Raw genomic sequence first — 103709 nt, 5'->3', positions numbered from 1 at the left:
CGCGGGAGTGAAGGGCAGGGGGTGGCTTATTTGAGTAGCATGCACCAGGATACAGTGAAAGAACAAAACCTATGGCTGTGTCTCAAATTTAAAAATAGAGGAAATAATATAGTTAATGGCTGGATTCATACGCAGAAATCAGCCACTTCTGTAAAAAGTCACCTGGGAGCCAGTCTGGGATGCAGACTGTAAAGCTTTGTTATTTATTACATGTAAATCAGGAATCCTGGCTTGGTCGTCTTTTTGAAAAAAACTTTTTTTTTCTTGAGAATTTTTCTAGATATGTTGGAAAACATTAAGCAGGTGTGGATAAATAGCTCCTAGCAAAAGGAGCCAAATCAACTGAACAATCAATTGCATCGACATGATGCTTATTCATAGATAATACACATTTTGTTAGTTGTCAGTAAATAATTAGTACTGTATTACTGACTTTAATAATTTTGCAGGGTATATTATAAGATATTCTAGAACTGTCCAGGTAGATTGCTTTCCCTTTGGGAGATAGGATGATGTTAAAGTAGTGCAAGGCAGACTCTATTTGCATATCCCAAAGTATTAACTACTGTATTTTTCGGACTATAGGATGCACTGGTGTATAGGACGCACCAAGATTTCAAAGAGGTAAGTAAGAAAAAAAGTTGTGGTCCTCCCTGCTCCCCAGGAGCACTCTGCAGGCTACAGCAGGGCTGGGGGAAGGCAAAAATGCCTCCTTTTTTGCAAAACATGGCCCGTTTTTTGCAAAAAATGAGATGTCGAGGTGGGGCTTCAAGAGGCCAAAAATGGCTGTATTTGGTGTATAAGAAGCATCAACATTTCCACGCTCTTTTAGGAGGGGGGAAAGGTGTATCTTATACTCTGAAAAATACGGTATATTTATTCTCCAATAAAATTAGCTCCATCTGACATAAACACATGCATTTAACAGAATATTTTTTTATTCCGTTCAATCATGTCCAATTCTCAGAGACTGTCTAGGAAGTTTTTTGACAAAGTTTCTCTGAAGTAGTTTGTCATTGCCTCCTTGCTAGGGCTAAGGGGTGGTGACTGATCGAAGGTCACTCACTTGGCTTCATGCCCAAGGCAGGACTAGAACCCATATCCTCTCTGTTTCTAGCCTAATGGCTTAACCAAACCAAACTGTCTCTTTAACAGAAATTAGAATAATAATTCATTAATAATTGTGGTGGCATGTAAAAAAAATTCTAACAGTTGTTGGATATACTGTAGTGGTGAAATTCAATTTTTTTTTACTACTGGTTCTGTGGGCATGGCTTGGTGGGCGTGGCAGGGGAAGGATACTGCAAAATCTCCATTCCTACCCATTCTGGGGCCAGCCAGAGGTGGCATTTGCCAGTTCTCCGAACTACTCAAAATTTCTGCTACCGGTTCTCCAGAACCTGTCAGAACCTGCTGGATTTCACCCCTCCTGTATATATCCATCAAACTAGGAACATCTAGTTTTTTTAATATGCACTTCAGTGTAGGGTTAATGACATTTGTGTTCTAACCGTTTATGAATAATAGTTCAGTATTATATTGTTAATGAAGAGATAACTGGGCAATCCTGGCTAATGCTTTAGAACTATTTTATTATGCAATATTATTATTTTTTCAATCACCGAAACCAACCTCATCAGAAATCAACCTCATCAGAATTTGGTACTTCAGAAACTCTTAGCCACCTGACGGCTGCAAAAGAGTGAAAACTCAATATTTCATTAGCCCTGCAAGGTAGATCAGACTATGAATCCAATGTCATATAAGTCAATACTACTTTTATCTAAAGCTGTAGTAAAAGAATCACCCAAGTCTGAATGGAAGATTTTATCTTTTATCTTTCCTTTTATCTTTCATGAAAACTCAGGAGGGTTTTGTCTAAGATGTTTACTCAAGCAACATCCCTGGCCTGGACTCTGTTCTCTTTTATCTGACTTGTTTTGATAGTGGCTCTTTGTCCTGTCCCTCAAGGCCATTCCTTATACCCTATACCCCTTTTTACTTCTCATCCAGGCTTATGATATGGTGTTTCCCTGAAAAGAAGACCTATCCCGAAAATAAGCTCTGCCATGTTTTTTGCATGTGCACCCAATATAGGTTCTACCCCACCCCACCCCCAAAAAACAAGCCCTACTTAAGCCCCTGGGCAGCTGGCCATCCACCCATTCCATCTGGTTGCTTGTGGTGCTGTGGCCATAAGACGGGAGGTGAAGCTGCCCCACGTGCCCTGCACCGGTTACCCCAGGGCCCCTGCACCCATGTCCCGACATCTGCTTTGTCTCGTGGTGGTGGCTCCACCAGCTCCGTCCAGCAGGACCTCACATGGCCGCCAGCCCACTTCTGCTTGCTTGTGCGGCCACAACAGAGCAGGAGGCCAAGCAATTTGCTGGTGCCGCCACTGCAAGGTGAGGCAGGTGTCGGGGTGTGGGTGGCCTGGAAGCCAGGGTACGAAGGTAAGCTAGTGAGGGGCGTGTGGGGCAGCTCCACCTCCCCCCTGCCCTGTGATGGCACTGGTCTACCACATGACTTCCTGCCCCGCCGCGAGCGAGCAGAAGAAATGCCACCCCATGTACTCTTAAAAATAAGACCTCCCCTGAAAATAAGCCTTGGTACTTATTCTGACGCACAAAAGAAAATGAGACCTGTCTTATTTTGGGGAAAACACAATAATTAAGGTCCCTCTGAAAATAGCAAGAAAGTCATAGTAAAAACCACTGAGTTACAGAGCAATCACAGAAAGGTCTTCAGACATTTCTTAATGGCCTTGACAAGAGGTGGACACTGCCCCCTATAGTCTGCAACGACTAGTGGCATAAAACATTCAGGGAGTCCTCCTAAACAGCAACCATATTAAACCCAAAATGCTTTCAAATAAATGATTCTTCTTTTGAAAAAGATTTCTGTTTCTTATGTGTTTTTCAATCAAAAGGTATGAAGGCTCATTTGGAACTGAAGGTGATCAATAAGGCAAAATTATTTTTAGCCCCAGACAATGACTTTATGACATATGACATATATTGTCAATCCGTTTTACAGGATAAACTCGCTTCCTTTCTTTAAATATTTTTTTCCCTGAAGCTAAATGATGCCTTGTGTGACATACAAAGCTTTGAGTTATCATATCCCAACTGTTAACACAAGCACAAAGTGCACTCCTTGTTAAGAGGAGCACAGCATTTAAAAAAAAATATGTGTGTAAGGTAGGCTATTAAATAATAGCATTCAGTATTTGCACTTTCTGTTACTGAAGGCTGTATTTGGTACTCTGGGATACACTTTTGCCGTTTCCATGGCAACAGTGAGATTGTGACATATTTGCACAGTAATGATGTCATAAAGAGCATGCTGAAGTACAACTAAAGCATCAGGAGCTGGCTCCTTAATGCAATCTTCTGGCCAGGGCTTGCAAGACCAATTTTTTGTTCCTGACGGGTGCCCTTTTCCAAAGGCTGTACTCGTAAATGAATATGGTTTAATGCTTTCAAATGGCAACGTTGTGTCACGCTTTGGAAACTGTCCGGCGGGATTTAAGGCGGACTGACAGAGAAATAAAAAGGCGTCTAAGGCTTCTAGACATGAGTTGCTGCCCTAAATTCTGCGATGTGCAGACCCACTGCTGCTGTGATATAAATCTCCATCCTCACTGTTGCTGCCTTCTCCATCCGTACCCGCATTGCCTGTGTGATATACTATGTTGCCGTCCGTGTCGGCCGCTCTGCCTCTCGACCTTGGAGCGGAAAGCTATTAGAGCGAAAATAGAAGCTGAGCAAGAACTGGCCAGGTAAGTCTGTTTCCTCTCTCTTCATTTACTAGATCAAGAACCAGTGGGGAATGAAATGAGCATGAATGGCACTTTGTTCCATTGACTCAGAGGCTGGCCATAATTGGTCTTACATGCCTCATATTTTTATTTGGGATGACGTATAGTCTGTTCTCAAGAAAGAGCCTGCCAGTTTAGTGAAAGTGGCAGTGATTGCTGCTGGGAGCAAAGAGGGTCAGAATGGCATAGCAGCAACATGGCATCACAACACAAGCCCTGCCCTCTCTTTATATGTGCCATGACATCACACTGAGCCCCAAAGGGTCAGTTTGCTTCATCATAGCACGGATCTGCAGACACAGTTGGCCATTGGGTTTTCAAAGTTTCTCAAAACTATTTGTCCACGGTAGCAAAGAAATATTGTATGTCATTTTGCAAGTGAATGTAAACTACCCAACTATGTATAATGCATACTTTTCCTAATATCTGAATTCAGGGTGGTGAGTATTTTGTGTATTTTATGGGATTTTGAGCTAGCAGGAAGAAAAATTCTTCAAGAATATCTACTGAAGAAAGTGAAGCCGCGTTAAATACAAGACATGGCTAGTTCATTTTTAAAAAATCAAATCCTGGGGAAAGCGACAATGGAAGAAGTGGGAGGCTTGGGAACAGAAGACGGTGTTTCGAAAATAGTCTAAAAGCTTCTATAAACAAAAAAGCCTTGAGAAAACTATATCTACCAATCCCTTGCTTGTAAAGATAGGAGAAAGAAATGTAAAGTTTAAAACATGGAACATAATATTGAGTAGGAATTTCTTCCCTGGACTTTCTAGAAGATTATCTTTTTCACTATTAAAATTAATGGTATCTGTAGTAGGCTTCTTTATTGTATCCATGCCTTAACCTTGGCTTCAATGAAAACTTTTTTTTGGGGGGGGGGGAAGAGGGCAGGTAGGTATTGTGGTATCCTGGTGAAAGCCTGATAGAAAAAGAAAAGTTAAATATGATCGGGAATATTATGCCTAATGAAAAAATCAAATCTACAGTTTGGTCTCTGTCTTCTTCCTAATTAGCCTTCTGCAGAAAACCCCTCATTTTGTTTCAAGAGTAATATGTTGTTGCTTAAGTAATAACATGCTCAAATGGAAAGCTAGCAATAATGAAGTCTAGAGCAAGGGTGTATGTTATGTTTCTCCCTATCAAGCAGAAACAAGATCGAGCTCTTTCAATTAAACATCAGCAAAAGCAAGTTGGTTTGCAAAATGCGCTTAAATTAGCACACATCAGAAGCTACATTTGTCTCACAGGGAGACTCTTATATAGAAGCTTCACCTGTCTCTACACCCACTTAACCATGCGGAAGTCAAAAGTGATTTTTCAACCATTGTGAAGCGCATCAGGTTGCAGAAAGTTGAATCAGCCTGGGAAGACATTGGCAAATATGGCTCCTGGTTAAACAGTGTAACACAATGCAACCATTTGTATGTAACAAGTATGCCAGCGGTTGCCTTCTGTAGCAGCTAAAATCTGATTTATTTAAAGGCAGCCTCATCCTGAGTACATTTTGGTTGGGCGGTCTGAATCTAGCTAAGTTTTTCATAGGCAAAGTTCTTTTCTTATATTTAGGGCTATATTTTGTTCTATTATAAAGATTTCCTTGCTGTTTGGTTCAAAATAGATTTACATTCTGAGAGTGCGAAAAAGGCAGAATTTACTGGTACATTTTAAATATAGATCATTCTGTTCTGATGCCATCATTCTGTCCAGGTTTACACATTGCATTAAGCCAACAGGTAGAGAGAGTCTTGTAGTGAGTATGGATTAGTGCAGGGATGGTGACCCTTTTCGGCACCGAGTGTCGAAAATGTCATGCGGAAACATCACGCAGGTGTGCGCGCGCATGCTTGTCGGAGCCACACTCCGAAAAAGCCAAACTTCTGGGTTCTAGCACACATGCGTGCATGACAATCATCTGGCCAGCGCCCGTGTGCACAACAGTTTTTGGCACTGCCACGCACGCGAAGGGCAGCTGATCGCACCAGAAACCTGGAAGACGCACAGGCAAGGCCGCCTGTGTTGGTGGGGTAGTGATTTTCTCCTTGGTAGTTCCTTGATTTAGGACCATGATGGTGAACCTATGGCACACGTATCCAAAGTGACACACGAAGCCATGTCGCCCGGCACGCGTGGCCTTGCCTGTTTGATTTCTAGTGCGCATGCGGAGGTCACCTGTCCTGAAAACCAGTGTGCGCATGTGTGGCGGCCAGCTGATTGTTGGGTGTGCATGTGTGCCAGAAGCCGGAAGTTCTGCTTTTCCAGAGCACAATCCATTTGTGTCCACAGCAGTGCCAAAAACCGGCCTGCGCATGCACACTAGTCAGCTGATTGTCGTGTGTGCATGCATGCTAGAAGCCGGAAGTTCAGCTTTTTTGGAGTGTGGCCTTGATGAGCGTGCACGCACACACACACACACAATGTTTCCATGTGACCTTTTCGGCAGTTGGTGCCAAAATGGTTCACTATCACTGATTTAGGGTATTGTTTTCTGCTTATTTGTCTGGAGTTAATATCTGCTTATCTGTGTGTGGGCTGCTAGAGATAATGTGTTCTGATTTTTTTGTTTCCTTCTTAGTTTTTTGTCTCTTTCAAATAGTGTGCAAATGTACCTCCACCAACACTTGTGGTATAAGCTACTGTATATAACCAGGGCCAACCTCAGACTCATTAACATTTATGATGTTACCTAGTTGGGTAAGACAGCATCTGCAAGCAACCAACAAATTTAGGGAATACCAAGAACTCCACTGGCCAAACTGAGCTATATATATTTTATTTTGTTTGCATTTTACCTTATAATGCTGTTTGCTTAGCATTAACAAACTCCAGTAGATAGGTTCACATCACACTCAGCATTGTGCCAATAACAGCCTAGCATAAAATAGAGTATTCTGAAACATGATTTGCATCATACATTATTCCAATTCTTTTTTAGTATCCTTTGACAATATTTCAGCATTTCCTAGCTGGTGCTTCCCAGTAACAAAATTTGTATGGATGTGTCTTGTGTATAATCATGTCAGTAATGCCAACACTGATAGGAATTTCACTAATCTAACATTGCAATGACTTTGTAATTGCTAACATCAGTAGAATATGGATGAGTTCAACCCTGAAACATTTCTTTTAATCTCTACAGCTTAGTTTCCATCAACGTTTGAGATGTATTAACCTCTACTGCTAGATATTGAACTACGTATAACATCAGATTTGTATAGGATATTCTAATATTTAAATTGGTATGTTACACTCTTATTCTCTTCTTTATTATAATTGCAGGATTCGAAGAAGGGTTTGTAAAATGATGGCAGCATGTTGTCGTCCAAAGCTTCTAGCTTTAATGGATGTTAAAGGTTTTGATCCAGAAGACATTACAGTGAAAGTGCAAGATGGGAAGGTTAAAGTTTGTGCTGAACATGAAGAAGAATTTAAGACTTGTAGAGGGAAGGAATACAACTATTCAACTGTCACCAAAGAGATCTGTTTACCACCAGGAGTTTGTGACAATGAAGTAACATACTCCATAGGACCGACCAGTCTTGTGAGGATAGAATCACCTTGTTGTGGGCCTCCATGTTGTGGGCCTCCGTGTTGTGGACCTCCGTGTTGTGGGCCTCCTTGTTGCGGGCCTCCTTGTGGGCCTCCTTGTGGGCCTCCTTGTTGCCTTAATTTTTAAACACTGGGCAACCAGCTCTGGTAGCTGTACAGTGTAAGGATGGGACACCATTTGGATCTCATGAAAACTTCCCTTTGATCGTGTTAGGAAATGTGTAAACTTCTTCCAACAATGACAATGTTGCACATCAATTGGTTTCATTGTACATTTTTTGTCCGTGTGGGAGGGGATGCTATTTGTTCCTTGAAGAATTCCTGCTTAGTTGGCAGTTGAAACAGGGATAGAAAACAGTATATTTTATTTTTCAGTAACCAGAGGTGATATTCAGCAGGTTCTGACCAATTCTGGAGAACCAGTAGCGGAAATTTTGAGTAGTTCAGAGAACCAGTAAATACCACCTCTGACTGGCCCCACTCCCATCTATTCTCTGCCTCCCGAGGCCCAGCTGATCGGGAGAAATGGGGATTTTGCAGTAACCTTCCCCTGCCACGCCCACCAAGCCATGCCCACCACGCCACGCCCACCAAGCCATGCTCACAGAATCGGTAGTAAAAAAATTTGAATCCCACCACTGGAAGTAACTCAATAATCAGGCACTTCCATTTAAAAAGTGATTGAATAGCAGAGGTCAGGTAAGGCTGTATCTCTAAGCCACCGGATAATTGGGTAATTACTGCCTGGAGAATGAGAGTTGAGGCTTACACATCTTGACACTGCCATGGAATTAGGATGCAGAATTCCAGTAAATCATCAAGTATTTTATAACATTTTATGTTTGTTTGTTTTAAAAAACCCTCACTTGAACCATGTTATAATTTGGTGCTAAAATAATAAACAAAAAAACCTCCCTCAATCCACATAAATTAGGGTCGGACTATCTGGACTAGAATCGCTGCTTATACAATTAGCCTTTCTATGTAAATAATTTATGTTATTGTCAGATAATATTTAATTTATAGGCTATCCACATACAGTATATCACAGTTTGCTAAATATCAAGAATAAGGCAGCCTTGTGCTGCAATTTTATACAAGATATATTTAGTTTTAAAAAAAAACCTTCCCAATTTCTACAACTTGTCCACAGTATAGATTTTCTGATATTTCCATCATATCTTTTTAGGGGTTTATTTTCCTCCCCTATACAGTACCCCCCCACACTTCTGATTTGTCCAATCTTATCACCTCTTATCATGGAGATCAGAAATGTACATCCTAAAGACTAAACCAAAGCCTTAAGAGACCCTTTGCCAAATTGTTACTGTTGTTTACAACAGAAATTAATCCAATTGTGTTTGACAAGCTCAACTGAAAATAATAATACATAAATGGTAACAAACACAGATCAAATAGATGAAAATGGGAAATTGATTGGGCAAATTCAAGCATGTGCAAATGCTGGTCAAAAGGTAGTGGTGGGTGGTATATATGGTCTGTTCAAGGGATGAATGTTAAAAAGAAGATGGTGAGAATAGGAGCGTGCCAGAGATAGTATTCAGCAGGTTCTGACCAGTTCTGGAGAACCAGTAGCAGAAACAGTAGTTCGGAGAACTGGTAAATACCATCTCTGACTGGCCCCATCCCCATCTATTCTCTGCCTCTCGAGTACCAGCTGATTGGGAGAGAATGGGGATTTTGCAGTAACCTTCCCCTACCATGCCCACCAAGCCACACCCATAGAATTGGTGGTAAATTTTTTTGAATCCAACCACTGGCGTGTGCAGAGAAAGCTACATATGTCAGAAGAAACAAAAGTTCATCCAATAGAGTGGAAATGGGCTCCATACGAGCAGTGCATAGTAAACCAAGCAAAAGGTTGAATAAGGAATGGTTGCTGAATGAATTGGTAGTGAATAAACGTGTGAATGAGCAGTGTGAAAGAATGTATGTCTAGTATTGAGAAAAGGAATGAGGATCAAATTGCAAAATGAAATTTGTGAAAGAAGAGTGAATGGTCAAGAGAAAGTTGTGATTGGTTTTGTTAGCTACTCAAAAACTTGAGAGATGTTTAAAGAACAAAAGGCTATATGAAGCAGTAGGTGGAAGTTAAAGCATGAATAATTTGCAAAGATAAATAAAAGGGGAATAGTAAATTGTGTTGGTGTAAACGAAATTTAGTTATATTTCTTTGCTCACTATTAGTCCCTCAACACTTTGCCCAATGTTCATTAATCAAAAATGGAGAATGATTTTATATGAAAGTAGGAGAAAGTAATTAAATGCTAGACAATAATCTGGCAGTCATTAACTATATTTAATTGTAATTAAATGTAAAGGAAACAAAACCAAAATTATTTTTTGTCTGGGCTTTCTGCTACAAAGTGTGATCCTTGTGCCAAAGAGCCCAGTCTACTACTGATACGAATGCTTTTATTTTAGAATACCAAAGGTCACTTTCTATTAGTCATCTCTTGTGGATGATTCAATGAATCATTCAGGAAGTTGGGCTTGATAATTTCTTCCAATTCAGCCATACTACGTGATAAAAAATTGCAGCACTGGTCATGGATTTCCTGAAGTTTCCAGTAAAGTTTAGATCTGTTTAAGCTCAATATGTATTGAAGGGATGTGAACTTTTCTCCTTGTTCTCAGATCAGACATTTCCTTTTTGCTGCTCTTTATGTTGATATAATGTGCCCACAATCCGTATTGTACTTACACCATCTTCACATTTTTCCTGTTTATTAATGGATACAGTTTTTGGAATACAGCATTGGATAGAATAGAATAGAATAGAATAGAATAGAATAGAATAGAATAGAATTTTATTATTTGTATGCCGCCCTTCTCCGGGAGGACTCAGGGTGGCGAACAATTCAAAAGGGGAACATAAAAACGAAATACAAATAATAAAAATAGGCAATAGTCGCACAACCATACATGTCGAGAGGGGAGGGAATGGATGCCATTTTGTCATCTCACGTGGCAGGGAGAGACTACATATTGACTAAATAGATGCACCCAGATGAGCAGCAGAATGTCTACAACAGTCCCAAGAGATAAAAAGGGGCAAAGAATTATATTGTGAAAACGTTCCCCTTCTGCTATATTAAACGCGTTCTACTCAGATCTGTATAAATAATGAAATTTAGTAGGGGAAGGACCTGTGAAGACCTGATGGGGATTAAAATGATTTAACTCTTCAATAGTTATTATTGGGGTATAGGTCAAGACACTTAGCACACAGTAGACATCTAAGTATTATAATTGTCCTATCATAATAATAACATCTGGATGGTGCTAATGGACAGTTGCCTGGACTTAATTTGTGGGCATGGTTGTGTTTTTATTATTTGCAAATGTAGACACACATCTTCTGTAAGAATATGTGCACTGATAGATGTGAAGTCCACACATGAAGATCCAATTAAACTGATTTATTGTTGCCCATGCCTATGCATGGGAATCTTCTCAACTAACGGTTAAAACCTGCTTGAAGTAACATAAGAGTCAACAGAATTCAAGAGAGGTTTGACTTAGTTTGCTTGTGTCTATGTAGGGATTCTAGGCTGATCTCTCTTTTAATTCCACCCACAGTTTCTGCCACTCTCTCCTATTTGTGCATATTATATGCCTGTGGTGGTATACAATTACTTTCATAGAAAAACTTATTTGTGCCATATTTATAAGCAAGCACTTTATATGTATTAAATATTGGTTCCTCTAGAAGCAAGAGCATACCATCACTGATTATCTGACCCTGTTTTCAATTTTTTTTTCTCTCTGAGAAATAAACTACACACTAAGTTGTGGGAGATGGATACACTATTTCTATGTACACAGGTGGTAATTCATTCCTAAATCAGCTTTAGTATCTTTCTCAAAGTTCACAGATGCTTTGTTTACAACCAGCAAATGTTTCTGCACAGAAAATTGTGATTTATAGATACCCTAATCCACGGGTGTCCAGCTCGATCGTATCATATGATGTCACATGACATGTCAAGATGGTCTTTTTTTCTTTTGCGGAGCTGGGGTGGGTGTGGCCAACACTTGATGCGTCTGGCAAACAGGCTGCTAGTTTTTAACACCCCTGACCTAATCAAACTTCAGCTGATCTTCCAGTTTTCACGAAAATAAAAGACGTTGAGGGAAATTTGATAAGCATTACCACTAGGTGGCATGTATTTTTATATAGATTAAACATCACTCTATTTATATTTTCAGACAAGTGAAATTTTTCCAGGCCAAGATAAGCATTGTTAGGAATATAATTTAACGGTTGGGTTGGCAATATATAAATCATGTAACAATGCTATACCTATTTCTTTAAATCATACTGTAAAATGTGATTGGTTGCTGTTTTCCTCAATCAGCCATAAGAGGGAGCCAGAAGGACTGTTAGCTCTCTGTTTGTTAGATGCTGGGCTGATTTGGTCTGAATGTTTTTGGAAGCTGGAAGTGCCATGAAATATTCTGAGAAAGAATTTCAGGTGGGAGTTAGTGAGGTGGAGACAGAAATTGGGGTAAGAATAGAGGTGGGTTCCTGCCAGTTCTAACCTCTTCTGTAGAAGAGGTTCCACAAATCTACAGTGCCGTTTAGAACCGGTTCCAGCTCCCTCCCCCCGCCTGTCCGGACCTCATCAAGATGAAGAGTGAGAGGAGGAATTCTGGGAGTTGAAGTCCACAAGTCTTAAAGCTGTCAAATTTGAACACCCCTGGGTTTTTTTTTTCTAAAGGGTTAGGGGTGCAAGGGTCTTGTAACTTGACAGCTTTAAGACTTGTGTGCTTCAAATGCCAAAGTTTCTCAGCCCACATTTTGCTTGCTAAGCAAGAGCATTGTTAAGTGAGTTTCACCACATTTTACAAGTTGGCCACGCCCAGGTAGTCACATGGCCGCCACTCCTACCCGGTCACATGGCCGGCAGCTTTAAGACTTGCGTGCTTCAAATGCCAGAGTTTCTCAGCCCACATTTTGGTTGCTAAGCAAGAGCATTGTTAAGTGAGTTTCACCACATTTTACAAGTTGGCCACTCCCACCCAGTTACATGGCTGGCAAGCGAGTGGGCCACACCTACAGAAGAGGTTCTAAAAAATTTTGAAACCCACCACTGGTGGGTTCCTACTGGTTCGAATCGGTTCGACTGAATAGATAGTAACTCAGTCAGACACATGACCGTACCAGTTCTATCCTGGGTGTCAGCATCTTTATTTTCTGTTCTGCACATGCGCATAACAATCTCCATTGAAAAAATGTATTTCCCCCTTTTTTAATGGTGTGCGTATGCCAGTCTCAGAGAGGTCCCAGAGATGGGCCGTTTTTTCGCAAAAGTGGGGGTGTTTTTCCCTTTCCCTCAGCCCTGCTGAAGCCTGCAGAGTGTTCCTGGGGGCCAGGGAGGAGAAAAATGTTTTTTTCTTGCTGGGTAGTTTGCAGGCGCTCCCTTAGCTGCAGCGAGGCTGGAGCACCCCCCCCCCGTCAAAACCTTTCGCCACCGTTTCGGTGGGCATGGCTTGGTGAGGGGGTCATGTGACAGAGTGCACGTGAGTGACGTCAAGTTGGCCACTCCCACTCAGTCACATGCCCCCCATCTAGCCACGCCTACCAAACCAGTAGTAAAACAAATTTGAAACCCACCCCAGTGTACGAGTCGAGATGCAACTGTAGACAGTGACCCATCCGAAATTCAATTACGAATTGCGTTTTGCTGCCATCTTATTTAAACTTGTTTTTGAGGTGGTAGTTCTGGATTGACTTTTGCGGAAGTAGTTCTGTAGGGCTGGTATAGGTGGTGTACTCAGAGGCTGGCGGATTCTATTTTGTTCCAACCAGATCTAGAGGATATTGAGAAAAGGCTGACCACTCTGTCGATGACCTGGTTGATGCATGGAATAAATAAGAACATGATAAAGTGGCTGGTAGATGACACTGCGTCCTGTGGTTCTAATCAATACTCGGATGCCCTTTGAGGACTTTGGGCAGTTATTCATAGACAAGAATTGTTTGAGTTTGATTTGAACTTTAATGTCAGGTTCAGCAATAGCACACATTGGGTAATCCCTTCATTGGCTATTAACATCTGTCTATATAAGTTCTGATGCTTGTAATCTAGGAAACTAGTAAAGGTTCATGGATTGCTTTGTACTACTGCTTTCATCTTAGCTTCTCCCCCAGCCTGGCTTATGACTCTATAGATTCAATCTTGCCAGTGACCTCTCAGATTAACACTTGTTTTGCAGATAGATTTCCTTTCCACCTTCAGGGAACTAGTAATTAGATCCTTTTTATAAAGAAAAAACACTTGCTTTTGATCCAGGATACTTTAGCAGCTCTCAGCTGCTGCCCAATATTTCATATTTACCCGGCCTGATGAATAGAACGTTGAGCTCCAGACATGGTCTTCTCTCAGCCTTATTAACAGCAATATTGTATTGCAAATCACCAAAAATACAGCCTTTCTCCATCTATGGATTTGCTGGATATTACTCTACATTCTGTTTGCTTGTAACTACAAGTAGCCTTTAACTTACTGCGTGGTGGCGCAATGGTTAGAATGCAGGCTAACTCACTGTTCACTCCAGGAGTTTGATCCTAACCGGCTCGAGATTGACTCAGACTTCCATCCTTCCGAGGTTGGTAAAATGAGGATCCAGATTGTTGGGGGCAATATGCTAACTCTGTAAACTGCTTAGAAAGGGCTGTAAAGCACTAGGAAGTGATATATAAATCTAAGTTCTATTGCTAATCACAAATGGGACCAAAATTTCATTATTAAGCATAGCAATTGCTAAGTGAGTCATGCCTAATTTAATGGCCTTGTGTTTCTTAAATGAATCACTGCAGTTGTTAAGTGAATCAGACATTCTTTAAGTGAACTCCATTGACTTTGCTTAGAAGCCAGATGGGAAAGTCATAGTGACCTGCAACCATCATAGCAATAGCAATAGCAGTTAGGCTTATATACCGCTTCATAGGGCTTTCAGCCCTCTCTAAGCGGTTTACAGAGTCAGCATATCGCCCCCACAGTCTGGGTCGTCATTTCACCCACCTCAGAAGGATGGAAGGCTGAGTCAACCTTGAGCCGGTGAGATTAGAACCGCTGAACTGCAGATAACAGTCAGCTGTAGTGGCCTTCAGTACTGCACCCTAACCACTGCACCACCTCGGCTCATAAATACATCATATGACTTTGGGAATTCTGCAACAGTTGTAAACACCACTGGTTGTCAGTTACTTTTTTCAAGGACTACCTGTACTGAGCAGCAGTTGTGCTGCCTTATTAACAGAAGGAATTCCAACCCAAACTTTTAGCTGTCAAGGTTTTCCAGATGCAACCTTTTCTGCAATCACTCTCATGATTCATTTTGTCAGCTGGATCTCCCGTATGGTGAAAAGAAAGAGAAGAAAGTGGGATAGGAAGGAGAGAGGAAAGAAGGCAGGGAAGCAAGGAGGGCAAGAGGGAGGGAAGGAAGGAGAGAAGGAGAGTAGATAGGAAGGAGGGAAGGAGGGAAGGAGGGAAGAAAGGAGGGAACTTAAGAGAAGAGAAAGGAAGGAGGGAAGGAGGAAAGGAGGGAGGGAAGATATGAAAGAAGGAGGGAGGAAGAAGAGAGGAAAGAGAGAGGGAAGGAAAGGTAGGATAGGAAAAGAAAGGAGGGAAGGAAGGAGGGAAGGAGAGAAGGAGGGAGGGAAGGAAGGGGAGTGGGAAAGAAGAAACAAGAGAAGGAAAGAGGGAGGGAGGGGAGAAGATATCTAACCTCTGATGTCTATAAGGATTTTGATATTATGGGAACGTCTTGAAACGCAGTCAAATGTAAAGCGAAACAGTGAATGTTGTAGTGTTTTTTACCAGTTATTGGTTGTTGTATTTTTCTTTTACTAATAAAAATATTTATTTAAAAAAAAAGGGATTCTACTTTGATGCATGCTTGCTATCGGCTGCCACAGTAACAGGGAGGGGGAGTATAGCATTGGGTTGGGTTGGGGATGTGAGCTGGTGAGGTGAAGTCCCATGTGAACTGGAAGGGAGGTTTGCTCTCAAGAATTATTGTGCTGCTGAGTGGAGTTGTTTACACCCTGACAAGGCCAATCGTCCTAGGACTCCAGATGGGCAAAATACCTGAAGATGAGCTTCACACAACGTCATACTGGACGTTGATTGGACACTCAGCAAGGGACTGAGCGGGCAGGGAGAGGTTTGGGGAAACTTTCAATCTGTAACTTTCACATGTTTTGAATCAGATTTTGCCTTGCTTTCACTGCTATCATTTCAATCTCAGTAAAAGTACTCCATCTCTAGCTCAATGCAGTTGAGAGTTTTTTCCCTTGGGTTTTGAAAGGAGGCTGACCTGACACATTTCTTCTTTGGCTAGTTGTTTTGCATGCTTGTTTCCTAATTGCTGCAAAGTCCTTTCAAGATGCATGACACATGGACAGGTAAATAGCAAGTTAAAAATTCCTTTGTTTTGACTCACAGCCCCATAATGAGAACTCCTAAGCATTTGAAGATGAACAAAATTTCATATTGAAAATGTTTCCAGTTGCAATTTTTACATTGTTTTGAGTATTATTATTGATATGCAATAATTTAATGAAACAATAACATCATAATAGAGCAGAGAAAAACTACAAGTATTCATCTTTCAGCAAATTTAAATATGAGGAAATCTCCATTCTTTCCTACTTTTTATGCACCACAACTTCCTCATTCTCTGGACCATTAAGCAATGTTTTTATTCTTTCTTATTTGTCTAGTATTATAATGAAAACAAACCTCAGAGATAATAGAGAGAAAAATGCATATTTCTCCCGCATCTTTTTAACTTACAGAGTAAATGTATCAAAAACAAATGGTAAGATTGGAAACATTTGTAACTTGAATCAAAACTAGAAGTTGGAACACTAATTGTTTGAGATTCCGAGACGCAGTAAGATTGTTATCTGGAATTAGACAGGATAAATAATTATAAAAATGAAAACGTTAACACTTAAAAATTGAAGCAAAGATAAATCAAACCTATTTGCTTAATGAATTTTCAGTCAATTGTTCTCTTGATTTCTTGTTAAACTCTAAATTTTCCTACACTAGCAAAACTTTCTATTGTTGGTAATGTTTATAAATTGTTTGCAATCATTTAAGGATATTCTTTGGCTAGACTCAAGTCTCATTTTTCCATTTATAATGTACTGTAATGCCATTACTGAGACAATAATACTAGCATGGTGATTGTTGGCATTTTTATTAAAAATAGTTTGTATAGTTTAGACTTGAATAGCTATTAAAATGAATTTAGGTGTGACATGCTATGCTTTTCTACTTAATATCACAGTAATTTTCTCCATTGTATTTTAAGCAAATGGGAATCTAGCCAGAAAGTTATAACGAACTGAGCAATATACTAGTCCTCATTAATCTGCAAAACAACAAAGAAAATCATCCAGATAATAAATATCATTTCCTCTCAGTTTTACTGGATTGTATAAACCACAATTTGGGAGGGGTTGTTTGATATAATACACTATTTCACTAAGCTTTGCTTACAAACTATTACTGGCACAAGATAGAATTGCACTGATTTGATTTATTGAACATACCACAATTATATGAGTTTACATCCCAGTCATAGATCGGAACAAATTGTGAACCCTTGGAATTTGGTGGAATATATGGAAACCTATCATGTCTGCTTTAATTAAACTATAAGTTGTGAAGAACTGAAAACATTTTTAAATCATACATTGCAGGATGAAAAGGACAGATATCGCCCACAAGCTGAATATTTTGACTATGAAAGCCAGGGATTGATTTTGGAAAATATAAAGTTTCAGAAGAATTTGTAATTGGCTGGGTCAACTTCGATGCTTGCCAATTCCACGGCACACCAAATGCAGGACTGCCCTTGTAAGATATTTATATTTGTCATGTGTCAACATGTCTGAACATTTTAAAAATAACCCTACAAACCTGCTAATGATGCATTTGATATCCGACTCTCAGATTTCCAAAGTTCAAGTATTTGGAATATTTAAAATATGAGATTTCTGGTTCAGAAGCAGCACAATGGTCCTGTTCAAGAGCTTATACCCCAAAGACATTTGCTTTTCATTTATGGTACTCCTTTCTGAAGAAATGGTTCCAGGAAGTGATGGTGAGAGAGATCTATCCAGAGACTTCTGCTCAGTGGATTGTTTCTCTCTCTCTCTACTTCTTTTTAACATCTACATGAAACCATTGGGGGAAATAATCTGTCAGCACAGGATCATCAATATGCCGATGATCCCAATTCTATATCTCATTCCCAGGCTGAACAGGCAATAAGGTGGTGGTGACTCAGTTCTTGGAGCGATCAGGGTCTGGATGGGGGAGGGGAAGACTGTGACTGAATCACTCCAAGGCAAAGTGGTGTTGGGTTTCTGGGCCCACCAGTTCCAGGGAATTTCCATCTCTGATTCTACTGACAGGTGGTCCAGAGTCTGGGACTTTTTCTAGACTTACAGCTCTTATTTGAAGAGCAGAGGACAGCTGTGGCTAAGATTAAGTCTTGTGTGGCAATTGTGACCATTCGTGGTCTGGGAAGTCATGCTTACAGCCACTTCTGTCCAAATTACTTCTCATTTGGACTACCTAAACATGCAATGCGTGAAGCTGCCCTTGAACAATATTTGGAAGCTACAACTAGTATAGAACATGGCAACCTGGACATTAATGGGCATGGCTTGATATACCTAGGTGACCCACACTTCTTTGGGAGATCACAACACAACCTTGCTCCTTTTGGACATATGTTATGACATCATACATATGTACAAAACAGTGGTATATGCACCATACCACCATTTGTCAGTCTATCATCTTACACCATGTTATTTGTTGCTAAATATTTTTATTGTTTATAAAATTTATAGGACGCCCATTTTACCTCAAGGTAACCATGTTGTTGTTAGTTGTGAAGTTGTGTCCAACCCATCGTGATCCCATGGACAATGCTCCTCCAGACCTTCCTGTCCTCTACCATCCTCTGGAGTCCATTTAAGCTCATGCTGACTCCATTCAGCCACCTCATTCTCGTCGTTCCCTTCTTCTTTTGCTCTCAATCTTTCCCAGCATGAGGCTCTTCTCCAGTGAGTCCTTCCTTCTCATTAGGTGGTCAAAGTATTTGAGTTTCCTTTTCAGGAAACTGGCCTTCTAAAGAGCAGTCAAGGTTGATCTCTAAGATTGACCGGTTTGATCACCTTGCAGTCCAAGGGACTCAAGAGTCTTCTCCAGCACCATAGTTAAAAGGCTTCAATTCTTTAGCACTCAGCCTTCCTTATAGTCCAACTTTCACAGCCATACATTGCAACTGGGAAAACCACAGCCTTGACTACACACACTTTTGTTGGCAGGGTGATGCCTCTGCTTTTTAGTATGCTGTCTAGAATTGCCATAGCTTTCCTCCCCAGGAGCAATTTTTTTTTTAAAAATTATTGGCTGCAGTCCCCATCTGCGGTGATCTTCGAGCCCAGGAAAATTAAATCTGTCACTACCTCCATTTCTTCCCCCTCTGCCAGGAATTGAGAGGGCCAGATGCCATGATCTTAGTTTTCTTAACATTGAGTTTCAAATCAACTTTTGCACTCTCCTTCTTCACCCTCATCAAGAGATTGATGAGGGTGAAGGAGAGTGCAAAAGTTGATTAGCTCCTCTTCACTGTCTGCCATTAAAGGTAACCATGAGTGGCTTATTATTACATTTAAATCCCATTATTCTAAATGCTCAAGGCTCAAAGGAGAATTTAGAGGTCATTGTTAGAAGCAATCAGGCAAAAATTCATTGTATACAACATCCTAGTAATTTACAAAAGATCACTAAGTTCAGAACACTTCAAATAATGTGTCACATTGAATTTTAATGTCATTTTTTAAAGAAATAAAATATAAAAAATTGAGAGAACACATGGTATATTAAAGAAAATTACATTTATTGTAAACAAGTATAAAGTACATAAGAAATCTTGTGCAAAATCTTAAGTAGTCACAAAATAGATATTATAATACTCTCTATAATTTTATATTTATTCAATATAGTAAGAGAATTGAAAAAATGATGGCAAAATCACTGTATACACACCTAGGATTGATGACTTGACTTTCTTTGCTTCATAAGCAATCCATCATTTTCCAAGTTTATGTCATTTTAAATTATCTATAACATATAAAGGTCTATTTCTATTGTAATCTATTTTAGAGAAATTTCAGGAAGTAACATAGCACACTGCTTTTGTTCTTCCTGGAGAATAAAGCTTTTGTAACTCTTAAATTATCCTTTAAACAAAGTGCACTGTATCAAGGTTTCAATGATATAGAAATTTAAATGTATAAAAGAAACACATAACTTAAACACACAAGTAACAAAAGATGCTGAAGTACAGCTAATAGTACTAACTGTGATGCTTTCAAAGTAGTAAAATTTTGTCTTTAGAATAATCCAGCCGTATGACACCACTTTCTCAATGATATACTTAAGTTATACAGAATTGCTAAATTAGTTATACTTTATATACCAGGAAATGAAGATACATATGCTTAATCTCAGGAAGTTTGATAACCACATTCCCATCATTATTCACAACTGAGAAAACAACAAGTATTTCTACTTAAAATTTTCAGCATTCTAGTATTACTGGAATTTATCCCTGATTCTGTACCATAAACTGGGAGTCTGCATTTTGTTTGCAACAGCGCTGAAAACATTCCCACATCCTAATGTCTGCATCTCCCTCTAGTTTATACTCAGCTACAGAAGACACAGGAATAGCTCTTTCATCAACTGGCATTGACATTTCCATGCCTCCTTTCTCCCAAAATGCCTACTACCCTATATATCACAGCCAAGTTATACAGGTAGCCATTGCCTGTTTCAATGCAATGCCAATCTGATAAGTGTAGAACCACAGACTTATTCTGCAATGTTTTTTCACATTACCATTGGTACCAGTTGTACACTGGGGGAAAAAAAGAACTAATCAGCCTCTTTAGACAAAGTTACTTCATTGATCAGCCACAGACGTATGCGGCGTAACAATATCATTTAGCTTGCTCACTTCCATCTGCCAGTTTGGTAATTTTTTGGCTGACAAATGGCGACGTGCATGTTTTGTTAAATGGTCACTCCTCATGAATCGCCGACTGCACATTGGGCAGGCAAATTTTTTCTCTCCTGTATGTGTTCTGCGATGGCGAGATAGTTCGTCAGAGCGGGCAAATCTCCTCTCGCAGCCTTTCCAACTGCAGCTAAATGGCTTTTCTCCTAAAATACAAAATGAGGAATTAATGGCACATGTTTTTTATTAGCAGGGTACAAACCTTTATTAATACCAGAGAATATTTTTTTCTGTATCCATTTATAAGCAAATATATTTTTTAAAAGTAATAATGGCATCATAACCCAAGGAAAATCTTATATGGTATCTACTATATTCTTCAGTTCCATATAATCAGAATACAAATTATAATTGTCTCCAAGTTACACCTTGCATATATTCTTTATGTTAAATGATACTTTAGTACAATCTGTGAAGATTGACATTAGCTGTTTTATTCTGAGCAGAAGGAATCTAACTTTCAAATTATAAATCTGACATGCTCCTTGTCTTCAAGTGAACTTTTATTTGATACCATGGTTTCTCAAAAAACATATAGACCAAAACCTTTGGAAAGAGTTGCATAGGTGAATAACAGCAATTCTCCCCATCATGTTAATGTCAAGAAATTCATGTAGAATTTTTTCACACTAGACAATTCCACAACTTACCTGTATGTGTTCTAACATGTGCCTTTAAATGGGAGCTTTTGAAATATGTTTTTCCACAACCCACGTAGTTACAAACATGGCTTCTTGTTCTGAGAGAGTCAACAGATGGAGTGATCTTTGTGGCAGGAGGTGCCAAGCCTGGAGCAGGAGCAATAGGAGACAGTCTGGTGCTGTGAGGACTAGTCACCGGAGCCTTGGCATTCTGCACAACAGTTTGTGGCACTACAAACATAACTGCTGCTTTGGGAACTTGAGTTCCCATGAGGACCATTGGATGACAAAGGTTTGATGGCAATTGACCACAAGGAGTGTTCGATACTATTGCTGTCATAACAGAGTTGTTTGCAGACAATGGAACCATCTGGCAAACCAACGGCAGAGAAGAGACTCCTCCTACATGCACAGAAGATGGAGGGGCCACCTGTGAAGCCCAAGGGACAGATGGAGAAGTATCAAGTACAGTCTGTGGGAAAGGCACTGGGCTGATGGTCTGTAGTGGACTTTTGGATTCTTTTATGGTTGACAGTTTATCTTCAGAAAATTCAGTATTCAGCAATATGCTTTTACAAGATAAATTTTGTTTTTCTTCTGTACTGTCTTCTGAATGGGATTTTGTACTGCCATTTTGGTTCGCTTCCCCCATGTTATCATCATACTTCCTAACATAGTCTGTTCTGGCTGGACAGGTTACGCTACTGCAAAGCTGAGCATCTGCTGTATGGCGAATGACGCTGGTTGCCTGAGCTCTCAATATTCTTGGCACTGGAGCATTCTGGGCCTCTTTAGGAGATGCTGTAAAGACTTGATCAGAAAGGTCTGGATATGGCTTGTTCTGTACACAAGGTGGCGCTGATGTTGCTGGATGGGCTGCCTGAGACATTTCAAGGTCAGCAGAAGGGCTGTAAGGTGGAGTTAAACACTGAACAAAGAAAAGAAAAGTGAGCTATTTATGAGGACTTGAATTTCTGCAGATTTTAGTTTTATCTTAGAGATGCTTATCTTAGAATAAGTGAATAATTTATAACAGAATAAAACTTACAAAAGCTGGTATTGTGCGAAAATCAGCAGGAGGTAGCAAGTTGTCTTCAAACTCCTCAGATGTATCTGAAGCTGGTGTCATTGGCCTCCGCTCAGCATACTTTTTGAAATCTGATTTCCAACTGCAGCTCATAGACATGAGAGCTTCCACAGCTTCAAAAGCACTCTTTTCATTGGTATAGTTCCAGTAACACTTCCTGAGGCATTGCTTTTTAGCAATCATCTCCATTCCTTCTTCCTAAAAAAAAAAGGGGGGGGGTGTTGATCACTTTTAAGTAACACAAAGGTGTTGATCAGCTAAACTGATTAAAAATGCAAAATCTGCCAAAAAGTCACAAAAATGAATTATATAAAGAACAACAGTAAGTTCCAGTACAAAATTACTTTTTTCTATTCTTGAGATAAGATTTTAGGATGTATAAACATAGTAAGCACAATATTACAATTATCAATCTATTTTCTTTAAAATCAACACTATCAGGAAGTCAAATAAACCCCTTTGATTGCAAAATATTTAGAAGCTTAGTTAGCTAAGCTGTTAAATTAAAGTAGGCCACTGGACCAAAAATCCTATGCTTAAACCTTTCACAAGGGATTGAAGACTTGGTTGTACCCTTGGGCCTGAATGCTAAGTGAACCACACTGGCTGACTTGTTTGACCATGGATTATAGTTTTGTTACTAAATATGAATGTTTTCAGATCTTGGGTATTTGTAACATTTTCAGTTACTTTAACAAATTGCATTCAGTTGTGATTTGGTCTTATTCCTTGTATGCTACCTAGAGGCAGTACTGTCAGATGAGCAGCCACAACAATTGCTTAAATAAATGCAACATCATAACAACGTTCAATTTTTTTTTGCCACCCTACATTTAGTATTCTAAATGTTTGTAGTCCCACACTGTAATTCTACCACTGTTTATGCTGTAGGTTATCTTTCGATTGTTGGTTATTCAACTCCATGTTTTTCTACATGCAAAAGTAACCGTGTTTTGTATTTGTTTCGTCTTAAAGCAGTGCATCCCAACATTGGCAATTCTGAGAATTGAAGTCCACACATTTCCTAAAGTGATGTTGTTTGTATAAAACCTGTTGGAAATTAGCACTTTCCTAGAATAATGAAATATCCTAGAAAATATTGAAGAGCCAAAATATTATATTCCCTGGATAAGAAATGGAGAAACCTGTTTGTAGGCAGGAAACAGACTCACTCTTAAAAGCCCCCACTTTTCTTAATGGGCCATTAGGGGCCCTGAGCTAGTTTACTCTGGATAACAAAGATAGGATTAGTTTTCTACAGAAACTCACCACATGGCATCTGGGAACTCAACTAGACTCAAAACACAACCTAGAGATGCCCCTGTATGGCCCCATGGGAGTCTGACAACCAATCAGAATACATTTCTTACACAGCAACAGGAAACAGAGGTGGGGCCCGAACAGAGTGTATAAAGCCAGGAACTTTCAGCCTCTCCCTCTCTTTTCTTCTTCACCCAACATCTGGAAGCATGTGATCACCTTTTTCCCCAAGACCTCAAGCCATGTGGTCCTGTCCACCATTAAACCAGCTTCCCTAGCAGCCTCCCTATTTCCAGTGTCTTTTTGGACATGAACCCAGAAGGACATTTCTTCCAACAAACAATTAAGCAGACTAAGCATATGCTCAGGGCACCAGGCCCAAAGGGGGCACCATAAAGTTGAGAAAGGAAAAAAAAAAACAATGAAGATTTGTACTGTATGTATAAAGGGGGGGGGGGGGCACCAGGATTTGTCAGTGTTTAGAGCACCAGTGAGCCTTAATTCGCCACCGTGTTTCCCCGAGACTGAGAAGCTCTGAAGCCTGGCTTCTGCAGAATCACAGCAGCTACGCGGGCGGGGGGGGGGCCGGAAAGACTTGTTTTCAAATTAGAAATTCCGGAGAGGGAACCGGGTTGCCAGCAGAGGCCGCTGAGCCAGTCAGGCTTCGAGGGGGGAAAATCGAGGCCAGGGAGTTCCTCGCTCTGGCAGCCGGATCTTGGAAGCGAGCCACGTTCACCTCAGAGCGCCTCAGACGTGACTCACCCCGCCCGCTGAACAGCTCGCCTCCCCCTCCTTCCAGGGCGGCCCCCACATCCCCCCCATTGGCTCCTCGGGGCAGGAGGCACGAGCTGCGATTGGTGGTCCCCGGCCGAAAAAAAATGGGCGGAGACATGTGAACAAAGCGTGATCGGGGGCTGCTCCTCAGCGTCGGGGAACGTGAACTGGGCTTTGCCGCGCGAGGACCTTTCACCCAGTTTCTCTGCGGCCTCCTCTTCCCTCCTCCTCCCCCCGCCCCGCCCCCCTCGCCGTCCGCAAGTCGCTCCCACGCCCAGAGGCAAAGCCGGGTGGGCGGGTTGGCAGGGCGCGGCGCGACGGGCAGACCTTGGCCTCAGCGGCCCCGCCGCCCACCTTCTTCCCGCAGGGTCGCCTCATGAAGGCGCGAAAAGGCGATGGACGGTTGAAGATGCCCACTCTCACAGCGCGAGAGCAGGACCCCCCAGGGCTGCGGGGGGGCGCTCTGGGGGCGAGCATTCCCGCCAAAGCCGGTCACAAGAAGAGGCGGAAATGCGAGGGAGTTTCCCTCCCCCCATCACTCCCCCGCTGGCCGCCTCAGCGACCCCCACCTTCCCTGAGGCGTCTCTCGGCCGTCCAAGAGTGGCGCTTCCTGACCCGTTTCGACCTCTCCGTCTAAAGCCAGAGCCGCCCCCGGCTTCCCCTCTTGCTTTCCGGTTTCCCGCTTGGATTTCGCGGCCCTTTTTGCCGAGGTTATTTTCAGCGACTGTTTGCCATGCCGTGGCTGCCCGCCTTCGCTTTCCGGAGCAGACCCCTTCCAGCTACCATCACGTCCCGCCGCCCCCTCCCCTGCCCCGCAACTGCTTAAATTTAGCTAACCTCTCAGCCGAGCGACTTCCCCTTCTCCCCGTCCCTCGAGTGTCCCGCCCCGTCGAACCCCAACTGCCCTCCAGCGCAAGACACCGAATTCCCTCACGTCCTCCAAGCGCTCTCCATTGACCCCTTGGAGGCTTCCCTCTGTCCAACTGTCCCTCCACCCTTGGGGGCTCCATTCACCCCCTGGAGGCTCCCAATTCCCAGCGAAGTTTGCTTGGGATCACTTTACCAATTCCAGGTTACCTAGCAACGTTTGTGCGCCTTTCCATCCCCCCCCCCAATTTTCCTCAAAAACAGATGACTTTAATAGTCGCGCATTCAATCCTGGAGCCCCAACCCTGCAGACTCCCCACCGTGGGTCGGGCATGCTCCCCCCACTCCCCCGAAAGCCCCTTTTTCCTTCTACACGCTTTGCACGGAAGCATATCTATATATATACCCTCTTTCTGAACTGCTTTCCCGAACAGATCAGCCTTTCGTATCTCTTTCCGCACCCAAGAGAAGATTTTCCCATCAGGGCTTATTTATCCTGCCTCGATAAGCGATATCCCACCCACCCCCGAGCAGCCCAGATCTGTACTTACTCCAGTGTGCTGGAAAGCAGGCTCTCCAAAATTTAACATGACTGGTGGCAAATCCTTCAGCGTTAGGCGGCGGACTGATGCTAAAAGAGCGGGCTGCAGTTGTTGACAAGCACCGTCCCCCTCCCCGCCTCAGGCGATCTCTGCTTGGCGCTGCCTTTATTTTTCTCTTTTTGTTCGCGGGCAGCTCCCCATTCAGGTAGTGTCTCCCCAGCTTTAGCGTAGACGGAGGCGGGCGCGGGTCCGGCCAATCGCCTTCAAAGGTGTGTGAAGCTCGGGCCAATCGGCGAGCGGGGGGTCACGCGTGATCAGCGGCTGCCCGGCAGCGTGAAGAGGGAGTCATTCCTGCGTGTGCAGAAACCGGCAGCGTGTCCCAGCGCGGCTCTTGGGTAAGTCCCTCTTGTTGGCTGAGTCAGTGTCACGTCCCTTCCCACCCCTTCTCTTCCTTCTCCGGGTTCCTGTGGGAGAAGCGAGGTGGGCAGGGAAGGTCGTTTGCTTCATAACGAAAGAGCCATGCTGGCTCTCTTCCGGAAAGCACCTACGTAAAGACCACCATGCTGTCGGGGGCAGGGGATAATCTTTATGGAGTACAGTTTTAACACGCTTTGAAGGTGGTCAGTGTCTTGTGCCACCTTAAAAGTACCGCACACTGTACCTTAAATACAGTAAGTTTTCACTGGCCAAAATAAATTACTTTTGTGCGAAAGATTTTTCTAGAAGTCCCAGCTACTAGTGGCTTTTTTTTAAAAAAAGGAAGGGTGTGTTGTTTGCTTAAAACATGGATATGAAATTGGTAATTCTGTGCAGTGACGATGGGTTGGGAGAAATGGATAGAAGGTGTGCCAAAGAGCCATCACTAAACAGCACAAACAAAGAATCTTTAAGACTACCCACATACCCACATAGACAGGCAAGTCACCAGAATATAAGCTGGCAGTAAACGGCACTCTTTACTAGCACTGATGATGTTACCTAGTTAGGGTAATGAAACATCTGCAAAACAAGCAAGCTCACAGAACAAGGACCACTCATTTCAATCCTGAGCTACAAATATTCTCCTTTATTGGCATTTTCCTTTTCTGTGTCTAGAATACCCTTTATTGCAGAGAAAGAGACTAAGTGTAGATGGAGGACTGGTTGGGTGAAAATAAATGTTACTGTGAAAGACAATTTGGTAAGGTGCAGAAAAGGCCATTGCAGGGCTTTCCATAATGCAATTGTAAAAATATAATATAGCAACAGAGCATACGGTTAGCTTTATTTATTGATTTGTATTTACATCCCATCTTTTTTCCAGGCACTAAAGGCAGTGAATGTAATACCTAGCTTTACTTTATGTCATTGCCTCATTCCTATCTGCCTGTTTCTCTTGTGTGGAATCCATTAGAAATAACTCCTGACTATGTTGAATACTTTGGATTATATTATTTAACTATATGGCTTATTTTTTAGTATTCATTTTGATAGAGCCCAGTAGGTTTCTCATTTGATCATAACAATTTTGCCTCTTTTCTGACATTGCACAAAATCAAACCGCATGGATCTGCATTACTCTTTGCTTTTATGTATTCTCTGCTCCTGGTTTCTGAACTGCAGGCCCACTCCCTCTGCCTAATAATCTTCCTATACCACTGCTAACACTTTGCAGGACAGTCAAAAGAGCATAATTGGGGTGGAGATACCCTAGAGGAGAGTTGCAGTATCCCTTCACTTGTGAATGCAAGCAGGCTGCCAAGCACACACATTTTTATCATCTGACAGTGGAAACGCTGCAACAACTGTAATTTTAAGTACAGGTTATAAGTCACTTCATTCAACACTGTTGTAATTTTCAATGATCATTGAATAAATACTCATAGGTCAAAGACTATCTGTAAAGTGTTTTATTTATTTGTATAGTTGCGCATCTTACATGAAATTGACTTTGGGCAGCATTTAAAAAAGTGTTCTTTTTTTGGACATTAGTGTGGTATTATGGCTGTTCTGTCCGAAAGACAGTCTTGGATTTCAAAATAGAAACTATTGATTCTACATTTTCATTCGGTGCTTTAAGTAATCACTGTTTTATGCTAGTATATTTTAAAATAAAAGATTTCAAAAGCATTCATTCACAATTTCTTGAATACTTCAAGAAGATGTCAAACAATCAGTTCCTACAATTTCTAAGGGAAATTAAGCCTTTGATTTTAGTTGTATTTTGCATAAAAGAGCATTTGAAAATAATCTGTTCATATTCTGCATGGCAGCTATTTCTTTGTTATATTTGATTAATGTGAGAAAATTAAGATTTAATTGGGGATGGTTCTTGATTTAAAGCAAAGGTAATTCAAATCAGTGGAATTAAAATTTTTTTAATTACATGCTCCATAAAACTATTGACTAGCAAACTACATCTTAACCAGGCTTGGTCTATGAAATTCAGATATCATATGTATCCCTAAAATTGGATTAATTAAAATGGAGTGTAAATGTAATAAAGTGTGTGTGCGTGTGCATGCACACACACACACACACACTTCAATTCGTAAACATCAATCCCTATATATAAAGATGGTGGTTGCATAGAAAGTATACAAAAAAGAAACTCCAATGCAGTCACTTGTACATACTTCTCTACTAAAGCTGTGTACACTCTCACTCTTTTCTATACCAATCACATGGTAATTATTTTGGACTTACAGTGATGGTATCTTAACTGTTGGAGTACAATGAGTTTGAAGTTAAATATCTATAATGCGCAGATTCTTACATTGTGTGATTGCTAAAATAATAATGTATATGGAAGATCTTTCAAAAAGTAAGAATAAATGAGACAACTGTGATTGCTGTATTTTTTAAATTGATCTTTAAACCCAGAGGTTTAGGCAGCTCCCTCAAGTCTCTTAGGCCTTTGCCTCCTGCTTTGCCTATTCAAGTTTAACCAGCTTTAAAAAACATTGTACTTTTCCTAAGTTCCTAAATTCGTCAAGTTCCCTGGGATGGTGTAACCCATAGTTTGAGAACCTTTTTTTCATTATGGGAAAGGCATGTTTTCTTGCCCCCATCCACCAGGAAATTTTAAGCATCGTCAACCCAAAAGTAATCGGCAAAGTTAGAAAAGAATCATTGCTTCCAGAAATTGTTATACAAATCAAAACAATATCCCTTCTTGTTCTGTTGCAGTCTATTCCATACTTTCCATTCTACTAATTTCCACAGCATTGGGTTTGATCTGTTTTTATGTGAATGCAGGAAGCTGAATTAATTCAATTGTTTAAGTCAGTGGTAGTCAACCTGGTCACTACCACCCACTAGTGGGCGTTCCAGCTTTCATGGTGGGCGGTAGGGGTTTTGTCCCATACTGAAGCACTTTCCTTTTTTTAAAAAAAATTAATTGACTTTTTTAAAAAAATTCATAGCATTATTTAAAAACATTTTCATTAAATTTTCATAAAATCACCATTACTATGGAATCGGTGGGCAGTTAGAAAATTTTACTACTAACAGAGATACAAAAGTGGGCGGTAGGTATAAAAAGGTTGACTGCCCCTGATTTAAGTTAACAAACTAGCTGTGGATCTAAGAATGTTATTGATTATTGTCTACTAAGGTTTCGTTTTATTTTAGTGAAGATAAGTATTATAAAATGAAAAACAAACACATTTTTTAAAAAAGACTGGAAAATTCATACCACCAAAGTTTAGTTCAAAGTAATATATTTCAGGGAATAAACAAGCTTATACTGGGAATACTAAATTTAGATATGGATGATACTGTTTTACATCGTATCTTGGCCTAGAACTTGGCAAACCTATGGCACAAGTGGCATGCAGTGCCCTCTCTGGTCACGTGTGCTATTGCTTCAATTCATCTCCACCACATATGTGCGTGCGTCTCCCGCCAGCCACCTGATCATCAGGTCTCAGCTGCGTATGCGTGGGGATGAGGTGCATGTGTGGGGCGTGTGCACATGCACCGGGTAGTGTGGGGCACATATGGAGGGGATGTGCATGCATGCGCCAGAGGTGTGTACGTCTGCGCGGGGGCGGGGCATGTGCAGGGGGCACACATATGGGGGAAGGGGTGTGTGCGAGGAGCCTGCGTGCACATGCATGGGGGGTGCATGTGTTTGGGGCGTGTACGCATTGCATTTTGGGGTTTCGGGTGGGGGGGAGTTTTGGGTACTCAGTCGGAAATCACTGAGCCTAGGATTTATTTTGTGGCCTCCTGTTAGTCCCTCAGTTAGAGCCTGATTTGTGCAAGGCCACTCTGTTCTAATGTAAGAAATTTAACCTGTTTTCCCCACACTTCATTACGCCTTTGTTTGTAGTGACTGTTCTTTCTCTGCAATCTGATTCTGTACTCTGTAGCCACCTCTCAAAAGGTCATTGAATGGGCTTAATTCTTATTGTAGCTCAAAGTTATTTAAAATAATATATGTTTGGAACATTCTTTCATGAAAGCTACAGGTTCACAACATAATTTTCATTTTATATCACCATGGAATTGTTAATATATCCAAAGATCAAAAAGCTGTTAGGTCTACCTGTTGGATATGTCAACCTTTTTTTTAAAAAAGTTAAGCATTTACGGGGAAGGGGTTCCCAAGATTTGCATAAGAATGTAAAAGTAAATCCTAATTGTGGCTTCCCCCAACCCATATACACAAATACATCTATGCACTGGCAATAATTTTGTCCAGTAAAAAATATTTACATTTAAGTCACAGCAGGGATATAGCTAAAACAAGCAATTTTCATGTTAAATAGGAAGAAGTGGGAAGATACTTTCTCATGCCTCGCTAGTATTCTGAGGAATAAATGAAAACAGATGATGGCAATAGGATTTTTTCCCTAGGGATGGTAGGGGTCCATGTTTGGCACTTTATAGATATCTACAACTGTTCTGTTATAGCCAAGCTAAGAATGACATTTTATATTTAACAGACACATTTTAAAAATGCAAAGATAGGGAGTGGACAGAGGAATAGGCTGATGATTTTTTTTAACTTGTTGGATCTGGAAAAGATCATAGTATGAGCTCTGAACTCTCTGTGAAAAGTGGAAATATGAAACACTAATCTTCGGTGCTGAGCATGTGCTCTTGGTTCATTGGCAGGAGAAAAGAGCAATCCAACCACCCAGTTCTCTCCCTTTTGTTAGTTTAACATCTATGGAGTAGGTTATCCAACAGTTTGTCACTGATACCAGTTGTATATTGCCACCTAAGTAGACCTAGCCAGAGATTATCTTTTCCTGGAAGCTGTAAGGAACTGATGGGATCTTAAATTAAATCTTGGCAGGATGGAGTTATACTTCATTTATAGATATATCTGGAACATCTTTCTTTTTGGCTTCAATGTCGGGTCTGGAGGGGATTGAATTTTGCAGCAGGTGGGTTCTCCCAAAATCACAGCTGTTTCATGGCAGCACATTACGGTCCTAGCCAAAAGACTATTCGCTAGGCTTTGGTTCTTATGCCAGTTGTAGTCCTTTCTAGACCAGAAACGTCTGATAGTATGATTCACTCTCAACACACACTTTTTACTACCACGATGTCTTGTCCCAAAGGCAACTGGACTTTCTTGGTTTTTTCTTTGAAAATATTTTGCTTCTCATCCAAGAAGCTTCTTCATTTTTAAAAGAAAAAAATCAAGAAAGTCCAGTTGCCTTTTGGGGAAAAAAAACATTACCCAAATGATTGAGAATCTCCATAGACATACGTGTCCTAATGTATTGGCTGCCTTTGAATATGATACAGAAATTACAGCTGGTCCTAAATGCAGTAATTCAGATGTTAATGGGTGTAACTATTTTAACAGCAATACAGTAGAACGGTAGTTGCTGCATTGGCTGATAATAGGTTTTTTTAATCCAATATGGCTTGACTTCTGTATACTTTCGAAATTGTTTTCTTCAGATTAAATCCCTCCGCCCTCTCCCAATGTGAAGAGAGATAAAAGGGTAATAAACCTGAAGCTGGCCTTTTTCTGCGTTAGCCCTCAGTTTTTGGACATCTTACCATCCTGTGCACAAGACCCCTCCCTCTGTTGACTTTCCAGAGGGCTGTAAAAACAATGTTATTTTGGGGTTCATAAGGATTTCTTCTTCTGAGGAAAGAACTGCTTTTGACTGTGTGCAACAGCACTTTAAAATGTCTGTCTGGCTTTCTGTGAAATCAGCTGTCATTTCTCTTGGCACTTCCCCATATTGCAGGGCTACCCTGTATCAGGCAACTGAATCTACTATAATTGTTTTTTAGACTGACTTATCCATTATTTTTCTAGGCACAATTTCCTGAGCAACCTTTGAAAATGCTAGACTGGAGCATGTCATTTTATTACTGCCTGCAAAGTTTGAGGAATTCAATTTTGTTTCCAGAATAAACAATACCACCAACATTTTAGCCAACTGGCATTCAAATCAATCTATCAGATTTTAATGAAGATGTGATAAAAATGTGAACTCACAGTGCAAGTGCCAAGATCAGCATGTACATAGAAGTAGGGACTGTTACGAAAGAAAGAGAAAAAGAGAAGTGGAAAAAAGCCAGGAGTCCTGTTTATGGCCCTTATTTTTATTTTCAGCATTGTCTGTGGTGTCATCAATCTCCTAATCTTTTAAGAGAAATGAACAATTATAAAGTACCTTTATTAATACTGAAAATTATTATGCTAATAAGAATTTTAAGAATCACATATAATTATGTTTGTACCATGTCTCCAATTTAACTATTGTTAGCTTCTTTGAATACCATTGTAGTATTGAGCCAAGGTGGCGCAGTGGTTAAATGCAGCACTGCAGGCTACTGCTAGATCAGCAGGTCAGCGGTTCAAATCTCACCGGCTCAGGGTTGACTCAGCCTTCCATCCTTCCGAGGTGGGTAAAATGAGGACCCAGATTGTTGGGGGCAATATGCTGACTCTCTGTAAACCGCTTAGAGAGGCCTGAAAGGCCTATGAAGCGGTATATAAGTCTACTGCTATTGCTATTGCTATTGTTGGAAATATACTAGATAACCCATGACCCATTGAATGTCAGAGATACTTCCTTACCAGATTCCTCAATTATGTTGGTACCATGTCTACAACTTATCTATGTCTTCCAATGCCTTCAACAATGGCAAAGCTTCTTCACTGCTGCCTTCACAGGAAAAGTTGGGATACAGTCAAGATGTATCTGCTTTGAAAATAAGCCACGTTCAACTGTGTAGTATAGCCAAACATCAGGAGTTGGCCAAAGGAATTGTTTTATCACATTTTGTATTGGGTTATAACATATTTTACTATAATTTTATGCCATTTTAATATAAAATTGCCAAATTTCAATTCCATGGGAGTCATGAATTTTAGATGCATTCTATAAGTTCGCCCATTTGAGCCACCTTGGTTCAAAGATAATGATGTTCTATGATGCACTGTTTCACCCAGTTAATGGTTACAGAAACAAAAGGTTTATTGTATATAGAAGATAGATAAAGAAAGAAAGGAACAAAAGAAGTCAAGAAGTATTCATGACACCTATGGGCAGCAGACACCAGACAGTCTACTTTCCTGGTAGTAACTCTCAATGGACTCAGATTACTTTTGAGAATACATAGATAAGGTTAGTAGTGTTAAATTGTTTATTTAAAATTATCAGATTCAAGAGACATGACCGTAACATCAGTTTTATAATAACAGGCTAAAAAAAACCCATACATGAATGAAATTGCAAACCCAGAGGGAGATGGTAACTTAACTTTCATCCAAAGAAATGAGTCATCAATTCAGAAATGCACAACCAGTTCAGATTTCTAATGAGCCATTCAGTAATTCAAACAAACATACCTGGGAACCCACTTCCTACTGTTATCCATATTTTCTCAGCACCCCAATAGTGGTGATGACAAGGCAGGGGCTACTTTGGGCTGTTGTTAGGATGCTCCATCTTCTCCAATTGCTCATCACATCCCACTACTATACAGTATGGCCATTTTGGCTTTCACAGTATAAAGGATCAGGCACTAAGTATCTGCCTATGTAATGCCTGACTGATGCTTTGCAAGGTGTTGACAGGCATCCTGTAAAATCCTCTGCATGTGAGACTCACATAGCAAACATGCTCCAGCCAACAGGCAGCTCACATTAACTCCCCCATCAGCTGTTTTTAGTGAGACAGATGAATGTGGTAGAATAATGAAATGAGGGAGGAAGTGGTAGAAAAGGATTACAGCAACAAAGAAGAGGCAGAAAAGAGAATGAGACAGATAAATGAGTGAGACAGGTGAACTGAGTGTTGAGAGAGAGTGAGAAACCGATGGAGCAAGAGAGGAATAATCTGCAGATCGCCCACTAGGTGGGCCAGGATTTTCCAGTAAAGCGGCAGAGGAAACGCCTTTTCTGCATTACTGGGAGACACACACTCCATTACCAGGTTCTGTGAAATGACTAAAGCCAAAGGTCTAGCCATGTGTCAAAACTGGTCCTTCCCATAGGCCCAGGTAGGTAGGTACATTTTTTTCCAAGAGAAGAAAACCCACTAGTTCCTGCACTTTATGCAACAATGTGTTGTGTTTGTGATTTTATGTTGTTTAATGCTGCTTTAATTTTAAATGCTTCTGTTTTGATTTGGTAGCCATTAAACCTAAATGAAAAATTTACTGTGTTGCTCATCTGTCTCTTAGTGTGGCAGCCTAGAGGCTATCAATACAAGAATAGAACAGAAAATAACACTAGGAAGGAACCTTGGAGGATATATTTTAGTGCTGCTCCACGAATAGAAGAAATTGATTAGGTTGTCCAATTGTGTTTTGAATATAAAATAATAAGAATGCAAATACATGTTTACAAAAAACAAGTCATTTGCTTAAATACATATTTTAAAAAGCAAGCTGTTCTTCCTTGACCAAGGAAACTATTAATATAATTGAAAACCAGTTATTATTGCTGATCTACAATTATTTTTGGAATCTTTCAGTAGCTCTTCATCTACTTTAAGTCTACCCATATGTTCCTCAAAATTGTGATTTTGATTCTCTTTCCCAAAATTGTTTTGTCCCGCTGTATCACCTATCAGGTATGTTTTATGAATACTGTACTTTTATTTGTGGAACAACAATTAATGGAGTCATTTTCCCTGAAGAGTGGAATAATAGCTTTTCCTTGTGATATGTTAAAACCATCAGGTTGTCAGTAATAAATTTCTAATGGTAGCTTATACTTAGAAGAATGCTCTGACTTCTGAATACATTAATAAAATATGACCCCTAGTGGACAGTGGTTGACAATTGTGCTAAATCTCATGAGAAGCTCCTTTTATGGAACTCCTAGCAATTTCTCACAGAACATCAGATGAGAAAGACTGGTGGTCTAGGGCAAGGGTCTCCAACCTTAGCAACTTTAAGACTTGTGGCTTTCAACTCCCAGAATTCCTTAGCCAGCTGGCTGAGGAATTCTGGGAGTTGAAGTCCACAAGTCTTAAAGTTGCCAAGATTGGAGACCCCTGGTTTAGGGGGAATGGGTAGGCCACTGGATAAAGAAGTATGCTGAGGTTGGAAAATAATTGAATGGTTTTCATTTTTACTACAGAGAGTTCTATACAAGTAGAAGATAATGTTGTGGCTGAGGGTTGAACTGTGAAGTCCTTAATGCTGTATGAGCTTGATTGTTTTCTAATGTGAACTTATGATATTACCTAGTTTGGTAATGAAATATCTGCAGAGAAATAACCAAGCTTGGAGAGCACCAAGGATTCCACATTCTATATTGGAATTGATGTTTTCAGGAAGTAAACTTTTACCAATTAATATTTCTGAATGTGAGAGCCTATTGTAATACCTTCTGCCAATGTTTTAAGAAAATAAATTGAAAATCTTTCAAATCTTGCTGATAGAAATCCAACATTTCTTTCAAATTATATCTAAAATTTTGCTTCTTTTTTTTTGAAACAGTAACTCATAGTCTCCACTTGAAAGAACAGAGTATTTGTTCTGCTTCCTGCCCTACCTACTGTTTAAAACAAATATTGAGAAACAAAAAATGGAAGCCAACATATTATAAAGCAAAATATCCAACTTCTGAGACAATGCCTCTGGTTCTTACGTATATTCCATAGGTATTTCTAAGCACATACAACATTTTAAAAATGTAATCAAGGATTCACATTTGGGGGAAAATAACCAATACTGTATGGAGCAGCAATGTCCAGTCTTGTTGATACCTGTTGATAGCCATTTGAGTGATGACATGAAGGTCTATCTCAAAGCTTGGAGGCTATAGGGACCTGGATGGGGCACAAAAGGCTTCAGCCCAACCCACGCAAAACTGAGTGGCTTTGAGTACTTCGACTTTATGGTAATAAGGACTTTGCATTGCGAGTCTTGGATGAAGCAACACTGTCTCAGACAGACTCGGGGTACAATCTGGGGGTTCCACCACAAAATCGCGGAGGACAAAATCGCGCTCGACGAAAGCGCGCATTTGACGTCATCACAGCGCGACGAAAACATCGCGCTGTGATCGAAAAATGTAAAAATAAAGCTAAAACCTTCCCCTAACCCCCCCAAACCTAACCCTAAACCTAAACCTAACCCTTAACCTAACCCTAAATCTAACCCTAAACCTAACCGTTAACGTAACGAAAAACCTAACGCTAACCCTTAACCTAACGCTAAACCTAACGCTAACGCTCTAAACCTGACCCTAACCCTTAACCTAACCCTAACCCTTAACCTAACCCTTACCTTTATGTGAATCGGCTTGCTTTAATTTTAATTTTATTTCAATTTTTAATTTTTTTCGTCGCGCTGTGATGACATCACATGCGCGCTTTCGTCGAGCGCGATTTTGTCCTCCGCGCTTTTGACGGGTCACGCAATCTGGGTGTCCTGGCCTAATGGCTCCTGCTTAAAGAACAGAAAGCAGCTCTGCTAAGAAAGCCTTTGCTTCAAGATTTGTGGATATTACACCAGTTCTTGGATTGGGAGGTCCTGCTAATTGATACTCATGCCCTTATGACCTTCGGTCTGGACTACTACAATGCTCTCTACACGGGACTGTCATTGAAGAGCTTTTAGATGCTTTAAATGGTGCAGAATGCAATAGCACAGGTAACAAATATTGTCAGTTGCAGAGTCTTACACTCATTTCACCCACTTAAATCCTTATCTTCAACTGGAGAAGAATGCAGTGGTGCAAGTAGTTAATAGTGCTAGTTACTGATGTGTGTGTACTGTACCATTGTTCCTTGAGCTGCATTGGCTGCCAGTAGGCTTCTAGGTGCAGTTAAAAGGTGTTGGTTGTTACCTGTAAAGGTCTTCACGGCATGGGGTCCGGTTATTTAAAGGATTGTCTTTCCCTGATTTTTTCTACCTATCATATCCCAGTCCAGCAGGTCCCATCTGCTAAGGAATATAGGGTAAGGCTGACTATGTGGATATTGTTCTTGGCTACATAATTATAATTTTTGTATATGTATTTATTGTCTGCTGCCTAGACACATCATGAAATAGATGGCATACACATTTTTAAATAAGTAAACTCGCCTTCAGTCCAGCCTATGTTTGAAAGAATGACCTGTGACAGGGTAAAGGCTGGAGCAGTTTTCAAACTAGCAAAAGCTGCACAGTTCACCATGTAATTTTTGCTGCTGCGTGCACAAAATAAGCTGCACTGGCAGTCAACCTACAACCATAATTGAGTTCAAAGTTGCAGTTGTAAGTTGTGCCACTTAAGCGCAATCTATCATGTGATGGTTCAATGTTATCTTTTTTGCAGCAGTTGTTAAGACAATGCAGTAGTTATAGAGTTATAGCAGTTGTTAAATGAATGCATTGGTTATTGTGTGAACCCATTTTAGTCAATGAACACATTTTGCTGGAAATAGTTATAACGCTGGTTCCCACAAAAAAAACATTGTAAATTAGTCACAATGTTAGCCACAGTACACTGCAAATACAGTAGCTGTAAATGCATGCTGGTTGCCAAGCACCCAAAACGTGATCACATGACCAGGAAGGGACAGACTAAGACCTTGAACCTAGGTCATAAGTACTTTTTTTTGACTGGTTACTAATGAGGACCACCTGCACAATCAGCAGGGTGGTTGTGTTCCTTTGCATTGTTTATGGCTGCAACCTGTCAAGAGTTTTAGTTAATACAAATCATAAGCGCTGCTGTCCTGTTAGGAATCCCTAATCGTACGTTATCCACTTTCTAATGAGACTATTTCATTGTTTAATATAATCGGGTGAATGTGCGGCTTAGTTTAAAGCCTTTTCATCTTTGTGAGATATCTTGGTTACTGTTCAATGCTGTCTTTTGCACCTATACATCATATACTTTTGCCCCATTTAATATGGCTTATTTCTATTTTTTTCTATTTCCTTTGGGTTATTTCATTCAGGATTCTGTAAACTTTTCCTTTATCCCTTCTGGTTAAGTGTTTATTAAATATACTAGGCAATATTCTATATACTAAATGTGTTTTTATATTCTTTTATTTATTATTTTGAATCTTTAGAATATGCCTCTATTCCTACTTCTCTAACATGCTAGGTTACCTAGGTGGAAAGCAAAACCGTTCATAAACTAGAATTTTCCTTTGTACTGTCATAGTATTTTTAAACTGATTATGAACATTACCTGACCATTAATGTTTTAACAGAGAAATTGGGACTGAAATTCAGGTATGTCCTTTCAGAACAAGCAGTGTTATACGCATTTTGGAAAGTTGTTCATTAAGTATAAAGCCAGTCCTTTGAGAATTAAGTTTAATCTACCCTCAGTGGCGATTGTTGTTCCAAGGTGCATCTCTGCACTTTGTCTGCAACTATTTGTTACAAAGTAACCTAAGTATCATACTTGGAACATAGCATTTTAATCCAGTTTTAATAAAGTATTCTGTGAATTAAAGTGATTATCCAAGCACACGCCATCAGGGTCAACTTTTGAAGCAACTGCTTGAGGTTTCTGGCTACATGAATTTATTCCTTTGAAGCATTTTGTCAGAAGACAAATGTATCCTTTTTATACATTCTAAATCCCATATTCTTGTATGTAGATATGGATGTGTATGGATACACCAATCCCTAGTATAGTTTTATTAACGCTCAGTCCCAAATCAATCTGGGTACCAGTGCCAAAAGCAAGGCAGGTTCGCAGCAAGAAAGTGGTTCATTTACATGTCTCCCATACTCAACAAATGCAGCACCCCTTTTAAACTCAGTTGTTGAGGTTTAGATAGTGACTACCTCCTAAATAATCAGCAACAATGTTAAAAGGAATATTCACTATTAATCCTTCCAGCCAGTCAGTCCATCCATTTGAGATTGAGTGTATTTGGCTATTTGGAGTAGTATATGTGAATGACTGAAAGAGATATCTCTTGTTTGTTTTTTGATATGGATAGTATATACGAAGCATATCCCCCCCCCCCCCCCCCCCCGGCTTCTCCCTCCCCATTCCACTTTTAAAATTCCAAATCCAGGAAAGAAAATGCAGCTTAGTTAATGTTTCCATTTACCTTATTGGCATATTCATTCAAACTTACAAGTTTGTTGAAATCAGTTATCAGGATTTGTATGAAATACTGAGCCAAAATTAAACAAATCTTAGTGTTTGTATAAGCCAGAACATAACCATTTACTGGATAAGTTAATAGTTGTAATTTAAGTTTTAACTCATTTGCACTTAACACACATTTTCATCTAAAAGATCCTTCTTTATATCATTAAATTTAAAACAAATTTAGGTTATATGCTTTGCATATAATTATCTTCTTAAGTTTCTGGCTTTCCCAGTCAAAAGCATCAAATAGAAGGCATTGTAGTGCAAAAGCTAGGCAGTGGTTTTGCAGATCTACTGCCATTTCATGAACCTATGCCAGAATTCCTTATTCACTCTTAATAACCATTGTTCATGTGGTCAAAGAAAGCTCACCAATGTTGTGATCCATGCATTACCGGTAGATATATACTCTTATGCAATTATCCTCCCTTTGCAGGACCTCATGCCAAAATTCACTTGTTTTAACTAATGAGGGATGTTTAGATTTGAACTATTAAATGAAAATAAGATCAGCACGTAAAATATATATTTGAGATCAATGGCAATTAAGCAATTACCACAATATTTCAAGAGACACATAGTTGTAAGTTTCCCTCCCTGTCCCATTACGACTACTAACTAGTTAATAAGCAGTGTTGAATGCACTGTTTGCTGCATTTGAACACTGATTATTTTCTATTATGGGTGACCATATGAATGCAGATAAGACGGCTCCAAAAGCAATTGATTGTACTATATACAAGACAAAGTTCCATTGATTAATTTGCTATATAGAAATCATTCAGTTTTATATTTGTGTTATTCCAAAACTGATATTACAATATTGTAAACAGAAGATAAGTTTTAGCATATAAATTCAAATATATACTAAGTTCAAACCAGTTTTTATGGCAAACTGTCAAATACAATACAGACATTTCCAAGGTGACTGTACCATTTACAACAGAGTTGGTTAAACTCACAATAGTTTAAAAACTTATAGCAGAGCCATGGGCATCATTAGAGACACTTGGGGAATTATGAGTTGTTCCCTTTTTCCAGACTGACAGAACTCTGGCATTGGATCAAAATGCTAGAAAGTGATTTGTCTTTTGCCGGAATTGGAAAACTGAATTAGTTTGTATTTTTATTTGTGCTTTAAAGCTCACAGCCATGGTTAGTGCTCAGGGTCACTTAGATTTAGCTGTAGAAACCATTCATGCAAGTGAAAAGCATCTCAAATATAGTACCTGTAATTTTAAATGTTCATGCTGAAGAGAACCATTTTCTATAATGATGTTCCTCTAGCAAACAGTGCATTTTAGCTCCACTAAATTGAGGCATAAACATTCTACCAATTGGCACTAATATAAAATGCATTTACACTTGGCAGCCCATTTTGCATCACCAAATTAGATATACAAATTCCACTTTGAAATTGACTTGGTGCATTTCAAAAATAGCTACCAAGACCACTAGGTTAGTAAAATAAATTAAAAGTAATCAAAATATAGGAAGAGTCTAAGTAATAATGAGTAAAAGCTTCAATAATTTCTACATTTACTGCTGAAGTTTTTCCAAATATCATTATATCCTATTGTCAGAATTAAGGTCTTGCTTTCAATATTCAAGAGCAAAAACTTAAATCTTAAATAAAATTTTCAGAAAGCTCTATAACTATACTTCAATTTTGAACTTAGTGCAATACATTTAGTTTATTTTAGTCATGATTTAATGTTCTGCCAATTGAATCTAAAGGTTTTTTCAATTTATCTTCCATGTTTTTGTACTTAAACTACCATTGTTGCTTAGACTTCTTCCCTGTGTTAGCTCCAGAGAACAGTAAAATCTACACAAAATTTTATTGCATTCATACAAGAGAGGGAACAACAAGGGTGAAATACAACAAATACTATGATGCAATTTTACATTTATTAAACTACAGTTCAAAGCACAAATTTACACATTCTAAATATACTAACATTGCTAACGAATTCACACTTGTTTCCCTTGATATTTCATATATCTGGGGAAAGACAACTTTACAAGACTTTCTAACAGAAATCCTTAGTATAAAAACTGTACTTGTATGTAAACTGTTTAACAGAGAACCCAAGTGATGGGTTTCCATCTCAACTAAGTCATCCATTTTGTTGCATATTTTGTTTTAACTATTCAGGGATTAAATGATCTGACATTTCGGGATGTTTATTATGTAAGCTTTACTCCCCCAGTGAATTTAGTTGTAGCTGGTTTGCCTGGTCCCAATTGATTTCAAGTTTCAATAATTCATTCAAGATTGTTCCACTTTTCCTTCACTCTGGAATGTTGTGACCAGACAAGATTATAGACGAGCAACTGCAAGGCTAAATGTAGGATTAGTGCCTGTTTAAGCTGCAATAGAAAAGCCATCTTCAGAGCTCAGCTGAATGCAAGAAGGCACAAAGCAAAAATTCTTCATCAGTGTGTCAGAGATAAATCCTGCATCTTGCATCTCACACCTGAAGTGAAAATACAGAAATTCAAGCAACAACACTGGAATACAGCAGGGTAAACATTCTTATTCAAAGAAATTTTGAAATATCCGAGCAATATTGTGTTCCAACTCTAAGAAGAGTCATGAAAAAAAATGTCAAAAACCAAGCAAATCTATAATTATTTCCAGCCATTATGCCAGGAAGTCATTTTTATTATTTATTTGTTGTGGCATATAGAAATAATTTCCTTAGAAGGATTTTTTATTTTGTGAAAAGTGATTCCAAGATAGAATTGTAAGATTAGCTAAATGTGTATTTAATCATTACTAATTTGCTACCTGTTTCTTGTGAAATCAGTGCGGCCTGTGAAAGTGAATCATGTTTCAAACTGAATGGAAATGTACAGAACTCAGCATTGTAGTTACTATTCTAAAACTGGAATCTTTTAAAAAATGATTGCTACAAAAATGCTATAACCATCTTCCAATATAGCCTACATTGTTCAAATGTAAAAAATCCTTGGATTTCCATCAGTTTATTTAATGTCTCATTATGTATGCTGGGGATAAGGGATCCTGTCCAAAAATTGAAATATAATTAAGGAAACACATCAATTATCGTTTAACTTTTGATATAACAATGTTAGAAATCTTTTATTCTCAAATAACAGAAATATACCTTCTTTTAATTTACCAACAGCTGTACAATAAAGTAATGTAAGCTTACCAGTTATGGATTGACATTACATAGTAAATGGGTGGCCTCTGGAAATCATTAAAAGCAGGTTGTTCACCCAAAGAACCAGAACCCATATTGTCAAAGAGTAGCCAGTCTCCAATATTCAGCTCAGGGAGTACACAGCTTTCCACAATTTGATCAAGCTCATCACAGGATGGACCCCAAAGACTGCTTGCAAACAGAGGCTCATCTTCCTTGTATTTCTAAAGAAAAAGAGTTATGTATTACTCAGAACAGCAATTTCTGAGCAACTTACTTATGAGTAGTGCAAATGATAGTAAAATGTAGTCCAAAGTAATTTACTTAAGACTTTTGCCTGTAGCATATAAGTGTATCCTTACCTTGTGAACCTCTGGAATAGTAGTCAAGTTCTCAGATAGCTTGCTTCCAAAAGAACCATAAACACCATCATTCATGTAATAAATGAAGACTGGTTCATCGTTCTGCGTTTGTTCCACTGTAAAATAAGCAACCAAATACAAATTGCACAGTAAATTTCAATTTATGGTGGTGCTTTGTTTTTAAATGTTATAGCTTTTCCATGAATGCATGTTACATGAGAGTTAACAGATTTAGAAGAAAGAAGCATTAACTAACCGAAATATACAAAAAACATTTTACAACAAATGGTTAGGTAACACATATAAAACTTATTTGTTGTCTAATACTATCTGATCACAAAGATGCAAATTACCATAGGTTTTTTTTTCAAGTGGTCATTTGTACATTTGCATTTATGGGAACCGCACCTCTACAAATTCATCATTAGAAACATCTGATAACAGATTTTTAGGCAGGAGGCATATGCTATGCATACTCTTGGTTCTTGTGCTTCCCCATAATAGTATCCAAACCCTTTAGGTGTTGGTCAGGCTGGTCAGAAAAGGTACCTGCCAAGTGCAAGAAGTAAATGCACAGATAACTAGTTGAAGAAACATAAGTAAGCAACTTATTCATCATTATCTCTGCATCCTAATATAGGCAATTAGGAAGCTTAATGTTGGGCAAGAACAACTGAAAAAAGTACAGCTCTCCCCAACAGTGTAGTTACCTGTGGTCTGTATATTTATCAAATAACGTTCTATAAAAATCAATGGCTGAAATATTATGATTTCTTTTCATAAGCCAATATAGGGAATGCCATGAAAGGAGACAATACAATCCTGGCTGGCTTTTCTTAAAATGTAAGATTTCTAACCCAAATTCCTACTTCTGGAAGATTGTTGCAAAAATATCACAGGCACAACATAGCTAAATTAGTTGCTTTATTGCAGGAAAACAATTAAGCAATATAGACATGGAAGATCTCGTCAAGTGCAATACACAAAAATCAGGGTATGTCTTTATTTCATTCCTTACAAAACCATTGCCAGCGTTCCTGAAAACCCCAACTCCAAAGAAACTCCAAGACAGGCATTCTCTCAAAGCTCCCATTTATTCCAGCTGAGTGGAATGCACTAATTTAGGAGCCCTGAAATGTCTGTAGTACAACAGAAAGAGACCCTGGATCCATTGAGTGGAAAATTGAAAAGAATTTGGGTAAGGTAAAAGAATTCAGACAAGCAAAATGTGGAAAAACCAATCCACTGAAATATGGGACAATGAAGAATTGAAAACAATCCCAGCCAATGCCCTGTCAAGGTTAAACTGTAATCTGATGCTAGAAAATGTCTACCTAGCTAATAACAAAAATACAGGTTTGAATCATGGTTAAGCCAAAGAAAATGCTTACTAATACACAGTGCTTTCTCACTGAAAGGATGGCATCTGGGATTATTATATAATTGTAGGGAAGAATACAAACAAGGCAATCTGCTTAAGACATTAACAAATTCCTTGGCTATGTAAACATTGATGCACAAAGTCTAGGGCATAATCAATACCCATTTTCTATAAACATATAAGATTGATGATATTGTGGATTGATTTGTTATTTTGAGATATCACAAGATCTATAAACAAACATGTCTGCTAAGGCCTCCACTCCTGCCAAACCAATTGTTACAACAGTATCCTTATATCTTTGGATCTGTTATTTCAAGATATCTAGGGCATACACAACCCCACCCCCCGCCCACATTCCCTACTTTCTTCTTGTACTCCAGTAAACATAGTCTAAAAGTGACCATTTTATCCCACAAGTAAGAATGGTAAAAGACTCAACATGTACAAAAAAGATCAGCTGCAGCATACATTTAGAATCCTGTGGCATCCGACTTTCTGTCTTCCCTGTCAGTCAGCATGAAATGAGGACAGTTCTACTGATAATATATAATTAGTAAGAATAGAGTTATGTAAAAATAACTATAATCATCCAAAGCACAAGAGAGGATTTCTAGTCTCCCAAGATTTTCTTTTAAAAAATAGGAATATTTTTGCCATAAGCTATTAAAAGCATTTAATAAAACTAAAAGAACTGCCAGATCTTCTGGTGAGGGTCGTGGCAAACTAGATATCCCCGAAGCAACAGGAATGGCATTTACAGTGGAATCAGCAGCCAAACTGATCCATACAAGTATTTCCAGATGGAGAAATTCTGAGATTGCTCACTTGCACTCCAGATACTGCTCCTCGTGAGTAGACTGCATGAGTTGAAGTTTCTAGCTCATAAATTGGCAGCTAGAAGTTTGAGGGATTTCAACCAAACTCACAGCCTATTATGGAGCAAAGTTGAGCCAAACTTCATTTCTTAATCCCTTTGGATGCAATTAATTTGCAGCTTAAAGGGGGGTTTCTAAATAGCAGCGTAAGATTCCATTTAGTGAATTCCAATGAAAAGAGTTTTAAGGACTTAAAAACTATTGGCAAAAAGCTAGCAACAGTTACTGTAAAATATAAAATGGGTGAAGGGAATTGCTTTGAAAGATTGTTTTTGGTGAAATTGCTTTTGAATAAATGTGGAATTAAATAAGACAAATAAACCAGCCCTTTATGGGAATGTTTTTTTTTAATTTACTATTATTGAGTGCAGGCAATTGGTGGATTTTACAAAAGAGAAGATAAAGGTAATGTGAGTCAGACTGTGATGCTGACTATAACTATAAGAATGTAGATTGTGATGCTTATTTTACAGAATGCCATTAGAGAAGAAAGTATTAAGGCACAGTAAGATGACAGAGGAAAAGTTTTCCTTTCTCTCTCTCCTTATTTGAGACACTTTTTGGATTACAATATTATTAATGGCAATCAGAAAAGTGGTGAGAATGAAGGTGAAGATTGCTCGAACAAGCTGCAGAGAGAGGAATTACAGGATTTGCCACAGGAAATTTTAGAGGAATATTAAATTAACGAAATCACTTGATACCAAACTGACAGCTTTTAAAACAAAATGGATGAAAGATTTGAAAAGATGAAAGACCCTAGAAAGTTATAATTATATAGTAAGAGATGAACTTATTGTTTTTATAAGTGCTGCAAAGGAAAATGGAGGCAATTCTTTTCCTTTTTTGTGCTTTTAGCTTTCTCATTTTTCTTACTTTATATTGAGTTTTTTTAAAAAAATACCTTTAATAAAATTATATTTTAAAAACTTGAAAGATCTCCAAGATCATAAATATCAAGGATTTATTGAACCCTGAATATTTTCAATTACTGACTCATCCAGCATGGTCAGCTGTATTTCCAGCCAAGGGCACTTGTCCTTTAGAGCCATTTCTCCATATAGAGGCAACTCTCATCTGAAGGAAACTGTTGATTGCATATAGTGGCATCTGATGAGGAAAAGGAAGGAGTATCAGATGATAAAGAATCAGATTATTACTTTATGAGGATACATATAGGTCAGCTGAGTCTCAGTAATTCCAAGGTAGTGATTGTGAAGGTGACACAGGAACCTATTACAATAGGTACAGTTGTGATTTTAGTACTGCTGATCTTGAGCTACATGAAAAGTCACAAGATAGTAGACCAGATGAAGTGGTAGTAACTGAACAATGCTTATCAAAGTAGTTGTGGGTTTAATAGGGATCATGAAACTACACAAGTAATCAAGTGTGGAGTATAAGGATGACGAAGAATAGAAATCTTCACAGCAAAATCAAGAAGCCAGGTAAGCAACCTAACGATATGAATGAGATCCCTAATTATAGATGAAAAAGATCCAAGCATCAGAGAAGACAACTTAAGAGACCACTGTTCAATTAGATATATAACTGCTTCTTTTATTTTGCTTCCCTTCGGAAAGTAGTTGAAAAATCTTTCTGGAAACAGACCAGTGCAAATTTGATATATTGATATCAAGGCAACTGAAAGTTTCAAGGAATGCTGTTGAATCAGATAATCAGTCCCCATCTCTATCCATTCTAGAAGCAAGGGCAATAGCACTAGCAGACATATCACCTACAAGGAACATTTTCTTCCAAAAGAAAGGTCAAAGCCAGGAAAAGTGGTTAATTACCAGTGGGATAGCCTCTGGAAAGGCTAATGATTATTAACTGGCAAAAGCTAGCTGTTGTATTCAAGGACTATTGAAAAGAGCTTGAGATGCTATAGTCCAAATAACTGACAGAAGATTTGCTAAGAGTTCATTGATGCTGAAGAACAAAAAGGACAAAAGGAAAGGTGTAATAATTTGGCAGGAAGGATAAGAATGAAAAGACAAAAGTAGGTAACAATTATAAACAAACATAATTTTCTTCAACTGTGAAAACAAGACACAGAACAAATTAATGCTTCTGCTGCTGCAATGAAGTATAGAATGTCTCCCAGAAAAAATGTCCTCAGGTACAGAAAGTGCTTGAGACTGCCATTGCCAAAGTGATGCATATATATGATGCAAAGATGAAGAAAAAATATTTTACAAGGAAATTATTTACAGATTTAAAACTTTCAGCCTGAACTAATGATCTAATTTTTAAGCAACTAAATAAAACAATTTAAGGACTGTTTTCTTATTAAGCTAACAAAAGGGCCCTTTGTTCTACCAATTATCTCTTAAAAAGCTATTCTATTTGACAAGCTAGGATCCAGAATAGTGATTAGTCTTTACAGTTTTTACACCAATTTAAATATTTGCCAGATATTGCTTACATTTATTGAGAAGAGGGTCACCAGATTGAACAGCTTTCTTTGCAAAAATATTAACTGCTAGAGTAAATGCTGAAGAAACATAATAACATCCAGGCTCTGCAATCACAGTTACACCAGATTCTTCAGGAAAGTAGGTACCAAGCAGCGGAATGATAACACGATTAATCTAAAAAATAGAATATGAACATTTGAAAATTCTCTGCTAAATTAGAGCAATCATAACTTAATAAAATTGTGGAGTTCTTGGTACTCTCTGATCTACAATAGGATAAAAATTATATTCACTCCCTGGTGGGAAATTAACTGAAGAAAATATGACTATCACAACTTACTCTTCATGAAGAAAATATCTATGAGTGGTTATTAGTATTATGACTACATGCTAGATAGATCCAGCATTTGAGGTGGAGAACATAGTTATGTGACACCATTGTTGCTTAACACAGTAATTGATGACTAAGATTTTATCTGCTCCTTTCCAAGGTGTAGCCCAGAGATTGCACCAAAGCCATGCATACTCAACAAGTAGCTTGCTGCTCTACCCAGTCAATCTACGGACATTGTTTTAAAGATATCTCAGAGCAATGCATGGCAGCTACCTTACACAATGTTCTTGCCAGCTCTTGGCTATCAAACATTATTCAGCCATATATAACTGGCAGTTCCTGACCCTGAGCTGTTTTAATAGCAATCCAATTATTCTTCGGTTTTTTTGCAACAACCATGTATATAAACTTGTAGAATGATTTTCCAATCAAAATAAACCAAAGTTGGCTTCCCTTTCTGGCTTATTCTACCTGTAAATTATTAATCACACCACTTTCACATATTCTAATGATGGAAAACAATGACATTCTAGTCTTTGAAATAAATGTGATACAAGCCAATGGGAAGTATTAAAACACTATCACACTATTTATAAAAGCATAGTACATTTTGTCATACTGCAGCAATTCTAAAAAAAATTCTACAAATCCTTTGGTTTTTTTTAGCTGCAATAACCCATAGTTTCTTGAGTCCAACAATTATTGTCCACAACCAGATTTGCTTCCTTTTTGAAGGTGCTATAAAATTGGATTTTGCTCATTCCACAGCTTCAAGCCCCATTTCCCCACAATGGTTCATCTACAATGTAGGTTCAGAATCCTCATTACACTGAAAAGATTTTAATGTTGCACATATACTGAATTCCACCTGAACCTAGACAATCAGGGTTTGGGTTTTATGGAAGCCAAGCATATACAACTATATTGTAAAAGCTGCCTCGGTCCAGACATTTATACAGACAACTTTCCTGAAATTAAAGTACAAGCCCAATGTTGAGGTGCATAGGACTCACTGTGCTCTTGGTAATTATGTCTAATCTGTAGCTGTTTCAAGTTCTAACCAAGTCAACCAACTGTGCATAAATTGTTTATATTTTAATAACAACTGTTTTGTATTTTTAATAGTGATTTGCTTTTTTACATATCATTTTGTTTAATGGTTGTATGTTGTCCAGTCTCTTTTTATGAATATACGTGGCCATACAAATTTGATAAATAAGCGAACAGTGCATGCTGTTTAAGTGAAACTCCAATATTTATTGCTTGTTGCCGAAGTAACCTTATAGTTTTACATTCATACTGTAAACAGAAGTTTGAACTGAATAAAATGACAGGCCAAATTCTATAAGAAAAGAATCTTCTTTATTGGAAAAGGATCTAATTTCATACCTCTTCCAGATCAAGTTCATGATCAGTGAAACCACCACCAATGTTCAACATATTCAAGGTAAAGCCAAATTCTTCCTAAAATGAAAATGCAGATAGTTTGTGGTTTATAACATATTTGTTATTCTTTTCAAATAATGTTTACCCTTCATATATACAACTCTTCAACTAAGTACCCTGTCACATTGCTACAAGCATTTCTATAGTTAAAAAAAGAACTAAAACTTAAGAGATGTAAAATAAAAATAAAAATAACTACCAATATTAAATATGAAACTAATATTGCAAATATTGCAGCTTGGATCCAACAATGGCTAATGGAATTCTGGTCACAGCATACAGGTATGCCCCCCTCGTACAATCCTCTTTGGCCCCATTTCTAAGGCTTGGACAACTTCCTGAAAGATCTCACTTGTGATCTGTGATTTTATAATAGGAAAAATCTCTTCTTGTGTGAATTCAGATGTGCCTTTCAAAATAGCTATTAACCACTGAACTCAGCCATTGTAACAGAAAAAAATCCCATATTTAATGTAGAAATGTGGCATAAATTTTAAATCAAAACAAATTAACTACATTTTTAAAAAGTTTCTTGTAGGGAGGTGTAAAACTTTCAATGCTCTGTGCACACAACAGCCTGTGTATGTGTGTGCATGCATATCTGAACTGAAGCTTAACTGTGGCCTACACCAACACAAAACTCTCATATCCAAACTTAAGTGTTTGAAGATGGAAAAATGAGGAAAAGGCAAGATTACTTAACAGTGAAGAGGAAACAGAAAATAAAAGAACAGGATTGGAAAATCCTGTTCCCCAATAGGCAAGATATGCTGTACTTGAAATATATGGTAGTGTGGGGCAGTGACTCTTGAACCCTTAACTTCAAGTATAGTATATCTAGCTGGGAAGCCTAAGGAAAAAGGCAGGCAGGCTGATAGTATGCCTCCTCCTTGTATTTGCTGCCATGTAATATCTAACTAGTCTACTCACTTGAGAGGGACAGGCAGACACATGGGATATACTGCATTTTAATTCATGACAATTAAAACAAACAAGGAACAAGGAGGTCATGTGGACACAAAGGAAGGAAGCCATCCCCTACTTGTTCCCTTAAACATCTCTTGAATATATATTTTTTCATAACACACTCAAAATGTCTCTGTTTTAGTTTGGACAAACTATGAGTTACTCAGTCCAGAATGGTACAGCCAATCCTCTAAACACATTTCTCACTCTGGATAAATTCCTAGTCTCTTATATCAAGAAGATCTGAACTTATCGGTACATATACTCAAGTTTTAGTGTACTTACAGCCATATCAAATACACAACGAGCATCAGAAATAGCATCTTTGTATGCTTGAGATTCCATGCAAGGGTTTGACACATGAAACCTTTCATTAAAAAAAAAAGAACTAGAGGTTACATGAGGTAACATTGCATTATTGTTACAAACAAAGAAGTTTTAGCTTTTGTACAGTGTAGAAAAGATATCTTTTAATTTCTCAAATCCAGCAAATAATGTAATAGCTAAAATATTAATAAAAAAGAATCTTGGGTAAACATGAGTTAAGAAGTAATTAAACTAAGTATCAGTGTGGGTGATGTTTTCCAGTATTTTTTTCTCCACAATTCAGTTGGGCATTTCTCATTTTCTCACAATATAAAAAAATTATCTGGTACCTTTTCACAACTATCCCTACTTTACAGGGATATTTAACTAAGATAACCGATTCAGCTATACATAATTTTCACAATGGTCAATCAATCACAATCATTTTTTCTTCAAAAAATAGCTTTTTGGGGAAATATTCTTTATTTTTATTTAACCATTTCCACTTAGCAAAGCCATTCTTCTAAACTGCTAGCAAAAGTTGCTGGCTTAAGATCAAGTTAATTTATCTTGCAAATAAATATGAAGATTAAGAACTAACACATAGTATTGATGAATGAATTGCCAAGAAAAAAAGTTTCATTAACAAGATGCTGAAGAATAATTGAGCTTAAATGTTTTAATCCCAAATCCAATAGTTTGCAATTTTGCTTTAAAAATTAACTAGCTTTAAAGTAAGAAACCACTTTTCTTTCGGTATCATGAATGCCTTCAATTTGCTGCTATATATAGAGTATATTTCTATAAAATATTAATATATCCAAAAAGCTATATAAATAGGTGATTCCTGCTATAAGCGCTTATTTGCAAGAGTTTATTCTATGAAGGAATGTTATGTGCATTTTGCAACATACACTGAAATTTTTTGTCAACCTTGCAGCCTTAATTTTATATGCATTCCTAATGCCTTTTTCAACACCAATGACAGGAAGGAATGGAGAAATATTACAGGTCTACTCACTTAACACCAACTATTTGGACATTCAGCTCCTTAGCACATTCCATGAGATGACGACAATTCTTCAGGGTAGTGCCAAACTTCATAGTCATCTCTTCATCTCCATTTATGTCTTCTGTGGCAATATGAAGTAAGAGCCTAAGAGAAGGGGAAGATGATTGGGGCACAGTTGGTTTACAGCAGCATCAGCACATGTGAAGCCTGAAGACTGTCAGAAGCATGTTGATTATGATGTCATTACTCCAATTCTGTCGCCGACGAGTCATGTGAACCTAATAAAAACAATCCTGTACAGAGAGAAAACTACCAATTAGGGCCTAAAACATGGAGTAAGAAAAAGCATGGGGGGGTTGGAAATGCAGCTGCTAAAAACTGTTGTAGCAGAAAGTCTGTTGAATGCTGCAATGAAAAGCCATTACACCATAGTACAATCATAATCCAAGTTCCTTTAAAAATATATGTTAAATATAGTACACTACTGGATATTGAAGCAAACTGTATAAATATACTTTCTTCATTTCCTTTAATTATGGACAAATATGAGTGCTTACTTCTTTCACTAAAACCTAAATAAACTGGTAGAAATTCCAATTTTTTATTCCTTATGGTCTCTAAAATAAATAAATCTATTTACAAACGGAGTATCAGTTCATAGTCAGAATTGCTCGTAGACATTGGAATAATATATTTATTGCTGCAGGTTTATCATAATATTCTCCAAGAATTGGTGTATGTGTACCTCCAGAAATAATCAAATTGTCTCTCCTCTCATTATCACAGCCTATATAAGTTACTACATAGGCAATTTGCCCAATATAATTATTGGAGTATTACAATATCAGAATAGTGATCAACATCAAATACAGATGTATCCATAAACTCATAAAACCAAATATTGTCCACTATTCTTTTAAACTCAATTATTTGATCTTAAAAGTGCTATGCTTCAATATCTACCAGTAACATGGGACAAAATAAAACGTATCTGACATTTATAAATCATTACCCAACTATGCAGCTATATTGCAACTATACTTTTATGCAGAACTTGAAATTAGAGAAAGAAATATCCCTACTGCCCAACACATTTTTGATCCTTTGTATAACAAAAGATACTTCAGGAATAGAGCAAGGCAAGCAAGACAAGCAGGTGTTGTTTTTTTATTACTATTTCCAAAGATCACATACTTACCTCTAAAAGGCTTATCTCTTTTAGATAATCCTTCTTTCATGCTGCTGCTATCCCTGTAACCTAGAAGAAAGCTTGATGTGCATTGCTGGTGCAGCACCATAATTCTATCACAGTGAGCCATTCCAGATTTGTACTTGATTTTCCCCTCTGAAACTTTCTGGATACTAAAGGGATCTTGAGGCAATTTTCACAGATGGTCATGTGATCAGAAATTCAATTCATGCCAGAGTCCCAAGCAACATAGGGATATATACAAATAATATAAATTTGTTTCTTATTCTTGACTGCCCACATAATCTTGACAGGAACAACTTCTGTGTCAAGGAGTTTTAAGGTATGTTGATAAAGTATTATCAATAAAGATTAGAATTTTTAAAAAGCAGTTCATAAAAAGAAACTGAATGGATCAAAAAATTACTAAATTCTTAATAATCATCCATTTTAAAGTGGAAAATGTAGAGATGCATGGTAGAACTATAAATAAATAAATAAATAAATAAATAAATGAAATATACTTTAGAAATGTATCTTTTTTACTTGACTCCCACATTAAAATTAATAAATTTAAGCTTACTTTGCATTTGAATGGTTTCTAGCAATTTTCTTTAATTCTAATTCATTATCACATGTCAAGATGTTTACTCCAATTTTTGCTGCATATTTTATTTGAGAAGCTTGCTTGCAAGGACTGGTGAATATAATGTTTTCAGGAGAAACACCCAAGTCTTGAACCAATGCCATTTCAGTCTGAAACAGAAAATATATTGTTTTTAAATTACTTTTAATCTTAGAAACAAAATTTTAGAAATCAACTGACTATAAGTTAAGACTAAATAAATTTTCAATCACAAACGTCAACTCATCCATGAGCTTTGTAAAGGAAAGCTTCTAAAAACAAAGTACCACCATATAAATTGCCTTATATCCAGTTTTATATCCTAAAACTTGTCAGTGAGGTCAGCATTATCTAGAAACTTTAAGAGAATGAGAAGAGGAACTCTGAAGACTTACTTTATTTGAGCATGCAAATCCAGTTCCAAGAGCTGATAGTATCTCAAGTACACCAGGGGTAGAATTACATTTTAGGCTGTAAAACGGCTTTATTGGTGCCATCACATTCTGCCAGTGAATATGTTGCTTGATCAGGTTTCCCAGATCGCCAATAAAAAAACTATTTTTTCCAGTCTATAAAGGAAAAATTTTAATCTACAGTTAACAATGAGCTATCTTTAGTGAATAACCAACAAATTTTAGAGAACATTTGTCACTTTCTCTTACTGCCTCAAAATGGTTTTTTCGTTTTCTTTTAACTACACATAACTCATACAAATATGATTTATCAGAACATGTATGAAGCTGTAAGATGTATATATGTAAAAGTAAGCATATTGGGAATAGGATGTAAAAACAGCTTACAAGGGTATGTTCATAAATGTAGTTGTCAACGACATCTGTAATGTTCATTCCTTCATCCAGTAAGCCAATGGAGTAGTTTGCATCCTCAAGAAATCCTTTCATCTCAGCCGTATTCCGCAAAGCCGACAGTCATAAACCAAGAAACACAAGGAACAGGCCACAAAGCCTTAGAGCTGGATCCTTAAATTATGCAACAAACTGTTAAAAAAAAGTAATTCAGGTCCATTTTAGTTTGGATTATATATGGATAACACCTTCATGTGGAAAACTATTGTTCTGAAGAAAGATATTATAGATGTAGTAAAAAAAGGATTTAATATCTGTCTCTTCCAACTTTGTTATTCTATGTCTATATCTTCAATTTTTAGGCTGTAAAGAAATAGCACATACTGTATTTTTCAGAGTATAAGATGCAAATTTGAAGAGGCAAATTAAAAAAAAAGTTTTTGCACTCTGCAGACCTCCCAAAAACGGCTCATTTTTCGCAAAAACAGACCCGTTTTTTGTAAAAAAAAACAAAAAACAAAAAGGGGATGCATAGCCTTTAGGCTTCTAGAGTGCTCCTGGAGGCTGGGGGAGCAAAATTGAGCAAAAGCGGCCCATTTTTCACTCATTTCTGCCCTCCCCAGCCCCCAGGAGCATTCTGGAAGCCTCCTAAAGGCTACACATGGTGATTTTGGTGAAGGGGTGGGGTTTCAGGAGGCAAAAATGCTGTATTCAGTGTATAAGACACACCCAGATTTTCAGCCTCTTTTCTGAGGGAAAAAGGTGCGTCTTATACTCCAAAAAATACGGTACTGAAAGTAACTACCATACATACTGTTTCAAGTTCTCAAAATAGCTATGTACCTTCAAGAAAATAAGCATTTGAGTTAAGGAGGCATTGGTAAGTGTAACAAGGATCTTTAAAGCCAGGTGGTCAAGCTATTAGCATCTCCTTAACTCAAATTGTAATTGTGCAGCCATAGTGCAAGTTCAGGAAAACTTGCAGGTTGAGGTTCTGACCAGTGCAATACATATGCCCATTCTCGTTTAAAAATATTTTTTTTGGCTCCATATATTTGGAAAAATTGCATATTCTCAAAAAAAAAAAAAATTACTCTTTGATATTATTTACAATTCTCATTAGGGATTTAAAAAAATTAAAGTCAATCTACTTTAAAAATCCAAGCCCTTATTGTGAGAAATAAAAAGTTCCTCAGCTTTAGCTATCACATTGCTAGTTTCTTAACTTACTACCGAATGATGTAGTCATCTCCAGTGGTTTTTGTTTCTTCCAGAAATGTAAAGGTTATCTGCATTCACAATTAAATAATTCAGATGTCTAACCCAGATAATAGTGATTAGGCTACAACCATAATTATCCTACATAATATAGAAATAGTCTATTTTCTATAGCCATCAATTGAAGGAGAAAGCTGAAAACATATTAATGGGGCTTGAATAAACAATCAGACAAGGCAATGGTAATACTCTGTTCCTAATAAATTAATATTTAGTTGACTTTTCCCTCAATCATTTCAGAGTAGAACTTGAACAGAAACAATGTAGTAAGTCAATTCGAGCAGATATTACATTTCCAGAATGATTTACCAAATATTAAGAATCAAACTATTCAAGACAACCTTGGGAAAGTTTGCTATTATAGTAGCAGGTATTTAGTTCACTTTTGCTTGCACAAGAGGAGCCAGCACTAACATAATATGATCACTCAGTCTTATGAAACAGCTAAATAAGCCTATATCTCCTAGGATCTTACAACATGTTTCTTCTTGACAGTTTACCTGGGTGTTAATGATTTAACAGAGATGTATCAAATATTTTGCAGATAAACCATTGTATAGCAAGCTACAAGATTATACCTTTTTTCTTTTGCAAAAGGTTTGTGGGTTTAATGTTGAATTTAAGGATTACGATCCATTTTAAAAATATGTCTTCAGATAGTTTAGTAATAAAGCCAGTTTGGTGATGTTTTTATGGTATCAAGCTAGAAACATGAGACCATGAGTTCCAGTCCCATCATAGGCAGGAAGTTAACTGGGTAACCTGAGGCTAGTCACGTTTTCTCAGCCCTAGCAAGAAGATAATGACAAACCATTTCCAAAAATAATTGCCATGAAAACTGCAGACTTGTCTAGGCAGTTTCCAAGATAGGGCACAACTGAATGAAAGAAACTAGAGAGTTGGGTTGATATAATGATTTAAGGCACTAGGCTAGAAACTGAATTCTAGTCCTTCCTTAGGTAAAGATTTCCCCTATCCAGTTCAGGGGGTGGTGCTCATCTGTTTCTTAGTAGAGGGAGCAGCATTTTCCAAACCCATTTCTGTGGTCATATAGTCAGCATGACTATATGCAGAAGTGCATGAAATGCTATTACCTTTCCACTGAAGTGGTACTTATTTATCTACTCACATTTACATGCTTTCGAACTGCTAGATGTGTGTAGAAGCTGGGGCAAGTAATGGGAGCTCACCCTATTGCATGGTGTTCAGGTTTTGAACCTGGGCTGCCATCTTGCCAGGTGATAACCTCAGAATTTTAATCTGCTGAGCCATCACACTCTTGCCTTAGACATGAATCCAACTGGACTACTTCCTCAGTCATCAGATAAGGCTATAACACTATTAATTTTTGAAATAAATGCAGAGTTTTATTGAATTATGACCAGTTAGATTATATCAAAATTTGACAACAGAGAACATCATTAGGTGATCAACTTAAAAACAACATGTGATTTATTGTTGTTCTGAGCTGAGAAATCAGCTATGGTCAAGACTTACATGGACAAGTTAGGAGATGGAACCCTACTATCATCAGCTAGGTTCCCAAGGTGGCTCAGCGTTGAAGTCGAACTGTTCTCGATAAAGCACTTCTCCTAAACCCTCTGGATAGTTGTAAACTCGATCAGAGAGCTTGCCCTATGAAGAAAATATAGTATTCATCATAAATTCAGAAAATCCAGATCCACAAAACAAGTATTCCCTTATGTTGCTTCTAATATATTGGCATGCTGTTAAACTTGTTCAATTCACAACAGTTTCCCAAGGCCCATTTTTCAAAAATAAATTTCAAACACCAGTATACAGCTTCAAACATCTGGCCCAATAGCATGGCGTCTTCCCATTTCCACACACAATCCTCTATGTCATAAAAATATCAAGAAACTTCAGTATATACATATCATCTGTTTCAAAATTTATGGTCTAAAAATATCTCATAGGTCTATGGGGAAAAAACAAAACCCGGTAAATACATTTTTGAGATGAAATAAAGAACTGAGCAACAGAATCTATTCTGAGTCATAAACATGGTTTGTATTTAATCAAATTTGACTTTTTAAAGACCAGTAAATAGGAGTACATTCTTGCCCATATTGGCCATGTATGCAAATTGCACAAAGGACTTACATTATGGTCAGGGTAACCAAATCCCGTGGATACCAAAATCCCTCCAGCAAAATTGTGCAGTGGATATACTGGGGATGGTATCTAAACCATCATAAAATAAAATATTGCAGGATACATAGTTTAACTAAACCTAAGATCACCAAGATTCGAGCAAAAAATAACCTGTGTGAACATTTAAAGTTTGACTAACAAGCTTAATGAAAAATCTGACCAACCAAGCAAGCCTAATGAAAAAAGCACTAGTTTATTAAAAATTGATAATGGATAACAACTGGAAGTATATGAGGAGTGCAACCTAATAATTAAATCCAGATAGACCATTTTGATGGAAGTGGAATAAATGTGACTGGCCACCCATTTTTGCAGTTCCAACAGGTAAATTCCATAATAGAAACTAGTTCACTCATTTTTAGTGAGAGCAACTGGGCAGCTAACGTAGGTTTATACAGCAGATTTCTCTCCTGTCTGTAATCTGTAAATTGAAGCATAACTAACTAAAGCAGCTGCTATCAGTTGTGTCTTACTGGTGCAAGTTTTTACAGGATTTTAGCTTAGGCTGACATAATAAATAGTGCTTTGTGGATGGGACAATATACACTAAATGCCAGAGGGTCTACTGCAATTATGCTAAGATAGTGGTAGTCCCCCTATCTACCTCTGCAGTGTAATGATCCAACAAAAGGAATGGGTTGGAATTCCTCTCTAGCAAATTATGTTCACACAAGAACAGGAACACTAGGTGAAGGAATGATGGGAATGAAGGTTGGTCAGTGAGATTACATAATTCTATTTTATAACTCTGAAAATAAGACCTATTCAAAAAATAAGACAGCATGTTTATGTGTGCCTAATATAAGCCCTACCTCCAAAATAAGCCCTACTTAAGAAGAGCCTGAGCAGTTGACCGACTACCCATTCCAGCTTACAGCTGACCACCCGTCCATTCAACCGGGCCACCCATGCCCCGACACCTGCCTCGCAACAGCAGCCCACTTCTTCTGCTTGTTCATGGCCACAATGGAGCAGGAGAACGAATGGAGCGTTGGTGCCGTGGCCATGAGGCAAAGCAGGTGTCGGGCCATGGAAGGCCTGGCTGCGGGGGCTCTGAGGTAAGCTGGTGTGGGAAATGGTGGGCAGCTTCATTCCCCTTCATTCCGTCTCACGGCAGCAGCACTGACCCTGCCACAAGCAAACAGAAATGGACCTACTGTACATAGAAAAAAATAAGACACCCTCCCTCAAAATAAGTCCTAGGGGCCCCCAAAAATTAAGATGCAGTCTCAGTTTTAGGGAGACACAGTACAACTGGAGGATCATGGAATATATTTCTAGTAATTCTACTTAGGACATAGATACCTAAACTTTTCCATTAATAAGGACACAAGATTGATCAACTGTGAATACTTCTATGTAGCTGTGCTGTTATTGAGAGATATGCTAAAGTAACAATTATTTTGAAACTTTTGATCAATAAACCTATGCTACACTTGTAAAGCATTTTGTTGCCTTCTGTGGTTGGTGTTGTCACTACAAGTAGAGATTCTAAAATGCAGAAGAGATTTCAGTTACATCTCCAAAAACTATGACAAAGGTTAAAGTAATAAAAGAGAGAAATCACTATGCCGTTATCATCTGCCAGAGGTGGAAGTGAGGTAAGCTATTTTTGACTGTAATCTATCATATATGTACTCTTCATAGGTTGGGACCCAACTGTTTATTTGCATTCTCTTGCTGTACTACAGTATTCCACACCTACTTTAATTTTTCCCATAGCAACAATTTCAAGAACAGAAGGAAAAACTCCTTTAATGACTAACAAAGTTAATAATATAATTAACACATGAAACTATTATGTTTGGGTTAGACCTAACCTGAAATACTGTGTTTAGTTCTAAACACTTTTTCAAAGTGTGTGGAATTTGTGACATCCTCAAATGTGCTAGGTAAAACCAGCCGGATACTGTACTCCTGCCTGCCAAGATGTTAGTAATATTCTTTGAGCTATAAATGCAAATGTCATTAGAAGAGAGCAATATCTATGGAAGGACATGGAGATCATCCAATGAGGAAAGACTGCAGACTAGATACAGCTCAGAAAAAAAATGTATCTATAGCTTAAGTTATAAATATGAATAAATATATCCTATGGTTTTAAACAGACATATGTGAGCAAATGGGCTGAAAATAGGTTTAGATTTAAATATTTAGGATAATCATATGCACCATCACAGAGTCTCCCTCCAGTTCCCCCTATACTGCTTTTGGTGCCATCATAAAAGTTTTGGATAGTCTTCCCAATTCACAATGGAAGTATCTTCAAATTTAGGTATAGATCATATACTTTGGCTGCCTCAAAGTCTCCTGAGTTGCTTTTTTAATTGATGGAATCCATGACAGAATTAACATACCATAACATACTTCTATCAAAAGCTCAAATATTGAATCATATCATATTGTCATGCAATCATTTACTATATTTTTGGATAGTGACTTCAATGTAGAATCTTTAAATGTCAAATATATCAATGTAATGTTGAACTATACACCAAAACTTTGGAATCTGACTGATCAGAATCTAGGATTGTATCAAGCATGGCAGGTGGCTAAAAGAATCATACCGAGAAATTGGAAATGTAGTATTATTCCAAAGGACAAGGAATTATTGTCAGAAATGTGCAATCTACTTTTTGAAAACAGCAATATTATCTAGCAACGAATTCTATAAGATGCGTTACTATGGGCTTTTGTAATATTTTGTAAAATTTTACAGTAATAGTTTCTCCTGATTATATTATGGTATGGTAGCTATTAGTAAAGCAATGACTAGATAAGTATAAAATATGAGGTACATTTTTTTAGTTTAAAGATTGTGTGTGTGTATTTTTTTTTTAAAAGTAAAGTTCTCTTAAATATGAAATCTTTTAAACTAAATATGCTGTTGTGTTAAATGCCTACTTTAGGGATCATCCATACAAGAACTTTTAATGCTCATTTATTAAAACAATAGACAGGATTTTTTTTTAAATCAAAATGAATTATAAATCAGTTTACAAACTACAATTGTTGGATACACATAGCAGCCACACAAGTCACCTTATCTTGTATCAATTTCATGCACATAAATCTTAGTCTTCTCAAAATGAGTTAAATATTTCAAAAATACAAGAATCTCTGTAGGCTCCTATCAATGTGCATTGTAGTTTCAAACACAAAGTGGAACCTATTTGTCTTTTCAGTTGTAATTCTTATGCAACCATTTATTATCAAAAGAATAATAAGGAGTTTTAGTATAACACTAAGATTCAGTACTTCCAAGAAGTTTATTAAGTTGTACTGTATGAAGAAAATACTTGAAAATGTCAAGAATTATAGCAAGGTTTATACACAACTATGAAGAATTATTTGTGCATAACCTAACTGTATGCTTAACTATTAAAATTCATTCCACAGATGTTTCAAAACAAATTACATGAATGTTACTTTCTCCTTTTAGTTCCATATTTAATTCCTTTAATATTTGTTTTTCACAGCAACTCTTAAACCTATTATTAGCAGAAGGGCTATTTTTTATCATGTTCTATATATGTAATTAAGCTGATTTCTCAAATATATTGTCTTTATTTCTTCATTCCGTCATGATTAAGAAAGCAAGTAACATTTGAATCGATAATCTGTACTCCAAGCAAATTTTAAGCCATAAAGATAAGCTTACCTTTGGGGGAAAAAACAAAACAAAAATCAAAAGCAGAATAATCATTTTTTGTTATCTTCCCAGATGGTTCATCTGACTTGATATTATTAAAATCCCTAACAGAAGATCTATTGTGTGCCATAAATTCTTCAATTTAATTAACCCAAATTTGTCACTTTGTGGTTTGCTCTGAAGTTTGTTATAGTTCATCAGCTGCCAGCTTCTCTGTAGGTAGGATAGGTTAATACGCCTGTTGTGTGACACAGAAGCTTCCTAGCTGTGCTATAAGTGGGCAAATGAAGAATGAAAGGGGACACCAATCCTACTGAGACATATGGGCTGGAGACATGTTATTTCATAAGCCATGTTTCACAAACCATGGCAGCAACAGTACTGTTGACACTACAGGAAGTAAAGAACTGGGCGAGACCAGTCCAGACTGGAACACACTCTCCTCCCCTTTCACCAAGATTATTCACTACTCAGCTGTGTTAGAAGGACCCACCCACAAGACTTGATTAAAAATACTCCCAGCTGTTAACTCACACAATTTTCAAATGTTATCGTACAGCACAGTGAAGCAGAAGCAAGAATTGGACAGCTAATGATATCGTTTCTTATGGGACTGCTATACATAAACCCAAGAACTGTGCTTCTTAGTCTTTATTGGCACTAAAAAAAAGTTAGGTTTCATTTTCATTTGAAATACATATAAACAGTACTTTCTTTTTAAAGATGCTGAGATCCACACTTCATATACTTCCTATGCAACTGATAATACAAGCATTAAGAATAATCAAACGAAGAATGGAGGGGCCACTCAATACAATATGCTTTTCTCTCATATATTTAATGCTCAAAGGTTCTGATGCATGTTCAATTAATACTGTAACATTTCTATTATTCTGGGAAAGGGGGCAGAGTTAAGGTGCTTTCCCCATCAGTTATTATAAATCAAGATTGCCAATTCTGATCAATATAAAACAAGGTGTTTAATGTTATGTATTATGACAAAAATAAAGGGCTTGTCTTGTGATATTAAACAGCTTCATTATTTTTTCTCCAACCCCAGGGTAAAATGTTTGTCAAGTTGTATCATAACTGAGAAGCATTACAGTTATATTCATTTTATCTATCCAATCTCTTCATAAATTAGGTCAGACTAAAGAAATGACCTTGTAACAGCTAAACTAATATATTTTTCCAAAGTTTTCTAAAAGCCACATTTTTTTTTACAAGAAACCAATTGCCAATTACCTGATAAGCACTAGGATAAAAAAGGAGGAATTTAGTATATAAATACTTTTTCCTGACTACGAAATAACTGTTGCTTTTGTTGGGCTATAATCCTATGCTCCTTTGGCTTAGTGTTAAACAACCATGCAAAAAGGGAAAAAAACCCAGTTAATTCTGTATTCCCAAACTGGGATGTTTTCTTTTACATATGTTTACTAATAACTAACATACTTTTATTTACCTACAACTGAAGAGTGATTCTACGGATTCAAAAACAAAGCAGAAAATGCTTGTTTATATTATGAGTCCAAGTAGAATTGATGTAGTATCAATTCATGTTACTTGAAGCAGCATGAATGGGTTCAAATTTTAAAGTTAGATTAATAGGATAGACCATTCAAAAGATAATTTATATTTATTAAGCATTTTTAAACCAATTGCATGGCCATCATTTTTCACAGTTGTATAATCTGCCCAATTTTTGTATTTTCTTGCTTCCTCTCTATTCTCTGCTTTTTGTTAGACCTGCTGCAAATGCAGTAACAAAATAACAGCACTGGAAGGGACCTTGGAGGTGTTCTAGTCCAACCCTCTGTTCAAGCAAGAGACCCTACACCGGTCCAAATTAGCAGCTATCCAATCTTTTCCTAAAAGTCCCGAATAATTTAAGACATATTCTTTAATGTCATTTTGGCTTATTGTAATACTGCTAACTGGATTTCTGATCAACAGAACTGCTGTAAATTTTGTACTGATAACAGAAACATTTTTTGTGAATTTACTGAACTTCTTTAATTTGATATGACACAAATGTCTGCAACAATTATGGTAAAAAATACATGCATGTCTAATAGTTTTTGGTCATGAAATAATATAGTTAAGGAGCTTGTTTTATTTATTTTTAGTAAACTAGTCTGAAAGGTTAGGATCCAAGAAAGGCTGATATTAGGGCCACTCATTCGGGAAGAGACACTGATGTAAAGAAGAGTACCTGTGAAATTGGTGTCACTTTATGTTGTACAACTGTCATACCATCACCACTTGATACTCTAATGAAGGATAATTTCATGACAAAGAGTGGATATCAGATGCTGGTGCTTAAATTATGTCAAAACTATTTTTCCAGGAAAAGACCACTTCACTTCTCCACTGTGGTTTTAATATACCCATGCAATTTAGTGACACATCACTAAGTAATCTGTGACAGAATCACCAATCCTTCATTTCTTATATCAGAAACGGAAGAATTCAGAGGATTCCCAACGTTCACAAGGGGAAGCCTTATTTTGGGGGCAACAACACAAACAAACCAGTCTAGCTTGAGCTCAACCTTCCCATGCAGGTACACGGAGGAGGTGGGAAGGAAGCTTTGCCATGTTACCAGCTGTCCTCATCTCTGTCACAAAATGGGGGCCTCAGCCTCTCCTGAGCCCAATCTCCCCCATGCACCCTGAGGAAGACACCCCCCCCCCCGACAAAATAACGTCCCTCTCTCCCGGGCTTAGGAGGGACCACGCCGGCTTCTCAGGGCCACCAGGGATCTCCTTTCTCCCAGCCTGACAACGCCCACCCTCCCACCCCCTCGACCCCGGTCTGGTCGTCTCCACCCTCCTTCCCCTTCAGTGACAACAGGCCAAAACGGCTGTTGCTCCTTCAGCCTTTCCCTGCGAAGTGACCCAGTTCTGAGGCAGCCACCCAAGCGGCGGCGGCGGCAGCAGCTTCCCACTCCCTTCCACAAGAATCCGCCATATTAGAGCTGCCGCCACCGCCGAGCCCCTTTCGCTATGTTCTCCTCCGGGCGCTGCGCCTTGATTCCCGCTTCTCGGCTCCCCTTCGATTCTCCCCTCAAATGCCCGCCGCCGGACTAGACCTGCCGTCCGCCCCGCCGCAGACAGCGGCCCTTCTCCGCCCACGCGAGCGTCCGCCATGTTAGAACAGAAGCCGCTTCTCTCCCCTCCGACACAGGCATAAGCACCACCGACCGCTTTTCCCTCCCTTCAGAAGTGAGAAGCAGGAGAGGCGGCCAGATGCACCCATCCCACGCGCGGAGAACCCGCGCTCCCCATCCTCGGACACCAGCTGGGACGGGATGTCCAGCAGCCAAGCCAGCCAGCCAGCCAGCCAGCCGCTGGCGGTGCTTAAAAGCCGGTGTGCTCCGCTTCTAAGAGCGCTAAAATGCCTCCTCGGAAGAGGGCGAGCAAGGCACGACCGCCTCCCGGCATCTAGTCTCGGTCGGCGGGAGATGCTCCGGAGGCGGCTTCCTCCCGAAAACTTCCCGCCGATGTCACAGGGCAGCCCTTCTGCGATGCCCCCCAGAAGGAAGGCGGGTGTCCCGTCCCCCCACTCTCCTCCCAGACGCCCGTGAGATATGCCCGCAAACACACACAGATACAAACACACAGGCCGCGTCGTAGGTTCTTTCCCCTTTCCCGCCGCGTTTGGAGGGCAAGTTTCAGTCCCGGAGGGGCCGCCTCCCCTCGAGGGTTACCGACACCGCTACATCCACCCGGACACACTTCGAAACCAGGGCCCCGAATAGCCGCATACTCACGTGGGACAACGGCCCGAAAGATTTGGTAAATCGTCTTCTCTTTTTAGGCGGAATTTTTAAAGAGTGATGTGGGAACCTACAGCAGAAATACAGGAGGCGGCAGCGGCGCCTTCCAGGGCCATAGGCTGCGGGGGCGACCAGAGAAAGAGCGCAAATCTGCGCTGAGGCGGCGAAGTAGAAGCAGCCCAAAGAAGCGGCGGCACCTCGCGGAGAAAAGAGGGTGAAAAATGGGAGGCGACGTGAGACCCGGGCGGCCAGAGAGACGGCGGGACGGCAACCAAATACGAACACCGGGCAGCGGACCACCGCGAGAAGGCAGAAGAGGAAGAAAGGCCGCAGCGAGGCGGCATTTATAAGGAAAGCCCGGCCAGAGGAGGGGCTCGGAGCCACGCGTCACAAGCGTGCGAGGAAGGAGGCGCCGCTTCCCCGCGGAGTACCAAAGGCGCGCCTGCGCGCTTCCTCGCCTCCTCCTGCCTACTGCCCCCCCCCCCCCCTCGCCGGGACCGGCGCGAATTTTTCCGGCAGTGAACATTGCGCATGTGCGTCGGCGGGGCTGAAGGACACAGTTTCTTTCAAAGGTTCGGGCAGGTTGCGAAGGGTAGGAGAACTGGATTTAGTTTCGCCAGGCGCGTCCGTTGCGGTGTCCTTGCCTTCTTCGAAGAGGTGACAAGAGTCAGGGTCGAAGAAGAGGCCGTATCCAGATCAGCACAAGAGGTGCTTAGAAGCCTTCCGGTTAGGAGGTGCAAGTGAATCTTATTCCATGCGCTCTTGCCTTGTTTTACAGAAGCGCTTCGAAGTTGCCTGCTTACAGGCTTAAACCCAACCGATGCAGCTGTCCTTACGATGGCAACTGATTTTTACGCCCAGGGCCGGTGCCCATTTTTGAGATGACAATCGGGTATCGGGCCGACCCCGGGACCATCCCGGGAGATGCGCTGGGGCGGTGGCTGCCGCTTGGATTTGGACGGCTGGTCTTTATATAAGAAAAAGCAGTCCTGTTCAAGAGCGGTTAAAAGAGGGGAATTATTCCCTCCGTATTATATTAGAGGCCATTTATCTACCAAGTAGATTTAGACTCCTAAAATCAAACAAAGTTATTGCAAGTGCTGACAACGGGGCGGGGGGGGGAGGAGTTGCTCCAGATTACAGCCAGCATACTTTTCAAGTTCAAACTGTTCAGGTTACAGGCTGCACTGTGTGACTTTCGTACTATGGTGCAATATTTCAGACTTTTCACTTTTCCAGGCTTATCATTAGGATCCTATCATGGTATCAAAGGCTGTCTTTCCAGTACGTTTAGAAGTGACTTTCTGAATACAGTACATTTTACTGCTAGATAATTATTAATCGACCTGTATCCTGTCCTGGAATAGCTCAGTATAAATATACATGGATTCGGCCAAGAATTTATCAAACTAAGAACTGCCTAATTGCACCTACTTCTTGGGACACAGTATGTGCTAACTGAAAGTGTTATTTAACTGAACTGTTACTGGTTTTTTCTAACAAAAATAAAAAAAATATTTCTGGAACAATTTGTAACAGTTACAGTGTAGGGCAATTAACTGCTAAACTAACAACTCAGTGGGAAATATTGCAAGAAAGGACAATCTGATACAAATGAAAAGAGAATACTAGTTTAAAAATAATGTTAGGGACTATTTACTGTTTAGAAATGCAGAAATTGTATAACTTTTAAAGCTTTATTATTAAAGAAATCATACAATTAGAAGTACAATCTTTGAAATATATGTTTTTTCCTTGTTCCACAACAATCTGATGATAAAGGAACCTGGACATGACTTGAGACATACATAAAAATTCTTTTGTATATGAATAAATAATGATTTTGGAAGCTTCAACTGGCAAAAATAGCTGGTTTATAATTCCATTCCAATTATTTGGGTTTTTGGAACAGCACAATTTCTTACACATACACATAAAAATGGTTTCCACACTAAGCCATAATATAGTTTATTTACTTGTACATTAGCATATTGTGTGATAATAATATAAATTATTATCACAGGTTGCCAGGATGTGTGAATACAAGAATAAAATTATTGTACATTCTTGTTAAGTGTGAACAAAAACAGCTAAGAAAGTAGATTTTGAATGAAAACAGCTAAAGAATAAAGTTTAACAAGCTTTTTCTCTTTCTCATTTTTTTTATTTAGCTTAGATTCTTCTAATAACATTTCCTTTTAAAAATGTCAGGAGTGCAACTCATGCTGCTTCTGTGTTATTTCTAGTTTGGCCTGGAGGCATTTGACTTTCCACCTGAACATCATACTGTAGTTGCTTTGACAAATCCAAGCTTGATCTTTGCCAATATTTACAGAACAAAAAACAAGAGAGAAGATACTTGAAAAGAAACATGTGTTGCAGCCTTTCAGTAGTAACTATGGGTCATCTTAGTACAACAAATTAGTACATATTGTTCAATAATAAATATTCCACATGGAATTAGAAAAACTTATGTAAGGAAAGAAAGGCCTACAGTTTTGCTCAGCATAATTCTAACAATGGTGAGGGCGTGTACGTGTAGCTCAATAAAAATATAACAAGACAGCATAAGTGAAGTAAAATAATATATAGCAAAATAATATATGGGAATTTTATCACAAGAAAGTATGAAATTAGCAATCTGTCATTTCCAGAATAAACTGCAAAGTGGGAAATATCAGTATTATCTTTTAAGTCATAGGATTCCAAAACTTGCAGAAATTAAAACAAAAGGGTGGAGGGAAAATATTTATGGAAGGAAAAATAACATCCACTGAGAGTTCAAAATATTCAATGAGAATAAGCATAAAATGATATCGAAAATATGAGATGGTTGTCCTACTATAGGAAGTTATCACCCAGCCCTCTCCCAGAAAAAAATGAAATATCCTAGGAAATATTGAAAAGGCAGAATATTTCTCTGGATGTGAAAAGGAAGAAACATGTTTTAAAAGACAGAATAGCTGCCTGCAGTTTCCTGCCCATCCCTCTTTGTCAATGAGCCATTAAAGCCTGAGCTAGTCCACTTTACATAATAAGGAGTTCTCCCCTTCAGCTCCAGAGTGATGGGATTAAAGCATGATAATATTGGCCCTTTACCCAACTCGCCACATGGCATCTGAGAACTCAACCAAACCTGGATTCAAAATGCAGCCTAGAGTTGCCCCTGCATGGCCCCATGGGAGTCTGACAACCAATCAGAATACAAGCTCAAGATCAAAGGCCAGAGAGGGCATTAAACCAGGGACTCAGCTTCTCTTCTGCCCTTCCCTTCCCTTTTCTCCACCAACATTGAAGCATGTGATCACTTTTCTGTTCAGGACTCAAGCCATGTGGTCCTGTCCACCAATAAACCATCTTTCCAAGCAGCCTCCATGTCTCCAGTGTCTTTTTCCCCACTTGGAGCCGACCCCAGAAGGATATTTCTTTCAACACTACACAGAGACCATATTTGTATTCTGATTTATTTCTCATTTCCACATTTAAACATCAATGAGAGTAGCATCCAAAAACTGAACATTTGGTATAGATACAAAAAAAAATAGTGAGGGAAAGATTCTTACTTATGGAGAAATCCCCAAATGCTCTAATTAGAGTGAGGGAAAGCTGAATAACAACGTGGGGAAGAATGGAAAATGGAAGCTTTGTCAAAGAGAATGTAGTTGGTTGCTTGAATGTCTGGCTATCTGGATAAGTAAAATAGGAGATACAATATGAAAATATTATGCTATGTTAGATTTTCTGTCAGGTTCAAAATGAAATTTTGCTTTGGATGCCAAGAATGAGACTTCTTATCTTCCCTATTATCTTTTACTTGGGGAAGGCATTGTTGCCTAATCACAATTCTGATATTTTTTTTCCTAAGGGTAACCAACAGAGGAAGAAATAGTCAAAACAAAGGCAAAAAAACAGCATGTTTAAAGAGAACAATTTATGGTTGAGGGCAACTAACATATAAAGTGCTACAGATGTAAATGGCAGCAGGTGTAATGGAGAAAAGGAGATAATTAAACACTTGAGTTTATGGGAAAGGAAAGTTTAAAGCATTTCACTACTTTGTACTAATTACATTTCAAGAATACAGATCAGAAAAGCCTTGCTATGTCTGGGGTAGCATAAGTAGAACATCAAAGTGACTATACTTTGTATTGTTTTCTTGCAACAATATGGAAGTTTTTACCGTGCCATGACTGATTAGATGCTGCCACTAGCTGTACTGTAGCAAGTAATATAGGCTTAGAACAAATAATAAGGTGGGGAAATTGTTTTTCTTAATCTTTAAGCATGCATCCAGCATACATGCACACCCCACACTGGTAATAAAGTTGCCATAAATGAAGTTGGAAACCAGCAATTTTTTTAAATTTACATATTTTATGCAATATCACGGGAGGGAAGCTTCAGAACTTTATTTTATGGAAGAACATGGAAGAAGATTGAGCAGGATCACTTCTTTGAATTTAAAGCATTCAAAGCATGTGCAAGATAACATAGGTAATTATATAATTACCTAGTAGATTAAATTGCACATACAGTAGTTGTAACATTTCTGTTTGACTCTTTCATGAAAAGTTAGAACAATGTTTTTTATGCCAAAATGTGCAGGAATGTGTGCTAAGAATATTTAAGACAAATAGAATTTAGGTTAATTAAAGGAAAAATGCCAGCAGTAGGCAATCCAAACAAACTGACCATGGCTGATCCTTCAAATTTTATTAAAGTTGCACCTGGCTAGTACTGTATTTAGACGAAAAACTGCCAAGAAATGGAAAGACAGAAAAGTTGAAAAAGCACCTTGGAAAGAGGCAACAGCAATACGTCAATGTAATCACCAAGATTACATTGGCCTAAGGGAATTTACTAATTATTATTTTTTAATAATGAAAAACAAACACCAGTGTTCAACTGTAGATTTTATTTTTTTTTAACAAAATTGATATAACTTGTTTTGGCTCTGTTCCTCTTACTTTTTATGTATAACACTACAATCTTGAGCCTAATGATGTGATTATTTATTTATCAGCACAAATACTGTGTGTGTGTGTGTGTGTGTGTGTAAATACTGTGTGTGTGTGTGTGTGAGTGAGAGAGAGTGAGTGAGTGAGTGAGAGAGAAGAAATGCTTACTTGATTCTGGAAGAAGAGAAGACCAAAATGAAGGGTGGAGGGATGATCCTAGGACTTAGGCAGATTGTATTCTGCAAGTAAAACTTTCTAAGTCTATAGGTTAAGGAATTACTCTGTTGATATTTTTTTAAGGTATTTGGGAATAGAAAGGGGCACAAATACAGACCTTTCATCTCCAATAAAAAGGAGGTACTACAACAATAAAAGCGAAGGGGGAAGTGACATCTAACAAAGGCTTTAAAAATAGGATTGAACCCTCATTTCTTCACCTGCATAGTAGTTTCTTAGTCACTTAGCCATGAAAGATGTCTAGAATTTTTCAATTTCGCATTTCCCCCCAAAATTATGGTTCTTGATTCAAGTTTTTACTTTATGAACTAGGCTTGCTAATAAAATAATGAATTAAAATGTGACATATCTGTTAACTAAAATTTACACAGGATATAGACATACAGTAATGCAATTATGGCAAAGTTTAATACAGTGAATATCAAACTCTTACCTTTTAATGAAGAGGGAGCAGTGGGTTTTTTGCCTCTTGTCAGGTATCTTAGAGCAAGGAAAACTACACAGAGCAAGGAAAAGAAGTTGCACCTTTGAAACCTTTAGACTTTTTCCACCCTCATGCGTAATCAGAGCACTCAGTTCCTTGTTTTAATCTAATCCCTGCAGGAGAGGAAAACATCTTGGGGGTGGCAGGAGCACCTCCAAGGCTGCCCACCCCTCCTCTGGCGTCCCTACGTCAATTTGTGTTTATTTTCATGGAAGAAGTGGCATGTGACAAATATGCTATTCTATTTGTTTATTTTAACGCTCTTTGGCCCCACTGGGGTTCAAAAGGCATTCTTAGAAAATAAAACTCTGTAATTGCATTCTTGCAGTTTGCTTGATAATATACCCACCTGCCTGGGAGGGAGGGAGGGGGGGGGAGATCAGATGCAGAGCATAGCCTCAGAGCTTAGAACAGGTGAAAGAACATAACTTCGTCAGTTTGCCTTCTAGTGATGTTGTGTTGGTGTGAGGCAGACCATATCCACTAGGGCAGCCATTCTGTTAATTTACAGAAATGCTCACAAAAAGAGGCTATTTTGTGAGAATCCCCACAGCAGGCGTTTCAGATTCTAAATAAGCCATCTGACCAACCCACCCCAGTGAGCTAGCTTTATTTTATAAGGATAAATGGACAGTTTCTTATTTCAGAATATCAGCTGCTCTTTGACTTAATGGCCACTCAGGCAGCCGATTTAACAAGCTTTCCTCCAGTACATAAGCCAGTACAAAAATATGCTGGCATAACGTCCTGAACTCTAATCTGCCCCATCAAAAATCAAAAAATTTTCCAATCAAAAAATTTGCTGGAAAATTTTGCTGACCTTCTGGATCATCTGCAGTGCCTGATTCACAGAGATCAATATAGTATATTGGGGATATGTTTTAAAAGAATGTCTAATGCAAGAGTGTTGCGCATCAGAGATGGGTTCTTACTGGTTCGGCCCGGTTTGGCCGAACCTGTAGTAAAAATCGGGGCTGCGTCTCCGAACCGGTAGTACCGGCAGGCTGGCTACACCCCCGAACTGGTCCCCTGGTCGCCACTCACTCGCCCACCTGCATCTGTCGGACGGCAAGCTGACTGGAGCTGGGAAGCAGCTGGCTGGCAAAGAAACCTTTCAGCTGCCTCTTTGAGTGCCAGAAAATCAGAGGCTTCTTTTGTACCCAGCCGCTGGCCGCAGGGTGCCCAAAAGTCCTCCAGCTGGTGAGACGAAAGCTGCGCATGCATGAAGATGGTGGGAGCCACCGGAGGTCTTTTCTTAAAAACTTTGAAACCCACCCCCGCTGCACATGTGTAATAAAAATGCTCTGGCTGGCAGGCAACTTGGCAGCAGAATGACTAAATTGGCAAACCATTTCAGTCAGTTGCTCTTCTATGCAAACTTGTTAGGACATCTTGCTTATAGATATGTCTTGCATTAGATCACTTACTTGTGCACTGAAAGAGCCTGCGGAATGCCTGGCGAGTATTAGATTTTTTTGCTTCCCAAACCAAAGAAGTACAGGTGGGAAGTTGCTCATCACTGGCATGAAAGAGATATACTAAAAGCTACTCAGTAAGGGACAAGGCCACATCATTGCCACAGTTGTACCAAAGATAATCCATATAGAGAAGCTTGGAAGAACATGGAAAACACTTTAAAATCAGATCAAGTAAAGAGGCAGCCTCAGGGTAACCTCAGGCTCCAGCAAGATTGCATCATGAATTTGTACTCCTAAAGAATTCCTAATGAGACGTCTCTGAGATACAAAGAGGGACCTGAAGCTGACACCCCCAATAAAGTTAATAAAAAAAGACAGAAGACCTCACAAGCAAAGATGATCCTTTCTTCTCATGAGAATAGCTCCACAGATACTAGTGTAACTTCTTTCTGCAATTATTATTCATTCTCATGATAGGACCCTTATTGTTCATATTAAACAACAACAAGCTATCCAGAGCCACATTTTTAAAAAACTGAAAGGGGGGGGGACCATGCCTTTTACTTCTGAACGTTTTTTCTAACATTATTATGTGCATTCCTTCCCACCAATACATGGAACTCGAAGTAGTTGGCAACCTACTTGAAATGTAAAGGCCATTGAGGATAATAAAAGTTTTAAAGAAATATAGTCTAGATCAGGGTTTTTCAAACTGAGGCCTTCAAAGGGTACCCTGAGAGACTAAAAGCAAAACCATCCTAAAATAACTAACTTGAATGCTGCCAATTTTCTCAGAATCAAGAATTCAGATAATGTTTTTTACTAATATTAAAAACCGCTGGCCTAGATTAGTGCATGTATTATGTTTTCAAAGAAGAAGATATTAATATGCTGCCACGATTTGTACTCTGGTTGATCTAACCTTGGAATCATGCTCAAATCCAAGATGAAGCTCAAATTGAGTCTTTGAGGGGGAGGGTAATCCTCTCTAGTACAGGGTGAATCCCTATTGCCTCAATTTGCTTCTAAGCTAAGCAACTCTTTATTAAGGCTCATAGGTTTATACTATCCACTATCAACATCAGAACAGAATTAGACCTCAAATAGCTTTCTCATATTTGGACTTAAAGGAGAGATATAGTTGGAGGTCATCCCCATCACTACTAGTACTGAACTCTCAAACAATTTATGGACAACTTATCTAGGCATGTATACCATATTTATTTGTACATATTTGCATAGAACTCTTGAGTGTTTAAGTACTTCAATTATATCAGGCATTCTCTGTACTTTCAGAAGAGTTCTTAAAATGGAAAGCTAAGATGTTCATTTTTGGGTACTCAAAATGTCAGGTGCCCAATTCCTGGGTTGTTATACAAATGTTTACGCTTTGCTGTTGCAGCTTTGCCTAACCTCTGGCCTTCTATATAGAATTCTCCTGCCAACATGACAATGATCCCTGGGTAAATTATCATATTTTGGACACACTGTGCTTAGATCCAGCTCTTTTGAGAAGTCCAAATACTGAGAAAGATGAAAAGAAAGAGGATAACTAGCAGTGAGGTGAACAGATTTAATTATAGTGGTGTAGACTGCACTTAGTTCAGTCACTAAAATTGACACAAATTTGAGGGCACATAATCAATCTGGGAAAAGCTAGTTTATTTGTTGTTTTACTGTGAAAAGTTGTATAGTGTTTTCATCTACATAAGTGGCTTGTTATTTTTATTTTTTGAGGTTGTTGTTTTAAAAAATGTTAGAAACTGGGAGAGGAATTTACTTAGCATAAAAAAAGTAAGTAAATAAGAAAATAAATACCCATACATGATTACACATTAATCAGGGATTATAGCTGAGACACAGTACCTTTTCTTTCATTTAAACCAAGTAATATCCAAATCAGTGCTTATCACCAACTACTATATTATACAGTACCAAATTTTCTATTATAAAAATATTAGATAAATTATACAGAACTGGGTATGTGTCTAGTAGTTGCAGCCTTCTTCATTGGTGCTCTTTGACATCAAACCTGCTTTTCCAGATTATATTTTGAACAAGGTAAATTGTATTACATACATACATACATGGAAAATAATTAAATATAGTGCAGTAAGCATCATAAATCTTGTGGAGTCTCAGCTGCCAATATTACCCAAGAAATTAATGCCTGATCAGTTTATGTTGTTGTATCATCTGGCAGTCCCAAGATGACCATTTGGCCTTCAACTTTGCCCTCAAAGTCCAATCCACCCATATCTCTGGAGGAAAGTGATGCTGAAGAAGTATTTCATAATTTTCGTAAATTTGGGTCACAATGAACCAGAAGAAACTCTTGTTTAGTCTTCATGCTAGGAAATCAAAACAACATGTAATGTGCGAGTTCTGCTATCGCTATGGCCTGAATCCTGCAAGTGCAGAGTTTTGTCTCATAAATGCCCTTGGAACAACTCTTCCTAAAATCACTACAGATAATTGTTTTGAACCAGAAGGTAGTAAAAGGCCTTTCTTAGATAAAAGTTTGGTTTAGGAAAAACAAGGATATATGAAATAGCGTTAGTTCCACTATTTATTTAGCTGACATGCTAATTTATTACTAACATATCTTTCACAGTTAACTGGTCCCCCCCCAGTACTTGAATAATATGCTTTAATTCAAGACTGATTATTGTTTGGAGTTACAGAAACATAACATAACAGGAAGTCTGTGTGTCTCTGTGTGTAATGATGTTCCTATGCAGTTAATTATGCAGAGAAATAATCAATTACACTAATTGTCTGCACCAAAAATGGCTTTTTCTTCCCTCCCAAGTTGTTTATATTGCTGTTATGCCTTCTACCTTTGCATCTTGTTGATGTGTTCATCTATTTTATATAACATTTTAATCTTGTTTCATTGTTAAAACTGACAAATTTACTATTTTTTTTATTTTGTTTTCTCCATAGGGTGTGTGAATTTAAAATAACCAAAAGAATATTGTCTGTCTTCTGCTATAATGTTTTTGCTTCATTTGGTGGCATGCTAACTGATTGGGCATTTTGATTAGCCTATTTTACATTAGCGCTCTGAGCCAATATATATAAAGAGATTCTACAAGGAATGAAATATGTGTGAGTCAAAATATTTACTCTGTAAAGAAATAATAGCATAATAGTAAAGACTGAGTTCACCTATCATCTGAAACCACGTTACCATTTGTTTGATCTTAACTTACTATGGAAAGCTGTTGCAAGGTATGGTTTATGAAACAATATGTGCCAGTCAAAATATTGTGGCTTGTTCAACACAACATGGCTGTGTATGTATTCAAACCAGTGGAAAATTTGCAGATTAATCATTGTCATATATAGGCTATAATCACATCTACTTCATCAACTGGACTGTTCATGGCCAAGGGAGTTGCCCATGACTGTCAGGCTAGTTGCAATCCCCTCCTCTACTGTATTTCAATGCTTGCCAACACAATTCTCTTTGTTTTCTCTCTCTTGTTATCTTTGCCCTCTTATATCCAATTTTTGGCTGAGTCTTGCTCTAGACATTTTATTTTCCTATACTTTTTACACCCAAAACTGCTCTGGTTAGTTTCAAAAGTCAAGGAAAAATGCAGAATTGTCCTATGTCTTTTGTTTTCATCCAAGCAAGACTATTTTCTGTGTTTCTTTCTCATGTTTCGGCAGACACCTTTGTTTTTTACATGGCTTGTTAATCTATTTCCAAAATAAAGCATGCTTAATTTTGAGAACTTGCCTTCCAGCAAGTTATTTGCAGCACAGTGCTACAGATATAAATGCAGAAACAGCTAAGACAGACTTCACAAAAATGTGTTGAATTGCAGCCCTAATCCCTATTGCCTGAGAATTTTTGCATTAGCAATGTTTCAGCTCAAACAGTAAACCTAAGGCTCCATCTGACTAGTCACTGGTTTCAGATCATATTTTAGGAATTAGCTAGGTAGAAGAGAATGTCCTTCCAAGCATGTGCTTTTTGAAATGTTAGTCTGCTTATGTTGTTTGAAACCCTTTGGCCACAGTTGAAAAGGAAGCTTGATCCCACAGCTGCTACGTCTGCATTAGTAGTATACTTTAAGAATGGACTTCATTAGGATTTAAAGTGGAATTTTAGAAGCTGTATCTTCTTGCAGAAATTCATTCATCAAAACTTTAAAAAAAATTAAATAACACTGCATGATTAGGTGCCTATAAAACTAGTCTTACTGATTACCAAACTGAGATTGTGCTTTGCTGCAATCTGAACTATGTACATACTTCCCATTATTAATGTGAGTGTAGATAGCAGCAACAGCAGTAGTTACACAACTGTTCTCCAACTTTGGACTACAAAGATTGCACACTTCAATCAGAGTGTTTAATTTTATGGGTGTGGGGGTTGGGGTCATGAGAAGTTGGCATCAAGTGTATCTGAAAACATCTTTGTGATGCTTTGATGTAAAAGGCCTTTTTTTTTAAAGATGAAATTTTTTATTTTCATTTTCATACACTCACATGTATACTGTACATAGCCAACACCATACAGCATTAAACAATAATTGCATCAATTCCTCTTGTCAACAAGGCCCCAGAAAATAGAAACCCAATATAACTCTTCCGCTCTCCATACACCTCTTTCTTCCACCACCCACCAACTTTCTATCTTCCCTCCATCATCCCCCTCTACCCTACTTCCCCTCCCCCTCTACCACTCCTCTCTCCACATCCACTCCCCCCCTTCCTTCTCACCTTTCCCTCCCACCCCTCTCTGCCCATCTTTCTTCTTTCCCACTCCTCCTTGGTGTATTTCCGCTACATATCAATATACTTGGCCCATCCTATTTTTAAAGAAAAATTAAAAAAGAACAGTATGCATGTGAAGTCACATTACATTGAGATCTAACACCTCTTGTCTAACCTAATATATTCCCTCCCCCCTCCCCCCCACCTCCTCCCCCCCCTGACTTCCCAGAACCCGTACACGGTATAGATTTTTAACAAACACGGTCTAAAATATATTGAAGAAAAAAAAAGAATAAGAAATTAACAACATCTCTACATTGAGCTTAGCTCCTTCTTGCTAAGCTATCTTTAAACAATTTAAATCATTCCTAATCTTAAGCATAGGCTATCTGGAATTTCTTAGTCCCATATTTATTTTGTATATAATCAATCCATTTTTTCCAGTCTCGTTTATATCTCTCATTTGAGTGGTCTTTAAGATATGCAGATATTTTAGCCATCTCGACTAAATTTGTGACTTTCAATGTCCATTCTTGAATTGTAGGCAAATCTTCCTTCTTCCAATATTGCGCCACCAACAGTCTTGCTGCCGTTATTAAATGCAAATCAAGTTAATCTCTACTGCTGTAAAGTCAGTACTTATACCTAACAAAAATAACTGAGGAGTAAACTTTATCCTTCTTTTAAAAATATTTTGCATAATCCACCATATTTTTATTCAAAATGCCTTAACCTTTTGGCAAGTCCACCATATATGGAAATATGTAGTGTCAAGAGAACCACATCTCCAACATTTGGGTTGTAAATTCAGATACATAGAAGCCAACTTTTTAGGATCTAAATGCCATGTATAGAGCATCTTGTAAAAATTTTCTCGTAAGTTTTGAGCTTGTGTAAATTTCACATTTCATACCCAAATTCTTTCCCACGTATCCAACATTATTGGTTCTTCAATATTTTGAGCCCACTTTACCATACAATCTTTAACTAATTCTGTTTCCGAATCCATCTGTATTAATACATTATATATCCTCTTTATATGCATTAAACTTTGGTCTCTTATTTGTTTAAATAGATTATCCTCAACTTGGATAAAACCAATTTTTTGATCTATTTTCCACCTGGCCTGTAATTGCCCATACTGGAACCATGCTTGAACTACCTTCTCCTCTTTCAATACCTCTAAGGATTTTAGTTGTAGTGCCCCCCTTTCCGAAATGAGGAGCTGTCTGTAGGTAGTTCTATCCTGTTTTTGTGCTATATTCATATTTTCAATTGCATGTCTAGGAATTGTCCACATGGGTATCTTGTCATTTAGTTTATGTCGATATTTTTTCCAGACCCGCAATAAAGCATTTCTTAAAATATGACTTTTAAAGTTTTTGTCCAGTTTTTTGTTGAATAACAGGTAAGCGTGCCAGCCATATACCAGATCATGTCCCTCAATATTCAATATCCGATCATTGGTTAAATCGATCCAATCACTAATTACGGATAGTACCACTGCATGTAATATAGTTTTAGGTTGGGTAGTTTCAAGCCTCCTCTCTCACGTGCATCTTGCATTATTTTCAGCTTTACCCTCGGCTTCTTTCCTGCCCATACGAATTTATTGATACCCTTCTGCCATTTCGCATCTTTTTTGAGTATAGGTAACATTTGGAAAAGAAATAAAAATTTTGGTAAGATATTCATTTTCAGTGCCGCTATTCTTCCCAGCAAAGATAAGTGCAACCTCCCATTTTTTCATCTCTATCTGTATACTATGCCAGAGTGGTTCATAATTATACTTAAATAATTTCCCATTTGAGATTGAAATATTAACTCCAAGATACTTGACCTTTCTGACTACCTCACATCCTAACATTCCTCCTAATTCTTCCTTTTGTTTAGTATTCATATTTATGGCTAATATTTTTGTTTTCCCTAAGTTTATTTTAAAACCAGACACTTGACCATATTGATTAATCATGTTCATTAAAACCATACTGGATTCCTGCAGTTGTTCCAATATTATGACCAAATCATCCGCAAAAGCACGCACTCTATATTCTTGCTGCCTAAACTTAATTCCTTTTAGACCATCCAAGCCCCATATTTTATTCAACAATACTTCCAAAGTTATAATAAACAATAGTGGGGACAAAGGACAACCCTGTCTTGTACCTTTTCCAATTTGAAAAAAGTCTGTTAAACTTCCATTGACCTTTTGAGGTGTTTGCTGTTGATATATTGCTTTAATTGACTGTAAAAAACTATCTCCTATCTGCATTTTTTGCAATATCTTCAATAGAAATTGCCAATTAACTCGATCAAAAGCTTTCTCAGCATCCAAAAATATGAATGCAGCAGGAATTTAATTGTTCTTTCCCAAGTATTCTAGCGCATTAATAACTAATCTAACATTACTTTTCATTTGTCTCCCTTGTATAAAACCTGTCTGGTCAGCGTGTATCAATTGTTGAATAACCAGCATTAACCTATTTGCTAGTATTTTAGTAAAGATTTTATAATCTACATTAAGTAATGAGATAGGTCTATAGTTTTTGGGTTGGGTAGTATCTTGATCTTCTTTGGGTATCAAAGATATAAAAGCTGTCTTCCAAGATGGAGGTACCTTACCTTACCTTTGAATCTTATTAAATAATTCTCTAAGAGGTTCTACCATTTCTAATTGTAAGTTTTTATAGTAAGCCGCTGTCAAGCCATCTGTGCCTGGTGCCTTCCCTGACTTTAACTGCTTAATTACCTGTAAAATTTCCCCCAAGGTTATTGGTTGATTCAATTTTTGCCTGTGCTCTTCTTTAACTAAGGGTATTTTCTCTTTATCGAAATATTTGTCTATATCTAAACAATTAATTTTATCCCCCTTATACAACTCTGTAAAAAATTCCCGAAATGCCTTTTGAATCTCATCCTGTTGAAACACCTCCTTCCCTCTATAGGTCAATTTAGATATATTTCGAGATTTTCTTTTTTTCCTAATCTGATAAGCTAACCATCTGCCAGGTTTGTTTGCATTGCAGAAAGTATTGTGTTTTGCATATAACAAACTAGTGGCAACCTGGTCAGAAATCAACATGTCAAATTGAGATTTTAATATGGCAATTGCTTCCTTGACCTTTGTATCGCCTGGGTTTAATGTTAACTCCAGCTCTTTCCTCTTAATTTCCTCTTCCAATTCTGTTCGTTTTACCCCTTGTTTATGTCTATGTACTTTGTTTATATTTATCAGTACTCCTCTCATATACGCTTTGCTTGCATCCCATACGAATTCCATGGGTGTACCCTTATTCATATTAAAAACAAAGTATTTGGTTAGCAATTTTTTACAATCATTGATATACTCTTCATATCTAAATAAGTTTTCATTCAATCTCCAAGACCTTCTTGCCTGCACCACCCCTCCCAATTCCATCCAAACTGGGTTATGATCCGAAAGGACCCTAGCCGCAATCTTCTTCTTCTTGACCCTAGAAAGCAAATCATTAGTGATTAATATGAAATCAATCCTGGAAAAGGATTGATGTCTATCAGAAAAGAAGGTAAAATCATATTCTTCTGCATTTCGTTCTCGCCAGATATCTCTCAGTTCAAAGTCATCCATCATGTTAAAAAAGGATTTAGGTAGCTTTGCTCACATCTTAGTATTTGGGCGAGAAATCTTCTTGTCTCTCTTGGTATCTATAACGCCATTCCAGTCACCCAATAGTATACAAGACCTATAATCCCACTGTACTAATTTAGCATGAAGATTTCTATAGAATCCGTCTTGCTGTTGATTAGGAGCATAAATTCCCAGAAGCAATGTCTTTTTCCCTTCTAGGATTAGATCTAACGCGATGTATCTTCCATAGGGATCTGCTTCAATTAATTCAGCTTTCATATCCTTTCTTAGGTATACAATTATACCATTTTTCTTTTTCCATAGCAGAAGTTACAAAGTGTTGACCAAGTTTTGGGTTAATCAGATATTTTTGATCGGTTGATTTAATGAGTTTCTTGCAAACAAATTATGTCATTCTTAAACTGTTTAAGATAGTGAAATATTTTCTTTCTCTTCTGTGGAGAATTCAATCCATTGACATTCCATGTTAAAATCTTAGTTGTCATCTTTGGTTACCTGAAGCTTTTTTAGAGCCTCCTGCATGGCCTGTTTAACCTTTGGCCTAGCTCCTCCCACGGCTTCTGGACTTATTGCTGTAGCTCCTTGATCGATGGCCGGTGATTGTTGTAAAAGGCCTTTTTTGTAGTCCTTGATATTTGTTCAAATAGCGAAGGATAAACATGCATGGGCCTCCTTAGAAGCTTTCAATTATTCTTGAAAGTAATTTGATTGAAATTAGCAGTTTTTAGATCACTTCTTCCTGTACTTCTAGCGCATGCATTTTTAATGTAAGATCTATCTCTTCAGTACTCAAAAATAAACAGAAGAATGCAATATTAGAAAATGCATCACCTCTTGGAGAAGCAGTAGATACATGATTCCAAAATGCTTTAAGAACTTGCTATAAGCACATTCACTTGTGTCCAAAATAAAAATTCCATGTTTGTAATGCATGCGTTCAAACAAATCAATATATTACAAAGTTATACTCCAATAGCTGCTTTGATAATCTTACTGAAACTATATCAGTCAGGTCACAAAAAAGCCAAAGCCAACTAGGTAAGCAAACAAAAAGCTCTTTTGGATATTTTTTTCCCATAGGTTAATTAAAAATATTTTATTGACTATGTTCAGATTTCTTAAATTATGTTCTAATTATATGAAGTCAAAGAACACTTAATATTTTTTCCATTTATTTCTGTAGAAAATTTGACAACTGCTAAAAAAGAAATCCAAAAGGGATCAGATATGTTAAATACAGGTATGATTTTATTAATCTTATGCAAACAATTTTGTCTGATAAGAAAAATCTAATTGTAGCTATGAAAACTATCTTTAATTAAAATAACCCTTGAAAATGAGTTTGGTATAGTAGCTAAGGCATTAGACTAGAAACCAGGAACCCGTGATTGCTAGTCCCGCTTTAGACAGAAAGCCAACTAATCTAGGCAGTCATTTGGAGTCAAAGACATGAAAAAAATCTAACTCAAAATCTTTTTAATCTTTGAAAAAACTTAAAAAAATTACACACACACACAAAGAAAATTCTAGTTACATAACCATTGAGATGTGGATTGACAAGTTCTCTGCAATTGTCACATTAGAAAAAAACAGTTAAAATAATGAGATATCAGAAGCAGGAACAGTTTCTTTCTTCTTTCTTTCTTTCTTTCTTTCTTTCTTTCTTTCTTTCTTTCTTTCGAGAGCCAAGGTGGTGCAGTGGTTAAATGCAGCACTGCAGGCTACTTCAGCTGACTGCAGTTCTGCAGTTCGGCTGTTCAAATCTCACCGGCTCAGGGTTGACTCAGTCTTCCATCTTTCCAAGGTGGGTAAAATGAGGACCCGGATTGTTGTTGGGGGCAATATGCTGACTCTGTAAACTGCTTAGAGAGGGCTGAAAGCCCTATGAAGCGGTATATAAGTCTACCTGCTATTGTTATTGCTTTCTTTCTTTCTTGCTTTCTTTCTTTCTTCCTTCCCTTCCTTCCTTTTTTATTCCAGATCAAATCTAGATGGATTTTATGATTGCTGTAGTATAATATAGTGATATGGACTATAATATTTATTTATATCCTGAGATTGACTAGCACAAAGCCACCCAGCTAGTTTTTCATGTCTAAGGCGGAACTAGAACTCACCGTCTCCCAGTTTCTAACCTGGAGCCTTAACCAAATTGCCTCTCATACGGTCACCACCACCGTATACTTTACATATGTAGTAAATTCCTACAGTACCTGTCTCTTTACTCACAACTGTAGTGTTTTTTCTGTTATTTTCTGTATCTTTTCTTCTCTGCCCATTTTGGATCTACGTTAATGAAGTCACTTAATACTGTTTATCATTCTTCTTTCAAAAGAATAAAAAAAAATGACCTCCAACAAGCAAACCAACCCAACAACCTACCCAGCTTCTCTTTCTCCTAATTTATTATTTTTATGACTGGCGTATTGAGATGAGGGAAAAAAACGCACCAGGGAGCCATATCACCCCACCCACCACCCAACGCTCCCGCAAGCTCCTCCAAGGCGAAGCGACTCCACTCCGGGTCTCCGCCGCCACGGGCACCAACCCGCTTCTACTATCACGGGGCGCATCCGCTCCACTGCGGCTGCCCAGCTCCTCCTGCGGCGCCTCGTGACTCCTGTCACGTGTGTTTTCCGTCCCGCAGAGCTCGCCGGTTCCTTCGCGCTCGTTCCGCCTCCGCTGCGATTCGGGCCGGTCGCGGCTTCTTTCCGCCAGGTGCGCGTCGGTAGGTAGAGGTATCTCGGTCGGCTCCCGAGGGGAGGGAAAGCCCTCGGTCGCCTCGGGGAAGGAAGGAGGAAGCTAGCCGGGAAGCTTCTCTTCCGCGGGTTGGGAAATGCATTGATCGCGGGCACGAGCCCGCGGGGAGGACAGAGCGTTTCTTGGCCCACAGCAGAGACCGTGGGATAGGTCGGACTACAGCTCCCATCATTCCCCACCAGCGGACTCTTTAACCCTTGGAGAGGGGCTGGGTGGGGGAAAAGGCTGCCGTGGCTCATCCGACCGTGGAGTCTCTCTCTTCATGGCATTTGCACATCTTCCTGTGCTAAGGCCGGCTCAGCCGGGGCTGGAAAGTAGCTCAGGAAAAGTTGACCCCTGTGATGGGTCGTGTTTGGGTCGAGGGTGGGGGACTTCAAAATTCCGGGCCCAGGACTGGTGGAGTTCTGGCTAAGATTCTCTTGTCCCCTAAAGATTAAGGTCATTTTTAATTTCATGAAATATGCAATGATTTCCCAGGGAATCAAAGATGAACTCAGTTCTTGGTTGACCACCTCGAACCCTGCATTTTATTTAACCACAGTATGGGAACAGTACATTGTATGTGTGTGTGTGTGTGTGTATATGTGTATGCCAATCGTTTACAAAATAATAGGTATAAAAATAAAAATGAGTGTGAATGAAATGGGTACGAGTAAATGGGGAGAGTAGGGCAGGTAGGGTAGGCAAGATGGTGTGCTTCTGCACGCCCCTTACAGACCTCTTAGGAATGGGGGTGAGGTCAATGGTAGACAGTGTAAGGTTAAAGTTATGGAGATTTGAAGATGTAGCAACAGAGTCGGGCAGTGCATTCCAGGCATTGACCACTCTTGTTGGCGAAGTCGTATTTTCTGCAATCAAATTTGGAGTGGTTTACATTGAGTTTGTATCAGTTGTGTGCTCTTGTATTATTGTGGTTGAAGCTGAAGTAGTCATTGACCGGTAGGATGTTGTAGCGGATAATTTTGTGAACTACGCTTAAGTCCAACCGTAGTTCTAGGTTGTCCAAGGCCAAAATTTCAAGCCTAGTGGTGTAGGGTATTCTGTTGCGAGCAGAGGATATGTTGTGGGGGGGGTTCTTAGGCTTCACCATAACCTGGGATTTCCTGACATTCTCTTAACTAAGTTCTGATTAGGTCTGAGCCTGTTTTTATTCTGAAGCTGCACAAGGTCAGGCTGGTGCTATAGGTTAAAAGCAGGATGGCTTGGTTCTGTCACCTTGTCTCTTGTTTCAGGATAGCTTGGTTCGTATGAGCATAGGGGCCTCATACTAATCTCTGTGTGTTAACCCTTCAATGCATCAATGCACCATATAACTATCATATAAATATAGCAACATATTTATTACATTTACTGCATTTTTTATTAATACTAACATGCAAATATATGTTTAATTTTATTGATAGTTTACATTTTTATTCCTGTGAGTAGTTGTCGTAGGGGGTCCAGTACACTGCTTTGCCCCGGGCCAAAAATGCTATTAAGATGACCCTGAGTTGTAAAGAAGAGCAACTAAGACGATTAAGGGCCTGGAGACTAAACCTTATGAAGAACGTTTGAATTGGGTTTGGCTAGTGAAGGACTAGGGATGACATGATATCAGTTCCAGTATTTGAGGGGCTGTCAAAAAGAGAAGGGGGGTCAACTTATTTTCCAAAGCGCCAGAAGGCAAGATGAGAAACGAAGGATGGAAACGAATCAAGGAGAGAAGCAACCTTGAATTAAGGAGAAACTTCCTAACAGTGAGAACCAATAACCAGTGGAACAGCTTGTCTCTAGAAATTGTGGTCATTTGTCTGAAATGGTTATAGGATCTCCTGCTTCAGCAGTGGGTTGAACTAGAAGACCTCCAAGTCCCCTTCCAGCTCTATTCTGATTGATCGCTTATCCTAACTTGGGCAGTCTGAAATATAATGCAAACTGATACGATAATGCCTTTTGTTAAGAGGGGTGTACTCACACATTTTTTGAATAAATAAATTATTTCTCCCATCAGTTTGTTGATTTGATTAATTTACTTAGTCTGTATTTACCTGTATTACTTATTGAGCTCTGGAAACTCAGGGCAATGTGCATGGATATTGTGAGGTAAATCCTTTATTTTTCCTTGTGATTTCTATAAAAGTTAATGATATTTTAATCAGGGGAGCAACAATTAATATTAGCTAGATTAGAAAATCATTTGGAAGGATGAAGTAGAATATAGAGTCCAGTATTTATGTGCAGATTTCTAGTACTCCCACCAATTTGCTTAGGTTATTTTATGGCTCTAAATTTCTATAATTAAGACAGAAAAAATAAATCTGCATATTGTATCTGCACTAGAATGACTCTCTGTTATAGCTTCCTCTTTTCAAAGAATTGGGCTGGGCAATTTAGAGTTTTCTGGCAATGATTCCATTCTTCTCCTTTTTTAGAATTATAGTTCCTTAAATAATAGCAATGATAATGCAGTTTAATCCTTAAAATGACTTCAGTAGTATATTTTCATTGCTGTATTAATATAGCTTCAGTAGTACATTTTCATTGGGAAAAAAAGAGAAAACCAACCCTTCAATGTGCTGAATAAACTATATAGAAAAAAAATCTGGGTCTACAAAAAACTGGTACTGTTGGCTCAGAATGTGATAATCTACATGAATTTTTGGATATCGTTTTTAGCAAATGTGAAAAATTACACAATATTTCCTTGATAATTCCTACCTTTGGATAGTTGGATAATTCCATTGTCCTAAAGACAATGGAGAATTTAAACTTATGTGTTCAAAATGAATATTGTTGTTTAGTTGAATATTTTATTTTCTTCTTGACTAAAAAAAAATTCACTCTATTTTCCAAAATAATCATTGCAGTAACGTGACCAAAATGACAGAGTTCTGGTTGATTTCTGCTCCTGGGGAGAAGACATGTCAGCAGACATGGGAGAAGTTATGTGCTGCAACTATAAAAAATAATAACCTGTCCATCAATGCAAAGTTTAACATTCCAGATTTAAAGGTATAGCTGATTTATTTTTCTGTTCAAAATGTTACTGTTTAACTTTGTATTGCAATTTAAATTAAGGGGGGAGGGTTTAGATAATAGGATGGATAGATCACATTCATTTTGATAGAGTATGTTATACAGCTATAGTAATTTATATTAATTGTAAATTATTATTTAACTCATGAAGTACAAGTAGGCAGTACTGTAGAACTATCTTATTGGGCTGTGTAATGCTTTGTATTTGATTTGGGAGAACTGGTATAAAAATGGAAAGTGTGGCGCATTATAGCAGCAACATCTCTTTCCAAGATTACGGAGTTGCTGTAGAGAAGCTTGAATCCACAGCATTGCACACATGTTGTGCGTTGACAATAAAGGTTTGATTTGCACTAGTACAATACCAGTAAAGAGTGCCTTTATTTTCTAAAAATAATCTAAATTTTTCTCTCTGGTTACTGTCATATGTATAACATCCATACATGTAAGCAAAACTATTTGCTCTAATCAATTCAGCAATTCAACTTTTAATTATACACACATACTATGTTTACATTGCATGTTGTGCATTATACAATACAAGAAAACAGTTCTATGCTTGGAGCTGAACATATTACATACATAGCTGTCTGTGTAAGTCAGTAGTGTCTAACTCATAAGGTCCCAGTATTTCAGGCAAGTATTTCTTACAGCCTTGCTTCCAGAGTTAGCAATGGAACCACTGACCTTTTGTTCATACTCTATGTGCTTCTCCCATCTGGTTTGCAGTAATGAGCACAGAATTTTACTAATATATGAAATAGCATTTTTATACTGTATGAAATAGTTTTAAATTTGATGAAAGTTTTCAATGAAATAATTTTTATTATGTTGGATTAAGGCATAATAATTAAAAAAAACATTGTAGGTTGCCAGCTGCTGCACATTTTTGAAACTTAATCCTATTGTATTGAATAAGAACTTGCTTATGATAAAATGCACAGCCTTCTCTTTTTGGCTCAGTTTCTTTTCTGTTTTATGTTTTTGCATATTTTTCTAAATAATTCTTTCCCTCCTTAGGTTGGCACTCTCGATGTCTTAGTTGGTTTATCTGATGAGCTGGCTAAACTGGATGGCTTTGTGGAAGGGTAAGCTCTACTTTTTCATATATCAGCACTTTATGACTTCTTTGTAGTTATTCTGTGTCAAACTGAGTATGACAGTCTTAACTGCTATTGTTTGGGCTTAACTAGTTAGGGACAGTAAAAATTCCTTCAGATTATACTGGTAGTCCTCGACTTATGACCACAGTTGGAATCAGAATTTCTTAACAAGGCCTCGTTAAGTGAGTTGCATCCGATTTGTTGCCATGGGTGTTCAGTGAATCACGGCCATTGTTAAGTGAATCATGCGGATGTTAAGTGACTCCAACTTCCCACATTGACTGCTTGATCATATGATCCCAGGATGCTGCTACCACTGTAAATACATGTGGATTGCCAAATGCCCAAATTTTGATCACTTGACCTTTGGGAGGCTATGGCGGTCGTAAATAGAAAAATCAGTCGCTTTTTAAAGTGCCATTGTAACTTTGAATGGTTGCTAAACAAATGTTTACAGGTTGTGGACTACCTGTGCAGTCAAATAATATATTTAATAATACAACTCATGATTTGTACTTTGACACTAGGATTGGAACTAACAACAACTAGGATTGGAAACAGTTTCAAATGAAAATTTCTGATGTTTGTTCGAAGTGAAAGGCAGCGGTTATTTGAGCACAGTGTTAATTTGGAGAATCGAGAAAGTTATTGAAAACCTTCTAGTTTATCAATCTGCCAACTTTTAAGTGTTTACAGTTTTGTTAACAGGCTAACCTTTCTATGCCTGAGGCTGTCTGTTGCACTAGAAGTTTAAACTGTTAAGGCTGATGTGTTTAGGATTCAGACAACTATGGGAAGTGAAAACAGGATGTATAAATGGATTAAATATTCTTTAAAAGTGGGAGAGTAGAACTGAAGAAAGAACAGGGACATTTATTGGGACAGACAGCAGTTGTTAATGATAAACACGATCTGACATATTTTAAACTATGGACATTAGAAGAACATAACAAGCAGATTCAGCCAAGTTAGACTGCTAGGGCCATCTAGTGGCATGTCTTCATAGTGACTGGGAATAGCTCTCCTGCAGTGATCCCCAACCTGGCTGGCACCAGGGACCGGTTTTGTGGAAGACAATTTTTCCAGGACGGAGGATGAGGTGATGGTTTGCATGCAGCCTAGATCCCATGCATGTGCAGATAAAGCTTTGCTCACTCACCTGCTGCTTGCATGGTCTGGTTCCTAACAGACCGCACACTGGTACCAGTCAGTGGCCTAATGGTTGTGGATCCCTGCCGTCCTGAATACCATACAGAGATGCCAGGAATTAAACTGTGAGGCTGATTGTTTTTTGTAATGCAAAGGAAAAAAAACCCAGTAAATATATATTCTTTAAGATATTAATCTTAAATCTTCCCCATTGTGGTCTCCAGTGTTGTCAAGAAGGTGGCACAATATATGTCTGATGTGTTGGAAGACAGTAAAGATAAAGTTCAGGAAAACCTTCTCGCCAATGGAGGTAAATTTTGTCTTGCTACTACAATGTATTTGAATACTGAGGGTGGATTATATAGAAGACTATCCTTCAATTCTTATGTGGAAAATAAATCAGTTTTGGAAAAAAAATATTTTGCATAAAAGCAACACAAACATAATAAAACAGCCTTTATTAAATCTTGTGTTTGCAGTGTCATAAAGAGAATCCTGAAAATCAGTTTGGTATAGTAGTTAAAACATTAGTCTAGAAACCAGGAGATTTTCAGTTCTTTTCTGCCTTGGGTACAAAACCAATTGGGGGACCTCTCAGCCCAAGGAAGGAGGAAATGGCAATGCACTTTTGAAAAACTTCATCAAGAAAACTGCAAAGACTTGTCCAGACAATCTCTGAGAATCAAACATGATGGAACAGAAGAAAATGAAAGAAATGTACAATATGGAAGTAATATAATATGGAAATAATTTAAAGCATATAATGCTGATTCCATTTTTTCTTCACACCTCATAGAGAAAGCATCCCTAAAAACAATATATTTGGCTAGATATGTATTCTCCATGCTACAATTCAAAATAGATCTTCAGAATTCACCAAAACTAATTTCTAAAAGATACAGTGCCAGTATGATAATCAAAAGTCAAAGGAGATTTTGTCTTTAATTAGACAAAGCTAAAACTATAAAAGCTATAGATGAGGCAAATTCTTCCATTCTTTCTACATAGACATAAGAATTTTTTCCTCATTACTTCTATGGTAATATATCCTAATTGTATGCAAAAGTTCTTGGGTGGATCAGAAATGGCCTATGCTCTTTGGGTGGTTACACTGTATTCTGTTCCATCTTTATTTTAAGTAATTATTTTTTAAATGTATTTAAAATCCCTAGATTTTTTGTAGGATGTATGGGTTTGCTTATTTAGTTCAATATTTAATCATTTTTCCCTAGTTGATTTGATTACCTACATAACAAGATTCCAGTGGGACATGGCCAAGTATCCAATCAAACAGTCTCTGAAGAATATTTCAGAAATAATTGCTAAGGTAAGATTATACCCGTAAAAGACTATGGAGCTTGTATGCTAATTATTAATACAAAATGACTATTTTTATTGCATAAATAAAGTGAATACCATAAAGTGATAATATTTTACATATTCAGGATTATTATTTTTTCAAAATACTTATATCACATATAAATTTGAATTACATAATTTCCCTGGGAGTAAATACTATTGAAATATTTAAAAATGTATAGATCTTTGGTATGAATTTTACTACTTGCCATTTTGTTCAGTTTTTCTATAGATGCACACATACTTTTATATTGCTGTGCTACTTCAGATGATTAGTTATTTCCTTTTTTGCTAACTATTCTCCCTCCTATTACATGTGAGGTACTTACCACTAGACATGTGCAAGATCTTGGGATTTAGGGAATGGAGCATTCTGAAAAATTCCAGAATGCTCTGTAGCTCCTCTGCATCTTGTCAATCTTGGAACTGCCAAATTGGTCAGGAAGCAGAGAAACAGAATATTGAAGTGTCCTGTAGATTAGAAGACTCCATTCCTGAACCCCATATTGCAGTTCATGAATGGAATCCTGTTTGCTAAAACAGTGAAAATTGCATGGCAATTTTCAATGTAATTTATACTGAAAAAATTTGGCCTTGTTTCTTAAATATACGTACATCTAATATGTATATTTTTGGGGTACAAAAGCTTTTTTCAGAGTAGTACCATCAAAGTACGCTTAAAACATTGACAATGTGTTTTGTCATTGATAAAGAGTTTTATTCCAGAAACATCAAGTGGATAAAATTGTTGCAAAGAAACACTGCAACTACCCGTAGTTTGTTGCTTCTATCTGACAATAGTTTTCTGTAGACATTAGTAGAAAAAAAATCATAAAATACAAAAGGTTTTGAGCATAATACATCTTTTTTTAAAATTACAGACTGCTAAAATCCTATTTCCTGGTAATATTTCCTGGTTCATTTCTAAAAACCAGAATCATTGAAGTTTAGTCTATTAATTTGAATACTTTGCCTCATTTTTTTGTTTATTTTTTTCCTTTTTATTTGGCTGCTTGCAATTAGTAATAGGTTTTATAGACATATTTAATTTGGGTCTCTCCTTCCTTCTAAGACACAGGTCCTAATTATTATTTTTTTCCAAGGGAGTGACACAGATTGATAATGATCTAAAGGCAAGGGCATCTGCATACAACAGCCTAAAAGGCAACCTTCAGAACTTGGAAAGGAAGAATGCGTGAGTTGTCATCTTGTTTTGTAAGATTGTCTCAGAGCTGGATGATCAATTTGATATATATTCAAATTCTTGAAATAATGCACATGTAGAGGAAGCTATTCTGCCTCTTGAATTTTAAAACACAAGTTCTGAGTAGGAATGCAATCTTGTATATCTAGATGGTAAAGGAGCATTAAGTGTTGTGTCGTCTTTATAGAATGTCTTTTAACCTCACTAACTTCATTGTAATCAAATCTAATCAAATGTAGGTATAAACCTATAAAGATCTATTGAGTTTCCCAGCATATACTATAGAAAGTTACATCAATAATGTTAATTTCCCAAAAGAGGGGGAAAAAAGAGATCTGTGGAAAGTTTTGCTCTCCACCTGAATCACATTCCTGTCATAAGCACAGAGGCACTTCCAGGTTGAACACCTGAATGAATAGTACTTATATCCATTTAAAGATTGAAGTAGAACACTCACTTCCTCATCTTCTTTTTCTGCTTTGACAGGGGAAGTTTGCTAACAAGAAGTTTGGCTGAAATTGTGAAGAAGGATGACTTTGTACTTGATTCTGAGTACTTGATTACATTGTTAGTAGTTGTACAAAAGTAAGTCAATATTTTATGTCCTAAAAGAGAACAGACAAGAAAAGTCCAAGAGGAGAAAGAGCTTTTTGTTTAGGGAAAGATTTAAATGAAGTTCTCGCATATATAAATGAAAGGCATATATGAAAATGTTGCACATCTTTTAAAAATAGTAGATCGCTCCCAATTTCAACAGATGGACTTTGAAAGGATTTATACAATCTTAAGAGAAACTATAGTACATGTAGTCAAGACTTAGTGACTATAATTGGGATTGACAATTCCGTCTGCAAGCACCATAGTTATTAAGTGAATTACGTGATCTTGCCTGACTTAGATGTTTCACTGTGATTGTTAAGTCAATCACCAGTGGTTGTTAAGTACGATGTCACATGCTTTGACTTGTGACTTATTGCCAGCTTCCTCATTGACTTTGTTCGTGGGAAGCCATCTGTTGCAATTGGTGATTGTATGACCATAAGGATGCGGTGAATATCTTATGTTCAAGGATCAGTCATAATTCTACTTTCCCAATACTGTCGTAAGTTGAAACAATTGCTAAATGGGGTGGTCATTAACCAAGGACTGCTCATATGGAGCAATCTTGTAATTAATCCTAAATATTATAGTTCTATATAAATTGAAATTGTTATTATCATAAAATATGCATCCTTAAAATTAAATAAGTCAAGTAAAATCACCTCAGCGTGCAATTTCACTTACTGAGTTGCTTGACTTGTTTAGTTGTAGTTTGTAAAATTTACCAAAATCAGTCCGAATTTTGCTTCTTAGAACTTGATTATCTTTGTCTAACTCTACATCCTACCCAGTAATTTCAGTAAAATATTGGTAATTCTAATAATGAGATTGTTTCTTTTGTAACAATACTGTAATCTAAGTATATTCTACTTGTGTTCTAGCTAAATTGTTAGAAGAATACTAATGACGTTCATTTTTTTAAAACAAATTGAACATTTCTACTAAAATAGTGTTACTTTAGAAAAACACACTTTAAAGCTAATAAAAACCTAGGCAGAAATAAGATATTGCAGATTTTATTTATTTACCATATTTTTGAGCCACAAAATACCTGTCAACATAATTAGTGCATTTTTAAATTTAAAAAATGTAATTTTAAAAGAAGTTCAACTAGTTTCAGCAGCATTTCACAGGTTTTCTTTCACAGTAGGAAAACAAACAGTAATTCCCAGTCTTAACACAGGTGTGTATAGGATAGAATCAAGTCCTTTACTCCACTGTATTTATAGCTTTTTGCATATACTAATGCGTTTCCAAAACGCTGACTGGTTTTTCCATGTTCTGGACTCTTGTTTTCATTTCCAGTCATAAAACAGTCATCAATTGTTCATCAAAATGGCATGACTGTTCTTTTGATACATGCCCCTCCTTTGGAAAGGACTTTGGTGTGCTAAGTTTGCAGGGATAAAGAGACACGTTCATTTGTTATCTACACTATATTGCCAAAAGTATTCGCTCACCTGCCTTTACTCGCATATGAACTTATATTGGCTCCCAGTAGATGTTCAGGTGCAATTCAAGTTTCCTGGTTATTGCCTTTAAAGCTTTAGATGCCATAGAACTGAGCTACCTGCAGGACTACCTGCTCCCCTCAACCTCTGCCTTCCCCATGCATTCCCATATGGACATGCCACATGCTCCAGATCTTTGATGTCTAATGGATGTTGTTACAAATTCTCTACCCAATACTCATATTAATACAGAACAGATAAATAAAAATCAGTCTGATAAAATCCAGACTAACTATAATTAGCACAAAGAATAATGAAAAAAGTCATTAATTTGGAGAAGTCACGTTATAACTGATATGCTGACTGCTATCTGCAGTTCAACGGTTCAAATCTCACCGGCTCAAGGTTGACTCAGCCTTCCATCCTTCCGAGGTGGGTGAAATGAGGACCCAGACTGTGGGGGCAATATGCTGACTCTGTAAACCGCTTAGAGATGGCTGAAAGCCCTATGAAGCGGTATATAAGTCTAACTGCTATTGCTATTGCTATGCATCTGTAGGATAATAAAAATGAATGAAGCATGGAGTAGACTTAAGGAAATATCTAGCCACATTATGGGCACTAATGCAGTGTCAGTGACTCAACAATGAATCCAAAGGGGAAAAAATACTAATAGCAATTCAGTCGGGAAGACATAATCACAGGTTAAATACTGTAAGTTCACATGCGAGTAAAGGCAGGTGAGCGAATACTTTTGGCAATATAGTATATATGTATATGGAAAGGCAGTAGTTTGATGCTCCCCGATTTATTGCCATAGATACACACCTATGTAATATTCTCAATGAAAATCTGTCTTTTTATTTCAGGATGAATTACACTGATTGGATGAAGCAGTATGAAACTTTGACAGATATGATAGTCCCTCGATCCAGCAAGTAATCTTGTTTCACTTTTCATACCATTTTAATATACTTGATTCTTGGAGCAATAGATTGGAGTACAAAATATATGTTTTAAACATTCCATGTGTACAATAGTCTAAAAAAATTTTCTCCCTAAAAATGTTCATCTCTGTTATTTGAATTTGAATTGAATTTTACTACCCAAACTATATTCTGCAGAACCGATGCTAATTCTCTGTGCTCAAATATGCTTGTGTAGAGGCCTTTTGTTCTCTGTTGATGTGTAGCTTGGTCGGTGAAATTAATTTGTTTTACCACTTTGCCCCCCCACCTCCCCAAACCACTGTGCTAAACTATGGTTTGTTGAATAAAATATAATCTGAAGTATAGCAATAGCAATAACACTTAGACTTATATACCGCTTCACAGTGCTTTACAGGCCTCTAAGCGGTTTACAGAGTCAGCATATTGCCCCCAACAATCTGGGTCCTCATTGTACTGACCTTGGAAGGATGTAATGATGGGTCAATCTTGAGCCTGGTGAGAATCGAATTGCTGACCCACTGGAAACTGGCAGTCAGCAGAAGTAGCCTGCATTCTAATTGTTGCACCACCACAGCGCTTTAGATTATATGTATATTAACTCTAAACACAAATTACACAAAACCAAAACAGATAAATCATCACATATTAATGCAGTCCATAGGTCTAGTTATGACCTCAGTTGTTTTTGATGATAGCGGTCTATCATTTGCCAGAGGGAAGAGGGGATCAATTTATTCTCCATATTCTCCACCTGAGGGTAGGACAAGAAGCAATGAGTGGCAACTCAGAAGGAGATTCAATCCAAAAAAGATTGCACAATCATTTGTCTGGGTGATATGAAGACTCCTGTCTTAGACGGGGGGGTTGGACTGCAAGACCTCCAAGATCCCTTCCAACTGTATGATTCAGTAATATTCTTTATTAGATAAACTACTGTATTTTTTGGAGTATAAGATGCACCAAGGTTTTGAAGAGGCAACTTTTTAAAAAAGTAGGTAGGTAGATAGATAGAGGGATAGAGAGGGAGAGAAAGAGATAAATACAGTAGGTAGGTAGGGAGAGAAAGTGAATAGTTAGGTAGTTAGGTAGATAAAGGAGGAGAGAGAGAGAGTCAGTAGGTAGGTAGGTAGGTAGGTAGAGGGATAGATAGAGAGAAATAGAAAGATAGAGAGAGAGAAATACAGTAGATAGGTAGGGAGAGAGTAGGTAGGCTGGTAGGTATAGGGATAGAGAGAGAGAAATAGAGAAAGAAATACAGTAGATAGGTAGGGAGAGAGAGTAGATAGGTAGGTAGGTAGATAAAGGGATAGAGAGAGAGAAATACAGTAGGTAGGGTGAGAGAGAGAGAGTAAGTAGGTAGAGGGATAGAGAGAGAAATACAGTAGGTAGGTAGGGAGAGAGTGTGTGTGTAGGTAGGTAGATAGTTAGGGAGAGGGATAGAGTGAGAAATAGAGATAGAGAGAAAGACAGTAGATAGGTAGGTGTTTCTGCTGGCATAGCATTTGATCAATGAAATTCTCATCAATCAGTTAAAGAGCTTTCGGAAAGGGGAAAAAAGATTTTGCACTCTGCAAAACTCCCAAAAATGGCCCGTTTTTCACGAAAACAGGTCCGTTTCCCCCCCCCCAAAAGAGGCATGAATAGCCTTTGGTGGGGGCTTACAGAGTTCTCCTGGGGGGGGGGACAAAAAGGAGCAAAAAAGGCCCATTTTTATCAAAAAAATTGCATGCATAGCCTTATGGAGACTTATAGAGTGCTGCTGGGGGCTGGAGGGGGGCAAAAAATGGCCCATCTTTTGCTCATTTCTGCCCTCAGCCCCCAGGAGCTCTGAAAACTTCCATAAGGGCATGCACAGCCATTTTGGTGAAGGGGCGAGGCTTCGGGAGGCAAAAAATGCTGTATTCAGTGTATAAGAAGCACCCAGATTTTCAGCCTCTTTTTCGAGGAAAAAGGGTGCGTCTTATACTCTGAAAAATACAGTATATTGGTGAAATAGTACCAAATTGCACAGAATTTTGTGAGTGCAGACCAAGAAGAACTCTTATTCTAACCATTTTCCCCAAACTATGTACTTCAATTCATGCTTTTCATTCAGTATATGTGGCTACCAAAAGCACTTTTGTGTTGGACACTTAGATTGACACTATTTCCTGAAATAATGAAGTTTGAATAGCCATTGTTTGTTGGGAAGAATGGGCTTCTTGTGTAAAATATGCCATCTATGTTACTTTTGTTAAAAGGGTAGCGTAGTCGGTGAACTGCAGTTACTGTTCTCTAATCCAGTGTTTCCCAACCTTGGCAACTTGAAGATGTCCGCTGGGGAATTCTGGGAGTTGAAGTCCGGACATCTTCAAGTTGCCAAGGTTGGGAAACACTGCTCTAATCGAACCATACTGCCTTAAACCTATTACTGTAAACTAAATGTTACAATGTAATACAAAACACTAAATCAATTTACAAGCTTTGAATTACAACTTCGGTTTTTATTCCAGTTTGTGGTTTCATTAAGGCTTACGGGTCCTGGCATCTTTTACTTTGCAGCGTCCTTTCTGAGGACCAGGATAGTTATCTCTGTAACGTCACTTTATTCAGGAAGGCAGTGGATGAGTTCAAACATAAAGCAAGAGAAAACAAGTAAGTGCAACCCTGCTTTGTTTTCTTGTTGAGGAATAGCTACACAGACATTTACGAATTACACTTCTTTCCCTGTGCAGATTTATTGTCCGTGACTTTCAGTATAATGAAGAAGAAATGAAGGCAGATAAAGAGGAAATGAACCGGCTGTCTACTGATAAGAAAAAACAGTTTGTAAGTTCATTGATATTTTTGCATTAAATACATAAGTAATTTTTCAGAATCAGTTTCATTGCTGATGATCTTTTTAGGTTTTTTCATATAAACATGGTGCATCCACTGGTTAACAAATAAGCTCTGTTTCAGTAATTACTAAATGTTTTAAAAAAGTATTTAACAAGAAGTATCAAAGAAGCTATAGTTTAGGTGTAGTACTCACTCTCACTTTTGTTCCAGGTTATATTTTTTCCATCAGGGAATTATATTTGACCTGCAAAAGATAGAATGAATAATGCAAGGGCACTCTGGCAGATAAGGAAGTGACTTTAGATATTAAATGCCAGGTGTGTTCTTTTCTAAAAGAACATGTAGGTATTATTTAAGAACTATTATTCATAATCTTTCGCACTTTGTAGTGAACTTTTAGAATAGTTTATTAAAGGATGAATTAGTGAATGTCTAGGAAAGAATACATCGATTACTAAGAAGCAACTTGACTTTATCAAGAATCAGGTCATCTTTCTCATTTTAAATAGAATTATAGTCAAGTAGATAACAAGAACAGCACTTTTTAGCAAAACATTTTACTGGCTTTCTAACAGGTCCTTACTGACATTTTATTAAGCCAATGAGTTGGACTGAACTGTTTTAGATCGCTAAAAAAATAAATTTTCTGATTTTGGCTGCTGAACAAGTTCTGACAAGGATAACTATGATCAAGTAGTCATAGGTAGTCCTTGATTTACATCCACAATTGAGCCCAAAATTTCTGTTGCTAAGCAAGACAGTTAAGTGAATTTTGCCCCATTTTATTATCTTACTTGCCACAGTTGTTAAGTGAATCACTGCAGTTGTTACGTTAGTAACACGGTGGTTAAGTGAATATGGCTTCCCCATTCACTTTGCTGATCAGAAGATTGCAAAAGGGGATCCTATGATCTCAATATTATGGCCGTCATAAACACATGCCAGCATCTAACTTTTGGTCACATGACCACAAGGATGAGGACGGTCGTAAATGTGAGAAGCGGTCATAAGTCTTTTTTTCCCAGTGCCATCGTAACTTTGAACAGTTGAACGGAACGGTTGTAAGTTGAGAACCACCTGTATGAGGGTTCTTCATTTTCCAAGGATGAGCAACACTTTAGCATAGCAGATAATTGTACATAATGCTTAATTGTTGCACACACCCATAAACTGTTGCTCTGGGTTAACTTCACCCTCCTTGGAAATACTAGTTGATGTAGCCATGTAAATAAGTCTTTAATGCTCAAACCTTAAAAAAAAGAGTCTTAAAGTTTGTAAAATGGCATACAACATTTGCTCCCTCCAAAAGGTTTTACACTTGTTGGGATTAGGTGCTGCCTAAGTGTGATTGCTCCTTTTACTGTTCCAGGCCAAAATATGCTGCTTACCATAGTTTGTAATTCTGGCAATTGACTGATAGCCCTCTTGCTTCCCTATATCCCAATTTCCAGACATCGCTTATTGCTTCCTTGTCTGCTTGCTGTCTTCCTATTTCCTTTTCTCCCACCCATCCACAATGGTCTTAGAGTTCTTTTACAAGTGAGGGGGCCTGTGCTTTCTGTGCACATCTGCATGTTCTTGAAAATGTTAAGGTGTGGCTTAATTAGCCAAACAGCTCAAACACTTGCATGGATGCTTGTGAATAAACTGAATGGAGGAATGAATGAATAAGCACACGTCAGCTCATGTTTCGATTATTAGAATCTTTTGGGAAAAGGCATGAGCTAAACTGAGCTTTGCGGAGATGGGGATGGAAAGCATTCTGCCAGGTTGCAGCTGTTTTTCCCAAATGTCGCCAGCAGCCTCAGATTTATTTTCTCACAACCATAGAATATATTACTACTGGGAAAACCAGTCGTGATGTATGATGGTGAGAGTTTGACCTTATGAAAGACTGAACACTGAAGAATTGATGCTTTAGAATTGTGGTGTTGGAGAACACTCTTGAAAGTCCCTTGGACTGCAAGGAGATCAAATCAGTCAATCCTAAAGGCAATAAACCCTGACTGTCCTTTGGAAGGACAGATACTGAAGCTGAAGTTCAAATATTTTGGCCACCAGATGAGAAGAAACCATTCATTGGAAAAGACCCTGATGCTGGGAAAGATGGAAGGCAAAAAGAGAAAGGGACAGCAGAGGATGCGCTGGTTAGATATTGCAATCAACACAATGAACATGAATTTGGGCAAACTAAGGGAGCCAATGGAGGATGGTGGGGCTGGCATGCTATGATCCATGGAGTTGCAAAGAGTTGGTTATGACTTAACGACTGAACAACAACAATAGAAGTCAGAAGCAATATTCAAAATAACTCTGGCAATTTTAAATATAAATTTATGCATCTTGGTATAAATAATACAAGTACAGGGTAGGGAAGACCTAGGTTGATAGAAATATGAAAGAAAATGATTAGTGTCTTAATCCAAATTGAACTTGAATGCAACATTGTGGTTATTTTTTTTAAAGAAAAAGCTAATAGTCATAGGCTATAATAAGAGGAATAATATCCAGGCCACGAAAAATAGATTAAACTATTTTTCATAGAGAAATTACAAAATATACTGACTAAGATGTTGAGAATTCTTCAATTGAGGAGCAGGTGACTTATTTATGCAGAAGGAAAAATACTTGAAAGATTGTCGCATAGGAGAGGAGAACAAATTCCAAAGATTACATCTGAAACCAGTGATCAGAAATGGCAAGAAAGTAAATGGCAAAAAAGAGGCTGAAAATCTGGGTGCGTCTTATACACTGAATACAGCATTTTTTTTGCTTCCTGAAACCCTGTCCCTTTCACCAAAATGGCTGTACATAGCTTTTAGAAGGCTTTCAGAGAGCTCATGGGGCCTGGGGAGGGCAGAAATGAGCAAAAAAAGGCCAGTTTTTTGCCCCCCAATCCCACAGCAGCACTCTATAAGCTTCCTAAAGGCTATGCATGCCCTTTTTTTTGGACAAAAAAAAAACGGGCCCGTTTTTGCAAAAAATGGGCCATTTTTTGCTCGTTTTTGGCCCCACCCCTTTGGAGCACTCTACAAACTTCCTAGGGGCTATTCATGCCCTTTTTTGTGGGGGGGGGAATGGGCCCGTTTCCCCAAAAAACAGGACGTTTTGGGGAGGTTTGCAGTGTGCAAAACCTTTTTTTTAAAAAAAATTCCTCTTCAAAACCTTGCGTCTTATACTCTCATGCGTTTTATACTCCAAAAAGTACGGTAGTTGTTTGAAAGTGTGAATAGGTGGTGGACATTAACACTTCTTCATGTGATATGAATGATACGCTAGCAGGGATACTTACATCCTGCATTGCCAAGAATCTGATTCTGTGCAGGATTATTAAGTTGTCCACTTGAGATGACGTGATGTTCAGTTTCACTAGTACTAAAACTGATACTGCAATTTTTGATGTTGTTAAATAATATTTGAATTCTGAATAATAAAATGGCAACGTATAAATGCTTAAAATATTAAATACACTGACTGTACTTAATTAGTTCAATTATCCTGTGTTTTGGCCTATTATTTGAAAGACGTGCATAACCATAGTTTTGCGCCTGCACATACACATTTTAAATATTCAGGAGAAAGTCTTCTAATGTTTACCGTGTCTGCTTGCTTTTCTCTGTTTAATCACAGGGGCCTCTAGTCCGGTGGCTAAAAGTGAATTTCAGTGAAGCTTTTATTGCATGGATTCATGTGAAAGCCCTAAGAGTCTTTGTTGAATCTGTTCTAAGGTATTAAATCTTTGTTGCCTGATACAGTTATCTGTTCCTTCAGGAATTACACAACAATTTTATAATCTCACTTTAGGAAATCTTGGTAGATAAACTCCCTTTTAAAAAGTACCAAACTCCGTAGATGAAATGAATTGTCTAATAAAAAAAAACTTTGCAAGTTACATCTATATAAAGAAGAATGAAACTATAATAAAAGCCCCTCACTATCTGAACTCATACAGTTCAACTTAGGTTAATGCAACTGTGAGAGGAGAATTGGTAACTTCTGCTTCAGGCATAGAATACTGCAATTTAGTATGTCATCCTGCTATTACCCAGTTGCTAATCCCTTCCTCAATTTTATGATCTGCGTTTTCATTATGCAGCAAAAGATGTAATTTCTATTTCTATAACCATCCCAAAATAAGAGATGGTGCCATATTTGGGAGTATACATCATTTTAAAATGATTGTCCTTAACTAGTTACATCAGCAGTCTCCAACCTTTTGGGTACTAAGGACCAGGTCTGTGGAATACATGCATGCATGCATGCATGCATACATACATACATAATACATACATACATACATACATACATACATACATACATACATACATACATACATACATACATGATATAGTGTACTTATTGTCAGCGTTCCAAATATCATGCAGAATTAAATCAGAGTCCAAGGCAGAGCTATCCTTAAAGTTCCAATTTAATAAGACAGACATGTTGGCACATCTGTGGAAATCCCAATTCTAAAATCTTCTTGGGATTCCACCCAGTTGAAAGTTCATGATCTTATCCCTACACCCATAAATCCATCACATGGTCCAATCTTCTTCAGCCACGCTGGCATTTCCACCTATCTAGTTCTGGTCAGATGCAGAGGTGCGGAGACAAAAGATGACCTTGGGCTTCTAGAAAAGAATGACAACAATACATTCCACAATTCTACTCCTTTCTATTTCCCCCTCCCAACTACTACACTAATGAAACAGCACAATGAAATAATAGAGAGTGTGGCAGGCCAAAGATCCTAAAAAGGAATATAACTGCAGGCCTGACACTTATGTTATAGTGCTTCAAAAATGCACTGAAAATATGTCTTAAATTGAAAGGAGAGAAATTGGAACCCAACACTAAAAAAAATGGTGTCAGATATAATGATGTGAGTGATGAATATTCTTCTCTCCATCTCTGCCTCCCTCTCCCCCAAGTTAATTAGCCTTTGCAAAAAATGACTTTGTCATTTATTTAGGTATGGCTTGCCAGTTAATTTCCAGGCTATGCTCCTTCAACCCAACAAGAGAACAATGAAGAAATTGAGAGAGGTCCTCTATGACTTGTACAAACATCTTGATAGTAGTGCTGCAGCAATCATCGATGTAAGTAATCTGTACTATAATGAGGTTACCTGCAGGTTTTGCCATAACACTGAGTAGATTTTTTTTCTGATTTCATATTGTTGGAGGGGATCACAGAATCCAATTCCCTGCCCAATGCAGAAATCCAGATTAAAAGATTAAGATAATGATTAAAGATAGTGTCTCAGCTTCAAGTATGAAAAGGCAGTTCTGAGATTCCTTTGATTTGAATGGGGGGAGGGTAATTTTTATATATGTGAGACAAAGATGTGACCATTAATTTTGGGGGGGCTAAATTAACTCTATAATTAATGTGTTTTTTTTTAAACTTTCAGGCAACCATGGATATTCCAGGTTTGAATCTCAGTCAGCAAGAATACTACCCTTACGTGTACTACAAGATAGACTGCAACTTGCTTGACTTCAAGTAGCTTCTTTCTGAATCTAGTGATCTTCTCATAGTGTTGATGTACAAGCAAGAAAGGTTGAAGAATTTCGCTCCTAAATCTCTCATAAACCCGTGCTTGCTTCTTTCTCCCTTTGCATAGGAGAACAATCCCCTTGGTGGTTGATCCCTTGACATTTTCTTTTTAAAGAGAAATGTAATTATTGTTTTTAATAGATCAGGTCTGTAATTGTATATTGAGAGAATCAAAAGTGTATTTATAAATAGTCCTTTATTTAAAGAGTAAGAAACTAAAGGAGGTCATTCCGCTTTCATGCCATGCCTCATCAAGACCTTGTTTATACAGCAAGATGGTGGGGAAAACATGCCATTGTTCACTGTTTTTCATAGGTGTGCTATAAACATTGTAATTGAATTGTGATGTAAAATATGTGCAGACTGATATTCAGTCGATGCTTTCTGAATGTTTTACGTTTACAAGATACTAAGCACTGCATCCACCCAAGAAAATAAAAAATGCCTGTACAATTGTCTTGCCTTTGTACTTATGTTCTTATAGGCCCGTGACGGCGAACCTGTGGCACACATGCCACAGGTTGCATGCAGAGCCCTCTCTGTGTGGGCATGCGAGCAGTCAGCCCAGCTCAGCTCCACCGTGCATGCGCATGTGACTCCTGCCCAACAGATGGCTTTTGGGTCTCTGCCACTCCTGCACGGGGTTAAGTGCAAGAGCGCGGGGGTCACACGTGCATGTGCGGTGGCACGCACACATTGCGCTATGGGTGTGTGCACGTGCTTTTAGCAAGTGACGATAAAAAGGTTAGCCATCACCGTTATAGGCCACTGTAAAATGTATAGGGAGAGTTTCATGGCATATCAGTCACAAGCAGTCACATTTACAGAAACTTATGGTCCCACTTTCCCTCCATAAACCTGGTTTAAATATTGTACTAAGGCAAGGGTGTCAAACTCACACCCTTCGCTAAACTGGGCATGGCCAGTGTGTGATGCTTCCGGCCCGTGGGCCACGAGTTTGACACCCCTGTACTAAGGCATGGGTGGTTTCAGTATTGTTCATTAAAGAAATCATTGTTTATTCTTTATGCTGAGATACAAATCATGATGTATAAGCTGCCATGGTTGACTTCACAGATGTGATATATGCATGCATACAAAAGCTTTAAAATAGCAATAGCAGTAGACTTATATACCGCTTCATAGGCCTTTCAGCCCTCTCTAAGCGGTTTACAAAGAGTCAGCATATTGCCCCCAACAATCTGGGTCCTCATTTTACCCACCTCGGAAGGATGGAAGGCTGAGTCAACCCTGAGCCGGTGAGATTTGAACCGCTGAACTG

At 38.2% G+C, this 103709-nt stretch overlaps 4 protein-coding genes across 5 annotated transcripts; 2 read left to right on the top strand and 2 right to left on the bottom strand.

The window, feature by feature from the left end:
* The first annotated feature begins 3362 nt into the window (after positions 1-3362).
* On the top strand, positions 3363-7624 carry ODF1 (outer dense fiber of sperm tails 1). Its single transcript, XM_014068782.2, has 2 exons — positions 3363-3781; positions 7097-7624. The coding sequence occupies exons 1-2, from the start codon at positions 3486-3488 to the stop codon at positions 7491-7493; spliced, it is 693 nt and encodes a 230-aa protein (XP_013924257.1). The 5' UTR covers positions 3363-3485; the 3' UTR covers positions 7494-7624.
* Positions 7625-19308: 11684 nt separating this feature from the next.
* Positions 19309-25881, bottom strand: KLF10 (KLF transcription factor 10). The gene is made up of 4 exons (XM_014073260.2): positions 25690-25881; positions 22199-22435; positions 21160-22078; positions 19309-20655 (listed from the first exon to the last, which is right to left on the bottom strand). The coding sequence occupies exons 1-4, from the start codon at positions 25726-25728 to the stop codon at positions 20396-20398; spliced, it is 1455 nt and encodes a 484-aa protein (XP_013928735.1). The 5' UTR covers positions 25729-25881; the 3' UTR covers positions 19309-20395.
* A 14197-nt stretch (positions 25882-40078) lies between these two features.
* AZIN1 (antizyme inhibitor 1) lies at positions 40079-70642 on the bottom strand. 2 transcript variants are annotated; one of them, XM_087706800.1, is made up of 12 exons: positions 70624-70642; positions 56885-57022; positions 54104-54301; positions 53699-53872; positions 53262-53434; positions 51499-51633; positions 50457-50538; positions 49149-49223; positions 47434-47599; positions 42747-42862; positions 42394-42608; positions 40079-41691 (listed from the first exon to the last, which is right to left on the bottom strand). In XM_087706800.1, exons 3-12 carry the CDS (start codon positions 54203-54205, stop codon positions 41580-41582), a joined length of 1350 nt encoding a protein of 449 aa, XP_087562926.1. In that variant the 5' UTR covers positions 54206-54301; positions 56885-57022; positions 70624-70642; the 3' UTR covers positions 40079-41579. The 2 variants fall into 2 exon arrangements, with proteins under 2 accessions (XP_087562926.1, XP_087562925.1); XM_087706799.1 differs by lacking the exon at positions 70624-70642 and adding an exon at positions 64990-65315.
* Positions 70643-83050: 12408 nt separating this feature from the next.
* Positions 83051-102882, top strand: ATP6V1C1 (ATPase H+ transporting V1 subunit C1). Its single transcript, XM_087706798.1, has 13 exons — positions 83051-83179; positions 86061-86205; positions 87250-87317; positions 88706-88791; positions 89714-89808; positions 90944-91035; positions 91531-91629; positions 93965-94033; positions 96587-96679; positions 96760-96853; positions 100496-100593; positions 101841-101967; positions 102282-102882. The coding sequence occupies exons 2-13, from the start codon at positions 86074-86076 to the stop codon at positions 102375-102377; spliced, it is 1149 nt and encodes a 382-aa protein (XP_087562924.1). The 5' UTR covers positions 83051-83179; positions 86061-86073; the 3' UTR covers positions 102378-102882.
* The last annotated feature ends 827 nt before the right edge of the window (positions 102883-103709 follow it).

This window comes from Thamnophis sirtalis, unplaced genomic scaffold (assembly GCF_051295495.1).
Source record: "Thamnophis sirtalis isolate CommonGarterSnake01/CBP01778 unplaced genomic scaffold, rThaSir2_p1.2 scaffold_2, whole genome shotgun sequence".
In the NCBI taxonomy this organism is placed as follows: Eukaryota; Metazoa; Chordata; class Lepidosauria; order Squamata; family Natricidae; genus Thamnophis; species Thamnophis sirtalis.
This window is presented reverse-complemented; position numbering and strand designations above follow the sequence as displayed.

Excerpts from the sequence above, each read along its gene's own strand:
- ODF1 (XM_014068782.2), top strand. The coding sequence starts at position 3,486 with ATGGCAACGTTGTGTCACGCTTTGGAAACTGTCCGGCGGGATTTAAGG. Across the intron at positions 3,782-7,096 it reads GCTGAGCAAGAACTGGCCAG|GATTCGAAGAAGGGTTTGTA; the intron begins GTAAGTCTGTTT and ends TTATAATTGCAG.
- KLF10 (XM_014073260.2), bottom strand. The coding sequence starts at position 25,728 with ATGTTAAATTTTGGAGAGCCTGCTTTCCAGCACACTGGA. Across the intron at positions 22,436-25,689 it reads CTGCTTTCCAGCACACTGGA|GAAGAAGGAATGGAGATGAT; the intron begins GTAAGTACAGAT and ends TTTTTTTTTTAG. Across the intron at positions 20,656-21,159 it reads ACATGTTAGAACACATACAG|GAGAAAAGCCATTTAGCTGC; the intron begins GTAAGTTGTGGA and ends TTTGTATTTTAG.
- AZIN1 (XM_087706800.1), bottom strand. The coding sequence starts at position 54,205 with ATGAAAGGATTTCTTGAGGATGCAAACTACTCCATTGGCTTACTGGAT. Across the intron at positions 51,634-53,261 it reads AGAAACCATTCAAATGCAAA|GCTCTTACTTCATATTGCCA; the intron begins GTAAGCTTAAAT and ends CCCTTCTCTTAG. Across the intron at positions 41,692-42,393 it reads GTAATGTCAATCCATAACTG|GTGTGAGATGCAAGATGCAG; the intron begins GTAAGCTTACAT and ends TTTTCACTTCAG.
- ATP6V1C1 (XM_087706798.1), top strand. The coding sequence starts at position 86,074 with ATGACAGAGTTCTGGTTGATTTCTGCTCCTGGGGAGAAGACATGTCAG. Across the intron at positions 87,318-88,705 it reads CTGGATGGCTTTGTGGAAGG|TGTTGTCAAGAAGGTGGCAC; the intron begins GTAAGCTCTACT and ends TGTGGTCTCCAG. Across the intron at positions 91,630-93,964 it reads TTGTTAGTAGTTGTACAAAA|GATGAATTACACTGATTGGA; the intron begins GTAAGTCAATAT and ends TTTTTATTTCAG.